Raw genomic sequence first — 144,179 nt, 5'->3', positions numbered from 1 at the left:
GTTCAACCCTAGTAATAATAATAAATCAGTACTTTTGGCTTCGTTTAATAACAACAAGCAGAGCACAACACAAGCGGCAACCATTGACTTTGACAGCTGTCAACTCAACTGACATGACTTGTGACTTGTATTGCCATAGAAAAAAATGATATAGGGTTTTAAAAAATATATATTTTTAAATACCTACCGAGTAATAACATGACGCAAAATGAAATAAATGCAATAAACAAGACGAAAATATTTCGTGTTTAATATACTATACAGTCCTAATACAGCTTTTACTATTTTCAGCAAAATCCGCTATGCAATTCTGGCAGTAACATGTCAAAAACTTTTCTATATGCCATTAAAACAAATTATGAAACATTTTAATTTCTTTTTTTTTAGTTTATATGGTTGTTGTATATTCAGACAGTAAACAAGTTAGTTCAAAGAGGTAGGATTACCAAATCCTGTTAGAAGTTAAATGTAATTATTTTTTAAAAACAATATTGCATTATAAATACCAACAGGCGTATTACGCGGAAGGTTTTGGGTTAGTTTAGCAATTTAGAATATTTAGATTTGATGCTGAGAAAATTATTTTGCATTATTTAATAGTAAAGTAAGTGGCCGTGGTTTGCCTGGTCTAGACATGATGCTTGGCTTTCAACCCGGAGGTTTCAAATTGCGTTTTTCAGAACGCTTCTCTCAAAAAGCACAGTGGCCGACCACTCCTACAGTTAAATACAGGTTCTAAACTAAACGTCTAATCAACCAATCCAATCACTGAACTCTAAAAACACGGCGCGTGCACAGCGACAAATAATCCATCAATTATATTAGTTGTCCTGGTTGTCCAGTTACTACTTAGTACCGCGCGGTACACAATGTCGTGGCTCCATACATGCTCTGAGAAATATAAGACCTTTTAATTTGGTCGAGTAGCATAGCGATGGTATCGCGCAGGTCGTCGCTTCGATGATATGTTTAACTGGATGAGCAGTCTCCTTGTATTTGGTCATTCATGAAATCATGATTATGGGTCTTTCAAAGTATTTTGACCTTGCATCAGCTTATTTAGCTTCTAAAAACGATGTTTCTCGGATACTGCACACAGATCGTCGCCTTCCGTCTTCCCATCGGCCACTTCAACTGTGAACGTTATGGGTCGATGGCAAAAAAGTAGACAGGAAAGTCTGTGCGCCCACGGGCGACTTTTCGCCACAACTTTGTTGTCTCTTGGACGTAAATATTCATACTAGCCCATAGACCGATGGTGTGAGCGACAAGAAAGTCGTAGCGAAAAGTCGCCCGTGGGCGCATCCTCAATAAAGACTGTACTCTTGTTGGTTTTGTTGTTCCAGTAAGGCCCACTTGAGCCAACTACTTAACTCAGGGTTAGTGGGCTGTCATCTATCAAATTCCATATAAAATGGTGGGTTAACTCTCGGGTTAACCCGCCATTTTCATTGGTGCAAGTGGTCCTAAGATAACTTAGGCTGGAAGTAATTCACCGTCGGTCGGTTAGGAAAATTCAACTTAACTATACATGGGAAAACTTTGGGCAATGTCGGTTTATCGCTCGACTAAGCACTGAGCAATAAAAACTCTCAAAAACCGTGAACATTTCCATGTTAAGTTAAGTAGTAGTTACACTAGTTACCTTTACTTTCGGCAACACTCGTGTCCCCACTGTAATCCTCTCTTTCCACCAATCTCATTTCCTATAGTCCTCTGTTAGCTATCCAGTCTCAAATGTAGCAACGCAAGCACGACGTCCGAACATGATGAATTCGACGCTACGGCACGCCAAGAATGTGTCCTGACAAATATGTACCTACCACGCTTTAACAAGGTTCTATCTCTTGCTACCAACTCAAGACTTAGGACCATATCTCAGTTAGACTGCCATATCTATGACTTCATGACATCTGTCCACGGAGACAAGACATACAATTAATTAAATTAATAAGTAGCTATGTGGGCGTTAAGACTAGTTCGCCTTTGATTAATATTGATTAGTTAGAATTCTGGTTAATCGGTAGCAGTTTAAAGCATTTACATTCTATGATTTGGGACAGCTGATTAAAAACAGTCACACTGTAAAGAATACGCCGAGGAACAGGTAGTTAGTCATACCAAGCTTAGTTACCAGCGATTTTGACAGCTCCGCCGGTGCAAATGTTATTTTAAAGTTTTTAACTTCTATGAAATGACGATGACGATGACGATAGGACTAATAAAATAGTTGCAAACATAGCTTGGTCTGACCTACACGTCTACGTACACCTACTATATAAACATGCTCTAGTTTCAAAGCCGCTTTTAGCAATTAAAGGATTTGAAGGAAAACGAAGTTGTGATACTGATATTGCAGTGATTGGTTGCAAGCCCATCGCTCACCACAATTTTATTTAAACAATATTGGCAATATCCTACCTTAGACTTCTGCGACACTTATGGGATGAAACGGGTGGTGAATCATTCATTCTTTTTTCCTCTAAAAAAATCGACAGCTCAAATAAGTTGCAGTACCTATTCACGCTCTCTTTCTCTAGCCTTATTCTACACTTCGGATGTAGGCCTCCTTCAATATCACCACTTATCACGGTTCTGTGTTACTTCCTCCCAGCAGTCCTTTTGATATCGTTAGCCCAACGCATCTGCCCTCTTTTGCAGTTGCAGTATTGCAGGCTGGAAATAAAAGTTAAACATGGAAGCAACCACAGTGCACAGACTATTCTGTTGACATTGACAGTCTTGTTAGTGTCAGTTTATTTCCAAAGATTGTTTAGTTCATGTATAAATAATAATTAATTTAATTTTTATGTTGTGTGTAAAATGTATAGGTACCTATAGCAAACGTGATTGTGTGTGTAAATAAATGCTATTTTGAAGTCCATTCCGACGCTGTTCCGAGTTGACCCGTAAGTTTTTAAAGCACTACTTCTATATATGTATGAGAAAGTAATTCTGTCCGTTACCTTTTTCCATCGTTTTTTTTTTATTTTTTTTTTATTTAATCCAATGAACTGATTCCGCTGATGGCGATAATTTCTAAGGGATATTTTTTACAAATTATCATCATCACTCCATGTATCTACTTACCCAGTGGCGTGGCGTGCAAATTTTCGTTGATAAAGCCGGAGGGGTTTTCGGGATCTGTTCTGTATGAACTTCTACAAATACTGGAAAATTTTAGGGAACCCGTAGGGAATCGAGTTGTATCGACGCTCCGCCACTGCAGTACCTGCCTACATAATCGATGCCAGCTTCATGAAGCCCACAGATAATTTAGCCACCAATAGTCTTGGAAAATTTACAAGGTCGACAAATTCAAATCCGCAATCCGCAACGTAACGGAGGTTTCGTAAAACGTTAGAGTTTACCTATTAGACCAGCAAAACCTGCAAAACGTTTCCAGGAATTTATAATATGTATCTTCATTTGATTCTAAATTAGTGTAGGTAATCCCAGTTTACTCCATTTCAGGAGTTGTCGAAAAAATTTGGGAGCCTAAAAAAAAATCCCCTTCATTGCCAAAAGACTGATGTATAAGGTCAATTTTAATGAAAATAAAGTTTGGTGGATCGGACATTGGCAAAAAGCCGTTTTCGAATTTTTATCAACATCATAATTGCAAAAAAGTTATGTAATTCTAGGTGGCGGCAATTTTCTAACCCTCAACGCAAAAAGAGGGGTGTTGTACTATTAATTAGACCGCTACGCGTGTCTATCTATGGTATCGTAGCTCCTAAACGGGTAAACCGATTTGGATGCGGTTTTTTTTATTTGAAAGAGAGTTTTCTAGCGATGGTTCTACTTTTTCAAGGTTTTTATGTCGGATTTTTACTCACTTACTTTTTGGGCGTTCCGAAATCCCATCTTTCATTATGATTGATATTTTTATTGTCAGCCGTACCACGTTTAGTTAGAGCTGTCCTAACTAAGTATAAATCTTATCGGTTTTAGGTTTTCTTCTGAAAACCTACACTCTTCTTCTGTTCTACTCCTTGGTCAATTTTCCTTGTAGGTTAGGTATGTTTTTTTTCTTTTTTCTTTCAAAAGTTAGCTAGAAGAGAAAGCTACCGACAAAAGTAACGTCACTTTTGTCAGTAGCCCATGTTACGAAAATTCTAACATACAGTCAACTGTAGAAATAGTTGACCTCCCATTACTAATTCATCGGTTTGCTCGTCTACTCAATAGCACTCATTAAGACGCACTCCATACAATCACAATGAAACGTTTTTACTACCTATTTATCAAGCAGCAGATAGCTATCCAGGTTATTATAAACCCCAGACACGAAGAACAAAGACGTCCCGTGAACGGCATCCGCAGTTGTCATAAAACCATTAGGCCTTTGATTTACACAAACCTCTTTATCGGCCACGTAAGACGGGAGCTTGTTACTACATCCGAATTGTATTTCATCGCTAGATGACAGTTGATACGGCGCCAAACTTATGTCATCTGTCAAAATACATGTTAACAGTACGGCCGATGAGACGCGGCGATAAGAAGCATGAATAATATTATACCGAGGATGTGACAGCCATGCTACCCGTCATTTTACGACATTGTTTATACGCGGTTAATGATATGGCTCATTTGAATGCGTTGGTGGTCTGGCTGGATAGAAAAAAAACAAACCATTTTTTTTAAATCTGAAATGTTTTGACTTCAAGTTTCGGATGTATTAATTGAGCAAAACTCCGATCGCTTTTTGCTTTCTGTTCTTCGAATGCAGGAATGCAATTAACAGTTCGCGTAGCTGATCAATTTTATTAAGTAAATGAGCGCTGTTGGCAATTGAATGTGATTTTACGAGAACATTGTTTACAAGGCTTCGTGCCAAGGGGCAGCGACGCCACATTAGCGCGCGCTTTCGAAAATCGAACTGGAAAAAGAAAAAAGGCGGGAACGAAATAATTATGCACGTTCCGTTTCGTAATGGCGACGCGCTACCGTTTCCCTTTTAATAGCTCGCTTGTTCTCAGAATTTAATTACGCTGCGCCCAGATTAGCTGACGCGTTCCGTTTTGTTAATAACTCTTATAATGGATGACGCTGTGCATTTTGTGCATTTATTGCCGCACTTTATTAAATCCATAGATCATACGAGATTTATCATAACGCCACAAAAAATGACACATGACTCACGGACTATTGTTTGGATTTACACGAAACCATTTTGTTTTAATCTGTCATCTGAAACGGATCCTCAAATTTTAATATTAATAATTCAATAACGAGCCCTCAAAAACAAATTGTCTAACCGATAAGACAGTAGTCGATACAGACGAACAAAACGTAAACGATTCAGCCTTAATAAGAACCGGAGCCAGAGATGAACACAAAAGAAAAAGATAACCGCCTATTGTTTTTTTATCATGTTGTCAATATCGCGCGGCCAAATTTTCAATATTGGAATGCCACGATTCGCCAATAAGAAGCTGGGAAGAATTGATTTATTGTCCAATTAGCGTCGGTCAGGTGTGCCAACTGCCAAGATAGCATCAGGCTGGCCAACCTAACTCGGTTGGAACTACTATTTCTTTTGGCGCGTTCGGTTTAAATGGCATATTGGAATCAAAAAAGAACCTTTACACCATGCTGGCTGCTTTCTGGAAGGCCATTTGAAATTCTGATTGCGGGGTGAGGGTCGCTTGAGTGGAAATCGATTTGAATTAATTGCGGAGTTGCTTTTTGTACGAAGGAACTTTAATTTGATATAAGTTATTTCTAAATCGTTGCGCGGTAAAAACTGACATCTGTCGGCAATTAATGACATATGTTTATTTGTACATTTCGATTTGCTAATACTGCTCTTAATTGTGCAAATTACATAAAGATCACTTTGCAAATGGACAGGTAAATTACGTAAAGTGACGCAATGTGCTCTACCTAGTATATTTTAAGTTAGACTTGTATTTTTTGGCCATTATAGAAGATGAGGTATTGTTTTGTGTCTGTTTTCTAAGTGGAATGTCCAAACTAAATATATATACTTTCTACAGTAAAATCCACCAAGACACGTGTTATAAAAGTTTTAATTACAACTTTTAAGTCATAACAAGTCAATTTTGCACTAGCCATTCAATCAGTCCCGCCGTGATCTCAGTAACTGTGTTGTGGAATTTTTCTACATTCCAAAGCCAAAAATGGGAAAAACCGAGAACCCACAACAAAGTTTATTCGAAGAAAATAACCGCCATATACGTTCCGTTACACTCATTTATCGTAAATGAAAGAGCCGTGAGCCAAACATGGGGCGACAGTGATTTCATTTGGCGTTAATAGCTGGGATTGGGTTACAGGGGAGAAATCGGGAAATTAACTTCCAGACATAATAACATAATGGCTTTGTAATCCATATTGGCTGAGATAGTTTGGGGTTATTGCATTATCGTTTTATTAGATATATGGTTATTACTGAACTTAGTGGTGAATTTATGATGTTATCTGTCAGTTCGTATGATAACGGTACCTACATTTGAACTTTAGAACTTTATAGTCATTAGGCTGAATGTATGCTAATGTCGTTTGTAATTAATATTTTGAGTTTATAGCAAACAAACAGACACGCAGACAGGGGCGGGTAACTTTGTTTTCTGAAGTTCGGTGATCAGTTCAATCCAGTTTTCTTCAGGATTTCCCTGATTTGAGATCTTTTCCTTCCAAATCCGGTTTTCTTATACTCTCTTTGCAGCCATCTTTCACTCAATCTTTCTACGTGTCCAAACCATTTCAACATACCATTCTCAATTGTTGTCACTACATCTTCATTCAAACCACATTTTTTTTAACGCGTTTTCACTAATTATAATTTACTATCTAAACAGAACTTGAACTAAACAGTTCTTACAATTACATTCAACTTTGGAACATTGCAATATCCGTTGCCGTTTAAATTTAAATGTGGAATAATGCCGTTCTGTGGCTCTTCCGGTCGCGTTTCATTAGCGAAGCTCATGTGCTATGAAATGTTACCAGTTACAATATTGTTGCTGAATGCTGAACACAAGAAAACATCTATGTAAATAGTTTATTGTAGTTAGAATTTAATATTTTCTTCATGTCAGATTATCATGTCTATCTTCTTCTGTTCTTTTGCTGTTACTTTAAACCATTACCTAGACGTATTTAAAACTTGTACTTACCTAATATTACATCATCTTCATTGCCTTCCCGGCTTTTGACTACGGAACTATTTCAAACAATCGACGTAGGTACTAAGTAATTTATATGTTAGCGCACGCCAAGTAGGTAAGTACAGTAAAAGCGTTGTAGGTACACTAGGTACGCACCTGCTAAGTAATTAGTAGTTAATAGTAGACTAGTTCATGACGTAAAATTATATAACAGAATACTCGTGCCAACAGAGCAACATAAACCTTTCTATAGTTGCTACACTATTAGAAAACGATTTACTTAGCAGCCAGCGTATTGAATAGCGGCACAGGAATTGTCTGCCGATAGTCGATAAATCCCTGTGGCATTTGACGCTCCTAACTGCAGCTACCATTCAGCATTATCAGACTTGCCCATATTATTCTCAATATTCTGCCAACGTCGCCAGTAACGAACTTTTAAGTGGCCCCAAAATCGAAGTTATAAAATACGTGACCGTAAAAATATAGCAGACATTCGCCCCGAAATTTCGATGTCGTTTGTATCACGCGCGAAAGTTATCGTTAAAGGTTTCGTCGCCCTATTACACCGTACCCCCTATTACCTAAACCGTAGCCACATGCTAGAAAAAGACAGTAACACACCACCCCCGCCGCCCCTCGCAATAAATGTGCGGGAAAGAAAGAGACGTAGTAATAGCCGGAAATTAGCACTCGTCTATCTTTCATTTTACACCCCAAATTTTCTTATTCCAATTTCCTCTCGCTACGAGCGACTCCATTCTACGCAGCCAACGTGCAGAAGGAAGCACGCGGCGAAAAAGCTCGAATTCGCGTCAAGTAAAGTTCCAAATTCAAATATAAGTACGTGGGTGATTGAGCCGTTCTAAATTTGAACGCGCTTTAGAACACTCTGTCATTTGAAATGAGTCATTTTCTGATAAGAATGCCCTATTGGCTGAGACGTGTGCCGCGGGCTCTCGATAATGCCATTTCCGAACGTAGATAGCGTATAACTTGGGTGTCGGGTTTTTGCTCGAGTTTTAATAATAAAGCATAGGGGGAGAGCGGCCGAGATATGGAAATGAGCGTGTGGAGGAGAGGAAATTTGAATTTATACACCAGCTAGTTTTATTCATGAGGGTGAGAGAGATTACGGCGCGGTTCGAATATGATGTCCATTTTTTATACGAGTTTGACAATGCGAATTAAGCGCGCGTGAACACATTTAATTGTGTAGCTTTGGGTTTGTAGTCAGTAAAGGAGCCGCTTTTGGGTGCGTGGGAATACGTAGCTTAGTTGATGTGATCTTTCAAGCCATTTGCTTTGACAGTAGAGGTTATTGAGACTCATTGCTGCGGTCAATGGTCATATTTCAGATTTTTTACGGGATCGTGTGGGAATTTGTAGTGTGAACTCTGCTGTTCTTTTGTCATACCTCTTGGTTAATGAGCTTGACAGCTGTTTGTAAATTTTTGGAGAAATGGTTTTTGATATAGTCTTCGAACAGTATCAGTACTAAGTAAGTACATATTGTTGGAAAATGAAATGCCTAATAGGGCATAAGTGACGATTTGACAAAGTGTTGCACCTTGGGCATTGTCTACATACCCACGTTGATACTTGAAACATGTTCTTATGTATATAGTTCTATTTTTTGACAATATACCTAAATGTAGAGTCAGTGAACATTTCTAAAACAACTAAGATAAGTTAACTTATTATTTTTCGCAATGTTGCGGTCTTCCCTGACCAACCTGGCTTTAAGTTAATCTTGTTTTCGTATTACGAGTGGCTATATGCCTCCGCAGGATGTACTTTCAGCCATTTCATTGCGGCTAAAATATAAAATTGGAGTACCCTCTCTTAGAAGCCCTTCACTCGTTTAAGGAAAAAACCCTCAAGAAAGGTCAAGATATAACGTCTTAAATTTGTTCCTAGCTCACACGCAGTCCATAAATTATAAAAAATACAAAATTGATTTAAATTTTACTGCTTTTATTATAGCACTCACTCAGCAGGTACCGGCTCACAACTTAATCCATTGATACGCTCAACTTTTATTTCTTTCACACCATAATGGTCACTATCCATTTTTTTAGTTACACCCCCATTCAAGAGCGGAGTCCATAAATAATAAACATTCAACAAAACAAATTTTTATCATCCGAAACTGCGTGGTACAGGTGGAAAAAACGTTCATTCAGTCTCATTGATTTCATTCATTCGTTCAGAATGCGAAAGTAGCGTTTTAGTGAGGTAACTGGGTAGTCAATTTATTATGTCTTCATTCATCCCATGGCATTCCAGAGTGTGATGATGAATTTGATATTTTATTGTAAAGAACGATATGGTGTCGTAAAATTACTTTTTGTCAGAATTTTTCGAGAGCTTTGCTAATGTTTTTTTGTAACTTAAAATATTATGCTTGATTTTCGATTTTGTTACCTAGGTAACGCTTATCAGGTCGGCATTTTGATTTACTAACTGGTAACTTTTATTGTTTAAAATTTTAAATACATTTAATGAATAACATTTTACGTCTTAACTCTTAATTCTAAATGATATCTAAAAGCACTTAGGTGTAATAAAACCTAATTGAATAATATAACTACTCGACAATTTTATTTAGGATCGGAGAAAAGAGTTTCAGTAAGTTAGTACCTACTGCACTGACACTTTTTTCTGTTTGATCAATATGCGTAACGTATATTGGATATGCAACTATGATCTTAACGGTAAGCGTAAATGGGCAAATTAAACGCCCTCTATTTGCGTCGAGGGCAAAAATAGAGCCAAACAACAATTGAAACTATTCCACAAAAACTGCTTGTAAAATACTCAACAAAGTACTTGAAAAAATGCTGCCCAGTTATCCGAACAAGTTTACCGTTTATAACAACCATAATGAATGTGATGTCGGCAATCATAATTACAATTAATGGAATTATGGCCGAATGCTGTCTGGAGAAAAAGTCAATTAACAACAATTAATTTTGCTCTCGTTAATTTCTTGCTCTGCGCGTTATGAAATTGATATTTTATTTAGTCTTCATTGGAATTCTGAAGATAGCTTATTAGTCATAAGCAATAAGCGATGTGTAATGCATATTTACTTGTTATTAACACATTTTAACTAAAATCATCGGTGGGTAAAGGTAAGAAAGTAAAAATTTTAGTCACTATAACGACAAAATAGTCCGACCTGCGGCTGTTGTTAATATGCTATTGGTCCAATGGAAAAAGTCTTAAGATGGTGTCTGTAATGTATGGAATATCGGTCCGACATCCGATATCGGATCGGATAATGTGAAAACGCATTAATACATGTGAGACATAGGTAAGTACTTACTCGTACCTATGTCTCACATATATGTATTACTTTACGTCGGAAAACTTATGGGCCTGCTCCCGCCCCAATACAAAAAAAAGAATAGGTCTCACCTCTACAATACGGAATAACAAAAGAAAAAAAAATTACATTTGATTTGTTTTAGTGTTTATACAAAAATCCTACCAAGGTGTTGAAGCCTCTGTTCTATTTTATTTAATTTTATGTCGAAATGATCTCAAAGAACAATGTCACACAATGTGATATTGTAAGTCATCCTCAACAGCAAAAAAGTAACACAAGATAAATTATCTGTATCATCATGTTAGGGAACTAATTTTTGATTAATATGTACAGTTTAACCTCGTAAATAATAGTCATAAATAACTCTATGCGGTGTAAGCTGCAAATGACTAATTTACAGCAGTATCAAATTGACAGCAGGTGAATGAATGAATGAATGAGAATACAAATTGCTCTACTTAGATAAATCATCGTCTTTGTCATTGATATAAACCAATTTCATTGCAATAATTTTGATTAAGTAGCTACTTAATTAAAATTATCTATCATTTTTTCCCTAGCCGAGTGCGTCGACTTCCCGTAGTAGGTATCGCATCACAAATACGACTTAACATGCTCTTTTGACTTCTATTACACGCTTTTAAAAAATATTGTTTTGGCGGACAATGAATTGCTAAAATATCTCGAAACAGTTATAGGTGCGCAAATACTGCACTTCTGTACTCCTATGTAAGTATGCCATGTTTACGAACAAAAAGTGTGGAAAACTGCAACCTTACAAATGTGGCATAATATTTTTATTACTACTACAACAATCGTGAAAGCTTTGTAATCATTAACGTATCTGTTCTCAAACCTAGTTAGCAAAATTTGCAAAGAAAAGGTAGCAATTTCACATTAATTACTAGCTAGAATTTAATCAGCTTCATTGTTACATTGAAGTCGTTTGCCGTTTTTAAGTTCACACATTATAAACGACTAAGTTCCACCCATGCCTTTATTATTGTCGTTGAAATGGCGGTCAGGTACTTTGTATTATTAAAATACTCGGGGAATCGTATTTAATTGCCTTTCGTCTGACGACAGCCATTTTTATTAATTACTCGTCAGTTGCCATGTTTGGACTAGTGTTGTCATACTTGCGCAGGTTTTTTGCCTCCATAAATTTTATTGGCACGCCAATTTCGTAAGGTTAATGTTGCCCGTTGAAAATAATTTTGGGCATGATCGGTCATTCTTAATTGTCAGCACGTAGCGAAACGTTTTTCGGGTTTTCAAGTACCTAGTTGATGTTTTACTCTTTAGATTTTTTTGAAGCTTTACATTGTAACGGTCATGCTTATGAGCTCGAGTTACGATTATATATGTCAAATAACAGTAAAATTTAATGCTGAAATAGTTTTACTTTAAAGTAAATAGCGACTGTATAAAATGTAACATAAATATTTATATCCATCGTTTTAATGTGATTTATGTGCCCCCAAATGACAATTATTAATCAGATAAAGTACGCCATGAACTACATTGTATAACTATATAGGGTAATCGAAAACCCTCTATAAGTAAATTAACATCATATTTTGTTAATACCTATTTCTTACTACATAGTCAGGTAACATTTAAATAAAGGTATAAGTTTGTGAAATATACATAACTAGGTTTTGCCCGCGGCTTCGCTCGCGTTAGAAAGAGAAAAAAAGTATCCTATGTGCCTATGTCACTCTCCATCCCTTCAACTATCTCCACTTAAAAAATCACGACAATTCGTCGCTTCCTTTTGCCGTGAAGGACGGACAAACAAACAGACACACACACTTTCCCATTTATAATATTAAGTATGGATGGATATACAGTGACATACAAAATCATCGCAATATCTCACTTTAAAAAATACAAATGCTAAATTACGACCATTTATTTCTCAGAAAAAAATACTCTATTGTCAAAATAACTCTGCTGAGTCATTATTTTTAGTTCATTCATTCATTCATTCACTGGCGAGCGCGAATCATTCATTCTGACGTGTAGCTGATAATTATTTTGCCATTCCAATGTCAATAGCCACTGATAACTAGAATGGGTATTTTATGAAGTTCGCACTTAGGTACTGTTTGGATTTTTGGGGTTCCGTGTTCTCGGTAGCGAGGTAAAAAGCTAAACTCTGGTTTTATTTTTTTTAATCAGTTTAATTATATACTTTTTTAGTCTACTTACATGATATTTGTACATACAGTGGAAACTGGATAAGTGGAATCGCAAGGGACCGGCTGTTTAGTTTCGCTTATCCAGGTTTTCCATTTATCCAGTTTTCCACTTAACCAGGTTCAAATAAAACGTTTTCTCACTTACAGAGGCTCTCGCTTATAGAGGTTGTCGGTGCTAGTAATGTCGCTTATAGAGGTCAAATGAATATATATATTTTATTTAATATGCATATAGATATAAATAAACAAAAAATAGGTTTGTGATCCTGACTTCAAAAAGCAATACTGTAAATAACCTACAATACTGTTATACAAAACAATATTTTTTCTTTGTTTTGAAGTAACTTATACACAAAATCACTCCTAATATTTATTTATGCAAGAGAAACCAGTATGGTTAAATAAATCAATATACCGATTGTACTTTAATGAAAAAATCCGATTTTTTTAATTTATCCCGAAGAGATAAATACTTGATTGTGTGCTTAGGCATTGCTTATCCAACAGCACGGTACCGCACCGCAGATAAAACTAAACTGAACGATGTGTAATCTCATACAAAATATATAGTTTAAACACAAACCATAATGTTAACGAAATAAACTACCCTCCTTGTGGTGGTTTATTAAAAATACAAATTTTATAATGCCAAGCTTTTCCACTCATAGAGGTTTCGGAGACGACTGCTTCCAGTTGCAGAGGTAAAAATAAGAAATTTACGAAAAAATGGATTCCGCTTATAGAGGTCCCAAAATTCCTCTTATAGAGGTAATTCGGTCCTGAGGGACTGGGACCGAGAATTTGGGTCCACTTAAAGAGGTTTTCCACTTACCCAGATTCCACTTATCCAGTTTCCACTGTACATACATACATATAATCACGCCTGTATCCCATAAAGGGGTAGGCAGAGCACATGAACTACTAAGTTTCAGAGCCACTCTTGGCAAAAATGGCTTGAAAGAAATCCAAATTGTGACATTGCAGTGACAGGTTGCCAGCCTCTCGCCTACGCCACAATTTAACCCATAACCCACAGTCGACTTTTACGATACCCACGGGAAGAAAGGGGGTGGTGAGATTCTTAACCCGTCACCACACGGGCGGGGTGATATTTGTATTTTTACATCACTAAATATTTTAGTATTTTTATACATAATGAATCCGCAAGTTCTATTGTAAGCACGCAGGTTATTGTTGCATTGCATGTAATGCATGTTCTAACTAATAACATAATACAAATGTAACATGCTGTAGGCAAAGTTAGCACTGGTAGCAGAGGCGACCTGGTTAGATTGATTGTCAAAATGTGCGATTAATTAAATTGGAACTGCATTGATTGGCATCTGAAACCGTTATTTAGTATGTATGAAGTACATAGGTAGATAGAAACACTTTAAATGTTGATTAAACGAGCTTATAAGGCGCTTTACATAGTTTACATGTCTTACTTAATTAGTTGTCTTTACACCTTCCTCTTCTGGCATCTTAATGTTAACTGTACTTAGTACAGTTTTTTTTTACAGTATTACTCTTAAAATGTATTAAGTCTTTACAATATCTTTAATTATTCCGAATGACCTAATTAAAATATGTGAAGCGTCAAAAACAATCTGATCATAATTTCACTAACCCACGGAACCCCTTTCACCGTGGTGAGGCATAAAATTCAACGCGAGATGATAAACGGTTTGCACAGCCTTCACAATTCATTTCGCAAACTAATATTTTGCAATACTCTTCTCAGAAGATAACATTAGGCCGTGTTTTGACGACGGCTACCCACAACGCTATTTACTGAGTTTGAATTATTGCAGGCAGTTACAACTTCTTTTTGCACACGTACTGATCGTTCATTCAGAAATAGATTTTTTTTATAAAGGCGTGATATCATTGTGCACACATGTGTCTATTTTATAAGATACTATATACTAGCTTTTGCTCGCGGCTTCGCTCGCGTTAGAAAGAGACAAAAAGTAGGTAGCCTATGTCACTCTCCATCCCTTCAACTATCTCCACTCAAAAAATCACGTCAATTCATCGCTCCGTTTTGCCGTGAAAGACGGACAAACAAACAGACACACACACTTTCCCATTTATAATTATTGATATCTTAAGTAACTTGCTTACCATCAACCTCCGCTCATTATTATCTTATCATAATTCATAACAAAAATCGTTTCGATCAACAAAAAAAGAAAATACGTTTATTATTTTAATTATCTCATTAAAATTATCGATGTCTCATTTGTCCCATTAAATAAATCTGACACAAATCGAATGGGAAAGATCTGATCTTTCAAAAATGGAACAATATTTTAAAGGCGTGAATGTCGTTACACGAAACAACAGGCCAATCAGTGCGCCGTTCGAAAACTGCGGGGCTACCACCAAAAACGATAGTCCAATTTTCTTTATGCCTCTCTATAGATTAAATGAGTACGATGGAGAAGTAGATAAGGTAATTTCGGTTTTTGGTATTCGCGGTAGGCCCCCCGGCCGTTTTCGGAATCCGAATTTCGCGAAGTTTCTCCTCATTGTGCCGTGACGCGTCTCATCCATTTTATTGCCAACGAGCGGCTTTGTTTGCAAATGTCTTATTAAATGATTGCTAATAAATACTCTGTGACGGGGACCGTGATTGTGAACCTTTTAAATAATGATTGCTGTAATCGGAAAGGTTGGGAATTTACATTGGGTTTTATTATTTGACACGTTGACATATTCTGATTTGATTGGTGTGGCAGCATTTTTGCTGAAACTAGTTCCATCTCTATTCTAGTTATTAGTGTAGCAGAACGATCCTTAGGTAATCGTTAAAAGAATGATCATTATACATTTTCACAGCAGAATTTTATATGCGGTTACACATTTATATAGGTACGTAACTAAACAGTAAACACAAGTTACTCTATCTGTTGTTCCATATGTTAAATAAGGATTAAAGGTAGTTTTTTTTCAAGAGTTCTCATGATCCTTTGTGTTTTAACGACGTTTTCATCCCCAGCCCGCGTCTCGATCCACCTTTTTTCCCGTATGCAAAGGAGCGCATTTGCATCCTCCGAAACCACACTCCACCTAATTTGGATGCGTCCGCTATCTCCCAAATCGTTAAAATACACTCACGGTAGCGAGAACGGTACAAAACACAAAACAATAAATAAATAACGAAAACAATAAATATAATTAAAAACGACAAAAAGCGTTCGTCCGCAACGCGGGTACAACGGTTGCGCGTTCGCGGACGACTCTATATTAACGACACAAATACCCCTTTTAAGTAACAACAAAATGTGTATTTTAACACAAACGTATAAGATACAAGTTGCTTTGGTAGCGGAGCATATCCGTCCAGCATTTTGTCACCGGCACGTCACGATTTGGAAGCCTCCTCATTAGAGATTTTTGTTTTAAATACTGGCCGCACGGTCGAGAATCGCGCGTTCGATTTTCGAATTCAAAAATGGAATTTAAACGAGATGACATTTCTTTATTGGGCGGACGTGAATCTGGCGGCTCTCGCTCATTAAACTAAAGGAATAGAGATGAAAATCGCGTGTTCGGGGAAATCGAATTTGACAGATTCCCGGATTTCATTCATTCGTTATATTAGATTGAAACTAGGGTAGGGATGTTCTTTATCCGCACCAGTTTAAGAGGGCATTCAACGAAAACGTCGCAATAATGTAAAATTGATAGTTTTAGTCGGCAAAATGCTACACTTTCCGTCATCTAAAAGACTTATTAAGTTCAGGATTCGATTAGGACATCTTCTTAAGTTACATGTTGTGAGACTGGATTTTTAAAAACTAACTCACTTAATTAATTATGATTTTTTTTCTGGTGCATGTTTAGGAAAACCCGCGAAAAGTGCTGACTTAGTCCGTCTAATTTGTAAAATTTGGATAGTTTTGAATGCTTCAAGTGGTAAATTTGTATTATGTATATCCTGTACTACAATCTTTTGAGACTACTTCTTTGTTATAAGGCTTTAGAATAGAGTAAATGAGGATATGATGAATCCAATTTGTTTCAGAAATCACCTCAGAATAAGTGTCAATTTCTTCGAAAACTTACGTGTTTTTGAAGTAGTTTTAATATAAAAATAATCTGTAACGCTTACTAAAACAGATTTTATGCAAAAGTTTTCTATTAATTGCAATTTAATATTTTTGACGATTTTTTAAAAATGCCTCCCTATTACAGGTTACGCGCGCTTGCGATGTCAGTACCGCGGCAGAGCTTGTAGAGGCAGGACGTATGTTAGTCCGCTCCGCACGCGGCTCGACGATCGCGAAGTTTTTTTGTCATTGTGTGCGGCACCCGCCGTGTCCAAAACCGCACTTGTGTGCGTGTTTGGCTGTACTGTTGCATGTATACTGCGACCGAAAACTTTGATCCTTGGGTTGACGACTTTGGTAACTAACTAATTAACTTGACTAATATTTTTAGTAAGTATTATTTATTATTGAATATCATTTTAGGTTACTGACTCGTCTCAACAAAATCTTTGACAATAGATGGTACTCAGGATCTGATGATGAAGCCGGAAGGTAGTCATGAGTTCTCATCAACCAGGTCTTGAAACCATTTCGTGTTTGGGCTCGTTTGATTTGCCTCAACAAGATCTTTGACAAGAGGTGATGGTACCCAGGATCTGATGATGAAGCCGGAAGGTAGTCATGAGTTCTCATCAACCAGGTCTTGAAACCATTTCGTGTTTGGGCTCGTTTGGTTCGTCTCAACAAGATCTTTGACAAGAGATGGTACCCAGGATCTGATGATGAAGCTGGAAGGTAGTCAAGAGAATTCATCAACCAGGTCTTGAAACCACTCCGTGTTTGGGCTCGTTTGGTTCGTCTCAACAAGATCTTTGACAAGAGGTGATGGTACCCAGGATCTGATGATGAAGCCGGAAGGTAGTCATGAGTTCTCATCAACCAGGTCTTGAAACCATTTCGTGTTTGGGCTCGTTTGGTTCGTCTCAACAAGATCTTTGACAAGAGATGGTACCCAGGATCTGATGATGAAGCTGGAAGGTAGTCAAGAGAATTCATCCACCAGGTCTTGAAACCACTCCGTGTTTGGGCTCGTTTGGTTCGTCTCAACAAGATCTTTGACAAGAGGTGATGGTACCCAGGATCTGATGATGAAGCCGGAAGGTAGTCATGAGTTCTCATCAACTAGGTCTTGAAACCATTTCTTGTTTGGGCTCGTTTGGTTCGTCTCAACAAGATCTTTGACAAGAGATGGTACCCAGGATCTGATGGTGAAGCCGGAAGGTAGTCAAGAGTATTCAACAACCAGGTCTTGAAACTCGTCTGTGTTTGGGCTCGTTTGATTCGTCTCAACAAGATCTTTGACAAGAGATGGTACCCAGGATATGATGATGAAGCTGGAAGGTAGTCAAGAGTATTCCACGACCAGGTCTTGAAAACACTACGTGTTTGGGTTCGTTTGATTCGTCTCAACAAGATCTTTGACAAGAGATGGTAATCACTCTTTTATACTCTGGCGCATCCACTGTCTCAGTGTGTCAACAGTCAACTAAAGCAGGTATTAGGCGTAGCGTAGAGTTGTATTTCCTTACAAAAAACTAATACATAGATGTGGACCTTCCTGTGCTCCATGCAATTAAAACAACATAATATAACCGGCCGAGAGCGTGTCGGGTCACGCTCAGTGCCTACACTGAGCGTGGCCCGACACGCTCTGGGCCGGTTTTTAAAGCCGCGTTGGTAAATAGCCACTCGGCTCTTCCGTAGTTTTCCATATTTTTCAAAAACTACAGAACCTATCAAGTTCAAAACAGTTTTCCTAGAAAGTTTATAAAGTTCTACTTGTGTGATTTTTAAATATTTTTTAAATATTATGGTTAAAAAGTTAGAGGGGGGGGACACACTTTTTTTTTCCTTTAGGAGCGATTATTTCCGAAAATATTAATATTATCAAAAAACGATTTCAGTAATTCATTTTTAAATACCTATCCAACAATAAATCATACGTTAGGGTTGAAATGAAAAAAAAATCACTCCCTATTTTACGTGTAGGGGGTACCCTAATAAAACATTTTTTCCACTTTTTATTTTTGCACTTTGTCGGCGTGACTGATATACATATTGGTACCAAATTTCAGCTCTCTAGTTCTAACGGTCACTGAGATTATCCGCGGACGGACGGACGGACGGAGGGACAGACAGACAGACATGGCGAAACTATAAGGGTTCCTAGTTGACTACGAAACCCTAAAAACACATTTTAAATATAAAAAAAACTACTTAAAATTAAAGAAAACCGATCTTAGTTCCATTATATATATGTACCTAGAAAACATCATCATCTTCCTTGCGTTATCCCGGCATTTGCCACGGCTCATGGGAGCCTGCGGTCCACTTTGACAACTAATCCCAAGATTTGGCGTAGGCACTAGTTTTTACGAAAGCGACTGCCATCTGACCTTTCAACCCAAAGGGTAAACTAGACCTTATTGGAATAAGTCCGGTTTCCTCGCGATGTTTTCCTTCACCGAAAAGAACCTAGAAAACATATCATATACAAAATGAAATAAAACTAAGATAACCTAACCACAAAATTAAAATTTTGAAAAAACCCCCGACTGCGACATAGTGGACCGATTTTCATGAAACATAGCTAAGAACACTCCCGACTAACTCAGCTTTAAAACAAAAAAAACTAAATCGAAATCGGTTCACCCGTTCGGGAGCTACGGTGCCACAGACAGACACACACACAGACAAACAGACAGACAGACAGACAGACAGACAGACAGACAGACAGACAGACACGTCAAACTTATAACACCCCGTCGTTTTTGCGTCGGGGGTTAAAAACGGATTATATTCATTATACGCGATATAATCTGATTCCATAAATTTATTTCATGAGTAACTATCGCGGTGACAGAAGACAATATTATATACACAATTTATTATATTATAAAAGTTTTTTAATTTATTTCTTCCAAGGCTACACACGTTTTAATAAAAAAACTGTGGTTAGTTTAATAATTAAACTAAAAGGTCAAGTATTTATGCACGAAATCATGTATGCAAATATGTAATATATATGGTGGTGTTTTTACGCAAGTATCAATAATGGTTAGTCCGCAACGCTACTGACGGCGTGGCGGTACCGACCATGAATGCTATCCCTTTCGCTCTAGCCGCACGTAAGGTTGGTTCGAAGAGGATCGCACGCTATGTCTGTACCGCAGGCTACAATCGTTATGCTTCTGGTTATAGTGTGCGTCTGCACACAGGCGCACGCCAGCGCCGCCGGCGTCGAAATTCGAGCAAGCAGATTTTTTGAAAGCGCTCTTAAGAACACTCGGACTATTACACAGATTTAACGTATTTTAAAGTCACAGTAGATTGGTTTGGCTTCTCATTCGCCTCGTTTTGTAATAAGAACATAAGGCTAGGTCCTAATAGGGCGGCAGTGGTATTCGGACTTGTCGCGTTGTCCAAAATTTATTGCACCAATTAGTAAGATCCACGTGAAGGGTTTATCGGAAGGCTCCATCGCACTATTTGGGAGGTAATGGTCGAATTTCGTGGAACGCTGGATCATATTTTTTTTTCACAACTGGTAGAATTTTCGGAAGCGAGAATCTAACAAGTTAATTGGGTTGGGCATTTTTGGGACACATGTGTAGGTGCGTTGGGGTCATTACGATCGATTAATTAGGATGCTGCTGTAGGAGATTTGGTGATAAGCGTAATATTTCGGATTTCATTGAGTGATTTAAATTTAAATGTTTTAGTTGGATTACGGAGATATGATCTGGCTACTGCTTGGATATTTTAAAATTGAGAGCAAAAGACTTCCGACACATTTACGACAGTACATTTTTTGAAATGCCTAATTGCCTATTACGCCATAAAATAAACGGATATATTATGTAAGCTTAATTTTCGTTCTTTTAAACATTTGGAGCATTCCCGTACAAACGTGATTTTTCTGCAAATTGTGGCAATAATCTTTTTCCAAGGCAATGTGCAAAATAATGCACAGAAAAATCACGTCGCAAAAAAATCGTAAAACACGAAATAAAATGTGTGTGCACGGGATACCCATGGGATGTTCCTGAGCATGATGAAAAACATAAGAAAAAAAAGATCCTGACAAATTGAGAACCTCCTTTTTAGGGTTCCGTATTTGAAGTCGGTCAAAAATGGACGTATTCAAATGTACAGTGAGCAATTGAGCATCAATAGCAGCGGATGTAACAATGCACTAAAAGTAGGTACCTGACAATCTGTATACATTTTTAATTAAAATGTTCATAATTATGTAAATCTGTACAGGTCGCGTCAGAAATAACGAAGGTTTTTACTTATTTTTAACCCCCGACGCAAAAACGACGGGGTGTTATAAGTTTGACTTGTCTGTCTGTCTGTTTGTCTGTCTGTATGTGTGTGTGTCTGTCTGTGGCATCGTAGCTCTCGAACGGATGAACCGATTTAGATTTAGTTTTTTGTCTGAAAGCTGAGTTAGTCGGGAGTGTTCTTAGCCATGTTTCATGAAAATCGGTCTACTATGTCGCGGTCGGGGGTTTTTTCAAAATTTTAATTTTGTGGTTTGGTTATTACTATTTATTATAGACTATACATTTCTTTTTCTTTAGCGGTTACATAATGGTAGTTACTTCTGAGGCGTTATTTCATCCGCGACTTTTGATGACTCTACGAAGAACGCCAATTTTACAACAGGTAACTTTTTGTCCCAGTTCTATTCTAGCAATTCGGTTGCTATTGAATTTATATTACGTATTTTGTCGCAATTTCATTATAACGGGTCTCTAAACTTATTACCGATAATTACATCTGACTGGCGTTCCATTGCGGCTTTTGATTGATCAATCGATTTTTTTGCGCACTTAGCTGGCAATCCATACTATCCATACTAGTCCATACTAATCCATACTAATATTATAAATGCGAAAGTAACTCTGTCTGTCTGTCTGTCTGTCTGTCTGTCTGTCTGTTACGCTTTCCCGCTTAAACCACGCAACCGATTTTGATGAAATTTGGAACAGACAATCTTTAGACCCTGAGACAGAACATAGGCTACTTTTTATTTAAAAAAAAAGGGATGAAGGGGTTGAAAAAGAGGTTGAAAGTTTGTATGGTATTTCTTAATATTAAAAGATAAAACCATGAAACTTTATATTTTAGCACTTGATAAGAAATCATTAAACATATATTTAAAGTCACATACAGGTCGAACGCGATTAATTAACATTATTTTTACCTTTAAAATAAACATGGTGGGAAATAAACATTAACTAAAAGCGGGTAGATTATATTTATTTGTCTACCCCGAACATTTATATAAATTAATATCGGGTAGTTTTGTGTTGTTTACATCTCCGGTGACATTTTGCTGGGACGTCAGTCTTCCGCGACCACGGCCAGTGCAACCTGGCCGAAACGTTGGGAAAAAAGGTAAAAATAATGTTAATTAATCGCGTTCGACCTGTATGTGACTTTAAATCAAACGTTGGGAAAAAAGGTAAAAATAATGTTAATTAATCGCGTTCGACCTGTATGTGACTTTAAATATGTGTACAAAGCGCGAGAACTTAAAGTGTTATATCATTAAACATCTTGATAAGGGATAGGGATAGGGACAGGGACAGGGACAGGGACAGGGACAGGGACAGGGACAGGGACAGGGACAGGGACAGGGACAGGGACAGGGACAGGGACAGGGACAGGGACAGGGACAGGGACAGGGACAGGGACAGGGACAGGGACAGGGACAGGGACAGGGACAGGGACAGGGACAGGGACAGGGACAGGGACAGGGACAGGGACAGGGACAGGGACAGGGACAGGGACAGGGACAGGGACAGGGACAGGGACAGGGACAGGGACAGGGACAGGGACAGGGACAGGGACAGGGACAGGGACAGGGACAGGGACAGGGACAGGGACAGGGACAGGGACAGGGACAGGGACAGGGACAGGGACAGGGACAGGGATAGCGATAGCGATAGGGATAGCGATAGGGATAGCGATAGGGATAGCGATAGCGATAGCGATAGCGATAGCGATAGCGTTAGCGATAGCGTTAGCGATAGCGTTAGCGATAGCGTTAGCGATAGCGTTAGCGATAGCGATAGCGATAGCGATAGCGATAGCGATAGCGATAGCGATAGCGATAGCGATAGCGATAGCGATACGGATACGGATACGGATACGGATACGGATACGGATACGGATACGGATACGGATACGGATACGGATACGGATATGGGTATCGTTAGAGGGATACGGATAATTGGTCGGCGGTCTCTTACAATCAATGTGCTCTAAGACGATCGTTGTTTGCTTGCTTGAAGATTACGTTTGCGATAAGTATAAGCAAAATGTAAAAAATTGTAAGGGATAATAGAAAAAAGTACTTTTTACCCACCGATCATAGTGTCGAAATACGGGCTATGTGGGATGTTTATAAAGGTTTCCCCAGCGTATATAGAATTACCTACGCTGTGGTCGATGTGTAATATTTCTACAATCATTGCAAGCAAAAGTATTACGTGCAATCGAAATAATCGCAGATAAATATACCTACAGAGAAACCTACGGTCCCTACGGATCCAAATGAAAATCTTAATGAATACTTTTATTACGCGGGCGAAGCCGCGGGTAAAAGCTAGTTATCTATAATATCATGCAATTATACGTAAATTAAGTAGAGAAATGGCCTCATACATTAAATTATTATACTACTTCGTTTTCTTAAGGATTAGGTACATACGGGCACCAAAAATGGCGCCAGCATAATGGTGCTAGTGTTAGTAAGACCGTTCCTACATTATTCCGATTCGATATTGGATGTAGGACCATCTTTTACATGCCTTTGACATCCTTTCTTCGTCCGATATCGGATCGGATAATAGGAAAACGCACTAACACCGATGATCGCCGTGCAAGTGAGCCAAGTGTGCATTCCACGCGCGAAAGCGTGCCAACCGTGCAGTCGGTGCAGTCTATCCGACCAATCACGCGCGTGATGCAAACTCATCAACCAATCACGTTGCAGCAATACGCCAAGGCGCAGCAAACGAAATTAAATAAATATTATATAGTAGAAAACATCAATGACTCAGGAACGTTTTGAAACGATCTGTGTTCATGACACAAATAAATGCCCTTACCGGGATTCAAACCGTCGGCTTAGCAGGCAGGGTCACAAGTCACAACCGACTATGCCAGACCATATTCCAGGTCGCAAATTCAGTCGAAATTATATGTCAAAGTCAAAGTCAATATATTATTTATTCAAATAGGCTTACAATAAGCACTTTTAATTTTTTTATGAATCGCCGTATCCTTACTTTGCCCTTATATGTAGATTAATAAATAAAACTAGTATTTACATTGAGAACAACTGCCGTGGATTTAAACTGACAGTGCAGCCATCGGATTTCCGAAAACCAGGCGTGGCGGACAAAAGCGAACAAGATGGCGCGATTAGCTGAAACGGTTCGACGTTCAGGCGCGGGCTTTGGACATTATTTGTTATTCATGTATAATTACTTAGACACAGCTGTATGTAAAAATAATAATATTATGTACCGTTTTATTAGGCAGGCGTCCGGTTTTTTGTCCCATAGTCTAGTTTTTAGTCCATCACTTTCATTCGATAGACCAGGGTGCGTAGCCGAATGGCACTAACGCTCACGAAACGAAACGCTAGTAGATATCTATCTCTATCGCTCGTGCGTATTGGCGCGACAGAGCCGGACTAACTGGCGTGGCGTTTCGTTTTCGTTTGGCGTCGGAGAAATGCCATTCGGCTACGCACCCAGTTCATATTAGATTATATTAGCTTTCAAATAGTTCTTACATCCTCACGGGTGCTGCCTCTGCGTGCGTCCCATGAGTCCATGACACGTGTATATCTTACATTTAATTTCTACGAGTTAGCTTCGGTTCCGCGCACGCGTCCGTCCGGAATACCCTATGGTTTGTAAGATGGGAAAGACATAATTATAATATTAGCAATCAAAAAGGAAAACCATAACTTTAAGGCCCATTCACACGGTGCGATAACTTGCATGCGCTTTTAGTTTCAGTGACAGTTGAGGTTACCTTACATAAAATTTAGCACATGAATATAATTTCGCAATGTAATGAAACTAATGAAACTCTCATACGAGTTCTCGGGTCATATTCGAAAATTGCAAAAAATCTATACAAACTTTCACCCCCATTTTAGAGAAGTGGCGGGTTAGAAAGAGACAAAAGTAGCCTGTGTTACTCTCCATCCCTTCAACTATCTCCACTTAAAAAATCACGTCAATTCGTCGCTCCGTTTTGCCGTGAAAGACGGACAAACAAACAGACACACACACATTCCCATTTATAATATTACGTACTAGCTTTTGGCCGCGGCTTCGCTCGCGTTAAATTCGAAAATTGCGGAATGTGCCGTACAAACTGCCCCCTCACATTTTAGGGAAGTGGGAATGAAACAGAGACAAAAAGTAGCCTATGTCACTCTCCATACCTTCAACTATCTCCACTTAAAAAATCACTCCATTCGTCGCTCCGTTTTTGCCGTGAAAGACGGACAAACTGAAAGATACATAAGTGCACTTTCCCATTTATAATATTCAGTATAGTATGGGCACACCTCGGAAACTGGCGATCAAATATATGAAAGAGGCGCGTTCCTAGCACACAGTCTAAACTCGTGTAGGTGAACGCGTACTATGCTTGTATGAGTGAAATATGACAGGTCGACTGTTCGCGTTGTTGACAGGCGGTAACTGTGAGGTAACCGAGAGGGGGTGGGCGGCGCTTTCAGCGGGGAGCGGGAGTGGCCATACTGTACGATAGTACTCTTTATTATACTGTGGTATGGGTACTATGGGTACATTGCCTACAAAACATACTGCTGGTAATTTATCTACCTATTTGTTACACCAAGCACGTTATCCTTAATTAAAGCTGATTAAAGTCTCCCTTCCCCCTATTAAGCAAATACGTATGTAAAAGAAAGGCACAAACGCATGCCAAACGCCATAATAGGCTCTGAAATCAATTAGTGGAACCATTGGAGTGTATGTTCATAATAAATTTACCCAACTTAGCGAGGAATGTTAATCCGCTGATCATATTTGGTGGTAACCATTTGTCCCTTCTATGTCAACTGCCCACAGTGGGGTGTGGGCTTGCCAGAGTAGTGTACAACTGTACAGTAGCACAGTATATGGCGTATAAGGGTTTGCTAATTCCAGAAAAAACACTTTTCGGGAATTAGCAAACCTAATAATTTTTAATCAATGACCCTTAGTCTATGAAACCTCTGTGCAAATTTTCAGCTTTTTAAATTAACATCAGCCTCCGCATTAGGTTTGAAATTTTGGAAATCTCATACAAACCTGAAAATTCAACTTTTAGATAAAAAACATTTTTTGGCAGTATTATGTTCAATATACATTATTGATACATATTATTTACAAGAAAGTACACAAAGTTGCGAAAATAGTGTTAAAAATCGCCAATTTTCAGTATTTTTGCGGCTATTTTGGCCAATGTACTGAAACTAGGCAAACTTTGGCGATTTTTGACGCTATTTTCGCAACTTTTGGTAGTTTCTTATAATGTATCAATAACATGTACCTACTAAACATAATACAGCCGAAATTTTTTCTTTATCTGAAAGTTGAATTTTCAGGTTTGTATGAGATTTTCAAAATTTCAAACCTAATGCGGAGGCTGAAGATGTTGATTTCAAAAGCTGAAAGTTTGCACAAAGGCTTCATTTACTAAGGGTCATTGATTGATAACTATTAGGTTTGCTGATTCCAGAAAAGTGTTTTTCACCTCACTAGCTCAGAAAGTACTTTTTTATTCTTTAAAAACAGATAGCAAAATCGCATTTTATCCACAAGAGTGTAAAGAATATTTGAAATCCGAACATGTCATTAGTTACTTTTTTAAATATAATTTCTTGTAAAGGCATCTCCCAGACAGGACAATTTTGTCCCTGTGCTTAAATTGTCTTAACAAATCATGTGATGCGAACGTAAAAATAATTTCATATCGAATTGTATCCGACTAAAAACATAAAATACAAACAATTTTATAACATGATTTTACCATAAGACACTTGAAATCGTACAAGAAATTGTATGTTTGACTCTTCTATTGTACTTATAAGAACGCACCTTAAGTAACATTGCAATCTCAAAACGCGTGAAACGGAACGCACCCAAATAGATTTTTCTTCTTGATTCTTAATTTGAAACTTTTGTGGTGTCGGTCGGTGCTTCGTGGAAATTGTAATAAACGCAAATTGACTTATTTCTGTGCAATTATGTTCCAGTTGTTTTTATTGCGCGTTTCCTCGCTTTAGTGAGGTGAAAAGTTATGTGTTATACACGGGATGCAAAGTTATTTTAACTCGTGTGTATTGCAGGACTCTCTACGCTCAGGATTCTATTTTTGAACTACTCGCTTCGCTCATGATTCTATTTTCGAACCACTCGCTTCGCTCGTGGTTCAACCATAGAATCCATTCGCTCGCTCGTAGTTCAACCCTAGAATCCATTCGCAAGTTCGTGTTGCAATTCCACACTCGGTTAAAATACAACTTTGCTCCCTTGTATAACAAATAACTATTTTCGCTCCACCATAGTATACGTATTGACGACCGGTGTGACCTAGCGCGCAGTGACCCATGCTGCTAAGCCTCGGTCCCAGGTTCGAATCCCCGCAACGGCATTTATTTGTGTGATGAGCAGTTCCTGAGTCATAGATGTTTTCTATGTATATAAGTATTTGTATATTATATACTAGCTTTTGCCCGCGGCTTCACTCGCGTTAGAAAGAGACAGTAGCCTATGTCACTCTCCATCCCTTCAACTATCTACACTTAAAAATCACGACAATTCGTCGCTCCGTTTTGCCGTGAACACTTTCCCATTTATAATACCGCCTGTCAAGAACGCGACCAGTAAACCTGTCTTATCTCACTCATATAAGTACAAACATGGTACGTGGTCGCCTATCTAAGCTGATGTAGACTGTGTGCGACACAAGCATACGGTCCGCCTGGTGGAAAGCGGTCACCGTAACCTATGGATGCCTGCAACTCAAGGAGTGTCACATGCGCGTTGCCAACCCATTACTCCCTTTTGCTGTGTTAAGTGCACAGCAAAAAGGAGTGTACAAGTTCCAAGGAGGGCTCGGGTTGCCGACGACTCAAAGGACAATAGACGAAACAAATTAGTTCCGCAGGTCCTTCCGTCATCAGCACACCGCACCTTCGTTGAGCTCTGGCAGCCTTATTCACCGGCAGGAACACAACATCCCTATGAGTAGGGTCTAGAGCTATTTGGCTGCGGTCTTCTGTAAGGCGGAGGTACTTCCCCAGTTGGCCTCCCACAAAGCGGAATATCATTCGGTATGCCCTACCTCCTACTAAAAGTGTCCTGATGTCCTGATGGTAGCGATTATAAGGCTTCGCAATACTTTCCCTGTTTCAGATTGGATATTTCTCTCCTTCATATAGTAGTCTGCCAACGAGAATTTCTAAACTTCCGAATATAGACTACTGTCTTTTCTTATACTGTGGTACGGACTTGCTGATTCGCTTTTTAGAGATGTGCTATTTAAAATGGCGAAGCTCAATTACGGGATATTTAAATGAAGAAGCTTGTGTGCGTGGTTGGTTCATTTAATACATCTATGTATCACTATCATGTAAAGACATGTTTGACTGCTGGACATGGGGTCTTCACAAAATTTATCTACTTTTTCTTCTTCTTAGGCCGATAGTACACTATAGGTCTGTAATCCCTTTTTAACCGCCGCCCAAATCTCAAGGAAGGGAGTTCTTTTCTCAATTCGTCTGTTTTTTTTTAATGTTTGTTCCTCGATATCTCCGTTGTTACTAGACCGATTTTGATTTTTTTTGATTGAATGTATATATATGTATGTATATAAGTACATATATACAGATTGGTCCCATTTTTATTATTTTTATCAGATTGGCACACTAGGTATATTGACTTTGGTATTTTTAAAAGAACAGAATGTGAATTTTTCTTAAAAAATATTCTTAAACATGAAGAAAAAGGACGGCATGTTGTCTATGATCATATTTCCATGATAGCGTATGTACTTCTCGGCCTTAGCACAGTGTAATAAAGAGTACTATCGTACAGTATGGCCACTCCCGCTCCCCGCTGAAAGTGCCGCTCACCCCCTCTCGGTTACCTCACAGTTACCGCCTGTCAAACACGCGAACAGCCGACCTGTCATATATCACTCATACAAGCATGGTACGCGTTCACATACACGAGTTTAGACTGTGTGCTAGGAACGCGCCTCTTTCATATATGTATTTGATCGCCAGTGTCCGAGGTGTGGCCTTAGTGTTGTTCCAGCATTACGGCTCATGAGAGCCTGGGGCCCTGGCGAGTAATCCCATGATTTGGCGTAGTTTTTACGAAGGTGACTGCCATCTGACCTTGCAGTTGAAACCCTCAGGTTAAAGAAGCCCTATCGGCATTAAGTACCTAGTCTGGATTGATTGCGAGCTTAACAAAATGCGACAGGCAAATATCATGAGTGTCATGACCACATTGACCACTACTCATTCAATAAAAATATCGATAAAGTACCTACCTAAAGCTGGTTTTCAAACTTCAATATACGTGAAAAAAAAAACTGTTAAGCAAAATCTGGAAATATCTTTACTTACATGAACATATTTACATAATTATATAAGAAAGTAAGACTAAACTTAAAAGCTAGCTAATGTCTAAAATAGGCCCTTGAGGGGTTGTCTATTGTTTGCCCGACAGTCATTTAACATAATATTCATTTGCCCGAATCTAACTTGCCTGAATTTCATTTGCCCGAATGATTTGTTTACCATAAAAATCATATAACATACTCGTTGTTTATCCGAATATTACCTTCCATAATCATACAATGCCATACTATTTGTTAGCCATATTATTAAGTGCAATAATATGGTTTCATAGAATATTCAAACGCCATAAGCAATTATTGCCATATTAATTGTTGCCCATATTATTACCTAACCTAACCTACTTTCTGATAGCAGTTTCATTTTCAAGGGGTCACAGTTCTAACCTAACCTAACCTACTTTTCCAGCAGTTTCAATCTCCAGGGGGTCACAGTTCTAACCTAACCTAACCTACTTTCAGATAGCAGTTTCATTTTCCAGGGGGTCGCAGTTCTAACCTAACCTACTGTCTGATAGTATTTTCATTTTCCGGGGGGTCACAGTTCTAACCTAACCTAACCTACTTTTCAAGCAGTTTCCTTTTCCAGAGGTTCACAGTTCTAACCTAACCTAACCTACTTTCTGATAGCAGTTTCATTTTCCAGGGGGTCACAGTTCTAACCTAACCTAACCTACTTTCTGATAGCAGTTTCATTCTCTAGTCCTTCTAGTACCTATTATAGTAGTTTTTGATTCTGCCAGAGCACATTATGGAAATTGACTTTTCTGGACGCTAATTTGTATGACAAATGATGTTATGGAATGTGGTAATTACGGATTTCGATGATTCTGACAAATGACATTATGGAAACTGACTTTATGGGAAACAAAGTTTCTGGCACTAGATTAATATAGTAAACAATGATTATGGCATAAGATGTTATGAGAAACAATATTATGATTGTTGAATAGGATGGCAAATAAAATTATGGCAAATGAAATTCTGGCAAATGGGGGTATCCCCCCTTGAGGAATTGTACCAAGGATACTGGCGACATTTCCTCGATGTATCGCAATGCTGATACGTTGTGCGAGGAAGTCGCCAGCTCTTCGATCACCAGTTACCTACGTCAACCAGACGCTTCGCGATTTCTGTGAACAACTTGTTCGCGCTGGGACCCCATGGACCTAGAGTTTCTACGCCAAAAGGTACAAAAAGGTATTCTTTGCCAAGACTTGTATTTATTACGTTTCAAAATTTCGGCACTTTCTGCCGCTGCGCCCGCTTTTATCTTGGTCCGTTGGAGGTGAGACGGTGCCAATGTGTCTACGCAGGTAGCATCCCACACTAACATTCGTCCCATAATCTTAAATTTTGACACTTGTCATCATCCTCTTGTCCTCTTCTCATTATTTGGGGTCGGCGCAGCAGATTTTCCTCCTCCCTCCCGAGAGGGACAGAGATGTCAGCCGTCATTTCCATACTAACACCTTTCACTCTCATATCATTGTTCACACATTCCATCCATCTTTTCTTAGGCCTTCCACTACCGTTGTCGCCATCCACCTTCATATTTACCATCGTTTTATAACATTGCTTTCATCCCTCCGCCCATGCCATGCTAATCTGCTTCCTCTCACCTTCTCTGTCACTGGTGCTACTCTCAGGCTTCCCCTTATATACTCATTCCGAATCCTATCCCGTCTTGTCACACCACACATCCATCGCAACATTCTCATTTCATTCACATGCAGACTTATCTCATCCTTCTTCTTGACGGCCCAGCACTCACTTCCATATCCGACACATATCATATCTCGAGCTAATTTGGGCTGTTGTTAAAATTGACGTGACGATACATTGACACTACAGGCAACATTTAACGAGCACAAAATGAATCAAACATGATATCGGTTAATTAGCCAAACCCAAGCTTTTTCCATACAAATGATTCACGCAAGATATATAAATATACACAGTAATTTAACGCAAAACGTCCAAAAAAGCATATCAGAGGCCCGGTCGTTCGGCCCGTTCTCGACACTCCTTAATTGATACAATTCTACGAAAGTAATTTCACAAATTACTTTTAGCTACCGGATTTTAAGATCAACACGGAGGGTTTTGGAACCCTGTCGCTGTAAATCCACCATCCAGTTGGTTATGGTAAAGAGTGGAAGTGGCGAGAGTGCGGAGCGACAAGGTTGCATGGGTACCGGTTGTGACAAAACGGTAAGGATGTTGTTATGTTGGTAGCGTGTGGCGGGTTGGTAGTGATTTTAGACTAAATGAGAAATGTCTAAATGTCAAGTTTGTGACTTGTGCCAGGTTTATAAGAACATGTGTATGTGATAATTAAACTCTACATATTGCGAACACAGATGTGAGATCATATTGAAAAATTCAACAGCGAGCAGCGAGCACTACCTACCTAATAAAATCTAGGCAATATGGGACTCGAACCCACGTCTTGAGATAGTCAAACACACAAACAATTTTGGCAGCAGCGTGATCACCCGTCATTCAGTCCGAATTTAATCATTTTAAGGTTTACAAACTTATTTAAATTGTATCAGATTTTTGTAATTCAACCTCAGAGCTAGGGACTCAAACGCCTGTACGTAATAGGTTACTCCGTAACCGTAACCGATATTAATACTAAGTACATATATGAATAATATGAAGATATGATATGAAAGGACGAAAAATTAAAATACCCTTTTACATAACTAATTCGGGAAAAGGGAATTATCACAATCTCCTGATGATCCTCACTGCGCTTGAGATGCTGTTTTAGAATCCTTCTCTTTTGAAATAGCTAGATTCAAGTTTTCAACTATTTCAATGATTTTAAATATGGTTATCGCCCCTGTGTTATTTAAAATTTAGACGTTTCCTGAAAATCCCTAATTTAAATCATACCAGCGACTTCGCCCCGCCATATCGGCCAAGGAATCGCTTAAAACTGTGCGCCCAAATTAAAATTCGTGAATTCAGCCTTACCCGGGCAACCGCCGCATAAATTTATTTATAATTAAACGTAATTTGTTTAACGACGGCGTTTGGAGCTAATTAAATAAAGTTAATTAAGTTGAGCAGCGATTGAGTTGAGTAATAACAAATATGGCTGGTTTCGGAGTAATTTTCGTGTTTAAAGAGGTTTCAGAACTTAGCTTCTACTATACGCTTTATCACGCGACCGTGCTTTCCCGCTTGGTCTGGCTGAGTTGGAAATCTAAAGGATGGGCGATGTTTTCAGCGAACGGGAGTTCTATTCTACGTTCGTAGCGTAGGTACTACTAGTAAAATTATCAAAACAAGACCATAAGAGTAATCCATTTCATATACATTACATATAAGTAAATACGCAATGTCTTCGTCACTTGGCTACCTCAAATCAGCAATACCTATACTTCCCGATACCCGAAGTACCTAATGATGATTAGGTATTATTAACTATTGATGGTTAGGAAAAATGCTTAGCAAACAGGATCCCTATATAAAATGTTAATCACCTTTCAAGGTGTCAATAAAAAGCTGTGTTCACCATATGTAGTTATTTGTAGTTTCCCATAACAGAATGATCCTTATTCTTACACCAGAAAATGATAAAAAAGTACTCCATATGAAGTGTCTTTTTGTATGGAAAGCCACATTGTCGCCATACTGGATCGCGACGGGGCGCTTATCAAAGGGGAGGAAAACTTAGGTCTCATATACACTTGTATTGTGTCGTTTCAAAGTAAAAAGTCTCAGTTCTTCGCTTGCCATAATACAGACAGGTTTAGTTATTCGTATACTATTACACTACCCCCCATGCCCTGGGTGTCTTCGAAGTCGACTGTGGGACATGGATTCAATAGTAGTGTCGGCGTCGGCGATGGGCTGGCAACCTGTTCACTGCAATATCACTTTTTTTTATTAACCCCTCAATTATTAAGTGGCATCTGAAACTTGAGCAGTTTCATGTGCTCTGCCTAGCGCACTTAGGAATATAGGAGTGAGTTAATGTTCAAATCAAATAAAATTCAAATCTCGTCTGTACGGCAAGCGACAAAGCTGGACCTTAGACACAGCGACACAATTTTTTAATAAATCCATACTAATATTATAAATGGGAAAGTGTGTGTGTCTGTTTGTTTGTCCGTCTTTCACGGCAATACGGAGCGACGAATTGACGTGATTTTTTAAGTGGATATAGTTGAAGGGATGGAGAGTAACATAGGATACTTTTTCTCTTTCTAACGCGAGCGAAGCCGCGGGCAAAAGCTAGTAATAAATAAATAATAAAATTAAATGATAATGATTTAATTTTATTATCATTTTACTTAAGTAACAGTTATTCCACAAAATGAGAGATGAATTTCATTTCTCATTCTAGTAAATAACTTTTCACCACACCAACTGTTAAAGGTTTATTTTGCTATTCGAAAACAGATAACAAAATTGCATTTTATCCACAAGAGTGCAAAGTAATTTCATACAAATTTTAACTTGATGTCTTAAGAGCGCTTTCAAAAAATCTGCTTGCTCGAATTTCGACGCCGGCGGCGCTGGCGTGCGCCTGTGTGCAGACGCACACTATAACCAGAAGCATAACGATTGTAGCCTGCGGTACAGACATAGCGTGCGATCCTCTTCGAACCAACCTTACGTGCGGCTAGAGCGAAAGGGATAGCATTCATGGTCGGTACCGCCACGCCGTCAGTAACGTTGCGGACTAACCATTATTGATACTTGCGTAAAAACACCACCATATATATTACATATTTGCATACATGATTTCGTGCATAAATACTTGACCTTTTAGTTTAATTATTAAACTTATCACAGTTTTTTTTTATTAAAACGTGTGTAGCCTTGGAAGAAATAAATTAAAAAACTTTTATAATATAATAAATTGTGTATATAATATTGTCTTCTGTCACCGCGATAGTTACTCATGAAATAAATTTATGGAATCAGATTATATCGCGTATAATGAATAATATAATGGAACTAAGATCGGTTTTCTTTAATTTTAAGTAGTTTTTTTTATGTTTAAAATGTGTTTTTAGGGTTTCGTAGTCAACTAGGAACCCTTATAGTTTCGCTATGTCTGTCTGTCTGTCCCTCCGTCCGTCCGTCCGTCCGCGGATAATCTCAGTGACCGTTAGAACTAGAGAGCTGAAATTTGGTACCAATATGTAGGTATATCAGTCACGCCGACAAAGTGCAAAAATAAAAAGTGGAAAAAATGTTTTATTAGGGTACCCCCCCTACACGTAAAGTAGGGAGTGATTTTTTTTTTATTTCAACCCTAACGTATGATTTATTGTTGGATAGGTATTTAAAAATGAATTACTGAAATCGTTTTTTGATAATATTAATATTTTCGGGAATAATCGCTCCTAAAGGAAAAAAAGGGTGTCCCCCCCCTCTAACTTTTTAACCATATATTTAAAAAATATTTAAAAATCACAAAACTTTATAAACTTTCTAGGAAAACTGTTTTGAACTTGATAGGTTCTGTAGTTTTTGAAAAATATGGAAAACTACGGAAGAGCCGAGCGGCTATTTACCAACGCGGCTCTAAAAACCGGCCGAGAGCGTGTCGGGCCACGCTCAGTGTAGGCACTGAGCGTGACCCGACACGCTCTCGGCCGGTTTTTAAATATTATGTTGTTTTAATTGCATGGAGCACAGGAAGGTCCACATCTATGTATTAGTTTTTTGTAAGGAAATACAACTCTACGCTACGCCTACCTGCTTTAGTTGACTGTTGACACACTGAGACAGTGGATGCGCCAGAGTATAAAAGAGTGATTACCATCTCTTGTCAAAGATCTTGTTGAAACGAATCAAACGAACCCAAACACGAAGTGTTTTCAAGACCTGGTCGTGGAATACTCTTGACTACCTTCCAGCTTCATCATCAGATCCTGGGTACCATCTCTTGTCAAAGATCTTGTTGAGACGAATCAAACGAGCCCAAACACAGAAGAGTTTCAAGACCTGGTTGTTGAATACTCTTGACTACCTTCCGGCTTCACCATCAGATCCTGAGTACCATCCCTTGTCAAAGATCTTGTTGAGACGAACCAAACGAGCCCAAACACGAAATGGTTTCAAGACCTGGTTGATGAGAACTCATGACTATCTTCCGGCTTCATCATCAGATCCTGGGTACCATCACCTCTTGTCAAAGATCTTGTTGAGACGAACCAAACGAGCCCAAACACGGAGTGGTTTCAAGACCTGGTTGATGAATTCTCTTGACTACCTTCCAGCTTCATCAACAGATCCTGGGTACCATCTCTTGTCAAAGATCTTGTTGAGACGAACCAAACGAGCCCAAACACGAAATGGTTTCAAGACCTGGTTGATGAGAACTCATGACTACCTTCCGGCTTCATCATCAGATCCTGGGTACCATCACCCCTTGTCAAAGATCTTGTTGAGGCAAATCAAACGAGCCCAAACACGAAATGGTTTCAAGACCTGGTTGATGAGAACTCATGACTACCTTCCGGCTTCATCATCAGATCCTGGGTACCATCACCTCTTGTCAAAGATCTTGTTGAGATGAATCAAACGAGCCCAAACACGAAATGGTTTCAAGACCTGGTTGATGAGAACTCATGACTACCATCTGACTTCATCATCAGATCCTGAGTACCATCTATTGTCAAAGATTTTGTTGAGACGAGTCAGTAACCTAAAACGATATTCAATAATAAATAATACTTACTAAAAATATTAGTCAAGTTAATTAGTTAGTTACCAAAGTCGTCAACCCAAGGATCAAAGTTTTCGGTCGCAGTATACATGCAACAGTACAGCCAAACACGCACACAAGTGCGGTTTTGGACACGGCGGGTGCCGCACACAATGACAAAATAACTTCGCGATCGTCGAGCCGCGTGCGGAGCGGACTAACATACGTCCTACCTCTACAAGCTCTGCCGCGGTACTGACATCGCAAGCGCGCGTAACCGGTAATAAGGAGGCATTTTTAAAAAATCGTCAAAAATATTAAATTGCAATTAATAGAAAACTTTTGCATAAAATCTGTTTGAGTAAGCGTTGCAGATTATTTTTATATTAAAACTACTTCAAAAACACGTAAGTTTTCGAAGAAATTGACACTTATTCTGAGGTGATTTCTGAAACAAATTGGATTCATCATATCCTCATTTACTCTATTCTAAAGCCTTATAACAAAGAAGTAGTCTCAGAAGATTGTAGTACAGGATATACATAATACAAATTTACCACTTGAAGCTTTCAAAACTATCCAAATTTTACAAATTAGACGGACTAAGTCAGCACTTTTCGCGGGTTTTCCTAAACATGCACCAGAAAAAAAATCATAATTAATTAAGTGAGTTAGTTTTTAAAAATCCAGTCTCACAACATGTAAGTTAAGAAGATGTCCTAATCGAATCCTGAACTAAATAAGTCTTTTAGATGACGGAAAGTGTAGCATTTTGCCGACTAAAACTATCAATTTTACATTATTACGACGTTTTCGTTGAATGCCCTCTTAAGCTGGCTGGTAGAATTAACCTATAAATGATGATTTTGAATCATAAATATTGAATAAATTGATGGATTTGATTTAATTTGATATATTGTAGTCAGTATTTTGTTCGTGTTGGTGGTGAAAAATTTTGTGTTTCACTCGGTGGCAAAGTTTGTTTAACCTTCGTGCTTTGAAACCCTCGCAACGCTCAAGATTCCACTTTTTGAACCACTCGCTACGCTCGCGGTTCAATATGGGAATATTTCGCTTGCTCGGGTATCAATATTGGCCGTGCGGTTAAACAACTACTTTGCCCCCTTGTAAAACAAATAACTATTGTCCCTACTTACGTCAGAAAAATGTACAAGTGCACCTGAGTCCTTACGTTGGGCCGATTAAGGGCATTTGCCACCGAGGAGCGACTTTTTGCCAACGATTTCGTTATTATTTTGCCGCACAGCCGGCTTGACCAAAGTGACAATCGTTGACGCCACAAGGCTATCAAAACGCGTTCTGGCTCTGTCGAACCACTAGCCGAGCAAGGTACGTAGCCGAATGGCACAAACGCTCACGAAATGAAACGCTCGTAGATATCTATCTCTATCGCTCGTGGCGCGACAGAGCTAGACTACCTTTCGCGGCGTTTCGTTTTCATTTCGCGTCGCAGAAATGCCATTCGGTTACGGCACCAGGCCCCGTAGCCGAATGGCATTTCTGCGGCGTTTGGCGTCTGGCTCTGTCGCGCCAATACGCAAGAGCGATAGAGATAGATAGCTACGAAAGAGATATTATCGTGAGCGTTTGTGCATTCGGTTACGCACACAGAAGAGCGATAGGGAGAGCTAGTTACGATACGCTTACGAAGCGTAACCTATTGTAACGTTAACACCCGGACTAGCTGAAAATGACAATCTACGCTAGACCAGGGACGGCTCACTCCGCGATTCTATCGCCGCGCTACAAGTACATGCCGGCGGCCGCGAGCTCGCGGCCTAATCAGGGGTGGCGCGCGTTCTCCCGGAACGCACGTTTGCACTTTCTAATTTTACTTTACGTCGCGAGTTTTTTTTAAGGTTCATATGGGATGTCCGCGTGTGGAATAGCTAATAATGCTTAGTTAAATAGATATCATGAAGAAAATAAATACCACACATTTTTAAACAGATCTACTACTGATTAACTCCCCCAAAAAGATTCAATAAGGCTTGTGATGTTGGAACTCAAACAACAATATATGTATATATACCTAGAAAGTACCCAAGACTTGAATATAATAGTGTAACATTTTACCTAAGTATTAATTCGTTTTATAAAACGAATTAATACTTATTCTACACTATAGTCCATAGGCAACCCTATCGCCGGGCGCCGCGCACGTGCGGCTCGTTTCTTTGTAAGAATTTTGTAGGCATTTAAAAAGGCGGCATGTCGTGAACATCAAAGCAGTGGGTCTTCTGTACTTGTACTATTATATATTCTGTGGCTAGACGCCGATCATCGACACGCAGTGTGGCTCTGTCGCGTCAATACGGAAGAGCTACGAGAACGATGTTATCGTAAGCGTTTGTATTGGCGTATATATTTTAGATGAGGCGGAGGATCAATCTTGATCAATTTTACGAGACTGACTTAGGTACGTTAACTTTATAAAGCCCATACGGACGCGATAGTCAGTTGAAGCTACAGATATAGTGCGAAAAGGGTTTCCTTCGGAAACGTTCGTATTTGTCATGCTAGTTCAGTCAATGTCAGTACATCTTGTATTGACACTGACTGAAATAGCATGGCATGACACGTTCGTACGTTTCCGTAACAATACGAAGGCAAATCTTTTCCCACTACATCTGTACGTTATATAGTGACGCGATATTGAAGTAATAATCTAGGTTTCTAGAGTAACCGTTCGAGGTATATCTTATTCTAATATTCATATTCATTTATTCATAAAATTTTACATGTCAAAGGTATAATATTCATTAGTAGGTAATTCTATGGCAATTAAAGTTAAATTATCATAATTAGGATACAATGTACATACAACATACATACAATCACGCCTGTGTCCCATAAGGGGTAGGCACATGAAACTACTCTGGTTTCAGTGCCACTCTTGGCAAATAAGGGGTTGAAAGAAAACGAAACTGTGACACAATATAACTGTGAAACTGTGAAACTGTGATACAATGTAAAATTTAGAAAAATAGAAAAAAAAATGAAACAAAAATCAATAAAAAAAAGTCAAATACCTACTAAAAGTAGCGGCTAAGACCATTAGACCACCAGTGTTACTAGTTTGATATTTCCGTATTCGCTTGCAGGAGCACTGGTGGCCTAGTGGTAAGCGCGTGCGAAGTTCCGGAGGTCGCGCTTTTTTTTAGGGTTCCGTAGTCAACTAGGAACCCTTATAGTTTCGCCATGTCTGTCTGTCCGTCCGTCCGTCCGTCCGTCCGTCCGTCCGTCCGTCCGTCCGTCCGTCCGTCCGTCCGTCCGCGGATAATCTCAGTAACCGTTAGCACTAGAAAGCTGAAATTTGGTACCAATATGTATATCAATCATGCCAAAAAAGTGCAAAAATAAAAAATGGAAAAAATGTTTTATTAGGGTACCCCCCTACATGTAAAGTGGGGTCTGATATTTTTTTTCATTCCAACCCCAACGTGTGATATATTGTTGGATAGGTATTTAAAAATGAATAAGGGTTTACTAAGATCGTTTTTTGATAATATTAATATTTTCGGAAATAATCGCTTCTAAAAGAAAAAAAAGTGCGTCCCCCCCTCTCTAACTTTTGAACCATATGTTTAAAAAATATGAAGAAAATCACAAAAGTAGAACTTTATAAAGACTTTCTAGGAAAATTATTTTGAACTTGATAGGTTCAGTAGTTTTTGAGAAAAATACGGAAAACTACGGAACCCTACACTGAGCGTGGCCCGACACGCTCTTGGCCGGTTTTTATTTTATAAATGGGCTTACTCTTGGCCACAGACTAGTCAATGGCAAAGACGTGGCCTACGATGGAGTGAGCTCGCCCAGAAGATCCCTGTTAAGTTCACCCATTTGAAGGGTGGTTGGTTGTTTGGTTATGAGTTCAAATCCCGTTGTTCGCGAAATATGAATAAAATTTCATCTTACAGTGTAGTCACTTTTCGGCACCTAAAGGAAAACACCGAGAGGAAACCGGACTAATCCACCAAGGACTAACTTTATCCTCTGGGTTGGAACTAGTAAGAAGGTCAGATGTTGTGGTGTGATATACTGTTGAACTTAGTAGGTACTATCAAGCTACAAAGTGCATGGCAAATTTATCAATGAATTCATTCATAATTTCTCCATGCACTTTTACAGCTGATAGTACATACTCGTACTAGTAAACTAACATTCTTTTATAGGCATAGGAGACAAACGAGCATATAGGTCGCCTGATGGTAAGTGATCACTGCCGCCCATGGACACCTTAAACACCAGAAGTGTTGAAGGTGCGTTGCCGGTCTTAAAGATGGGTGTAAGCTCTTTTTTTGAAGGTCTGAAGGTCGTATCGGTCCGGAAATACCGCAGGCGACAATTATTCCACAATTTAGCTGTGCGGGGCATTAAGTTTCTGGAGAACCTTAATATACTTAATAAAGAATTAGTCTTGAAACGCGTTTAATAATTTTCCCCTCACTAGCTCGGAAACACGTGTTTTGTCCTTTAATACCAGCGGGTAAAAACGCATTTTTGCACTAGTGGGTAAAGTAATTTGACCTCGAATAAAGTCAAATTAACTGCTTTAAAATTGATAAAAGTAAGTAAATCTAGTAATAAAGATGATTTACCACCTGTGGAACTACTGGAAGCAGTGATAAACGCATTTTTTTGCGTTGTAGTTTCCTCGCTATAGTGAGGGGAAAAGTTTTGTGTTATACTCGGGTGCAAATGTATTTTACTTCTCGTGTGTTAAAAACTCGCAAGTTCAGGATTCTATTCTCGAACCACTCGCTTCGCTCGTGGTTCAACTATAGAATCCTTTCACTTGCTCGTTTTTCAATTCCACACTCGGCGTTAAAATACGACTTTGCCCCCTTGTATAACAAATAACTATTAATTAACTTTCGATAATACCATTATGGATATTTGTAAAATCCCACTATCACTTATATTCCTACTCTGTTTTAATGATTTCCTACCAGGGTGCGTAGCCGAATGGCACAAACGCTCACGAAACGCCCACGAAACGAAACGCTAGTAGATATCTATCTCTATCGCTCGTGCGTATTGGCGCGACAGAGCCAGACAAACTGGCGCGGCGTTTCGTTTTCGTTTGGCGTCGGAGAAATGCCATTCGGCTACGCACCCTGTTTTCAAAAGCAAAGAAACTGAATACAAAAACATACCTGACCAGCCGTGCGAGTCTGGCCGCGCATCGCGACAAAATGTGGGCGTGGCAAAAATTAATAACTCATTAAAATAGTCCTCATACAACTAGCACGCGTGAATATAGTGTATACCTACTGGATGCGACTTGGCTCATAGGGCTCTACATACCTTGCTATAAATCGCTTAATTTTTAACAAGCAGACAGGTCTGCTAACGAATCTCCACAATAATAAAAAAAACCGGCCAAGAGCGTGTCGGGCCACGCTCAGTGTAGGGTTCCGTAGTTTTCCGTATTTTTCTCAAAAACTACTGAACCTATCAAGTTCAAAACAATTTTCCTAGAAAGTATTCATAAAGTTCTACTTTTGTGATTTTTTTCATATTTTTTAAACATATGGTTCAAAAGTTAGAGGGGGGGGACGCACTTTTTTTTCCTTTAGGAGCGATTATTTCCGAAACTATTAATATTATCAAAAAACGATATTAGTAAACCCTTATTCATTTTTTAATACCTTTTCAACGATATATCACACGTTGGGGTTGGAATGAAAAAAAATATCAGCCCCCACTTTACATGTAGGGGGGGTGCCCTAACGAAACATTTTTTTCCACTTTTTATTTTTGCACTTTGTTGGCGTGATTGATATACATATTGGTACCAAATTTCAGCTTTCTAGTGCTAACGGTTACTGAGATTATCCGCGGACGGACGGACGGACGGACGGACGGACGGACGGACGGACAGACAGACATGGCGAAACTATAAGGGTTCCTAGTTGACTACGGAACCCTAAAAAATGAAAAAACTATGCTTCCGGCGGGACTTAAGCCCGCATCTTCTGCAATCCGCGCATTGCTCTTAACCAATTGAGCTACGGAAGCCGTGTCGGACCTCGCAAATCTTGCAATGCCTTTCCTTATGTACATGTACACGCTTTGGAGTAGCGTATAGCGACATCTACCGACAGATTATTACATCATATGTAGCGTCACCGGAGTCTCAAGTTATATTGAGAATTTACCAGTAACAATGTGCTAACCCATAATTACTAAATTAATTTTTAACAAATTGTTGTGGTTAAAGTCAGATCAAGGTAAGTTGACAGTGATTTTAACAAGGAGAAGTTTGCACGTATTAAATAAACGTAAAACTTTGATAGAATTTTGATGTGGGTTTTCTGTTCTGAGCACATGCCTATAAGTGCGATTTCACGATATCCGATCTGATATCGGGTGCAGGACCGATATGTCCGATATCCTAATATACAATAATAAAGCTACCATCTTTCACACTTGCCTTTGACATTCTTCCTATATCCGATATCGGATCCAATAACATGAAAACGCTCTAATTGCGTTTTCACATTAATCCGATCCGATATCAGATGTAGAAAAGATTTCAAAGGCCAAAATCAACAATGGCGGCTTAAATAGAGTGGAATATCGGTCCTACATCCGATATCGGATCGAATAACAAAACGCTTCAAGGCCCATCTATAGAAAATGCTACGTCTATGATCGCATACAAGGCATGTAGAGGCATGCGTAATTGTGCAGTATAATTGTAGATAACGATCGTTTTCGCTAAATATTGCACGGGCAAAAAGCAGACGCGTCTGGTATTGAACCTGTTATTACTAACTGCTGAATGCCTGAAGTTATAATAAGAAGAATGTTCAATATAACATTACTAGCTTTTTCAGAGACAAAAAGTAGCCTATGTCACTCTCCATCCCTTCAACTATCTCCACTTAAAAAATAACGTCAATTCGTCGCTCTGTTTTGCCGTGAAGGACGGACAAACAAACAGACACACACACTTTCCCATTTATAATATGTATTAGTATGGATATAGTGGGGCCTGTAACAAAAGCAAAAAATTAAACTGTAGGCTATATACTCCTTATACTGACCAACATTTGTTCCGACTTTTAAAAACTTTTTAACAAAAAATAAAACCGCCTTCAAAAATAAGCGCGTTAGAAAACACGGAGAAACTAAAAAGCCAAAAATAATAAGCCTTTCAATTCAGATTTCTTATCGTATTGCAATAAGCTAAACATCCAAATTATAAACAAATCAATTATTTTTGTAGTCGGTACCAGACCTATTCGTCGCCTTGCTATTGCCTGTTTGCCCCACCCAACCATACACAGGCTGGTACCGACTCCAAAAATAATTGATTTGTTTATAATTTGGATGTTTAGCTTATTGCAATACGATAAGAAATCTGAATTGAAAGGCTTATTATTTTTGGCTTTTTAGTTTCTCCGTGTTTTGTAACGCGCTTATTTTTGAAGGCGGTTTTATTTTTTAACCGTCGCCTCATATCTCAAGAAGGACGGTTATCAAGTCGTCTGTATGTTTTTTTTTTTTTTTTTTTTTTTATTTTTTATGTTTGTTCCTCGATATCTCCGTCGTTACTGGACCGATTTTGAATTTTTTTTTTTGATTGAATGTATATGCATACAGATTGGTCCCATTTTTCTCAGAACCCAGTTCTGATGATGGGATCCTGGAGAAATCGAGGGAACTCCTCAAATCTGAAAGGCATACATATGGTTATTTTTGTGTTTTTAAAGGAACAGCATGCATTTAGGTACGGAACAGTGACATTTGGTGCAGTGGAACTGCTGATGATGGCCAGAACGGAACTCTTCAAATCTGAACGGCACGCTTATAGTGACTTTGGTATTTTTATACGAACAGCATGCACTTTCGTCCAGAAAAGTGACATTTGGTGCAGTGGAATTTCTGATGATGGTCAGAACCGAACTCCTCAAATCTGAACGGCACGCTTATAGTGACTTTGGTATTTTTATAAGAACAGCATGCACTTTCATCCAGAACAGTGACATTTGGTGCAGTGGAACTGCTGATGATGGCCAGAACCAAACTCCTCAAATCTGAACGGCACGCTTATAGTGACTTTGCCATTTTTATAAGAACAGCATGCACTTTCGTCCAGAACAGTGACATTTGGTGCAGTGGAATTTCTGATGATGGTCAGAACCGAACTCCTCAAATCTGAACGGCACGCTTATAGTGACTGTGGTATTTTTATAAGAACAGCATGCACTTTCGTCCAGAACAGTGACATTTGGTGCAGTGGAACTGATGATGATGGCCAGAACCAAACTCCTCAAACCTGAACGGCACACTCATAGTGACTTTGGTATTTTTGTAAGAAAAGCATGCATTTAAGTTCAGAACAGTGACATTTATTTAGTTATGTTTGTTAAGCATAAGTTTTGAAGTCAAAGTTTGTCAAGCTTCGATTTCTTATAATATAATAGGATTCATGAGGAATTGAGGAAACTCCTCAAACCTTAACGTTATACGTATATTCATTTGTGTTGCCATCTAATAATTAAAGCATTAAAAGCAGTTTAAAAAAATACTTACACATTTCTACATAATCCAACATTCGCAAGTAGCTTTCACCAGAACCCGAAAGGCGACGGTTTTTTTTTCTTAAAAATTATTGTTAAAAAGTTTATTTATTTGTTGATTTTTAGTGGTTCCTAGTGATATTATATGTATCAGTCCGAATACATGTACAGTATTGAAAGAATTATCCTTTAACTCCTAACCATTGAGGAGTTGACCTTCCATCATCAGCTCAGCCACATAAAATTATTACCATCAGATGTAAATACTGGTGTAACTTTGAAAAATAGACTAAAAACATTACATGTGCCTATAACATTTGAAGAGTTCCCTCGATTTCTCCAGGATCCCATCATCAGACCCTGACTTGGTGCCAATGGGACCATCTCGGGGTTATACCGGTTCGATCAAAAAAAAATTTTGAAAATCGGTCCACGATTCTCGGAGATATCGAGTAACATACATACAAAAAAAAAAAAAAACATTCAGTCGAATTGAGAACCTCCTCCTTTTTTGAAGTCGGTTAAAAATAACTTGTATTTTGATTTTCATCGCCCCTAAAGTTTTTCCTAAGATGTAGGTACCTAATGTACTGCGAATTCTGTTAAGTCGAAACTGTAACTAATGGCGTATCATCCTCCTTGCGTTATCTCGGCATTTGCCATGGCTCATGGGAGCCTGGGGTCCGCTTTGACAACTAATCCCAATATTTGGCGTAGGCACTAGTTTTACGAAAGGGACTGCCATCTGACCTCCCAACCCGAAGGGTAACTAACTAGCCTTTATTGGAATTAGTCCGGTTTCCTCACGATGTTTTCCTTCACCGAAAAGCGACTGGCAAATATCAAAAGACATTTCGCACATAAGTTCCAATATAAGTTGTACAATATAAATATTAGCTTCAATATACGCCATTATGCGCCACCAAGAAGCGCTAGTGGCCTAGCGGTAAGAGCGTGAGACTTTCGATCCGGAGGTCGCGGGTTCGAACCCCGACTCGTACCAATGAGTTTTTCGGAACTTATGTGCGAAATGTCATTTGATATTTGCCAGTCGCTTTTCGGTGAATGAAAACGTCGTGAGGAAACCGGACTAATTCCAATAAGGTCTAGTTACCCTTTGGGTTGGAAGGTCAGATAGCAGTAGCTTTCGTAAAACTAGTGCCTACGCCAAATCTTGGGATTAGTTGTCAAAGCAGACCCCAGGCTCCCATGAGCCGTGGCAAATGCCGGGATAACGCAAGGAGGATGATGATTAAAGTAAAAAAGTAAGGTAGGTACGAGAAACTCAAAATGTCAAATACACCGCCCACCAATAAATCGGCAGCACAGTTTCAATCGTCGAAAAAACTCGATTGCGCGAATATCGAAAAACAAATAAGCATAACTCATCGAGATCCGTATCGATTATTGGAGAGTGGATTCGATTAATTCGAGTGAATACAGCGAGAGCGGTTAATTGCTTTGCGCGATGACTTTACTTCGGAACACGGTGTATAGATTTAGATGTTAACATTATTATGAGAATGTTATTAACAAACTATGCCTACAGACTGCAACTTAATAAGTAATATCTATAGGGGGGGGGGGGGCTGGGCTTTTTCCCGCGGCTTCGCCCGCGTACTAAAAGTAATCTTATTAAAACATTGAATTTTGGACCCCCATTTCACCCCCTTAGGATGTTAATTTTGAAAAATCCTTTCTTAGTGCTCCTCTACACCTTATAAGGAACCTACGTGCTAAATTTGGAGTCTCTAGGACCAGCGGTTTCGGCTGTTCGTTGATATGTCAGTCAGTCAGTCAGTTTCTTCTTTTATATATTTACTTAGATGAAAACTTGTAACAGTACAGTACATAAGTAGGCAGAGGTACCTAACTAAATTATTATTGGTTCCGTTCAAACCCTTACCGTTCTCGAATCAAAGATGGCGTTTTTAATATATAAGATATCGCTTGGATATCGGTCTTATAAGTACATCCGATATCGGATCGGATAATATGAAAACGATCTTAGTGGTTTCAATATTCTATTCAGGCCCCGTAGCCAAATAGTATTTCTACGACGCGAAACGAAAACGAAACGCCGTGAAAGGTAGTCTGGCTCTGTCGCGCCAATACGCAAGAGCGATAGAGATAGATATCTACGAGCGTTTCGTTTCGTGAGCGATTTGTGAGCGTTTATGCAGGAATCTTTGCGGAAAATAAATATTCTTACTTTTATCAAAACAACTACACATGATACTCTAAAAATAATTTAAAGCGTCTGGTTGAGGTAGCTGGTGACCGAAGAGCTGGCGACTTCCTCGCACAACGTATCAGCATTGCGATACAGCGAGGAAATGTCGACAGTATCCTTGGTACAATGCCTCAAGGGCCTATTTTAGACATTAGCTAGCTTTAAATTTAATCTTAGTTTCTTATATAATTATGTAAATATGTTCGTGTAAATATTTAAATCCAATTTAGTCTTGCATTCTAAAAATTATTTGACGAAACGACACACGACATAAAAATCTTCATTCGATTCAATCTACGGATATATATGATGCATTTCTCATGCAAAAGAAATGCGTAAGAGCTGTTTATGGACTGAAAACCTTAGATTCATGTAGACCTTATTTTAAAAATCAGAATATTTTGTCGCTCCCGTCTATTTACATAAGGTGGATGTACTAGTGCTCGACGCGGTACTAGTACTCGTCACCCATGGTTTAAATAGCGATTAATAAGATAAGATTACCGTTACATTCATCGCAATTAGATTTATTAGATGAGAAATGTTTGTAGCCTTCACATTTCATACGCCATATTATAAAATATAGAAACTTTTTTCAATTAATGAATAATATATGTGATGACATTGTCATGAGCAATCAATCTCTCAATTTTGTTAGCGATTTGGTTAAGCTTTGCTCGTATTTGCTGACTTATTTAAAATACTTTCACGGTAAGTTGTGAACATATTCTATAACTGTGTTGGTGCTAGAATGTGCGGGAAGATATTTAAGTAATTAAATGTCGATTTCGTTCATTGTTACTGTGATAAACAAGCGTGTCATTTATTAGGACTGAAAACCGTCGCAAGTCTAAAACTCGACACGGCTGGCATTTATTGGGACTGTTACGTTATTTTCCAAGTCCCAATGTTTGTCGAGCCGTTTTTTCATGATATCACGATTAAAGTAGCCAAAACGAATCGTTTACAGTTTCATATTATCAGCATATTTTTCTGTAAGTCACATTAACTTTACTGAAAAAAACAAATTACATGCACATAGACAGTTTTTTGTATATCTTTTACGGTTTTATTGATATGTTTTCTCGTTAAATGTAGTGAAATCTGTATAATTTCTTTGGGTAGTGCTTGACATGTCATTTTTCACAAAACATTTTCCTGGATCTGTTCTTCGTGATGCTTCCAGATACAGAGGTGGATTTAAACGACGAAGAAGTGGAGCCGGCAAAGTATTGCAGAACCTGTGGAATACAATTTTTATTTTGGGGGAATCCCTATTTTAGTTCATTACATAATTTATTTTGCTCAAAATGCGGAGCCGACTTATTCTATTTTATTACATATATGTAACACGTAAAAAGTAAATGTTATCAACAGAATACGTTTTTTTTTATTAAATTATTTAATTTTGTAGTAAATTTTAACCCAAAACACTTGTTTTTTACTGTTTTTCCTGAATCATACTTAGATGTCATCTATTAGGACTGCCAGCAAAAGCACCTGTCAGTTATTCGGACAAGCGTATTGACTTACGTTTTATTTAATTTTAAGATTTTTTTATATTATCACTGTATGAAACTAATTGCATTTAACAAAGTTAAAGGTCACATCTCCCAAAAAAGATGGATATGTTTTGTATAGATGGGTAAATTATCGTAATATCACGAAACACATAAATATTTTCCCTTAACCTGTCGAGCAGTGGTACATCCACCTTATTTAATGCCTGCATATTTGTGTATCAGCATGGCCATCTCTTCCAGCAAGTCAAGGAAGTTTATCGAAATCCTGTACGTCCACAATATCGGAACAAATTGTATATACCTCCAACAAAGCTGTCACTCGTAGCAAAGAATGCATTTATTATGTGTATAAAGATTTATAATCAAGTGCCGGACGAGATTAAGGATTTACCATTCAATCGATTTAAAAAAGAATTAAAGAAATGGCTTGTGGATAAATGCTTTTATAGTATAAACGAATTTCTCAACTATAAATAAGCTATGTTATTGAATAGATTAGAATGTAAGTACATTATGCATGCCTGTAAAGTAGTTTTAGTGATACCCATGAAGTACAATTTGTATTCCTAGATATATATTTCCACCTTTCTGTACCTAAAACTGTGCGTAATAAATAATTTCATTTCATTTCGTTCGTGTATTGCTAGCTTTAATTAAGGCCTGTCCACACGCGCTTTAATTAAGGCAGCTCTACACCGGCGTTCCCGCGCTGAGGTTTCAATTTAGCAAACCAAATGAAGAGATTCGCCGACACTGGAAAGGCGTAAAACAATTTTCATGGCCTCTTAGCAGTAACTAACCGGGCAGTAGGGCTGGCGATTCTATTAAATGGAGGGTGCAGTTGAGTAAATTTATTTAAAACAGATTAATAAATCCCCGTTGCCCGTGTGGTGACGGGTCAAACATTCACCACCGCCTTTCTTCCCGTGGGTGTCGTAGAAGTCTACTGTGGGATATGGGTTAAAGCGTGACGTAGGCGAGAGGCTGGCAACCTGTCACTGTAATGTCACAATTTCGTTTTCTTTCAACTGCTTCATTGCCAAGAGTGGCACTGAAACTCGAGTAGTTTCATGTGCTCTGACTACCCCTTTGTGAGATACAGGTGTAATTGTATGTATGTAGCAAATAAGTATTGATTTCAGCCAAATAAAGGGCAACATTGTAAATGGTGATCGCATGTAACATATTTCTTTTCATTTACATAACAAATACACCGTGTTTTTTTTGTTTTCCGTTAAATTCGACACGTCGTTAGGTTCATTATCAGGAACATATACAGGATGTATATCACTTTTAGTTAAATTCGCAAAAAAAATTCATCGTTTTCATACATAACTGGATGTGCCAGAGTAAATAGGTTGACAAAATAGGTTGAGGTTGATAGGTTGGTAGGATGATAAAACTAGTTGACTTTATAAGCTCGTTTCGTCAACTTACTGACGTGGTTCAGCGATTTTATCAAATCCCTAAACAAATCTAGTGAAATGACAAAACGTTACGTGTCTATTGGTCGATTTGTGATTTCACTAAACAGAGTAAGGGATTTAGTCAAATAACTGAAATTTTCTAGAGAAATGATAAAATGGATTCGCCATTTTAACATCCTGCGTGATTTGATCATATCCCTTAGTGATTTGATGAAATCTCTGTTTTGGCCATTTCCCTGAGACATATATATTGTTATTACTTTATTTGAATTCAGAGCAATTGTATTAATTAGTTCTAGTATGAGGTAAAATTAAAACACTTATAATTTTAGAAACAGCCTCGATAAATATTTATTGAATGGACAAAACACAAGTGCATCAGGACATTGACGTGCACGTATAAGCTTTAAGCTGCCTGTGAATTAACAAATAATAATAATAATAGGCAAGCGTCCGGTTTTTCATCCCATAGCCCAGTATTTAGTACATTACATTCATCAAATAGCGCAGTTAATTTTAGATTCCATTAACTCTCAAATAGTCCTTACACCCTGGCGGGTGTTGCCTTTGCGTGTGTCCCATCATACGGGCAAGGGCAACATCCGCTTGGTGTACTACATTACATTAAACTGTCAAAAGGGCCTCTACGCGTTGGCTTCGGCCCCGCACACGCCTCCCAAAGGTTCAGAACACCATTGTTCCGTGCTGGGAAATATATACAAATAATAATAATTTACCAACTTGTTACTGTACAACCATTTAAAAATACACACTTTCTTCATTTCCTTATTTTTACCCTGACACATTAACATTGGACACCATCAAAATTACCATCGAAAAGCCATTGAAATTTAAATTACAAGACATATGCAATTATACTAAAGAACTTTAAACAACTGTGGTCTGTTTACACTCATAATTAACCATAAACACGAGTAACACGACAATAAAACGTATCACTTCTACTGGACAATAGTTATCTCCGCCTATAACTCCATTTTGTTGTACAACCGGCGAAAATGCTAATAGTCTGGCAACCCTGCCTTGCAATTGGCTGTCCGGCTAAGTGCCGTGGCCCCTGGGCAAATTAAAACATCAACGGCGCCCATGTTGGCCCGACAGCTTATCTTTCATATTTTGTCTTAGCTGTCAAATATCGCTCAAGGGGTACCAATTACGGTATCACATAGGCCTACTGGCTGCTCTAGAGATATTAAACTCATTTTCGACTGTCTTTAGTTGATTGGATATTGAACGGAGGCGAATCTTGGGTCGTAAAATTTAAATCGATAATCATTTATTAATGCTGCAATAATAATATATCGAATCCACACTCGCGTTCGCGGCGTCGCGCCGTGATTCGCGCGCATAGTCTAGAGCGGACTTCAAAATGTTTAAGTGACAGATTTGTTACTTCGGGCTGCTTAAGTTATGAATGTATATTCTAGATACTCTCCACAGTGTATGTAGTTATTACGTACAATCAGGAAAATTTTCTGACTATGATTGCACAGATTGCATTGCAATAGTTTGTAAATAAAAATCCTTAACCTAATTATCCAATTTTGGTTTTCAATTGTGGAAGTCCTAGTTAGGTACAAACGCTTGTATTCCCGAAAAGGGTATTTTAATTTATCGTATGGCTTATTTTTAAATCCGTGAAGTCACAAGTCATTGCGTTTGTCAGTTTGTTGCACTTTTAGCACCACCCGAAGGGGGTAGAGTAGAGTTTTAGTCCAAACTGCCTCTACTTCTTTCATTCTCTGCCATGATAGGAAAATATTTTGGCACGAGCTCTTTGGAACTTTGCATTATATTTTCTGGCTAACCACCTTAGCCATGGCCTCTTGCTTTCAAATCTTGAAATGAATGTCAGTTACAAAGAAAGAGTGACCAAGGCCTCCAAGTGACCCGAGGTGGAATTGAACCAGCGTCAAAAAATACAAAATACATTACAGATCCAATTTCAAAGAGTAGGGTGGAAAAAAATGTGAAATTAATTGAATACATTAGCAAAATATCCTCTGTTCACCGGACCGATGTCTAAACCGCTCAGCCACCGGGTCACGGTGACAATGGTCGAAAATTCCAAGTATACTTATGACAATTTCCGAAGACATGTGGCGCCCATTTTGTCCCTTGCTTCAAATAATGTTATTTCTGTTGTTCTAATCATTCGAGTGAATCGAACCTTCTCGAAATGTTCCTGGACAAATGGGCCGGCGCGGATCAGTTATAGGTGGCACTCGGCAATTACCCCGCCGCGCCCACTCAAGTGAATTTAAATTAACTCTTAGCCCCTACTATGGGCAGACGAATGAAAGGTACATGGATGAAATTGAAGGATTTTAATCGGTTGCCAAGTTGAATGGTCATATTGGCAATAAATGGTAGAAATTGAAAAGTGGCAACATCGTGGTGGAGTTACCCTTATCTGGCAGAATAATTTTGGTCAAAAATAAATTTCGTGTCATCCATTTCTTATCAATATGTATGAGAAAACGGGACGACTCTTTTTTTTGGCAGGCTGTTAGTTAGTCGAAGCTTTTCAGACTAGTATGGAGTATTCCCTGCTGACTGTGAAGTACTGAAATATACGAAAAACCTGTACCCTGCGGTTTTATACGTAGATGAAAAGATCAGATTAAACTGAGAGACGAAGGCAAGGGAATCAAGTTTGTCTTAAGAACAAATTTAAATTTTTATTTACTGCTTTTATCATTTGACCTGCAATCTGCATGAAATTATTTGTAGGTAACCTTTTTGTTTCCGATCTTCGATAATTTAAATAATCCTATGTTTTCTTCTGATAAGGCCGCAGCCAAGCTAACAATCATCGATAGAAAATGCAAATCAAAATAAAATTGTACTCATGTGACTTGTCGTAAACCTCTATGACTTGTTCCTGCCTAGCGCGTAGTGACTCTGCCTGCTTAGCCGCGGTCCCGGGTTCGAATCCCGGTAAGGGCATTTATTTTTGTGATGAGCACAAATATTTGTACTCGAGTCATGGATGTTTTCTATGTGTATAAGTATGTATTTATCTATTCTATATAAGTTAGTTTATCGTCGCCTAGCACCCATAGTAGGTACAAACTTTGCTTAGTTTGGGCACTTTGGGGCTAGGTTGATTTGTGTAAGGTGTACCCCAATATTTATTTATTTATAAATCAAAAGTGAATAGATTTTGGGTAAACATGCTCAATCGTAGATTGCGTGCATGCGAATCGTAAATTTATAAAATTGTAGACGAGTATCAATGGTATTATTAACACAAGTTGAGTTACAATACATTTTGTTTAATATTAATCGTCTGCGCAGAATGATTTAGGAGTTAATTTCGCGTTTGAGACGACCCGTTTTGATTGCACCAAAGTGTTATTGGCGTTGATTGAAGATTTTATGATGATTGTTTTTAAAGTGCGGTTAAAAATAATAATGTTATTATAATAATTTCATGCTTAACATTTTACACCCCTACGTAATACAGAAAGCAGTAAACATACCACGAGCTTTAAATATTGTTGGTAAGTCGTCAGTCTGACGATATTTTATAGGTTGGCTTTAAAGCTTGGCCACACATGCGCGTTTTGAGAGCGTAGGCGGAGCGTTAGCGGAGCGCATTGATTGACGCCGGCGGGAACAAACGAGCGCGGATTGCGAGCGGAATGCCCGCGGATTGCGAGCGGAACGCCAGCCGTTCGTCCAGCGCACCGCTATCATTGCGCTTCGCTGACGCTCCGCTAACGCTCCGCTATCGCTCCGCTATCGCTCCGCTAACGCTACGCTATCAAAACGCTTTATGTGTGGCGGAGGCTTTGCAGATGTAGTTGTTTCCTGCGTATTTGTACGGAAACGTACGAACGTGTCATGCTATCTCAGTCCGTCTCAGTACAAGACGTACTGACACTGTCTGAACTAGTATGACAAATACGAAAGTTTCCGGAAAAATGCGAAAGAAAAACTTTTCACACTACATCTGTATTTAATCTGTGACTTCGGGGCGATTTGTCATCTATGGCAGTAGCCTCTTTAATGGAGACCACAGTCATATAAATGACTATATTTAATTTTCTTGCCTATAAAAAAATCTTGACCAAAAAAATATAAAAAGTAGAGATGGGCCGAATATGGACTTTGCCGAATACGAATATTCAGCCGAACATTCGGTTTATCTCTTACCGAACCGAACATTCGGCCGAATATTCGGTTACGCCATATTTTTAAGGCGGATGTTAAGATTAAAGCTGTTAAATGATTATTGATTACATAACTAAAACTAAGTTTTTATGATTTAGTGGATGACTATAAAACTTAGCAAAAACAACTCTGAAATCTTCTCAACTACGGTTTTTTTTACTCTTTTAGAAAACAATACAATTGTACCTGTACCTATTTATATTTTGACGCAAGTAATTGTCTTTTTAGTAGTTCCTTAGAATGCTACTAAAATAGGAGCTTCTTATTCTATGGAATACGTAAAATCTTCATTAGTTATTTACTTTGTTTATTCGGTAAATATTCGGCAATGCAACCGAATTATTCGGCCGAATACGAACATTGAAAAACTTGCCGAATATGCCGAATACCGAATATTTACCGAATATTCGGCCCATCTGTAATAAAAAGTAATAAAATACACTACAGTTTTATTCCATAAGGGTGAAAATAATTGATTTAATACGGGTTTCGTTGAAATTTATTTAGCAGACGATTGTTTCCAGTATTTAAGTATTTATTTGTACAACATAAAATATAACGCGTCATTTCTGGATTGATTTATTGATTCAATTCCATGAGCAGCGCGATTATGTTTTATAATAAATAATAGTCGTAAATAAATGTATGTTGAAGTTTTTGATCAACACTACTAATTGTGTTGGAAATAATAACATTTTATTATAAAAATTGGCAACGCACCATTTCAAGTAGGCATGACGGTGTATGAGAATTAAATATCGGTTATAAATCTACGGGTTCATTATGGTTCCGTATATAGGTATATCGATATCGGTTATCGATCGATAAAGATTTATTTTGTACTTATGTTTTATAGTGTGTTTATAGTGACGACCGGTCTGGCGCAGTCGGTAGTGACCCTGCCTGCTGCGCCGCGGTCCTGGGTTCGAATCCCGGTAAGGGCATTTATTTGTGTGATGAGCACAGATATTTGTTCCTGAGTCATGGATGTTTTCTATGTATATAAGTATTTATATGTTATATATATCGTTGTCTGAGTACCCACAACACAAGCCTTCTTGAGCTTACCGTGGGCCTCAGTCAATCTGTGTAAGAATGTCCTATAATATTTATTTATTATTTATTTATTTATTTATTTATAGTGTGAGGTATGTTTTACTGTAATAAACCAATAACTAAATACAAATACAAATACAATACAAATAATTTATTAATAAAAACATAATTGTACAGTGATTGTTCTTAAAGGCTAAGAATTGTTACAAGACTTATTTTCGTAGATTCCGAACTATTACATTACATATATATTCATTGTATATTCAATAGGTAATTATTTTACAACCATAAGTAACTTTTCTGTATCATCGTACGTCATATTTTGCAGGCCTCGTCGTAGAGCACTTTTACAACAAACATAGCTAAGTGGATATAAGTCTAATTTTGCATTTAACCTGTTGTACAGAAATGGCCCCAGAAAGACGAAAAATCTAGATGAGAAAACGTGTTTTCTATGTACGGTTTGAATACAAACGATATCTTTCCGCCTTTTGTTATTATAATCTGTGTTGAAGGATATTCGGCCATGCTGCTTTAATGTTGCGCTTAAAATAAACAATTGACGAACAGCTAGTACTTGACATGATTGATAAAGAAGATCTGTAGGGTATAAAAAAGGTCGGGAAGTAGCTACTTTTAGCACCGCTCGCTGGGCTCTTTCTAAGTTTAATAGAGTGGTTTTAGCTGTGCCACCCCAAGATGAAATGCAATATGTTAATATCGATTGACACAGGGCAAAGTAAACTTGCTTGATTAAGTTGTGATCACTGATAGAACGAAGTTTCTTGAATACATAAATTAATTTCCTAACTCTATTACACAGTACTTCAATATGATTTTTAAAAGAGAGGGTTTCATCAATCATCACTCCTAGATACTTGATTTTATCTGTACAGGCTATAGACGGGCATAAACAATGGTTGTTTGTCGTATCCTCACAAGTATGTGCGTAGAGTTTTAGATTATTGGGAATCGGGTAGGATTTCCGCATGGCAAAACTTATAAAATTCGTTTTGTCAGAGTTCAATGTTAGTAGGTGAAGTTTTAGCCAGTTAGTTACAATATTAAATCCGTGCTGGGCATGCTCGTGTACCTCATTTGTTGACTTTGCGGAAAAAAGTAGGGCAGTATCATCTGCGTATGAAATAATTTTGCCACAGTCTAAGTTTAGATTGCATAAGTCATTAATATAAACCAAAAATAGGGTAGAGGCCAAAACGCTTCCTTGTGGTAAACCAAAAACTGTGTTTTTTAAGTCGGAGCTGATAATGTTATCTATTTTTACACATTGGGTTCTTTCGTCTAAGTAGCTCGCGATTAATTTGTTTTGTGTGCCCCTTATACCAAGTAATTCAAGCTTGTGCAGTAAGATTGCAGTAGAAACGGTGTCAAATGCTTTTGCAAGGTCCAAGAAGATACCGATTGTCTTATTACCCTTATCTAGTTCCTGAACTAAGTAGTCCGTTAGTTCGTGTACAGCATCTGCGGTTGATAAATTGGCTCTAAAGCCAAATTGCGTCTTTGCTAATAGAGCCTGCTTCTCTAGGTATTGAACAAGTCTATTATTAATAATTTTTTCCAGAATTTTAGATGTGGCCGGTAAAATGGAGATGGGTCTGTAATTGGTCACTTGAAATTTGCTACCAGATTTATGAACCGGAATTATAATGGACTTTTTTAGACATTTAGGAAATATTCCTTCAGAGATGCACATTTGGAAAATGAACGCTAATGGGGGGACTAGGATGTGTCTGAAACATTTTAGTATTTTATTCGATATGCCATCCCAACCAACTGCGCTATCGTTTTTCAGGCTCATGATAATCCTTTCAACTTCAGCCTCATCCGTGTTTAACAACACGAAAGAGTTAGAGGATTTATTTGTACTCGAGTGGGAGTGTGTGGTGGACGGAAACGGGCCTTGGACTTTTTCTGCTAGATTTTTCCCTATATTTACGAAGAACTCATTTGCGTAATTAGCAGCCGAAAACTCTGACGAGCCTGTTTGCAACAAGCATGCCGATGACTCACGTTGTTTTGCTGTATATGTTACGTTTTTAATATATTTCCATACTAGTTTACTGTTTTTTCCTGCAGTTTCCAGCTGTGTTTTGTCGTAATTGGCTTTTACCTTTTTTAGTAGGTTGTTACAAAAATTACGATATCTTTTATACGATATTTGTAATATAAGGTTTTCCGGGTGCGCTTTGGCTTTCAAATGTAATTTATCCCTGTGTCTCATAGATCGAAGAAGTCCAGGGGTAATCCACGGTTTTATGTTGAAATTCTTACTACTTATACGTGTTTTTCTGGTGTTATCTAATATAGCTTGTTGCACATTTTTAATAAAGTACAACATGCTATTTTCTGCATCAGCAGAATTGTAAACAGGGTCAAAGTCAATATGTCGCAAATCATCCTCCAGTTTGTTTATATTTAATTTAGTGACAAATTGCGGCCGCTTGCATGCATTACGTGACTTATAATAGAGGGTTAGTAGAGCAGCACTGTGATCAGTTACTGTAGAGTTAGTTACAATTGCTAAAGCTGAGAAATTCGATTTTACTATAGTATGGTCTAAGCAATATCCGCTGTGATGCGTAGGAAACGTGTGCGCTGGGAGTAAACCATGAAAAGAGCACAGGTTAAGGTAGCTCTGCGCTGTTGAAGTCGTTTCTCCATTTTCATTTAGAATGTTGATGTTTATATCGCCTATCAATATTATATTTTTAAAGGACGTTAATGTACTTAAATTTTCATCTAGCGACTCGATAAAATTGTTGATATTTCTGAAGGATGGTGGTCTATATAAGGCTAGTATTGCAGTTTCTGATCCAATTTTAATTAAAAGTCGGTTGCAATCTAGTAGAACGGGTTCCTCAACTGTGATCTTTAAATTATTTTTTGTATAGACAACTACACCGTCATTTTGATTATAATTTACCTTGCTGCTGTATGTTGTGTAACCTGACATATTCGGTAGGTTAGTGTGCGGACTGAGCCAACATTCCGTTAAAACAATGATGTCACATGTAATATCGAGTCTTTGTAGAAATACAGTAAAATTATCAAAATTCTTTGAAATACTGCGAATATTTTGAGTTAAAATCGTTAGTGGGTTCCGGCAGAGACGAATATGTTGTTTGCAAGTGTCGACATCGCATATTTTAGACTCTGATACAGAAAAATTATCTAGGTCAGACAATATCCTATAATTCATGTTTAGAATAAACTAATTTAACAAAAAGTGCTAAAAATAAGTTAAAAGTGACGCTCTCAGGCGCCCTCATAGTCTATAGAGTTTATAAACCTTTTCTCGGCCATTTGTCTCGCTGGGCAATCGGGGTCGCCTGTTTGGTGGTCGCTCGGTTTCCTGAAGTGCGAGCAGGTTGCACACTTCGGAGGGGCGTCCTTTTTCGGGCATTCTTTGATTGTGTGCCCCGCTTCGCCGCAATGTCCGCAGATGTTGCAGTCCATTTTACAGGTCTTTGCAGCATGGTTGTAGAGCTGGCATTTAAAGCAGCGGGTTACCAATGTGAAATCTCTGACAGGACACGATGACCAATTCACAAAAACTCTGTTATTTTTAATTAGGGCCTTGCGGATCACTCCAGGAACCTCAATTATGTAATTACAGGACTCGGAATCTTTTTTCCCGGATTTGTGACTAAGTCTCGTGGCGGTCATAAATTTCTCGAGCGTCCAGTCCTGTATCTTATCGACTAAGTTTTGTTTGAAAATGCACTTCAGGACATCGTTTTCGTGCATTTCCGATGGAACTCCAATTATAACAATTCTGGGCTTACGTTTTAATGGCTCGTCAACGGTCAGTCCAGAGGTCGTAAGCTGTGATGACTGTTTCAATTTTAGGATGTCTTCTTTTGAATCAGTGCTTATGACTACCCCACCATTTTTTATTTTGCGTAGCCCTCTCACGTGCAGTTTCATTTCGTCAGGCCGGATGATTTTTTGGACAAGGGATTTTGTCTCCTCGCTCGACTTCAATCTGTCCACAGGGTAAATTGCGACTGAGTTTATATTAGGCGGTTGGACATACCTCATTCCAGGTTTTTTCAGGGCATCGGCAAAAGAAACTGGGCCATGAGCTGGTCGGCTGGATTCCTCTATCGTCCTCTGTAGATCTTGGATGCGTTGCACTAGGTCCGTTTTTAGGGTTCCGTAGTCAACAAGGAACCCTTATAGTTTCGCCATGTCTGTCTGTCCGTCCGTCCGTCCGTCCGTCCGTCCGTCCGTCCGTCCGCGGATAATCTCAGTAACCGTTAGTACTAGAAAGCTGAAATTTGGTACCAATATGTATATGAATCACGCCGACAAAGTGCAGAAATAAAAAATGGAAAAAAATGTTTTATTAGGGTACCCCCCTACATGTAAAGTGGGGGCTGATTTTTTTTTTCATTCCAACCCTAACGTGTGATATATTGTTGGATAGGTATTTAAAAATGAATAAGGGTTTGCTAAGATCGTTTTTTGATAATATTTATATTTTCGGAAATAAACGCTCCTAAAGGAAAAAAAAGTGCGTCCCCCCCCCTCTAACTTTTGAACCATATGTGTAAAAAATATGAAAAAAATCACAAAAGTAGAACTTTATAAAGACTTTCTAGGAAAATTGTTTTGAACTTGATAGGTTCAGTAGTTTTTGAGAAAAATACGGAAAACTACGGAACCCTACACTGAGCGTGGCCCGACACGCTCTTGGCCGGTTTTTTCTTGGTGTGATTGACGCGACTGATAGGCTTGGGTTGCATGGGCTTTTAGAGATTGGTACTCAATTGCCATTTGTGAGGCGTAATGAGTCACGTTGCGACACATAGAGCTAATTCTGAGCTTCTGGTCAATGTTTAGCTTACCTTCCGAAGCTGTTTGGTTGATGTCCTGCAGGCTTAATTCTATTTTTCTAAGCCAAGATTTGATATCACTCGTGGCGATGACCTTCGGAGGCTCTTCGGGGGCTTCATCCTCTTTCATAATTGCGGGTGCGGGCGCTGGCGGGATAGGCTGCGGCGTGGGGGTTGAGGGCGGGCTACGAGGCGTCAGTCCACTTCGATTAAATGGACTATTCACCGACATTTTAATCACTTTTCTTACTTCGGCATTGTTTTAATGCAGCTACAAAAAACGCGATGGCCGAGTATTGACCCAGATAGCGCACGAGACAATGCAAGATTATGCTCGCGAATAATTAAAAATCGTAATTAACACGTCCGATCTCATTGGCGTCTAGAGAGCTACCATGTAAAATCTTCGCTGGTCTCAGGTCTTCGTAGTGGTGGTAGAAATAATAAGCGGACTGTAGTTTGGTGCTGGTTTAATCCGAATTGTGGAAGACAAAGAAAGTGGCACAGTGAATGTCGTTGGAGGCGGAATAACCGTAAGTTTTTAAAAAGCTCTAAAAGCTGTCAAATTTGAATGTGAATATTGCCAATTGTAAATAGTGATTTCAAGTATGATTTTATACACTCCAATGAATGTTTTAGTTAAAAAATATGCATATATTAATGAATAATAGAATTATCAATGAACATTAAATAAAAATTGAATAAATTAATACTGATTTGCAATGCGTAATGTGAATACAATATTGAATATTTTAATGAAAGAATATACAAATTTAAATGTCAACAGTTACATGATAATGAATTAGATGATGATGAAGAACTGATGATAAATAAAGTATTTTTGGCACAAATTGCTGGGGCCACTTACTTTCTAACACCACATATTTCATAAATACTTATAAGTTTTATAATAAATTAAACGGTAGCTCAATATCCATATAAAATTCTGATTACCCATGCGTTTGGTTTTATAAATTCTAGTTTTAATATTAATTCCAGTTTTATGGGATCCATATATAGAGGTAATATTATAAATGGGAAAGTGTGTGTGTCGGTTTGTTTGTCCGTCTTTCACGGCAAAACGAACGGAGCGACGAATTGTCGTGATTTCTTAAGTGGAGATAGTTGAAGGGATGGCGAGTGACATAGGCTACTTTTTGTCTCTTTCTAATGCGAGCGAAGCCACGGGCAAAAGCTAGTATTGAATAAACAATTAGACTAATTGATAGACATAGATAAGCAACAATCAAAGGAGCCAGACTAGCGTGGCAACTGGCAGGCTTTTGAAAATAAATTGAAACAAACGTCACAATGTGATGGATAGGGCACGTGCTACGCAGAGCAGACAACTACCTGTCCAAGCAGGGTCTCTGCTGGCAATCACCTGGCAGTAGACGGTCGGGGCGGCCTTGTACCACGTGGAGGCGGTCAGTGGAGAAGGAGGCTGGCGCAAGTGGACTAGGCTGGAAGGATTTGGAAGCAGTCGCCCAGGATCGTGAAAAGTGGAAGATTCTTCTAAGAGCCCTATGTCCCTAATGAGGGCTAACAGGAACACATCATCATCATCATCAAACGTCACAATTATAAAGAAAAAAATACCAAGGCTTCAAGCGTCCACAGCTGAACCACATCTTGAAGTGCCAATGTCACAGCGCATAGGAAATATTCATGCACACTCTGGAAGAAACGAATATTAAGACGATACAGGAGGGGTCAATTCTCCAAGCAAACGTTCTCGACTATTTCCTCCCTGGTTTTGATAACGATAGAGCAATGATTTTTTCAACACAGATTATTATTATTCTTTTCTGTGTCGGACCGTTTTGATTTTTTGATATTCTTATTTCTAAAGATGCTAGAGCCCATTAAAAATTTCCAAAAACGGCCTTATTAAATATGGCGCAAAAAAAGGTCTGGTATTCAAAATTGGTAACAATTCGTCAAAAAAACTAAACGGTCCGACACAGATTATTTCATTGTTATTCAGATTCTCAAATTTCGTTACGATTGATTAAGTTTACAAGGAGGAAACAGTCGAGAGCGGAACCTCGATTTAAAAGATTTTTTCGCAATATCTTTTAACTGAGTTTTTCTGAATGAACAATTTTGTTTCGATAAATTTAGTTATTAACAATAGTATATTTAACTAAAATTCCTTTCCATTTTCGCTCAAGCATCTTAATTACTTAATTAATTAATTTTGGTCAAAGCCGGAATTACCTTAACCTAGAATGCTATTGTTTTAGTTTTAGCAAATCTGCATATAGCCTTGTAAGACTAGGTAGTGTTTTGAATTCAATACGAATTAGTTTTATTTTGATTCAAGGAATTATTCATTCAACTACACCTAGCAACCATGCCATAATATTGTTCATAATTATTATGCTACAAATATTACAATTAGAGAACCTAGAATAGGTACAGTGAGCTGCCAAATGGCATGGAGAAATTATGAATGAATTTATTGATAAATTCACCATGCACTTTTGCAGCTGATAGTACATTACATTTCTAAATCTACAGAGCAATATCTTTTTCGTGCCTAATATGGTTAATGATGATAATTGAATGAAAGTCTAGTATCAAAAGTATCAAAACCGTATCTAAGATCCAAATCAAAAGTAATTTTTCAATTTGAATCGGGCTCCTACTTCCTCATATGTAACGTATTACTCAAATAAAAATTATTTTCTCCCCGACCACGGGGACAACGCCGTCCTTTAGGCCTAGCACATGATAGCCGCGAGAGTATGTCGCCGCGAGATAAACTACCCGTCCTTATGTCATTAAGACGCTACAGGAGCGAAAATGCTAAAATGAAAAGTCCCCTTTCAATTTGGGAATGTTAGTTAAATATTGTTATTGACTAGATTTATCGAAAAAATTGTCAATTAAGAACAACCCAGTTAAAAGATATTACGAAAAAATCTTTAAAATCGAGTCCGCTCTCGACTGTTTCCTCCTTCAAAATTTAATCAATCGTAACGAAATTTGAGAATTTGAACAACAACTAAATAATCTGTGTCGGACCGTTTATTTTTTTGGCTAATTGTTACCAATCTTGAGTATCACACCGTTTTTTACGCCATAATGAAAAAAGGCCGTTCTAGGAAATTTTTGATTGGCTCTAGCGTCTTTAAAAATAAAAATATCAAAAAAATCAAAACGGTCCGACACAGATAAAAACAATAGTACTCGTAATCTGTGTTGAAAAAATCATTGCTCTATCTCTTAAAACCAGGAAGGAAATATTCGAGAGCGTTTGTATGGAGAATTGACCCCTCCTGTATCGTCTTATTAACAGTCTTATTAGAAGAAGACGTGTCATTTATCTCGCGGCAATCATGTGCTAGACCTACTTGAAACGTAGCGTAGGAGGTCAGTTTTAAAACTTAGTAATACGCGATATATACGCGAAAAATTGGAAATTTAAATTATTGTTACTCGAAATAATTAAATAATTTTTGTTTCCCTACCTCTTTTTACTTAGCAACTCTTTATTGAAGCGTAGGTACTTATATACTTATGTGGTTAAAAACCAGTCTTAGTACATTATGTATACCTTAATGATTATATGCTTTTACCAAGTGGCATATTTATTTGTTCTTTCCGTTGTCCGATAAGCATCTACCGCTTTGGTGGTCAAATTCGGCCCACGAGGTATGCCCGAAGTATGCTAACGATCCAAAGGGTTAACATCTGATAACCTGAGTTATGTTTAACTTTTTTAAATAACAATTACCAACTAATGAGTGAAGTTTGGTTTTAATTATGACAAATTGTAATGAAGACGGTTTTAATTACAATTTGCGACTCGCCTGCTACGAAGTAGGTCATTGGAGTGGTTTATTTCATAACAGTGAGAATTGTCGCTCGACAGTGACACTTCGCCAAGAAACACTTCGTGTTCAACAAGAAATTTTAAGGTACCATCACCATTTGTTAGAACCACACTCAGACCTCGCAATACACCTCTGTTCGTAATACCCAGGACCTGTACAATGACACTATATGTTGCACTTAACCATATTAAATAAACAATAAAATACAATCACGCCTGGGTGGCTAGCCGAATGGCACAATCGCTCACGAAACGCTCACGAAACGAAGCGCTAGTAGATATCTATCTCTATCGCGCTTGCGTATTGGCGCGACAGAGCCAGCGGCGTATCGCTTTCGTTTGGCGTCGGAGAAATGCCATTCGGCTACGGGGCCTGTATCCCATAAAGGGGTAGGCAAAACACACTACTAAAGCTTCAGTGCCACTCTTGGCAAATAAGGGGTTGAAAGAAAACGAAACTGTGACATTGCAGTGACAGGTTGCCAGCCTCTCGCCTACGCTACAATTTAACCCATATCCCATAGTCGCCTTCTACGACACCCACGGGAAGAAAGGGGGTGGTGAAATTCTTAACCCTTCACCACACAGGCTTACCCATACCATAGACCCAGGTCTATATAGATAGACTTAACCATATTAATAACATAATTTTACATAATCCCACTTGACATTTTCTCGCAGACAGAGCCTAAGGTCCTAGCCACTGCAGCCCGCTACCTCGAGTCCATATCCACTCCCACGTCTATTAATATTAACTGATTTTAGTTATAAGCTTATTGTTAGTTTTAAGTGTTTGTAACCCATAAATTGCATGCCTGGATTCTCTGTAAATGTAAGTTGGTTAAATAAATGATAATCACGTCTTTAGATAAAAAAAAAAACAAAAAAAAAGACAAAAACAAAAACTTCATTTCTGGCCGGGATTCGAAACCCTGACACCTACGATCTATCTGCGTACATTAGACAGACCTCGTACGACTGAGCTAAGCGGAATCGATGCGCGCGCAGCGAAATTAAGGACCATATTTTACGTTTACAAACGCGAAAGAAAAACTCATGAAAACTCGAAAATTCGCGTTTTCCGGGATCTAAGGCTACGCTAGATCGATTTTTCACCCCCGAAAACCCCCACATAACAAATTTCAGCGAAATCGTTAGAGCGGTTTCCGAGATCGTCGGTATATATAAATAAATAAATAAAGAATACAAGAATTGCTCGTTTAATAGTATAAGATAAATATTGACGCTGAGTATGTTATGTTAGGTACTTATCAACTCAGAAATAGGCAGATTGTCAGTGTCAAGTGTTACGCGGGTTACGCCGTGTCTTGCGTGGGCGACGGTCGCGCGAACGTCGCCGTCGCGTCTCATCACATCGTCTACTTCCATATCGATAAGGTTTGATTTCGTATGCGTCGCATCGCCGTCGCGCGACCGTCGCCCACGCAAGCCACGGCGTTAATGTCAATGTGGTGAAATAACCCACAGGGTATATTTATTAGGTAAAGTCAGGGTATATGTATTAAAAACTCATAGTAGGCACATTTCTGAAATGCATATAAGGTACAGCGGGGCAAATCTCGACTGCTCCATTTTTTCCATGTTTTACAATGCTTGCATTATTAAATAGAGTGTCCACTGGTAGGCGGGTTTAGTGGATACATGTAGAACTCAAACATCATAGTGTAATAATGAAAAAAAAAAATGGATCAGTTACAATTGCCCCCGAGATTTGTCCCGCTGTACCTTATAGACAGTTATTAGTTTCAATCAAAAAATACCAACGTGTAAATGACAAGTCCGGTCGACATAACTGCAGAAGGTTTGACAAAAAGTCGACTGACTGCACGACCGCAGCGGAAGCAGTAAAACTGTTGCTGCACATTCCGATACAAGCATCTCTGATTTCTATAATATTCAATATTTATGTTTTTATCGACACTGCATGACGTGTACGCGTAAGTACAGTGCGCAAGATAATTATGTTTTATTTTATGCCGTAATTTTTAAGTTTCGGAAAATCGAAATCTTGACGATTTTGAAATCATGACGATAATCTCAGACCCATTTTCAAGATGAAATTGTTCGTAGGTATACAATCTAGAGCCGTTATTATAGAGCATATTGCATATTTAAACGTTGACATAGGCAAATAAAAGAAATAGTTATTTAAACTTATAGGAATGATTTCTTAATTTCGGTCTTTTTTCCATCCAGTTTTTTCGGTAATTATATTTAACTAGCCTTTTCCGGCGGCTTCGCACGCGTACTAGATTAGTTTTGTTTTTCCATACAAACTTTGGACCCCCTCAGGAGGTGAATTTTGAGAAAATCCTTTCTTAGTGCTCCTCTAGTTACACTTTATAAGAAATCTATGTGCCCAATTTTGAATCTCTAGGACCAGCGGTTTCGTATGTGCGTTGATATGTCAGTCAGTTTCTTCTTTTATATGTTTAGATTATACTGAAACTTCTTGTGAATTAGAAACGTGTGCTGTGTGCCCTACTTTTAGTGTTTATGTTTATGTCGGTTATCCAAAAAATCAATGTATGTAAGTTTGGCGTGAGGGTCTACAAGACACAGGTATGGTATTACATACATCGCCAGAAAACTTTTTATTTTAAATTGGCTTATTGTAAATAATTCCACAGTGAAAACTCTTTACTTTGAAAGGGCGTACCCATCCCCTACCGCGAATGTACGCAACGAGCCATCATTACGAATATACTGACCAATTACAATAAATTGCCGTCGTGCAATAAACGGCCATTTTGGTAAATAAATAAATAAATGAGTAATTAATGCGCGCCCGTCTGCGCGGGACGTCGCGGCATACGAATCTGTGCATTAAAACAAATTAACATTGGCTATTTGTGGGGACATACGGCGCGGCGTTGCGAAAAGCAACGCAGCTTTTGAGGAATTTGTGAAGTGGTAGAAATGCCAAAAAAAAAATATTAGGTGCCTTTTATTTTATATGACTCATCTCTCTTGCGTTATCTTTATCCTGGATTTTCGCCCTGCTCAAGGGTGTCTGGAATCGTTGCCACTAGTTTTTATAAAAGCGACTTTTCAGTCAGTATATTTCTATGATGTTCCAACTTAAAGGGAAGGAGGCTATATTGGCATTACTTTTATTTTCTCACGGTGTTTTTCTTTCACCGAAAAGTGACTGCCAAATATTAAATTACATTTCGTATATAGGTATGTTCCGACCGTGGTATTAAATTCGTTGTCAACTTGAAGACGTACCTTAAGATGCCAATGATTTTCTTAGCCCCTTTTGTAACACTTGCACCGGTGGCGATATCAAAATCGCTGTTTACTCAATTTTGTTTTTTATCATGCAGAAACGTCTGCGAGCGATATTACATTTTTTTAAATTAAAGGAAAAATTCACACCGGCAGGACTCGAACCTGCGACCTTTGGCCTTGCCGGGGCCATCGCGCTGACCAACTGCTCCACGGAGGCCTGCTGGATGTGTGCTAATTTATCCATGCCTTCCATCAATTCTCAACCGCCTTAGGGTGGCGTTATAGCAAACATCTACCCGTAAGAATAGATCTTAACAGGAACGCTGTTTACTCAGTTTGGCTTGGCACCGCTGCGTTGCGCGACATTGCAATTTCCCGTGTATCCCCCGCCAATATGGAGTGTGCGATTGTTTTTTATTGCGCGATCAACGCCAATTAGTGGACGGAAGCTCTCCCGCGGAAAAAGTTGCCCGATCGGCTTGTGCCCATTCATCACTACATGAAGCCATCGCACTTAGACTTGATCTTGGTCAAAACTGTATGACTGAATTAACTTTTGTGGCACAATGTTGCTGTTTAGAGTCCCAGATAGTGGTTTGGCCGAATAGCGAATATCCGGCGAACGAATAGGAGGGCGATTTTACAATCTCGCATACGACATTTTGTCACTAAAATACCGGTTGAAAACGGTGACTTGCTTATTATTTTCAGTGACAATTTTCTGAATTCGAACGCGTGAGACTCAAAAATCGGCCCGTAAGTGTTGGGAATGAGAGTTGCAATGAAACTGCACATTTAATACGAAAGCTGTCAACAATAAAGCACAGCGTTGGAATAGATTTAATTTTCGTTGCACAGAACTAGTGAATGTGATTTTTAGAGTCCATCTGAACCAGGATTTTTAAATCAACAATAGCTCAAAAATGATTCTTCAATATTTAAAAAAATTTGAAGAATACTCTTAAGGTTTTCTCTAATTTTTATTGTGTTTTTAACCGCCTTCCAAATCTCAAGGGAAGGGGTTCTCAATTCGTCTGTATTTTTTTATATATTTTTTTTAATGTTTGATATCGAGGAACGATATCTACGTCTTTACTGGACCGATTTTGAAAATTTTGTTTTTTGATTGAATATATATGCATACAGATTGGTCCCATTTTTCTCAGAACCCAGTTCTGGTGGTGGGATCCTGGAGAAATCGAGGGAACTCCTCAAATCAGAAAGGCATACATATGGTGATTTTTGTGTTTTTAAAGGAACAGCATGCATTTACGTACGGAACAGTGACATTTGGTGCAGTGGAACTCCTGATGATGGTCAGAATGGAACTCCTCAAATCTGAACGGCACATTTATAGTGATTTTGGTATTTTTATAAGAACAGCATGCACTTACGTCCAGAAGAGTGACATTTGGTGCAGTGGAACTGCTGATGATGGTCAGAACGGAACTCCTCAAATCTGAACGGCACACTTATAGTGACTTTGGTATTTTTATAAGAACAGCATGCACTTACGTCCAGAACAGTGACATTTGGTGCAGTGGAACTGCTGATGAAGAGTGAGCCGCCCCTGGTTAGAGTTCCGTTCTGATAATCATTCTCATCTGTAAGTACTTCAGAATCATCCAAATTTCAAAATTGGTTCAGAAATGACGGAGATATCGAATAACAAACATTAAAAAATATACAGACGAATTGATAACATAATCCAACATTTGAAAGTATTTATCACCAGAACCCCAAAGGAAGGCGGTTTTTTTTTCTTAAAAATTATTTACTTTTAAGTTAAGTGTAACAAATAGGTAGGTAAAGTGCATTAGGGTAATTACGAATGACAGAAATGCTCAGGTAATTTTGAAAGGGGCATCTTCATATGATGGAAATAATGGTGATTTTTATGCGACTTTCGAAATTAGACGACGTTCGGAATTACCCTAAGGTACCTTAATTAGTATTCGTTTGATAGTAGGCCATACTCGACCATATTCGGCAAAGTGGCCGAATAGGCCAAATACCGAATAGTTGTCGAATCTTCACGGCAACTCTAGTTTAATTATCTTTTTGTCCTAGTTTTACAAAGTCCCTGTTTAGGTAGCTTTTTGCCCTCACTTCAATAGTTTTATTTACTATTGTGACATCTCATAATGTTCGTATAAGTCTATAATAGGACTTATCGTTGACAGGAAGCGTGGGAATATTTCAGTCTAAAAAGAATTTTAATGATTTTATTCGAAGAGCAGAGACCCTAGCCGAGGTGACAATTGTTGACGCTACGTGGCGTTCGAAACGCAGTCTGGCTCTGTCGCGCCACTACAGAAGAGGGAGAGCTAGCTATGAAGCGTAAGCGCTTGTGACGTTGGCTAGGTTGCATTCTGTAGCCATGAGGTATGATCTAATAATTATTTATGACTGAATTAAGAATATTGTGTTTACAATGTTGCATTGTAAAAATTGTTTAACTGTTGTAATTAACAGTTGTTTATGTTTTATTTTATGGTTTAGTCAAGATAGGCGCTTATGAGCGGTTACTGGACATATCATACAATATATTTTTCCACTCGGAGATATTTCGGACTTACCTTATGTTATCTTGTTTTGAGAAGAGCTTGGGAAAAAGTAATGCCTTCAGTGAGACTTGAACTCGCGGCCTCTGGAATGATTTCTACATACTTCCACAGTTAAATTTATTCTGAGCATCCAGGTCTAGGTGGTTCAGTTGGTAGAACGCTGGAGTATCTATCAAGTGTGCGTATCCGAATGCACAAACGCTCACGATAATATCAGGTGCCGTAGTTCTCAATTGACAAGGCATTTTTTACGGTCCGTGAATTCTATAGTAAGTTTAATTTAAAATGATGAATGTGTGTTTTTTCCTTTGACATTTTGTTTTAATTTCTTGTTTTTTTTGACTAAGTTGTTTAAGATTATTTTAATTCCTTATTTATTGTATTATTATTTTTGTATATTTGACATACTGTGTTGTTTATGATATTAAAGTTTTTGAATTGAATTGAATTGAATGGCATTTCTACGACGCGGAACGAAAACGAAACGCCGCGAAGTTAGTCTGGCTCTGTCGCGCCAATACGCAAGAGCTATAAAGATAGATATCTACGAGCGTTTACGTTTGTGACGTTACGTATACGTAGCTGAATGGCACAAACGCTCACGAAACGAAACGCTCGTAGATATCTATCTCTCTTTCGTAGCTATCGTTCTTGCGTATTGGCGCGACAGAGCTTGACTGCATTTCTGTCGGCGTTTGGCGTCGACGATTGCCCTTCGGCTACGCCGCCGGCAGAGATCGTGTTCAATTCTCACTCAAGGAGTACATTTTTCAGCCTTTAAGACGCTACAGGAGCGGTCAATTCTCCATACAAACGTTCTCGACTATTTCCTCCCTGATTTTTAAAGATAAAGCGATGTTTTGTTCAAACACATATTATTATTATTTTTATCTGTCTCGAACTGTTTTGATTTTTTTATATTCTTATTTTTATAGACACTGGAGCCCGTAAAAAAATACAGAAACTGCGTTATTAATTATGGGGTAAATTGGTGGGGTATTCAAAATTGGTGACAATTAGCCAAAAAAAATAAACGGTCCCACACAGATTATTTCATTGCTATTCAGATTCTCAAAGTTCATTACGATTGATTAAGTTTTGAAGGAGGAAACAGTCGAGAGCGGAACCTCGATTTTAAAGATTTTTCGCGATATCTTTCAACTGAGTTGTCTTAATGGACAATTTTTTTTTCGATCAATCTTGTTAATTACACTAGAATTCCCAAATTCAAAGGGGGGCTCCTTTCCAATTTAGCATTTTTGCTCCTGTAGCGTCTTAACTTAATTCTGAGCTTAATAGTAGGTATCCGTTGCAGAAGTCTTGGCTTATTAGAAAATTAAGTTTGGTTTAATTAGGAGGAAGTCTTGGTAATAAAACTTCAATTTTGTACTAATAATTAAGTATATTTTTATCGTTAATTTATTTTAACAGATGTATACACTGCAGGGGAAGGCTTTCTCATTGTAATAAGAAGAAATAAATTAGGACACTCGAAGAAATATTATCAGGAAAATTGCCCACCAGAAGAATGGAACCCTAGGGCACTGTAGAACTATGTAATAGTAACGTTATAAACATGTTATAAATCTGATTGTAAGATAGTTATTTGTTATACAAGGGGGCAAAGTTGTATTTTAACGCCGAGGGTGGAATTGAAAAACGAGTAAAGGATTCTATAGTTGAACCACGAGCGAAGCGAGTGGTTCGAGAATAGAATCCTGAACTTGCCAGTTTTTTAACACACGAGAAGTAAAATACATTTGCACCCGAGTGTAACACCAAACTTTTCCCCTCACTATAGCGAGAAAACTACAACGCAAAAATGTTTGTCACTGCTTCCAGTGGTTCCACAGGTGGTAAATCATCTTTATTACTAGATTCACCTACTTTTACCAATTTTAAAGCAGTTAATTTGACTTTATTTAAGGTCAAATTACTTTACCCACTAGTGGATAAAATGCGTTTTTACCCGCTGATATTAAAGGACAAAACACGTGTTTCTGAGCTAGTGAGGGGAAAAATATCTTACTAGACTTATATTGACCGGGATATAGACCGTGATTACCTTTTTGATTTTTGTCGAGCTCCCGATATTTCGACGCAGTTGCATGCATCATGATCACGGAAAACTGACGACTGACTGGCGGAAAACTTACTGGTCTATATCCCGGTCAATATAAGTCTAATGAAAATAACCGTGAATCATTCAAAACTCTTGCTTGTCATTTTGACATGATTGTATAGTGGCCTAGGGTTCCAATTGGTTGACTGTACCTATTCAAGTTAGTTTTGCAGAGAAATATGCGGTAAGACTATAGGGTCTTCTATAAACGCCATCGTCTGCTTACATTACAGCGTCACATTGTTCGCCACGTCACAATGGTTACTTTACTATAAAGAAGTACTCTTTATGTCTTCTTGGCGTCTAGTCTTCATACAAGTATGCAGCCTGGCAAGAAATAGTAGAAATAGAACTAAATGTTTTTATCATAGCAAATAGCAGCAACATTTACTGACTTACAAAAGTTTTTTGCCAGGCTGCAGTTTTAATTAGGAGACCCTAGCCTACACTGAGAGAAATTTGCATTGTGAATTTAACAAGTTCGACTTGTCGCGGTTTATCCGTTTGAATCAGCCAAACGTATGTTTAAAACAATATGTGTCAGGTTGTTTTTATAAAATCGACTTGTTGATTCAAATATATTGCCGATTCAAATGACAAGTAGCTTGTTGTTTGAACCAAAGAGCACGTAGGCGCTATTTTAACCAAAAAACTTGTTGAACGAACATGAAAACTGGTTGTATTTTCTCTCAGTGTAACTTAAGCTATTTCATTAAAATTAAACAATTTTAGGACAGATTACAATTTAGTATTTTTTTTTAAAATAAGTTCTCGATTTTTGTCACAGTAAAAGTCATGAAATATACAATTATTTAACAAGTTTGTGAGATGATATATCTACTTTTGCGTCTCAGTCAAAGAAGGTAAATAGTTAAATACCAGAAAAGTGTCCCTAGTTTACGCTGTTTACTTAAATTGTATTAAATGTACGTCAGAATTGTATATACAGAAATCGCATAAACCAGGGGCATTTTAAAAAGGTCAGGGTGGCTAGCCGAATGGCACAATCGCTCACGAAACGCTCACGAAACGAAGCGCTAGTAGATATCTATCTCTATCGCGCTTGCGTATTGGCGCGACAGAGCCAGCGGCGTATCGCTTTCGTTTGGCGTCGGAGAAATGCCATTCGGCTATATCTCGATATCTACTAGCGCTTCGTTTCGTGAGCGTTTCGTGAGCGATTGTGCCATTCGGCTAGCCACCCTGATATAGAATAATTATTTAATTTAAATTTAAATAAAAGAGCCCAGGAAAAGCTAAAGTGAGCTAATATAATAGGAACACATTAAAATGACAAAATAAATGTACAATTCTAAAACAATGACTATGGCTCAATTTCTCACAATTTTCGCTCTAAATAGGACTGTGTTAAAAAATCTAACATCTTAACTAGGGTGAACTTATCTTTACAATAAGTTAAATATATCAATATTTACATTTACATTTGACATAAATGCATAAGGATGTTGAGTTGACGTGTTGACAGCACACAACAATCTGATTTATCTATCAAAGTGCAAGACGATACAGGAGGGGTCAATTCTCCGTACAAACGCTCTCGACTATTTCCTCCCTGGTTTTTTGAAGATGATTTTTTCATCACAGATTATTATTATTTTTATCTGTGTCGGACGGTTTCGATTCGTTTATTCGTTTCGAATACTCTTTTTTTTAAGACGCTAGAGCCCATCAAACATTTCCAAAAACGGCCTTATTGATTATGGCGCAAAAAAGGTGTGGTATTCAAAATTGGTAAAAATTAGCCAAAAAAACTAAACGGTCCGACACAGATTATTTCATTGTTATTCAGATTCTCAAATTTCGTTACGATTGATTACGTTTTGAAGTGAGTCGAGAGCGGAACCTCGATCTTAAAGATTTTTTCGCAATATCTTTTAATTGAGTTGTTCTGAATAGATAAATCTAGTTAATAACACTAGGTAGTACATTTAAAAAAAATCTATAATTGAAAGGGGGGGCTTTCCATTTTAACATTTTCACTCCTGTAGCGTCTTAAGAACCTTGGCCGCTCTGATATTAAGAGTTTTGAATGATTCACGGTTATTTTCATTAGACTTATAACACACCCACCCGCCTTCGTCAGTTTTCCGTGATCATGATGCATGCAACTGCGTCGAAATATCGGGAGCTCGACAAAAATCAAAAAGGTAATCACGGTCTATATCCCGGTCAATATAAGTCGCTCTGATATTATATTTGATAGTGTACAACTGTATAGTGTAGTGTACAGTCGAGTTGATAAATATGTGTACATTTTTTCACCTTCTTGCAACGAGTTAAGGTAAAGAAATGTACACATATTTATGAACTCGACTGTACAACTAAATTCGGCAGTTTCACAATTTCTAAGTACCCAACAGCATTTGTGATAAATTTTGCATTTTATTTTATTTTCGTGTTCAACATGTTGAATTTACTTTACTTATAAACAATCATCGATGTGTATGTGTAGTTATTTTTTCTGATTCGGAAATTCAATTCAAAAGTAAAAAAATCGTAATAAACTCTACTTTATGATCTCTATGACCTAATAAAGTAGGTAATCAGTGGCGGGGCGTCGATACAACTCGATTCCCTACGGGTTCCGTAAAATTCTCCTGTATCTGTAGAAGTCCATACAAATCAGATCCCGAAAACCCCTCCGGCTTTATCAACGAAAATTTTCACTTCACGCCACTGGTAGGTATACAATCATATTCTTACAAAAAACTGAAAATGGTGAATGCTGTAAGCCAATTCCAAAAACTATTAATGGTGCCAACTTGTATGCAGCTTCCTCTATTATAAGTGTCGTAAAATTATGTATGTATTATTTTCAATTATGTACGACGTACTTAAGAGAATTTCTGAGTTATTAAGTTTGCAATTTGCATTGAATAGGTATGTAAATTGATGTGTTTTACAGGCATTTAATGTCGTCAAATAAAAAGTAACTAGATACTTCTTTACACTGTTAATTAATACTAACAAACATACATGAATGCGACATTTCGGTCATAAACTGTCCCATAAACTATTGCCGTAACGTTTGTTTAACTCTATATATACATAATTATCAACTATTTTTAAAATAAATTAACTACCGAATTTAACTTAAAAAATTGCACTTACTGATTTAAAGTTCATTCAGTATAAACGCCGCTGTTAAAGTTTTGAATCACAGACAACGAGATTTGAACACTGTTTCTTCTTTTAAGATGGCGGCTGTCCGTTTGACGTTTCACGCGTTCCCGCGTGTTCCAAACGTCAATGGGGCTGCAGAGAGTTCAGTATGTTCATGTTGATGGCGTGCTGGTGGGTAGGGGTTCCCCCGAGGAAGCTGAGTTGGGGGCGCGTGGCGGCCGCCATGGCGGCGAAGAGTGGGGGCGCGCCTCCGCCCCCAAATAGCGCGAATGATGGAGGCAGGAGCGGCCGCGCTGATAGACGTAGCTTTTCGATTTCGGCTTCTTGGAGCCGTTTCGCTTTCGCGCGCCGGTTTTGAAACCAGATTTTGACCTGAAAGTAAAATTGTTTGTGTTACCCATCGTTTGTATATTAAGAAGAAAAGAGTAATTATGAATGGCGGTGTAAATTTGGCAAGCTTGATAACGGTGTTGATATTGCTAGTCCCTGAACTTCTTTGCAGCGCATAGAGATTCGTACCTACCATTGTAAATCACATCTACAATTCTACATGATTAAACTAAAGTACCTGAGTCGCGATATACTCTACGTGGTGAAGGATGTCTTATCCTCTAGCTTGTTGTAGCCAACATGACTTGCTTGTAAATGAACTTACCTGAGTTTCAGTTAGCTCAGCGATGCTTAGGTACTGCTCGTCTGATATGAATTTCTCTCCAACGCCAGGAGTTTATGTTGTTGCTAGTCTTGGACTTGAGCAAATATGATGTGAATTAACTTACCTGAGTCTCAGTTAATCTCAGTGACGATGAGAACTCAGCCCGCTCAGCGATGCTCAGGTATTGCTTGTCTCTGAATTTCTTCTCCAACGCGAGGAGTTGCTGCGTGGTGAAGGGTGTTCTTGGTTTGCGGTTGGGCTTGTGTTTCCGAAGTTGGCAGCGCACAACGGGAGGGCCACTGGGAGGGCCTGCTGTGGACAAAAAATATTGTTTTATTTTAGTTCAACGTTCCCCAGGCAGCAAGACTTTCTTGATGCTGATATTAAATCTAGACAGAAGTTTGCGTACAATGGGATCAGATTGTAATAGGTATTTCTCTAGAGGGGTAAAAATTGCGGGATGAATAAATTTATTCGGATATGGGACTCGGTCAATCTGTGTAAGAATGTCCTGTAATATTTATTTATTTATTAATATTATAAATGGGAAAGTGTGTGTGTCTGTTTGTTTGTCCTTCTTTCACAGCAAAACGGAGCGACGAATTGACGTGATTTTTTAGGTGGAGATAGTTGAAGGGATGGAGAGTGACATAGGCTACTTTTTGTCTCTTTCTGACGCGAGCGAAGCCGCGGGCAAAAGCTAGTTACCTATATTTCAAACTCAAAAGGAAAAACTGTCCACAAAAACGCTCTTTGTAATTCGTTACCATGAAATCCCTAGTGTTTATAAAGTCTGCATTAATTTGCGACTGACATACCTACTTGGCGATTTTTACTAAATCGCCATTAAAATCGTTGGAAAATATTTTGGCTGCCTGACCTTGACATTTCCTGTTGGAGAGTTTCTACGGCGAGACACTTTTTTACGTTTTCGGGGTTGGTCCCATAGTGATAGTAACTCAGTAGGTAGGGAATATACATTCACCCCATAAATTATTGCAGGTGACCAAATAAACAACCTATATTTTAAAATTTCCCGGAAGTACGTTTCAAATCGCAGACAAGCCGTCATGAACACGAAAACAAATATTATTATTTAATGGCTGTGTAACCGGTTTACGAACGAGCCACCCAACGCTTCCCGTTTCAGCGCATGCGTGAAATGCATTATGCAACACTAAATTTTATAGCCACTAACCGTTAGGACATACTTGACATGTCCGAGTGTGTAAACTGAATAATACTAGCGATGAAACGCGGGGATTCTATTTCTAGGTTTGCCCTTAGAACATTTGAAGCGACCTGGGCCCCAGGGGCCCATTTCTCAAAACTGAAAGTTACAAGTTACAAGCGGAAGACTCTTTCCAACTTGTCATATTAGACATTGACAACCGCTTGTAAATTGTAACTTGTAGCTTCGAGAAATGGGCCCAAGCTAGCCTGAATAACCTACAAGTAGGAATGCTGTCTGTCTATTGGTTGATCGGCACTTCGGCAGCCGACATTTAGATTTACAGTAGGTATACCTGCCGAAACAAAACCGAAAATGGCAAGACACTACAAAGTTTTAACAGTTCTTTCGCTGAATTTAACAAAAAAAAAAATATTTTTGATGATGGTCGGCAGAGGTTTCAGTCTGACGACCATCATCGCTTGTGTTTACAATAATCTACTTGTAAATCTTAATACTTATTTCACTACATGTCGGCCTGATTAAGACATCAAAAGTAAAACATTCTCCAAGTTTACGTGCATATTAGCAGCAGATCAATCTAATTAAAATTGCCTTGTGTTATTTTGACTGACAAGATAAGCATCACAATAATTCTAAAAGACCCCCTGCACCCAAGCAAAAATAATAATTTATTCATCCACAAAGATTACAAACAATCCAATTAAGCCCGACATTGACAACTAAATCCTATTAACCGTCCCGAACTCGCTTAATTGGTCGCCATTACACAAATGCTCTATGGTCTGTCATCACAAAATGGCGGCGCGCGGGAAAATAAATCCGCGATGGATATTATATCTTCATTAAGTGCAGTGGCGCGCATTGATACGTCTACAGGTGCCCATTGAAATTGTTGTATTTTATCACGGCACGAGAAAGGAGAATCCTTATTGGATTGTCTAGGTGCGTATCTGATTTTGAAAAATTTGCTTTGAGTTTTGCGTATGAGGTCTTTTAAATTGGCTGCGATGTTGATGTGACGGCCTCTGTTAATTTGGTCGGGTTGGCAATTTATACGTTGGTGAAGATCATTTTATTGGGATGGAGCATGTTTATGCAGGAAATAAATAAATAAAAATAAATAAATAAATATTATAGGACATTCTTACACAGATTGACCGAGGATGATGATGTCATTAAAATTAAATATCCACGTGACGTGACCATTGTCGTGTCTAGGCCGTTAGATGATTTTCTAATAGGCTGACCATGGTTACTTAAAAATTCGCACCGAAAGTTATCAAACTTTCTTTGCGGCCGGAGTTTTTGGTTTTTCTTTGAAATACTGGCGGCCGCAAGATGGGAAAGTTGCTAATGATTTTATTTCCTACTAGATTTCGCCCGCGGCTTCGCTCGCGTTAGAAAGAGACAAAAAGTAGCCTAAGTCACTCTCCATCCCTTCAATATTCTCCACTCAAAAAAATCACGTCGATTCATCACTCCGTTTCGCCGTGAAAGACGGACAAACAAACAGACACACACACTTTCCCATTTATAATATTAGTATGGATGTTGTCTGTGTCCGTTTTAGTTTATTATATTTGAAAAAACCGGCCAAGAGCGTGTCAGGCCACGCTCAGTGTAGGGTTCCGTAGTTTTCCGTATTTTTCTTAAAAACTACTAAACCTATCAAGTTCAAAACAATTTTCCTAGAAAGTCTTTATAAAGTTCTACTTTTGTGATTTTTTTCATATTTTTTAAACATATGGTTCAAAAGTTAGAAGGGGGGGGGGACGCACTTTTTTTTCCTTTAGGAGCGATTATTTCCGAAAATATTAATATTATCAAAAACAATTTTAGTAAACCCTTATTAATTTTTAAATACCTATCCAAAAATGTATAACACGTTAGGCTTGTAATGAAAAAAAAATTCAGCCCCCACTTTACATGTAGGGGAGGTACCCTAATAAAACATTTTTTTCCATTTTTTATTTTTGCACTTTGTTGGCGTGATTAATATACATACTGGTACCAAATTTCAGCTTTCTAGTGCTAACGGTTACTGAGATTATCCGCGGACGGACGGACGGACGGACGGACGGACAGACAGACATGGCGAAACTATAAGGGTTCCTAGTCGACTACGGAACCCTAAAAAGGGATAAGCGGCCTCACCTACAAATAATGTTTATACCCCGGCATACAGTAAGTAAAAACGACTTTGCATCGTTGCTATCGCGATACAACAGATGCAGTTGCAATACCGTATCAGAACTTAATATTCCAATGAATACTTCGATAATCTTCGACTATTAATCGATACTCGTTTCACAGTAAAGATCTCCCCCAAAGATCCACCAACCAGCCGTGCCAAAATTGGCTCCTAACTACATAACGTCGCCATACGTGTCGTGCTCAGTCCTAGCCGAAGCGACAATCGTTGACGCTACGTGGCGACCCAAACGAAGTCTGGCTCTGTTGCGCCTCTACAGAAGAGCCAGCTACGAAACGCTTATGAAGCGTAAGGATTGTGACATAGGTTAGGTGCCCAGATCCGAGATATTATTGTGCCGTCACCAATAAGCTGCGCCGTGGCAAATATCAACATAATGGTATTCCATTTGAAAGTACAGTCAGCATTTATAGTAGGGCATTTTCGAGAACAATCACCAAAAATATTTTTTCTAAGGTAGGTAAATTTTATGTTTTTCCTACTCAGAATCACGAGCCCTTTCGATCTAGGTCAAAAAACAAGAGACAAAAAAGTGGTCCCAAAACGTTCTATTATTTTGCGTACTTTCCACTTGCGTAGTATTAGATATATGAGATTGAGATCATACTTATAATCTTTCTGAATAAACTAAAAAAAAAAAAAACTTATTTTTGCTTGGTAAAAACATGGCCACCATTTGCCGTTTAGTATATAATATGAACGATAAGCAAAATAAAAGTAGAACAACAATAATAATCTAGCTGGTCAAACAAATTATCATATTCATGATTAAATTGAATTCAAAGAAAGGCAATACATCTTTGCGTGATAAAACGATGATAACTAATAAATACTCGTATTATAAAGATCAGTAACAGAAAAGAAAGCAAGATGATAGATGCATGTACCGTAGTTGGTAATTGCAAGTCAAGACTTTTTTATTTATTGTTTTCTTTATAATACTAGCGATCCGTCGTAAAGCAAAAATATAAGTGTAAGGTACAGCGGGGAAAATCTCGACTGGGGGGCAATGTAACTGTGGACCAGTTTTTTCCATGTTTTACAATGTTTGCATTATTAAATAGAGTGTCCACCGGTTATATGTATATGGTAGGCGTGTTCAGCGGATACATGTAGAACTCACCATCATAGTGTAAAAATGGAAAAAATGGATTAGTTACAATTGCCCCCAATTGCCAAATTGAGGAGAATGGAAGAGGAAGACGTGTTGTACCGACCCCACATAACGTGGGATAAGGGTAGGAGGAAGAAGAGTTACAATTGCCCCCTTTCGATATTTGCCCCGCGGTACCTTATTGTAATTGTAAGGGCACAGATAATACACCCGTGGGGGTCGTAGATGTTTACTATGGGATTTGAATTCAATTGTGGTGTACACTGCAATATCACAATATCGAAGAGTGGCACAAACTTGAGCAGATTCATGTGCTCTGTCTACGTCTTTTGTGAACCACGTCTTGGGTCAATTTAGGGACATTTGTGCTACTTGTACTATTATATATTCTGTAGTGCTACTATACATATCCGATCCATTTCGTGTTTAGATGTAATGTTTGATGTATGTTTAAGTACCTACCTGGGCGACCGTACTTATCGTATTTTTAGATTATACACTATACAATTACTCTTACATATATACCGTATTTTGCGTTTAATATTGCAAAAGAAAAATACACGAAAACTCGAAAATTCACGTTTCCCGGGACCTCAGACTAAGCTAGATCGATTTTTCACCCAAGAAAACCCCACATAACAAATTTCAGCGAAATCTTTAGAGCTATTTTCGAGATCGCCGGTATAAATATAAATAAATAATTATACAAAAATTACTCGTTTAAAGGTATTAGGTATTTAGGTGAATTGATAGACAAAGTTTAAACCGGGAAAAATATGTTTGTGGCTACGTAATCATACATAAATAAATTATTCCTAAATTATTTTTAATTAATTATTCTAAGACCTACCACAACGTTTTGTATGGTAATAGGGGTCGCGGCTTCAATAATAAAGTTCATATTCATGAATTCAAACATTCCCTAAAGGAAATTGAAATATTAACATGCGAATTGATTTGGCAGACAATAACGGAGGTTCGTTGCTCCTTAGTCCTTATTGCGAGCGGACTTCATTAAATTATGAATAGTTTAGTGAGTGTTTTAGATTTTGAGTGGAGAATTTTGAATGAAATCTAGGAGCAACCCAGAGTTGCACAAATGTAGGTAGAGCCTGGGTGCGTAGCCGAATGGCACAAACGCTCACGAAACGCTCGTATCTATCTCTATCGCTCTTGCGTATTGGCGCGACAGGGCCAGACTAACTTCCGCAGCGTTTCGTTTTCGTTTCGCGTCGCAGAAATGCCATTAGGCTACGGCACCTGACCAGATATACAGCGTGTGGATTCCATACGGTCGAATAATGTAACCACTTATAGTATCTGATCGCCCGAATCGTATAATGATAATCATTTGGTTAAAAAGTGTTATCAATTAAGAGTAATTATTTTTTGAAATCTGACTAAGCGGCAATGTACGCCGTCCAACTTCATGTCAAATGACATAAACGTCATGTAGTAATGACGGTTAAGTAGGTACGGTAATTGATGTGGACGTAATACATTGCGTTCTGAATACGCGAAAAAAAAAAATCTCATCTATTCAAAAAAATAATAATGTAATCAGGCTCCTTAGGTCCGATACTAAGTGCGTTTTCACACTATCCGATCCGATATCGGATGTCGGAAGGATTTCTAAGGCAAAAATCCAAGATGGCGGCTTAAATGTAGGGGATATCGGTCCTACATCCGATATCGGATCGGATAATGTGAAAACGCACTAATGGTTATCAAAATATTCGCCCGTATGGAATACACACGCTGTATATGATTATTGTCAGGAGGGCGCTGTTATTCTGATGTATGGGGTGACAGTTCAGTTTAGTATGAAGAAAATAGTTCTAATGAAATTCCACAACATGGCGGGTAGTCATATATTTCTGGTCAGGCTTTATATAGCCGCAGGTAAAAAATCGAAGTAATGCTTTTTCAGAACGAGCGGCATCTTCTGGGCAAGTTCACTTCATCGTAGGCCACGTCTTTGCCTTTGGCTAGTCTGTGGTCAAGAGTAAGCCCTTTCATAATAAAAAAACCGGCCAAGAGCGTGTCGGGCCACGCTCAGTTAGGGTTCCGTAGTTTTCCGTATTTTTCTCAAAAACTACTGAACCTATCAAGTTCAAAACAATTTTCCTAGAAAGTCTTTATAAAGTTCTACTTTTGTGATTTTTTTCATATTTTTTAAACATATGGTTCAATAGTTAGAGGGGGGGGACGCACTTTTTTTTCCTTTTAAGAGCGATTATTTCCGAAAATATTAATATTATCAAAAAATTATCTGAGTAAACCCTTATTCATTTTTAAATACCTATCCAACAATATATCACACGTTGGGGTTGAAATGAAAAAAAAATGTCAGCCCCCACTTTACATATAGGGGGGTACCCTAAAAAAATATTTTTTTCCATTTTTTATTTTTACACTTTGTTGGCGTGATTGATATACATATTGGTACCAAATTTCAGCTTTCTAGTGCTAACGGTTACTGAGATTATCCGCGGACGGACGGACGGACAGACAGACATGGCGAAACTATAAGGGTTAGTTGACTACGGAACCCTAAAAAACGATATTTTGAAATAATATGAAAGATTGAAAACATTCTTTCAACAGCGTGTCGTTTAGCTATTTCACTAGCCCTGTTTACGACACTGTTAGCATCAAAAGCTAGAACGTTTGTTGCTAAAAAATGTAATACAAAAAAGTTACAAAGAACCTAGATACTACATAGTTACTGTAGAACTTAGATACTACATAGTGTTCTTAGGAGGATGGGACAATTTTTTGATTGTACATGAAAGTTTTATTTCCCGTCAATAAATTATGTAAAAACCAATATTTAATTAATTATGTAATTCACAGCTTACTCTACTACTTACTTCAAAAAACCTGAACTTACTTTATTTGTGTTGTTAAGTTACAAGCGTAGAAATATTATAATGTGTGAAAACAAGTGAATGCTGTTAGTTTGTAATTTGTTGCTCTTCCTACTTTTTAAAAATAAAGTAACCAGTTAAACAAGTTTGCCACTAGAAAGAGGCGCGAAATTCAAATTATCTATGGGTTGATAAACATTCGCCTACATAAAAAAAAATCCTCCTTTTTATAGTGACGGAAATCTCTTTATCTGTTGCAATAGCGCAGTATCCTCTAATCCTCTTTAAGTTATAACTTCTCTACTCTATAATCTATGGGAACAGCTCTCTGCTCTATGGTGTAGTGGTCCGTAATGATCATGGCCGGAAAATGAGCGGAGATGCATTTTCTTGTTAATCACCTCCGTACGTGCCGGAGTAATTGCGACGGTACCGAGAACTCGTCATATCGGTGATTAATAAAGATGAACATTGTATGGTTTTTCACGAAATTGTAGCTTACTTTGTATGTAGGGTTACCAAAATGTTTGTCCAAACATGTTGTGTTTGTAAAAATGGGAAAGTCCGGATATGGCCCTAAAATTGTTCATATTTGCTAAACGAACGGTAATGAAACATTTTTTAAAATTGCGCATTGTTCGATGTCGTCCACGATTTTATATTACTATTGCCGAAATAAAGTACCTACTTTTAACAAGTGTGATGAATTAAAAACACATACACACATTAAACTGAGAGAAATTTGCATTGTGAATTTAACAAGTTCGACTTGTTGCGGTTTATCCGTTTGAATCAGCCAAACGTATGTTTAAAACAATATGTGTCAGGTTGTTTTTATAAAATCGACTTGTTGATTCAAATATATTGCCGATTCAAATGACAAGTAGCTTGTTGTTTGAACCAAAGAACACGTAGGCGCTATTTTAACCAAAAAACTTGTTGAACGAACATGAAAACTGGTTGTATTTTCTCTCAGTGTACACACATACATTTTTACACATACTTTTACAAATTATTATCTTACCATTGTGCGTCAAAAATGTTTCTTATAGATATCTGAGGAAAGTAGAATCGCGACATTTCCAGGCCCTGTAGCCGAATGGCATTTCTGCGATGCGAAACGCCACCGAAACGCCGCAGAAATGTAGTCTGGCTCTGTCGCACCAATACGCAAGAGCGATCTACGAAAGCGATATTATCGTGAGCGTTTATGCCTTATGCATTCGGCTATACACACTGAACGGGATTTTTCTTTAAAAATATCACGTTAGATATTAGATATCGTCCACGATTTTTCCTTACCATAATCAATTGTATTATTTTGCCCTGCACACCATAGCAGCATTTAATTAAATAGTGATATATGTTATATAGCAGATGGATCTCACAAGTAAAATTTCAAAATATTTTAAAAGTGGAAAGGCAGTCGTGTCTAAAGATAATATTTCCGTCGCTGTACAGTGTACAATTATGTTTTCCGTTGCAAGTTTATTTTTCTTTTCCGGTGCGTATCGTAATGCAGTTGATCGTGTAAATTTTCATTTTTATTTATATTAAGTATACTCTTTTTGTTTTGAATATTATCATTGAATGAATGCATGTGAAATAATTATAATTATATTGACGATCATAATGTACATTCATATAGGTTAACATAGCATAATTTATAATGTAATTTATCATTATGAAATAAATAAAACTAAACTAAAACTATCATCTGTTCACACTTTTTTCCTCGAATTTTCCCTGTTAAGCTAATTAAGTATTTTCTTTCTGATATAGGAGGTAAACGTGCAAATGAGTGCCTAGACAATAGGCAATTTGACTGTACTTAAATTAAAATATTTTACACCATGCACGAAATAAAGCATCAGATAATTATAAGAAAAACAGGGACAGAAGTTATTTTTAACTCCAATTTATATTTTATAAACCAGATAGAAATATATAAAGTAAATCAGTTGACCGTGACGTCACTCAATTCGATTTCATATTAGCAGTCGTTCAAAATCGTTTTGACAGTTCTTAACAAGAAGCTGATTTGACTAAGTAGGAGGAAAGTAGAAGTAACCTATACCGACGTCCATAGCTACACGTGAAAAACCAAAGAAATCTGAAGCATATTGCCGGCCTTTAATATGCATGGGAGTGCGCTCTTTCTTAAAAGTTGAATTCGCTAAAACCATATCAACTCTTTCTAAAAAAGCTCAAAAGAACCAACCCAAAAAGGAAAAGTTATTCCCTGCTCGAAAATTAACCATACATTTGTATGTTTAATTACCAAGTTACGATGGAATTTCAGAATTCCAGCCATTAAAGTAAATTAGGGTAAGGTTGAAGTAAAGATGCCTGTTACGGCTCGTTGGTTTCCGAGTAATTTGATGAAAGTACGGAAAAAATGCTTCCACACTTCATTGAGCTTTTTGTTTTTAACTAATAAGCTGGAGCTAGTAGGTAGATACTGCTGTATAAGGTATGGGTTTAAAGTGAAATAGACGAGACATTGATACGGTGTTCATTTACTGCCATCCTTTTTAAATATAGAGGTAATTTAATGCCTATTTCTAATTTTATTTTTTATTGCGGAAACATATTGATTTAAGGTTAAATGAAATATATCAGTGTCACCATATTTTTTATTATAAATCTTACATGCTCTAGATAAGAACCTATTTCTTGCATAAGTCGTTCGCCCGCATTTAATTGCAAACAGATTTGTGGAACGAGTTCGCCGATCAGGACATCTAATAAATATTTTTGAAAGTAGATTACCATTAGACCTATGTATATATCTATGTAGGTACTTATATTATGGTCCGTGTATAACTACAAATTTAAATTTATTTGATTCTTTAGGAACCTAAATACCTGGAAGGATTAGTCCTATAAGAAAGATCAACACGATACTTTTATTTAGATATTTTTACGTTGATGTCAAACTTCGTTTTTGTAGGTAGTGTGGTGTGTTTTATGCTAGAAGATTCTTTTTATTTTATTCTGTGTACAAGGTGGCACTGAAAGAAAATGAATTAATACTTATACTCTTATTATAACTCAGTTATTCTTTGCTAATGAATGGTTAGCTGTTGTTTTATGCCTGCATCCGAAATAATTAAGACATAAAGACGTTCCTGGAATGGACAGAGACATTTAAATTAACAAAACAAATAAAACTCTCAATTATAATCTCGTATGAAATTATGCTTTTACGACTGCGGCAAGGCTCTGTGATTAAATATAATTTTATAACGTAGCAAGTAGAAGCAATTTCTACTCATTTTATTGTGATAGGAAACGACGAATAATCATAAGCTTGACAAATATCTAATGCCTAGGTACATAATTTTATGCTTTTAAATAGATATGTCTACTTTATTAATACATATTATCGCGATGCGATGCGTGCTGTCGACTGGAATAGTTAATAAACGTCAAATATTAGGTGTAAATTTAATGTTTATCGGATATGTCAGTGCCAAATGTTATTGTTTAACACGTTCACTGCGTTACGGGGGTTTTTGAACCCCGTACACTGTCATCACTCAGTGCGGGTGAGAAAAATCGTGTTCACTCCGCTGGTGCGGAAGCTGTATTTTGGTAATTTTTACAACTACGAAAATGACAAATATACATTTGGATTTCTGTTCAAAAGTATTATTTATTGATATATTAATTATATACGGGGTCACAGGAACCCCGTACCGACCAGGGGACAAAAATTACCTTCTAGTGCGATACGGGTCTCCGTGAACCCCGTAAAAGGATTTGCTGGCCCGTACGGGGTTGTGGGCTAGTCCAGTGCTTACTGAAATACTTGTTATCGGCAAATTAAAAATGAAGCGCTCGAACCACACGTTAGAACTACTATATTCCAAAAACAAAGGTTATCCCACACAATAAACGTCAAAATCACCACAAATTGACATCAAATTACAGGCAGGTAATTAAATATATGTTTTTAATATGTAAAAACGGTGGTGGTTTATCCTATTTTATGCATTTTTGTTTCTTAATTATATTAACTACTTTCACAAAAATACAAGAGTGCGAAGTATCATATTTTTGATGTATATTTTTTTAATTAATGCATATACATCGATATTTTTATTTCCCATCACTACTAATTTATCGACCTTAATATATTACATGCGTTACGGGGTGTACTAAGCCCCGTATTTTTTCAATTTTAGTGCGATACGGGGATAAAATAACCCCGTATTTTCTTTTCTATATAATTTTGTGAGTTTTTATCGTATCCACGTGCGGGGATAATGGGACGTAGGAAATTTCATACTCTTACAGTTAGTCGAAAAAAATATTGGAAAATCTAATATTTCAGGAACTTACAGTACTTTTAACAGACTTAGGCGTACGGGGCACTTTTATCCCCGTAACGCACTAGGGTGTAAACTATTACGGGGCGGATTGGGCCTCGTAACGCACTAGATTTTGGGTTAAGGTTTTGGCTTGCCGCAGCGAACGTGTTAAAGAAATGTCGATTTTGACACCGACAGTTCGGCCTCATAACGAGTATGTACACGAGTATAAAATGCCGTAGGTACCAAGACTTATTTTCTTTCTTATGTTTTCGTGTGAACCCTTTTTAAGACAATATCAGAATAGGTATATCGGTAGCTACAGAACTTGTCCTTCTAAACAAAAAACTCCGTTTACAGCGCCCTGCTTTTTGTCCCAAACCCGTCCCGTTAAATACCCATTTCTGTCCTTAAATTGGAACGTAATTTCCCCTTTTTTTAATCTTTATGTAACCTTTCGCAAGGCGCTCGAAACATCCCGACTCTTGTTCGGTCTAAACGCAGGCAGAATTTCACAATTTGTCCCTCTTTTTGCCGCTCAGTAATTGGCGCTCACCTGCGCAGCCACTCCGGCGCATCCAAATATGGCAGCCTGTTCGGACATTGCGCTTTTTAAGAGTATCTGACAAATGTGTAATTATTTATTTAATATCGGTGGCGGTACGTTTTTGGGCAGAACTCGCGTGCCGGGCTGACTGGCGAGCCACTAAATGTGTTAATGCCGTATTTAAAAATGGCTGCCGTGTCTCATGATGGACTCTATGGCACTGGCTACCAACCTTAACGTCAGGGCGAACAGAAACACAGAGAAAATAAACAGCGCCCCCAAATGGCTGCTCACTAGAATCATAATTTACAGTATGACCAAAATGAGAACAAATTAAAAAGTGGCAACATTCAACAATTTCTTTTCGCCACTTTTATGAAATGTGATATTTTTGAAAAAAAAAATGCTATTTCTACTCAGAATTACTAGCTTTTTCAATCCTAGTGGTTGAAAAAATTGTCCCATAATTAAGATTTTTTCTTATTTTGTTACCATTTTCCGTACATGTTGTGTGGGGTAATAAAAGAGGAAAGTAACAAAAATGTATGGGAATTCTGGGACACATTTTGTCTCTCAGTGAGATTGAACGTAATCATGATTCTGAGTACATATGACCAAAAATTCCCTAAAAAAATCAAAATAAAAAAAATGGCAAAAAAAAAGAAATGCTCCAATACGTGTGAGAAAACAGGACGGCACTATGATGCCACTTTTTACTTTCTACTGTTTTTGGTCAGACTGTACCAGGTGTACGTTTTTCGTAGCGTTTCCGCTGTGAAATAAGGAAAGTCCCAGCCAGGCCGATCTTGAATTTCATACTTTTAAGTAATCTTGTAATCACAAAAATATGATCTTCTTTACTAGAAATTTTATTTAACATTGTAATTCAAATAATATGTCAGTTAAAATCGAGAGCCTTCTTTATTTCACTAGAATCCCATTTACCTACTATTGTAAAAGTTCTTTAAAAAAACACGATTTACAGTTTTCTACAGATTGTCGAGAGATGAAGTCGAGGGCTTGAAAACAAAAATCGCCTCCAACCGTATTTAAATGCACTTAGTAAAATAAATAAAGAAATAATAAATAAATAAATAAATATTAAATACTATGGGACATTCTTACACAGATTGACTGAGTCCCACGAAAATGATACCAATTGTTAAATGCGTTACTAAATAATTAAGTAAATTAATGCGAAAAGCTTTCAAAAAAGCCTAAATATTGAATATGATGACAGCTGTTGATATGTCATTTATATCATCATTCATCAATTAAAAGGGAACTACTACTTATTTATAGTTTTTATCCCCATTTGTTCGGAAACAAAAGTACCTACCCCTTTATCGCTTAAACCATTATAAGTTTCTTCATTCACATATTATATATACATTGCCATTTAGAATTGCGAGTAGCTATACCCATAATTATTATATCTTCCAGAAACAGGCAGCAAATTCCAAATTAAAAGGAAATTAATTCTCATTGGATTCTCCATTAATTAATTAAGTGTAAGCAATTACAGCGAGTCGCGTAGTTTTTCTCGGCGTTCGAGGAAAGAGAGAAATTGCAAGAGTTAAAGACTTCTAGACTCAAAGGTAAGTTGGCATCGATGGATACCGTGCAAAAGTTAAGTATAATGGTGCTCTCACACAATATAACACGGTGTGACAGGGACAGCGTAATGTCAATGTCATCGCGCTGTCCCTGTCACACTATCCATAGCTTTGTTGCTGACAGTATCTGTATTCAACGCAATGGTTATGTAATCTCTATTATACACCTGTGAGAAGCTCCAATAAGAAATAGGACTGTCTAAGCTGTGTGACATATTCAATGAATTGCTGCCATTATACATAATTAGGTATTTGCTACATATTCAGTGAATATTATTCACAGTCATTTGTTAATCCGTGGCTCACTTAAGAGGACACCGTCGTTTCAGAAATTTTAATTCAGACTAGCTCTTTCCCGAGACTTCGCTTGCGTTAGAAAGAGACAAAAGTACTCACTATGTCACTCTCCATCCCTTCAACTATCTCTTAAAAAATTACGTCAATTAGTCGCTCTTTTTTGCGTGAAAGACGGACAAACAAACAGACACACACATTTTCCCATTTATAATCAAATGTTAGTATGGATTACGCATGCATATTAAATATGATACTTTAAAGCACGTGTTGTAAAGTATAAGGGAGCATAGCCACTAAGCTAATTGGACTTCAACTTCTTTCACTACCTAATGTGATTCAAAAGAAGGTTTGCGTCAGTTTATTTCAATAAAACAAAAATGAATTGAGTAGATATTCTTCACGGTGTAACATGGGGAAACGGACATATTTTAACCACGCATTTTTGAGGCTAAAAGAAACAAGAAATGTTTATACGACTTTAAGAAAATTTAGAATATAAATTGTTTGAAAAGTGTTACCTACTTGTCACTTTTGAAAAGTGTTACCAGAGGCTATATGCCTCATGATGGCATCATCTGTACACATTTCTAATCGTGTCCGTCAGGATGGCGTGAGAGATGTCTGAATCGTCACAACATTTGCACCAAATAACTGTACCTATAGCGAAGAAAACTGTACCTCAAGCAATCACGCATTAAATAGATAGTTACATAGACACGCCATTCTGACGTCAGGTTGGCGCGCATAGCCGTGTATCGCCCCAACGTGTGGGAACTATGTTCTGGATCATACAGGGTTATTTTTTAGTCACCTTACAAAAAAAAAACCTGAATTCAGTATCGTTAATAGAACCCATTTCAATAAAAAAACATTATTTTTAAGATTTATTATTTTTTTATTTTGATTCCTCATAATTTTTACAAATTACGGACACCCTACACACAGCTGATTTTGGGTTCATTTGAGTTCAGCGGCGGCCGGCGCATGATTGGGTATGACGGGGGTGTGCGCGCGGCGGGGGCGGGGGAGCGCGCGCGCCGCTCGCCGCTTTACAAAAGAAACACCGCCCCTCAGTCTCACGCCGCGCTCTCTTACGGACAGTCGTTTTATGTTTTCCTCGCACGCCAGTGAGCTAACGCGAAACGATGTACTCAAACCGCGAGTTTTATGAAATGGTGAGAGTGTACGCCAGGGCTAATAACAATCTGCGAGCGGCTCGTAGGTTGTACGAGGCAGAGATACTGCCTGTGTTAAGAAATACCGCTTTGCCTAATGCTCGTCTCCCATGTCATGTCTGCAAACAATTTAATTAGTGTAAGTGAGGAGAAATGGACTCCATTTGTAAGTACCTAAATCAAACGATTATTGTAAATAGCAGATTCCAATTTGCCTAAGCACATGTCGTTTTTCACTTTATCGACTTCTTCTGTGAATTAATTTGTCTTAAAATGTTAAATGTTTTTTATTGACTATCGACATGGGCTTTGACGGTCCTAAGCCCGTGAAAGTATGAAGGAAAATTTGTAATCGCTGTAAAACCGGCGCGGCTAAGAACAAAAGCTGCCACCTTTGAACCCTGCCGACGCCGCTCAGCTCCCCGCCCACCCGCCTCTCCCCACCCCCTGCGCAAGCGCTGCCACTGGCCGCGCGCGAGTGCCCCGCTCACTCCTCGCCTCCGCCGCTGCCGTCAGTAACTAGGGTGACCAAGTTTTCTACTGTTTTTGTGGAATAATTTGGGTGCAATTTTCTTTTTTTTTATTTGAGATGGGATAAAAATAAAACAAAACGTATATTTCATTTACCTTAGCGATCATTTATACGAAGTTTGTTAACTGACTAAAAAGTAACCCTGTATATCAAAATACATGTAATTAATAAATGCACTTAAATTATTCATTACTTCTGCCTTAGTGCGTTTTCACATTATCCGATCCGATATCGGATGTCGGAAGGATTTCAATAGAAAAAATCCAAGATGGCGCCTGTAATGTATGGGATAACGGTCCGACATCCGATATCGGATCGGATAATGTGAAAACGCACTAAGGCAGAAGTAATGAATAATTTATGTGCATTTATTACATGTATTACGAGAAAACAAGCGCCTGTTGCAAATTGGTAGGCAAAACATACAAATGAGCCTCTTGTTTTACCTCTTAAGTTGTTGTTTATACTTGCTATGTTGTTTCGTGTATTGAGGTGTGCAATAAAGAGTATTTGTATTGTATTGTATTGTATGAGCAATAGAATTTTTTGTTGTTGATTTGACCGATATCACGTGTGATTTAAATATTATTATTGGCAGTTTTATGAAGTACAATTTAGGTACAGTTTATTGATATATGATCCAGAACATAGTTCCCACACGTTGGGGCGATACACGGCTATGCGCGCCAACCTGACGTCAGAATGGCGTGTCTATGAAACTATCTATTTAATGCGTGATTGCTTGAGGTACAGTTTTCTCCGGTATAGGTACAGTTTAGTACAGTTTAGGTACAGTTATTTGGTGCAAATGTTGTGACGATTCAGACATCTCTCACGCCATCCTGACGGACACTTCTAATCGGTTGGCAACGCGCATGTGACACACCTTGAGTTGCAGGCGTCCATAGGTTACGGTGACCGCTTTCCATCAGTATCCGGACCGTATGCTTGTTTGCCACCGACGTTGTATAAAAAAACGCTGTTAAAAAGGGCTTTTGTACTGAGTACTGAGTAATAATAAGATGTTCTTTTTCAATTGGTAATAATCTGAAACTAGGCGAAACCGAGAAAAGTTTATACAGGGTGTAACAAAAATAGTGGTGATCCCTTTAAGGGCGTATTCATCAGGTATCGTATTCTCATCAGGAAAAAGTAGAAGAAAATTTTTTTTTCGCGAAAAAAATTTTTACCTTTGTATGGCGGTTCGGCCGATTCTCGCGGCCCGGCCCATACAAAAATGAAAATTTTTTTCGCGAAAAAAAATTTTTCTTCTACTTTTTCCTGATCAGAATACGATACAGAATACGCCCTTAAACGGATCACCACCATTTTTGTTACACTCTGTATGTCACAGCGGTGTCATTATTGTCACCAACCTCTTCCAGACTACAGGTAGCAGAATATACAGAAAAGGTCTCCAAACTGAAAATTACCAAAGCAACGCAAGGAAACGGAACTAAAAAGTTCACAAACATTTAACAGACAGTATAAACTGGAATAAACACTTAAAAAACTGCAAATGACACGTTTGCGTTTCACGTGTAGATTATGATTTCCGAATTCGTTTCAAGCCACTGCCTTAATTGACTGCAAACCTTAATTACGTAATAAGTCAAATTAACGACGCTGCGAATTGACAAGCCACCTTAGCGTACAGGATGACATTCACATGGTTCACTATTAGCGTTCAGTTGAGGTTCCGATTGCTTACGTAGAGTATGAACGATCTGGTCGACTAGTGTAAGCATGATCTCTGATTTCACAATATTATGTAGTACGTTACGATTTACGACACAAGGTCGGAAAAGAGGAAATTAAAAATGAGTGGCGATTAATTAAAACACGACCGAAGGGAGTGTTTTAAATCGACACGAGTTACGAATGACTTCTTCGTACGTGTTTCATACGACTTTTTTCAGTAAGTACCTTTAAAGTTTCGACCTGCAGACAGGAAATTGCGAACTAGTGCAGGAAGAAAACATCATATGTACCTACTGAAAATAGTATTTCAGTGGTTTTACACGAAGGTAAGAAATAGGTACAGCTGATCTAATTTAAACCAATCCATCCGAAAACGAAATAACGTTCTCGAATGAAATATATAACCGGTTGAGAAAAAAATCGTTAAATAAATTTGCCCATAGCTATAATCTCTCTGTGTTGAAAGGTAAGATGGCGGCCACTGTCGTAAAAACTAGTGTTTAAGCCAATAATTAGGATTCGTTCCCAAGCAGACTCCAGCAAAAAGTTGGGACAGCGCCAGGAAAAGGAAATAGATGTGTCGGCAGTCCGCCCTAATATCTTATCTATCATGAAATTCGTGAAACGTGAAATCATCTATCTAGTTCGTTATCGTCTTTTAGAGCGTGACAAAAAATATAAATTAGAAAGGGGCAACATCATTGAGTCGCCCTTTTCAAATCAATATAAAGGTAAGGAAACCGGGCGACTGTTTTTTGCTAGGCTGTATCTCTGTAGCTCTGGATATTTTGCATTTTAGTCCTCTAAAGAGACCTAACGAACATTATCTTTCTTTCTATTGGATTAATTAAATTTTTTTAACGAATTTTAAAATCGGCAAATACAACTTCCAACATTACGCTGGTTCTCCATTTGAGGCGTCTGCGTTTCGTGAGCAATTCACAACCAACATTAATACATACACTATACCTTATCTCTTAACCATACAAGCTAAATTCCTTCACCAAGCTTCATCTGTCGCGATCTGATTGACGTGAACTTTAAACCAAAGGGTTAACGTTCGAAATGACAACATGTGAGTTTCTGGAAAGTAGTGCCAATCTTGTACCACACGGTATCCGTAATTGCGATACTTTTATGGAAACTTGGCAATTTCTATCCTTAGGCATTGGTCCCACCGCGAGCTAGTAAGCTATGAACTACCGGCTGTAAAAACGAACAAAAGATAATCACTCCCGTGTAAATAAAAGAGACACGGCGATGTTTATAGCTACTCGCCCAGCGGTGAGCTATCAAAATCGCCGTGTCTCTTTTATTTACACGGGAGTCTATCTTTTGTTCGTTTTTACAGCCGGTAGTTCATAGCTTACTAGCTCGCGGTGGGACCAGTGCCTAAGGCATTGGTGCCACTAAAAGCGAGTACCTAAGCGATGAACTATCGGCGATGGGAACGAACAAAAGAAAGTCGCTCCCGTGTAATGCTAGCTTTACACGGGCTTAGTTATTGTCATTAGTATTAGCGATTAGGGGCTTGTCAGCAAAGTGACAAGTGGCAATATATAATTTTTTTTAAATTTAGAAACAAACAGTCATACATTTTTTTTATCACAATGAAAGTAACAGAAAATAGACCTATAGTTTCATAAACTAATAATAAACAAAACAGGTTTGTGTTTATATTACAGTGGAATCTCTATAACTCGAACCTTGTTAAGTCGAAATCCTCAGTAAGTCGAATAAAAATGCCATTCCCTTCCGCTGAACCCCTAAATACGCGGTATCTCGAATTATTCAGACTTTGTAACTCGAACAAAATGTTGATTCCCTAGGATGTATTGATAATACATTCTTATACTCTATAACTCGAATTTCGAAAAGGAGACTTTGTAAGTCGTACTAAGTAAAAAAAAAGGATGTCTTACTCGGAATTCCCAGAAATAATATCAATAAAATCTACGATGAATGTTCGGGTTCAGGGCTTTCAAATCTATTGTTTTTGTCTTGTACACGTGCAATTAATACATTCGAACAGCTGTTGACGTTTTTTCTTTGTCGACACAAGAGTCACAGGACACGATATCTCGTGAAGCTTATCCATCAGTAGTCAGTACTTACTTATTTAACCTTAACTAACTACTGTAAGGACATCACTAGTCGCTGGTCCCCATCCCTAGGCATCGCTATCAAAAATGGCGGCAGACGGACTCAGAGCGTCACTTGAAGATAGCTCGTCATTGAACTTGTATTTTGAGATTCCGTTTAATAAACTGTATAATTAATAGTGGTGACCTGGTGTTTTTACTCTAACAGTTTCAGAAGCGAGATATTAAGTTACCCATATACGCCCGTACTATGAAATTTGTCCGAAATTGACAATATCATTCTCGCGCCGCGCTCATAACCATTTATTGTCGTCCAACAGTATTTAATTAACACCAGTCGATCTGATTCAACGAGTAAAGACACTAGCACCATATAATACAGTTAAAAGTGTAAGAGGCAAAGTACGTGATCAAATAGTTGTCCGTAATTGTGCCAACAAAGAGATAGAACATGCCTAGTGTGCTGGCGTGTCTTGTGTTGTCTTTCAGATTCATTGCAGTTTACGAGATATTCACACTTTGGAGTAATAATTTATCATAATGAGTGTGAAATCGGAAGTAAAAGTGATCCAAACACAGTGCTCTGGGGCTGAAATTATCAACATCCACTATAGTAGCCTGTGTTGTGTTTCTTTCTTTCAGATCAACTTAGTTATGTACATGTTGAAGATACTAATACTTTTATATACTCACAAAATGTATCACAATAAGTACCACAGTAAGTCATGGACGGTGAGATGCTAACCACATCCAAGTTGTCATTCACATAATGCTCCGGGCAAAGAGTATTACCAGTATATATAGAGGGGCTGCAGTAATGAATAATCATTAGCTCACTTGTGTGTTGTGTTTTTGTGCTTCCAGATATGTTTCAGAATACATAATACATATTGAACCTACTTGTGATATATTGACAATTGTCACAGTGAAACAGAGTATAAGATATAAGTACTTAGATCTAAATTACACCTAAATGATTCCTTATAACAGGTGACTTTATGGGTTTAATGATCTACAAAGAGAGATGATCATTATCTTGCCCTATTTGTCATATTAAATATAAGTTTGTCCGGAATGACATGGAATAAGGTATTTATCCTACTCAATAATATTGTACCATTGCATCTGGCTTATGTAAGTATACTGACAGTAAATACATTTTAAATTCACTACAGGTTGGTATAAAGGGATGAGTAAATAAGCATAAGAAAACTTTGACAACTGTCTTGTCTTGTTTGTGTTTTGTTATAAGTTCACTAACACTTCTCCGGGGACTGTATTTTGAAATCTGTCTTAGTGACATTCTTATGCATATAAACTCTGTATGATCTTGCATTTTTCTAAATGAGGAAACATGTTGCTATATTACATGGCACAAATTCATCAAAAATGTTGATAAAATAATAATAATATTTTGATGAGGTTAATTATGCATCTTGTTAAAACCATAATGTGTGTTAAAATTAAGGGCATAGCACTGAAGTATAGTGTATTGTTGATGCTGTTTTGTTTATAATAATGCTGGTTTAGCATTGCAAACATTTTTGACAAGAAATGTAATCAATGTAATCATGTTCTAAATTGAACCAAAGACAAATATATTACCTAGACAGACATTTGGAACATTTATTATCATGACATAGTCCAGTGTCCATTTAATGCATTATCAGTGATATAATTTGTTCCTTAATTACATTCCTTTCCAGATTAATTTATTGATTACAGTAGTTGCCTGCCGGTAACCTGGTGAATATTGACCATAAGTTGAAAATACTTGCATTGGTAAGGCATGATTCCAGAAGTTCCTGAGGTTAAATCTTGCTAAAAGCTGGAAACACCAAACTGGATATCTATTGAACTATTTATGACACTGGTAAAATTTGTCATAGCTAATGGTAAGAGATTTTGATATTTATAGACCTGATGGACTTTAACGGTCTACATGCTATACTTGTCTGTTACAACAAATCAGTTTGATTTGGAATTGGGCTTGAAACATGCCAATCAGTTAAGTTTTTAACAGATGTGCAATAATCTGAGGTAAATAACTTAATTGGAGCTTCTAATAATTTTAACCCTTCACTGCGAAGGAATGTTTCTGAACCGAAGCATGACAAACAGGTAACGTTTGAAGTTGACAAGTATTGTCTACTTTTAATATGTTCTGTTCCTTGAAATATAAAAAAAATAACTGTACACTTCTATTGCTTCTTGATTTCACAAGAATATATATATTTTACATGTTTTGTGACTTTTGCAAGAATCAAAAATAATGATATTTTGTTATAAAAACTCAATCACCTGTACTAAGTATTCTTGCATATGCATAGTATTAACACAACACAACTAACGAAATTATGTAGTTGTGCAGGTGGCAGCTATATGGATAATGTTGTGCTTTAAATTGCACATATACCTACAGCTGGAGCACCTCTCTAGTGTGTCTGGCAAGCTTGATGGTTTAATTATTAAGCTTATGCACCATGCCTGATGATGATATATAAATACCTTTGTCAAGAACCATTTGGTAAGTGAACAATGATAGATAAAATATTACATTATTTGAATGTAGTGAAACCTCGATAAGTCAAGCCAAGTGCCATATGATTATTCTTGCTTGACTGGAATGTGTTTCAATAATGGTATATATAGTAAGCGTGTTACCTTAGGGGCACGGGAAAAATAAGACAAGTTGCACGCCGGATTGAGAACCGAGTTGTGTTTTGTCTTATTAGTCTCAGATTAAGAACTGAGTTGTCATTACATATATGCACGCCGGATTGAGAACCGAGTTGTGTTTTGTCTTATTGGTCTCAGATTAAGAACTGAGTTGTCATTACATATATGCACACCGGATTGAGAACCGAGTTGTGTTTTGTCTTATTAGTCTCAGATTAAGAACTGAGTTGTCATTACATATATGCACGCCGGATTGAGAACCGAGTTGTGTTTTGTCTTATTAGTCTCAGATTAAGAACTGAGTTGTCATTACATATATGCACACCGGATTGAGAACCGAGTTGTGTTTTGTCTTATTAGTCTCAGATTAAGAACTGAGTTGTCATTACATATATGCACGCCGGATTGAGAACCGAGTTGTGTTTTGTCTTATTAGTCTCAGATTAAGAACTGAGTTGTCATTACATATATGCACGCCGGATTAAGAACCGAGTTGTGTTTTGTCTTATTAGTCTCAGATTAAGAACCGAGTTGTGCTTGTCTTATTACTTTCAGATTAAGAACTGAGTTTCCATTGCATATATACACGCCGGATTAAGAACCGAGTTGTGTTGCCTTTACATGATGTTAATAATATATTCTGTTCACAGGGTTTCCTGATAAGCACATTGTACCTGAATCTTGTGGTATCCATGGTAGTGTAATTAATGTGATATCCACAAATGAAGTGATTTCCGTCACTTAAAGTGTGAGTCATAATTATAATGATTACTTTAATGTCTGCTATACATTTAGCACTTTGATTATTGTTTCTTAAGTAGTTCTGTTTATGCAATGCAGGCCTAAGGAGGCGGACCATGTGCATAAGACCTATTATTGTGATGCAGGTCTTTGGAGACGGACCATCATGTGTTATATAGACTATCCTTAAGAGGATTGGTCTGTTTCTGTTATTTGTGATGTAGGTCTTTAGAGACGCCATCATGTGTTATATAGACTATCCTTAAGAGGATTGGTCTGTTTCTGTTATTTGTGATGTAGGTCTTTACAGACGCCATCATGTGTTATATAGACTATCCTTAAGAGGATTGGTCTGTTTTTGTTATTTGTGATGTAGGTCTTTACAGACGCCATCATGTGTTATATAGACTATCCTTAAGAGGATTGGTCTGTTTCTGTTATTTGTGATGTAGGTCTTTACAGACGCCATCATGTGTTATATAGACTATCCTTAAGAGGATTGGTCTGTTTCTGTTATTTGTGATGTAGGTCTTTAGAGACGCCATCATGTGTTATATAGACTATCCTTAAGAGGATTGGTCTGTTTCTGTTATTTGTGATGTAGGTCTTTACAGACGCCATCATGTGTTATATAGACTATCCTTAAGAGGATTGGTCTGTTTTTGTTATTTGTGATGTAGGTCTTTACAGACGCCATCATGTGTTATATAGACTATCCTTAAGAGGATTGGTCTGTTTTTGTTATTTGTGATGTAGGTCTTTACAGACGCCATCATGTGTTATATAGACTATCCTTAAGAGGATTGGTCTGTTTCTGTTATTTGTGATGTAGGTCTTTACAGACGCCATCATGTGTTATATAGACTATCCTTAAGAGGATTGGTCTGTTTTTGTTATTTGTGATGTAGGTCTTTACAGACGCCATCATGTGTTATATAGACTATCCTTAAGAGGATTGGTCTGTTTCTGTTATTTGTGATGTAGGTCTTTAGAGACGCCATCATGTGTTATATAGACTATCCTTAAGAGGATTGGTCTGTTTTTGTTATTTGTGATGTAGGTCTTCATAGACGCCATCATGTGTTACATAGACTTTCCTTAAGAGGATTGTTCTGTTTTTGTTATTTGTGATGTAGGTCTTCACAGACGCCATCATATGTTATATAGACTACCCTTACGAGGCTAGTTCTGTTCTGTTATCTGTGATGTAGGTCTTACAGACGCCATCATGTGCTATATAGTCTATCCTTAAGAGGATTGTTCTGCTTCTGTTATTTGTGATGTAGGTCTTACAGACGCCATCATGTGCTATATAGTCTATCCTTAAGAGGATTGTTCTGCTTCTGTTATTTGTGATGTAGGTCTTACAGACGCCATCATGTGCTATATAGTCTATCCTTAAGAGGATTGTTCTGCTTCTGTTATTTGTGATGAAGGTCTTCAGAGATGCCATCATGTGTTATATAGTCCTTAAGAGGTATATCCTTAAGAGGTTAGCTTGAGACCTTGTTTGTCAAAAGCATGTTTTATGACCTTAAAGAGTAATGATCTCAAGGTTACCTTGAAAGGGTCACTTACATGCATACTTTCCAGAGGTCGCTGGTGAAATTACGGTTTCCAATAGAGCGGAGAGAGCAACTGTTCGGAATGCCTAGCTGAACGAATGCATGCTACAGGCTGCGCGACAACCTTGTCATGAAGGGCCAACTTCTGCGGTCGTTGCGCTGACAGCCACGAAAGAAGCCGTATCACCGTGGCTTTCGTATGAAGATTTGATATGGTAATGTGTGTTGTCTTATAGCAAAATTGGTGGCTAGTACACATTGATTATTACCATTTATTAATTTTATCATGTTGATAGAAAAAAATAATCAGCGGTTGTTAAAGGTCCTGCCAAGGAACAGCCATGTATTCTGCTTAATATATATTCAAAAAAAAAAAAAACATGACAATATTTTGTAATGTCTTGATTGTCATTGTTTATTACTAAATTATTTAACGGCTATGTAAGCCGGATCTGTAATTGAGAGCACCTACTATGCCAATTGTAAATTAATTTCTCGTAACCTTATCATGTTACTTGAACGACAGTTGTGTTGTACTGATTCTATCACCTACTGGCTTAGTTCCAAGGAAAAATTATCACGTTCTCGTTACATTAAGGAACTTAGTATTTCCCATGTATGTTACAGAGCTTCTTAACAAGAGCTTGTGCTGTGTTGGAAGGTGGCTATGATCACGCATAGGGTGTGTCATGTTAACCTCTCACGAGTTGTACGCCTTCTTGCGCATGTGGGGAGCTTCACAGCCTACAGTGACGAAGCCAACTGTGAGTTTGTTCCATGTATTTGCTATTTAAACGACGCCAATCATCATTATTATATTGAGCGGTTGGTTAGTTTGGAATGCACCGCTCACGTAAGTCTTAACTTAAGGCATAAATGGCATAATACTTGCCTGAAAATAAATGAAATGTATTGATGGGTGAAGTTATTTACAAGCAAATATTAGATGGTGTTTTGTACACCAGTAATTACCTGCCCGCCGCTAGATGTCATCTATTTTACATAATTAATTTGACTAATATATAGTATCGATCATGGCGGTAAAACATGTACTTTTCGTACCATCGCACCTTAATAGTTTTAAAGCCTTACTGGCTGTGGATTTGTTAAATAATGACCTGACTTACTTGTACTAGGCTAGTCTGGTCATGCAATCTTGAGTTTAGTTATGTCATTACTATGATTCGACTATAAAATGAGGCCAATTACATATCTTGGTGTAAGTTAGTCTTAAACTACACCGGCCGTTTCCAACGGTTCTCGAGTTAATCACTTCAAAGGACCAGGGCCTGAGTGTATAGCTGGAGTATACAAAGTTCTTGTTCACTTTGCAGAAAAGAAAAGAACAAATGAACAGATGAAGTCTACCGCCACCAGTTGGAGGCGCGGCCTGCTTCGGCTGCGTTGACTGCGGCAGTCATCAGTAGCAGCATGGATAGCAGAGACCTTCGGGACGAAAGGTCAAGGTCAGAATGGGCGAATGTAAGGACATCACTAGTCGCTGGTCCCCATCCCTAGGCATCGCTGTCAAAAATGGCGGCAGACGGACTCAGAGCGTCACTTGAAGATAGCTCGTCATTGAACTTGTATTTTGAGATTCCGTTTAATAAACTGTATAATTAATAGTGGTGACCTGGTGTTTTTACTCTAACACTACATACAACATTCTTTTTTGCCTAAAGGTTGACTAGTAGAGAATGCTTTTTGGAATAAAGTAAACCTTTTGTACCATAAGTTGTTTGTTCAATAAAGATTAAATAAATAAATATGAGTACAAAAAGGAAACTGAAGACTTTATTTCATTTATGTATCATTTGTTATATAATACTGTACCTACTAAATATAGGTACGTAATATAAAACTTACTTTACAAATCGAAAAACAAACCTAGAAATCGCGCCTTTGTAAGTCGAAATTCCAGCAGTTAAACCACTGTATCTCGAAGTTCTTGTTAAGTCGAAAACTCGTTAACTCGAATTTTTTTGCTTTTCCCTTGAGATTCGAGTTATCGAGATTCCACTTATCTTTTACATTAACTGATAAGATAAATATCTACTTGTAATATAAAAAAAACAGTGATTTACCTCTAGAGAAGCTAGTTATAAGTTATATTATATATAGTGCTATTAATTAAACAAAGAGAAAATTAAATCTATTAATAATTAATCAAAATTATACTTAAATGCATTCTTAAGTTGTGTTATAGTGTGCTGTTGAAAAAATCAAAGTCTAACATTCTCTGCAACATATGGGTATTAGAGAATAGTATTAGTTACAAGATATTGCCATGGTAACGAAGTAAACTAATCACTGGAGTAGTTGAACTTCACTTGTCAGTAATGTTTACACCACTTGAAAAGTGACAAGTATCAGTCGTATTTTTTGCCGGCCATAGATACTTGTTGCTTAGTAAATAGAACTGACTTCTATTCACTTGCACTCGCAGTTGCACTAATACTAAGCACTTGTACTGTGTTTACACGCATGTGACAAGTATTAGTGACATGCACTAATCATTAGCTACCAGCAGCGGCTGATCCATACAAGCCGATTCCCACAGGCTTGCCTAAAATTGATTACTAGTAAAGTACCTAATATAGGTTTCTTTTTGCTCAGTGTTGCCTAGCAGAAATTTTCATCAGCCGCCACTGTTAGCTACTAAGCCCGTGTAAACCCAGCATAAATAAGAGAGAAAATTATAGTTCATAGCTCGGCGACGAACTACTCACTCGCGCTATCATGGCGTCTCTTTTATTTACACGGACTAATTTTTGTTCGTTTCTATCATAGATAGCTCATCGCTTACACCGTGGCTTGCGTCTGTAGGCTATTTATTCTCCTTATACTGATCAACATTTGTTCAGTGACTTTTAAAAATTATGAAGTATTTAAATTTTTAAAATACAAAATAAATATTAGCTTCAATGTACGCCATTATTGTTGTCATTGACGTTGTCTGTCACACTTTAGACTTAACAGAATTCGCAATACATTACCTCTTAGAAAAAACTTTCAAGGGTGATAAAAATCAAAATACAAGATATTTTTAAAAGTCGCCGAACAAATGTTGATCAGTATAAGGAGAATAGCCTAGAGTTCAATTGTTCGCCTTTGTTACAGGCCCCACTCTGTATTCTATTAAGTGTTGCTACGTGAATAAAAATTGCTGTGCGCAGGCGAATTTAAATCAGAGGTAAATTATGGCGAGAAGTGCAAGTTTATGTGAGAGATAATAAAATAGTACCTACGGAAGATTTTATCTTGCTGGAGATATGGGTGTCGCCACTGTCGCTATTCGCTCTGTTTGTCCGTCTTTCACGGCAATACGGAGTGACGAATCGACGTGATTTTGTCGTGTTCATAAAAATCACGTCGATTCGTCACTCCGTATTGCCGTGAAAGACGGACAAACAAACAGACACAATACACACACACTTTCCCATTTATAATATTAGTATGGATATACAACTAATACAATTTAGTAACCCTAAAAAATTTATAATACATATACGTATACAACGGTGACACGTCATTTGTGATGTGAGGTCATGTGACTGTGATATATGCTTAAATTGGCGTATGTGATACGTCAAAGAAAATAGTAATTGGCTTTCACCACTGACTGTATCTTAAATTGCACATAATACGCTTCCTATTTCTATTTTCCTATCATCACCTGGCCCTTAACGAAGCCCTTCGCGCGCTAATTTCACGTTTTTCTCCATTACTATAATACGCCATTGACATTTGTCTTGATTTATGACTAAGTATCAAACATGGCGACTGTGCTGTCACAGATGGTACTTTTTTGACGTATCAATGGCGACCGGTTTGGAAATATGGATTATTGAAGTGTCGTACAGTCAGTGTCGGTAGGTAGCAATGCCTTTAAAAATATTTTATATCTCGATGGCATTTCAAAGTATCTGCAAGATTGGTCTATGAAAATAAGTACTTAGTGACTTTCCATAGAAAAGGGCCTTTGTGTTTATTGTATGAATATAATATTTCTATGATAGGTACAAATTTGTATGCAGGGGGTCTACTTTTCTCTGCAGCTGACTGTACAAGGCCACACTATAGTTGTAAGAGAATGATAGATAACTTGATGCGTACCTACTGATTTCGCTCTTTTAATGCTGAATGTCTGTACCCATAACTAACTGGATGCTTGTGCAATCCATACTAATATTATAAATGCGAAAGTAACTCTGTCTGTCTGTCTGTCTGTCTGTCTGTCTGTCTGTTACGCTTTCCCGCTTAAACCACGCAACCGATTTTGATGAAATTTGGAACAGACAATCTTTAGACCCTGAGACAGAACATAGGCTACTTTTTATTTCGAAAAAAAGGGATGAAGGGGTTGAAAGTTTGTATGGGATTTCTTAATTTTAAATGATAAAACCATGAAACTTTATATTTTAGCACTTGATAAGAAATCATTAAACATATATTTAAAGTCACATACAGGTCGAACGCGATTAATTAACATTATTTTTACCTTTAAAATAAACATGGTGGGAAATAAACATTAACTAAAAGCGGGTAGATTATATTTATTTGTCTACCCCGAACATTTATATAAATTAATATCTGGTAGTTTTGTGTTGTTTACATCTCCGGTGACATTTTGCTGGGACGTCAGGATTCCGCGACCACGGCCAGTGCAACCTGGCCGAAACGTTGGGGAAAAAGGTAAAAATAATGTTAATTAATCGCGTTCGACCTGTATGTGATTTTAAATATGTGTACAAAGCGCGAGAACTTAAAGTGTTATATCATTAAACATCTTGATAAGGGATATGGATAGGGATAGCGATAGGGATAGCGACAGGGATAGCGATAGGGATAGGGATAGCGATAGGGATAGCGATAGCGTTAAATAGTCTAGAGCCAATTTGGCCACAAGTCGTCTCCTTCACGATTTTCGTCGACATCTCTTCTAAATACCTAAAACAGGTATGGATATGTTCCTCGTTCTCTCCAGATTACGAATTGACCTGTTTTAGTTTAAGGAGGGGGGACGGGTCGAGAAAAAGGGGGGAAAGATGGCGACCGACCATCATAGATATTTATTCACATCTCGAGTCCTATGGCACCAATCTGTTCGTGCGAGGTGTCATTTGAAAGCTTATTAAACCTACTTTAATTGTTTTAAAATAACTATGCTCATAAAAGTAACCGTTTAGGAAATATTTGAAAATATGTGTTTTTTTATCGCGCATGAATTGCACAAGTACTAGTAAAAAATGCGTCTAATCCAATAAACAATAACTTTACCGCAATTGATGTTATTATAAAATTTTTGCGTCTATTCATGCTCTTTTTAAAAATGTAAGTTTCATTGGTATATGATAATATATAACCATGTAATTAAGAATTTTGTTTGGCAGGGGTTATCCTCCCGGTCGCATAAACGGGCGCTGACCGTAGTAAAGTATTCAATATTTTTGAGGTCTTATTTTACGGATCCATATGTGAGAGGTATCGTTTTAAAGATAATTAAACCTACTATAATTGTTTACACATAACTATAGCATTAAAGGTAGCTGTTTACATAATATTTGAAAATATGTGTTTTTTATCGAGCATTAATCGCACAAGTACTGGTAAAAAATGCTTCTAAGTCAATAAACAATAACGTTACCGCAATTGATGTTATTATAAAATTTACGCGACTATTTATGAGCTTTCTAAAAATTAAAGTTTTATTGGTAAATGATAATATAACCATTAAATTACGAATTTTGTTTCGTAGTGGTCACTCCGCCGGTCGCATAAAAATGAGCGCTGACCGTAGTAAAGTATTCAATATTTTTAAGTTCTTATTTTACGGATCCATATGTGAGAGGTATCATTTGAAAGAAAATTAAACCTACTATAATTATTTTTGAATAACTATAGTTATAAAGGTAGCTGTTTACAAAATATTTGAAAACATGAGTTTTTTTTTTCGAGCACGAGTTGCACATATACAGATAAAAAATGCTTCTAACTTAATAAACCATAACTTTACCGCAATTAATGTTAGTATAAAATTTACGCGAAATTTCATGAGCTTTCTAAAAATATAAGTTTTATTGGTGTATGATAATATATGACCAAGTAATTACGAATTTGGTTTAGCAGGGGTCACTGCGCCCTGTCACGATATTGGGTGCTGACTGACAGCATTGGCATTGATAAGACACGCTTCTAGCTAAATAAATTATAGTTTTCCGCAATTGAAATAATAACAAAATAAACGGAAAATGTATGACTTACACAAAAAATAAGTTTGGTTTGTATTGCATAAACAATTAATTTGAATTTGTTCAGCTCACCTACTGCGCACCATCATATAAATGGATGTCCACCGTCGTTGCCTTTTTTCATGATTTTTCAGATTTTATTTCACTAATCGTATATTCATAATAAATATAATCTATCACGTATCGAATTTACTTAATTATATACTCAATTGATCAGTAAAATAAAATCTGTAAAATGATGAAAAAATTAAGGCAACGGCGGTGGATATCCGTTTATATGACGATTGACCGTGCATTGCTTGATGGTGGGCAAATTAACATTAATTGTTTAAGAAAAACTAATAAAACTCATTTTTTGTAAAGGCCATACATTTTGCGGTTCATTTCGTTATTATATCAATTGCGGAAAAATATAATTTATTGAGCTATAAGCATGTTTCACTCGTATCAGTGCGAATGCTATTCATATACAGTAAAAATACACATATTGTCAAATATTTTGTAAATTTCTACAATTACGACTAAAATTATTAAAAAGTAACGATAGTACGCATAATATGCTTTCAAATGATACCTCTCACAAATTGATCGCTAAAATAGGATCTGAGAAATACATAAAATTAGGCGAAAGTTAGCACCTATTTACGTCACGGGGGTGCAGTGACACCTGCTAAACCAAATTCGTAATTACTTGGTTGTATAATATCATACATCAATAAAACTTATATTTTTAGAAAGCATATGAAATGTCCTGTAAATCTTATCAGAACATTATTTGCGGTAAAGTTATTGGTCATGCACCAAGATACAATCTTAAAAATTATGAAAACGGCAACGAAAAGGTCATCCATGTATATGACGGTGCGCAGTGAGTATGATGGATAAATTAACATTAATTGTTTATGCAATACTGACAAAACTTATTATTTGAAAAGGTCATATATTTCGCCGTTTAATTTGTTATTATATCAATTGCGGAAAAAATATAATTCATTGAGCTAGAAGCATTTTTTACTCACATCGGTTCCAATGCATATTTTCAAATATTTTGTTAGCTACTACAGTTACAACTAAAATTATTGAGAACTAATGATAGTACGCATAATATGCTTTCAAAAGATTCCTGTTAAATAAAATAGGATCTGAAAAATATAGGAAATTTGGCGACGGTCAGCATCCATACGTGGCCGGGCGCTGTGGCCCCTACTTAACCAAATTTGTAATTACTTGGTTATATAATATCATACACCAATAAAACTTATGTTATTAGAAAGCGCACGAAATTCCGCGTAAATCTTATACTAACATTAATTCCGGAAAAGTTGTTTTTTATTGATTAAGAAGCATTTTTTACCAGTAGGTACTTATGCGACTCATGGTCTATAAAACACTTATTTTCAAATATTTTCTAAACAGCTACCTTTATGATTATAGTTATTTATAAAAAAATATAGTAGGTTTAATTAGCTTTGAAACGATACCTCTCGCATATGGATCCGTAAAATAGGACCTCAAAAATATTGAATACTTTACTACGGTCAGCGCCCATTTCTGCGACCGGGCAGAGTGACTCCTGCTAAACCAAATTCGTAATTACATGGTTATATATTATCATATACCAATGAAACTTATATTTTTATAAAGAACATGAATAGACGCGAAAATTTTATAATAACATCAATTGCGGTAAAGTTATTGTTTATTGAGTTAGACGCATTTTTTCTAGTACTTGTGCAATTCATGCGCGATAAAAAAACACATATTTTCAAATATTTCGTAAACGGTTACTTTTATGAGTATAGTTATTTAAAAACAATTAAAGTAGTTTTAATAAGCTTTCAAACGACACCTTGCACGAACAGATTGGTGCCATAGGACTCGAGATGTGAATAAATATCTATGATGGTCGGCCGCCATCTTTCTCCCCCTTTTTCTCAACCCGTCCCCCCCTCCTTAAACTAAAACAGGTCAATTCGTAATCTGGAGATAACGAGGAACACATCCATACCTGTTTTAGGTATTTAGAAGAGATGTCGACGACTTTTTGTAAAAGAGGTCGTTTGGTCCCTGACTAAAACTTTATATTTTAGCACTTGATAAGAAATCATTAAACATATATTTAAAGTCACATACAGGTCGAACGCGATTAATTAACATTATTTTTACCTTTAAAATAAACATGGTGGGAAATAAACATTAACTAAAAGCGGGTAGATTATATTTATTTGTCTACCCCGAACATTTATATAAATTAATATCGGGTAGTTTTGTGTTGTTTACATTTCCGGTGACATTTTGCTGGGACGTCAGGATTCCGCGACCACGGCCAGTGCAACCTGGCCGAAACGTTGGGGAAAAAGGTAAAAATAATGTTAATTAATCGCGTTCGACCTGTATGTGACTTTAAATATGTGTACAAAGCGCGAGAACTTAAAGTGTTATATCATTAAACATCTTGATAAGGGATAGGGATAGCGATAGGGATAGCGATAGGGATAGCGATAGGGATAGCGATAGGGATAGGGATAGCGATAGGGGTAGCGATAGCGATAGCGATAGCGATAGCGATAGCGATAGCGATAGCGATACGGATACGGATACGGATAATATGGGTATCGTTAGAGGGATACGGATAATCGGTCGGCGGTCTCTTACAATCAATGTGCTCTAAGACGATCGTTGTTTGCTTGCTTGAAGATTACGTTTGCGATAAGTATAAGCAAAATGTAAAAAATTGTAAGGGATAATAGAAAAAAGTACTTTTTACCCACCGATCATAGTGTCTAAATACGGGCTATGTGGGATGTTTATGAAGGTTTCCCCAGCGTATATAGAATTACCTACGCTGTGGTCGATGTGTAATATTTCTACAATCATTGCAAGCAAAAGTACATTATGTGCGATCGAAATAATCGCAGATAAATATACCTACAGAGAAACCTACGGTCCCTACTGATCCAAATGAAAATCTTAATGTACTTTTATTACGCGGGCGAAGCCGCGGGTAAAAGCTAGTAAATCTATAAAAAAAAGCTAAATTTATTGCTACGGTTTAGAATATTTTCTAATTTTACTTTAGCTGGTCATAGTAATCTTTCGGATACGTTTCGACTCATGGTGATCTTTTCTGGAATTAACCCATATGATCCTTAAGATCTTTCACTTCTCGACCATCTCTATTTTTGTTTGATGATGAAGCTCATGGGTAAAGTGGGTAGTTAGGTGCAAATCCCGGCAGATGAGATAGGCACCTTGAAAGAAAAGGTGGCTTGACTCTGTCACAGTATAAGGAATATTCAGTAGTTAATCTCCGGCAGGTAGATGCGGGCGGTCTCTACTGCGCAAGGTCACGCAGGGTTGAACAAAATTACTATAAAGTTAATCAATCAACTTCGTAAAAAGTAAGTTGTTGTTATCTAATAGGTACTATTAGGTAACTGTAAGTATTAGTATAACAATACCACACCAGTCATTATTGAATACACAAAAAAATATTATTCATATATTAGTCTCATAAGCGCAATACTAGATTGTGTAACGATCCCGAGCAAAATGAGATATTCACGGGGACGGCTTTTCAGATCACGTATGTGGTAATTTATATGTTATACTTAGATATTATTTAAAACAAAAACGCACTTTCTACTACGTACCATTCAAGTAGATACGTGTTTTTTCTTAAATACTGACGAAATAGTATTTACATTAAATGTCTGAATAGATGGTTCCACAATATTTAAGTAGGTACCAAACTTTCGAGATAAGATAGATCGCATCATCTACCTAAATAAAAAACAAGTATTTGGTTGCAAAGTAATTAATGTCGTTACAGGTAAATCCTTATTGATTTTAATGCATCACTATATCTCACTTTTACCTAACGCTGCAAAAATATAAGTATAAAAACCACTTACTTTTCTGGAAGTCTAGGAATTGTGAAGAATGTTATATCCGGATTTTAGAACTGATCTCCATACATCCATAAACACTACAGTAACGAAATGACCTCGGCACTGACGTCATTTTCACACACACATCAAAACAGCGCGCAAACGCGGCCCCGACTGTCCAGCCCAATAATTACCAGTTTCGCATGTTTTCGCTGCATGCGAGGGGAGGGAGGGGGACACACCGCGCGGCGTGAAGTTTGTAAGAAGAGTTATTACTGGTTTATACTGTGACTCTGTGGAATAGTAGGAGAATGGGGAAATATACCAACTGGAGAAGGGTTGCCATGGATCATGATAACTGCGATACAACGAGGAAATGCCCTACCGCCAGCATCCATGGCCCAGGGTACTAAACCTCATGCTTTGTTTACATTAAATTTATATATATATATTTTTTTTTATATGACTATTGTCAAGAGGCCTGTTATTCTCATGTTTGCATCACAGTTCAGTTTAGTATGAAGAAAATTGTTCTAATGAAATTCCGCAACATGGCGCGTAGTTATATGTATATATCTGGTCAAGCTTTAGTTGTAGTTTACATTAGAAAATTTTCCCACGTAGATAAATATAAATCGAATAAAGGTAAATGCAACACACGTGACCAATCGCCTCATCGATATCACTCCTCTATTTGATTGGCTGCCTCCATTCACGTAATTGGCGCAAATCGGGGACTTCACGCTTCGCCGGGCCAGCCGTTTCATTACCTATTGCTGAATTATTATTTGATAACATTATTTTTAGGGATTCGTGAGATAAGTGAGGCCTCTAAGAAGGTGTGCCGATTGGGAAAATCGTTAAAACCGGATTACCAAAGTACAAATTACATATAACCGGGGACAATACGCTTTATATGAGGAGGATGTAAGGTATGAGGATTATGAAGTCCCTAAAAGGTCAAATTTGCAAAAAAGCCAATGACGAAAGTATAAGTGAAAAATCGGGGACTTCACGCTTTGCCGGGCGAGCCGTTTCATTATTAAATTTAATTTTTAACAAGCAGAAACGTCTGCTAACGATTCTAAACATTTTTATATTAAAGGAAAAAAACCTTCCTCTTTCCTTCTTCTTTTTTTTTCCTTTAATATAAAAACGTTTCATTATTACTGATTTGTTATTTGATAACAATATTTTTAGGGATTCGACAGACATTGCCTCGCTCTGTATTATAGATCATCTATAATGGGGAGTGTTCCAAGGAATCGTTCGAATCATTCGCTGCCGCTTTTTTCTGTCCGGCAATGGACTTACAACAGTTGTTATACGACCACTCAGGCTTTAGTTTCGTTTTAGGTACCAATCGCTTATCAGAAAAATTGTCTGCTCATTTTGTCTCTATTTGAGTCTACTTAAACTATCCACACTGTGGATAACATCGAATGTGTATAAATTTAATAAACTTCAAAGTTTTGCATACGTGCAAAGTTAGCCTAGCCTTACTCTAGAGATTTGCGACGATTATTCCATGGAACCCTTGAAATAAATCCAATTATATCCTAACCAGCGCCGATAACGTTCCAATAATTTCTTTTCATTACCTATTGATTATTTTTTATTTGATAGCAACCGATGCATGGCGTAATTTTAAACTTGGGGAATTAAATTGTGCTGTGTCTAATGCACCGTGGAATAGTTTTTTTTTTAAACGCGATAAGGGCGTAATGGAATTATCGTATTCGTAACAACATTGCATTTATTTCATGCGTAGCGTGAAAGCGTTATTGTTGATCAGAACGACAAATTTTCTTACTGAAATGACATAAGACTCATTAGGCATCAAAAATTTGTTGACTGTGGCTACATTCAGCAGATCACATCTAAATATGAAAAATATGAATATTCAAATGTTTAAAGTGAAATTGCATCAATGGCTTAACAGTAAAAATTTTTATAGCATAAAAGAATACCTTGACTTGAAATATGTGTAAGAAGTCACTTAATTGTAAATAATAACAGTCAATTACCTGTAATTTATTGACACTGTACATAGTTTACTTTTAATTATAGCTTTAAGTTTATGTAAATATTTGCATACCAGCAATTGGTTAAACATAGAAACCTACCGTTTTTTGTTATTTTAACACCTATGTATGCATGCATGTTATATAATTATGGTAATGTTTAAAGCAAATAAAAATATTCTTATTCTTAATAAACCTACAGAATAGAATAAACATTTATTCCTGAACACATCAGGCAAGACAAAATACACATAATAAGAACAAGCCAGAAAGGAACGAAGTGCTACGAAATGGCCTCATCTAAGCGTGTTGCTGGTGACTTCCAGCGCTGATCTTCCGATAAAGGATCCCTATGATCATCATTCGCCTGCCCTTATTCCAGTCAATTGGAGACGGCGCAGCATGTCCTTCTCTTCCATACCTCTATCGCCCGTCATTTCAGCATTCACTTGTTTCCGTTTCTTATCAGATGATCCCTGAATACTTCATAAAAATAAGATCCTATTTATGAAATTTAGAATTTCAGATCAAAAGGGTCTTTCTTTGATGGGAAGCCATATTAGGACTTCAGAGTTAAGGTCCATGATCCTAGTCCTAAGCCTTTCTTCAGTTACACTTACAAATTTACTGATGGTTAACTGTCTTACGCGTCGTCTGTTATTATTGTCGTATCTGTCTCTAAGATTTCCTGTGCCGGCCTCAGGTATATCTGCTTGTAGAATCTAAACAAAAATGTCCATAGGTAACCTCATCAACTAGCCTCAGCGCATTGTGGGAGCTCATCTTCCAGACGAAATTTCGATTTTCGAACATATAGGCAGACGAGCAAACCCGGAAAGGAACGGAAAACACCTATATCAGAAAATTGCAGCATCTTTCTCATTTATTTCAATTCCGCAAGTTCCTGTAGTCGGTAGGCTCACAGAAGATTAGATAATAATTGATGAAGCCCGTAGCTGTCAACAGACACACTGAGGAAAAAAGAAATGCCCACACCGACAAAGGTTGTGTCGTGTTCCATGCAAGACCAAGTAAATTCTCAAATATCACCAGACCTAAACCTAACAATTTATTTACACACTAATTAGGTGTTAACAAAAAAACTACACTTAATTTAATAACACGGCACAAGATCATTTATTTACAAGATATCATTAACAACGCGTTGAAAACGTTTTTGTTCACAATAATGAAGTGGGATCATTTATTTTGACAAGAAAAATGACTTGTTCGAACGTGGTTGACAGAAAAAGTTGGTGTTAATTATTAAATGCCAGTTGGTTTATTAATGAGTATTGGTTATTAATTTCAAATTGATACCAGTTGTAGGAACTAGTTTTGCATTGGTTGCATCGGATTGGTCGACCAATAATGAACATTGTTAACACCTTCTTCGCATACTTAGTTGAAAAAGAGAAACTTGTTTGTATAAAATTCTGAGCACCTACCTATTACCTAGCCAAGGTTATTGAAGCTTATGATTGTGTCTCCCTCTATTAGGTACTCTTCCATATTAGTGCGACATGGATAGTTGTTTCTTTCGCCACAGAGCGTAAACGATTCGTATCAGGGGTTCAAAATGGCGAATTTAGCTGTATTAACTGGAAGTGGAAATATGTCCTACATACATAAAGGGGTAGTCAGAGCACACGAACTACTAAGTTTCAGTACCACTCTTGCCAAAAAAGGGTTGAAAGAGATGCAAATTGTGACATTGCAGTGACAGGTTGCCAGCCTCTCGCCTACGCAACAATTTAACCTATATCCCACAGTCGACTTCTACGACACCCACGGGAAGAAATATGTCCTAATAGTCAGAAATCAAGACTTCTGATGAAGAATCCAAGTTCTTGAAAAAGTTTTGAAACTTGTGAACCTTTAACACCAAAAAGCAACTAGATACCCGCCATCTATGGTTTTCTACAATTCTGGGCACTTATCAACGATTCCTCTCTAGTATATTTTTGTTTTACCGTCCATCATACCTACACCTATTACATCTTTAGCTATAAGATCTAAAAACTAGTCTTAAATAAGGCACTAAACACACACGTCGCTCCAAATATGACACGCTTTGCCATTCTCGAAATAAAAAGTTTATTTCATTCCGTAAGACCACTTAGGCAAGAATATTTGTAATAGCTCTCTTAACAAGAATAGATACCATTTTGGTCACTTAGGCTTTCTATACAAGGTGTGCATGCTTAGCGTGAAAACGATTAAGTGTATTTATACTATTTATTAGCGAGTGCAATGGAAACCTGCAGGATGTACAGTCAGCGACAAAGTTATGAATACAGCCAAAGTGACAGAAATATGTATGCACGCTCTACATGTCCCGTAGCCGAAATGCATTTCTGCGACGCGAAACGAAAACGAAACGCCGCGAATGGTAGTCTGCCTTGGCGCGACAATACGCAAGAGCGATAGAGATAGATATCTACGAGCGTTTCGTAAGCGTTTGTGCCATTCGGCTACGTACCCTGGGGGCCGATTTTTGAGTCTCACGGCGTTCGAATTCAGAAAATTGTCACTGAAAATAATAGGCAATTCACCGTTTTCAACCGGTATTTTAGTGACAGTGAGATTCAAAAATCGGCCCCCTGGCCATAAAGTCCCGTATACATCTTTTGCGCTGTTGTATTATGTTGCTGACTATACTTGTTTAAACGATGCTATAGTTTTGCCTAAGAGTATGTGAGTGAAGTAAGTGAAGCTTTTTATACTATGAATTAAATATATGTAGTTAAAATAAAATAGTATAATATTTTAAGTAGCTTTTTGCTCCAATTTAAAGTTAAAAACCTATTAAAGTATTTCAGTAGAAATTTTTTCTGGTTCCAGGAAAATAGCCTTTTGTGGAAATATATATCTTTAAAAAAATAACTATAATTGACTGTTTGACTACCTAGTGGGAATTTCTAAGAAAATGGTATAAGTACTTAGAACTTGTGTATAAGTCGTCGTCATGTACCGTCTTCGTATTATACCTTCTTTATTTTATTAGGCCCACTTGCACCTTAACTCAGGGTTAGTGGGCTCATGGGCTATCATCTGTCAAATTCCAGATAAAACGGTGGGTTAACCCTCGGGTTAACCCTCCATTTTCGTTGGTGCAAGTGGCCCTTACTCGTATATCCGAATAAAATGGGTACCTATGGCATTTTTTCATCAAATAAATCAACTTAGCAATTCTTCAGTATGAATAATTACTTGGATAGTCATAGGCAATATAATGTTATTATTGTTTACGAATTGCTGTAGGAATTCCTTGAACAAATAATAGTATATGATGTACTGAAAAAAAAATGCACTGAAGTATACTTCAGGGTGGAAAAAGGAAGTTCGAAACGAGTGGCAGAGAGCTCAACCAAATCTTGGCACTAAAAATCACGCGAAATTGTTTGCTGTGGGAATCACACCTTCGGCCCTACATTTTCAATCATTTTTTAAGGGCTCATTGATGATTGTGCCAACGTGTAGGAGGGCACATATTTTATGAAGACAATAAATTGACCGGTGAACCCGACATTTATCAAATTTACCGTTCCGTAGTCAACTAGGAACCCTTATAGTTTCGCCATGTCTGTTCGTCCGTCCGTCCGCGGATAATCTCAGTGACCGTTAGCACTAGAAAGCTGAATTTGGTACCAATGTGAATATCAATCACGCTAACAAAGTGGTAAAATAAAAAGTGGAAAAAATGTTTAATTAGATACCCCTCCCTCCACGTAAAGTGGGGAGTGACTTTTTTTCTTTTCTACCCTAACGTGTGATATATTGTTGGATATTTAAAATGAATAGGGGTTTGCTAAAGTAATTTTTGATAATGTTAATATTTTCGGGAATAATCGCTCCAGAAGTAAAAAAAATGTGTCCCCCCTCTAACTTTTGAACCGTAAGTTTAAAAAATATGAATAAAATCTCAAAAGTGTAACTTTATAAAGACTTTCTATTAGGAAAATTATTTTGAACTTGATAGGTTCAATATTTTTTGAGAGAAATACGGGAAACTAACGCAACCCTACACTGAGAGTAGCCCGACACGCTCTTGGCCGGTTTTTTAGTGCCAAGATTTGTTTAACCGTCTATACCTTCCAATGATGTTCGCGTGCCACGCACGTGTGACAGTGCAAAATGAAAAATGGCGTTCCAAAGTCACCAGCAAAAATTAACTTTCAAATAAGCCCACAATTTATTCAGTTGTCCTCATCAAGCGCTCAATGTCATTACCTAGGTTTTTTAAAACAAGCATATGTAAACAAATGACCGTCTCTTACGTTTTTAATTGAGCACATTTGAATACAAAGGCGACCTTACGGCTCGTTTTTTACCGGTCATTAGCATGGTAAGTAAGCAATTACTAGTGTAGTTAGTGATTGGCTGATTTGAATAAGGTCTGGGGTGAGTCTAGTTGGTATTTGGAATGTGTTTAATGAATTAACGAATTACATAATATTGGGACGTATGAAGTTATGAACACGTGCTTACGTAGAGTAACACACACTATCTAATCGTTAATAAAGAAATCATTCACTGATATGACACTAGAAAAAATAAAAATCCTTAATTGGAGCCGTGAAAACAGAAACTGTCAACCTTTTATAATTTATAAAATTACCATTTTTTTATCGTTTATTTTAACAAGTTTTTAATACTTATGTGTAATACGTTAGTTAATTTAGTGATTGACTGATTTAAATAAAGTCTAGGGTGTCGGGTTCGAATGTGTTTAGTGAATCAACGAATTTTATTGGGATGTAAGAACACTAAGTATTTACGTGAACGCTCTGTGTCAAACCACGTCTCTAAGACTACTTGATTAGTCTAGAGAAGTAATTTAAACTTAGGTAAATAGGGGGCGTGAGCTTATAAAATATTTACCTTTGATTGTGAATTACATTAATACAAAAAAAATCTGTATTTATTCTTATCGATCTCGGTGATGTACTAACACGTGCTATGTAAGTACCTATTCACGTAAAATACTAAGGCCGATAGTCCATTATCATATATTTGTCATAGAAATATGATCATAGGTAACATGCCGTCCTTTTTCTTCACGTTGAAGAAAAAGGGAGGCATACAGTACAGACCTATAATCATGTTTCTATCATAAACATCACTATCATATGTTTATGATAGACTATCGGCCCAAATATATGTATAAAAGAAGAAGCTGACTGACTGACTGAAATATATGAACGCACAGCGGAAACCGCACGTACATTAAACGACTTAAATCGTACTAACGAATACATTGACTTTGTTTATAATAATATACTAAACCATTAACATAACATTTCTCTACAAGAAACTCGGCAATTACTGTAAGTTCAAACATACAAATGAAAGCGGTGACCGCGGATTATTATTGACTCATATTCATTTAATTGTCTGAACTAACTTTTTACTTTCACTTTTCCTACAATTTTACAGAATATTGTCTTCCACCCTTCTTCGAAAAAATAGGATGCTATTTTAATATAAAACACACAAAAAAAAATAGTTTTGATATGTATCAACAATTTGAGCTCTTTCTAACGATATCCCACTTGATCTACTAACTTGACATTTACAGTTTGCCCCCTTCCATTTTGGACATTTTCTATAGTTAATATTAATATTTTTTTCAAAACTTTCAATTTGTAGACGTTAAAAATGTTCCTATATATTCCAAATTTCAAATCAATAGCATAAGTTCTCGAGATATTTAGAAATGTAACAGACAGACAGACGGACGTAGAGCGGGACCATAAGGGTTCCTTTTGTACCTTTTTGGTACGGAACCCTAAAAATAACTATTGTCAAGAGGGCGCTGTTATTCTAATGTATGTGGTCACCAGCGATTGTTAATCTTACTTCGTTGGTGGTAACAGTTCAGTTTAGTATGAACAAGATGGCTTTAATGAAATTTCGCAACATGGCGCGTACTTAGTTACATATTTATCAGGTTTTGCCATGAAAAGACATACGCACAGACTGACCGTGATTTGTTGTAGTATAATAAATTGTAATTAATGTATATTAATTACTTACATGCTTGGATAGACGTAAATGGATTTATTGAGTTACAAGACATGACTGTCAAATGACATCTATTTAAATATGTAAATGTGAATATCTAAACAAAATGACTTATTACAAGTAGGTATTGCACAAATTATACATACATACATACATTTTTTGAATATAACGATAATGTGTTATTCGATAGACTCATGTTGTGCCTATTTTAAGAGGCCACACAGTAGGTACGGTCAACCAATTAGAACCATCCCCCACTCTAGAACCCTGTCTCATTGACACCGTGCATTATTGGCCATAGAAGTCACTTTTGACGTTGACTGTGAAAAGGTCTACAGTGGCCTAGGATTCAAATTGGTTGACTGTACTGGCTATAAAAAAAAACATTTATTTCAGACTTTGAGCCCATATTAAAATACAACAAATAACACAAATTAAATTAAAATTAAATGTAAAATTAAATTAAATTAGATGTAAGATTAATAGAACCCTGTCATATTTTGTAATTGGTATAGCAACCGATTCTATGATATGTTGGTTATGTAAGTCAGTCAGTCAAAATAAGATGGTGTATTGGTTGTTCATTTAAACTGCATACAGGGTGAAATAAAAAGTACCGTTCAAACTTTGCATAGTGACTTTTGAGGTCATAATGAACAACTTTTATTACGGGACCAATGCTGAAATCGAGAAAAATAATTTGGCTGTTTCATAGAAATGAGTGGCATCACAGTCGAAATGTATGAAACACCCAAATTTTTTTTTTTGCTTTTTCAGCATTGGTCCCATAACAAAAGTTGTTCATTATGACCTCAAAAGTCGCTAGGTATGCAATATTTGAACGGTCCTTTATATTCCACCGTGTACATGAATTAATTGAAAACCTAAAACCCACGAAATCGGTTTTCTGTACAAGCATAAACCTCAGCTTATTCCCGGGTTAAATATACCTATGTAGATCAATGTTTCTAAAATATCAATTATATATTTTTAAGACGATACAGGAGGGGTCAATTTTCACACAAACGCTCTCGACTATTTCCTCCCTGGTTTTTGAAGATAGAGCAATGATTTTTTAAACACAGATTTTTTTTTATCTGTGTTGGACCGTTTAGATTTTTTTGATATTCTTATTTTTAAAGAAAATTCCCATCTATAATTTCCAAAAATGGCGTTATTGATTATGGCGTAAAAAAAGGTGTGGTATTCAAAATTGGTGACAATTTGCCAAAAATACTAAACGATCGGACAGATTATTTTATTGTTATTTCGATTCTCAAATTCGTTACGATTGATTAAGTTTTGAAGGACGAAATAGTCGAGAGCGGAACTTCGATTTTAAAGATTTTTTCGCAATATCTTTTAACTGAGTTGTTCTGCTTAATGTGCATTTTTTTTTCGATAAATCTAGTTAATAACACTAGTATATGAAACTAGAATTCCCAAATTGAAATGGGGGCTCTGGGGGAAAAGATTCCATTTTAGCATTTTCGCTCCTGTAGCGTCTTAAGTTCTGATAAGCAGAAACGTCTGCTATCGATGCCACTAGAAAAAGAAAAGAGAGAGCGAGCGATGTATATTTCAACGCTCGGCGACAAACTATTCATCGCTCGCGCTATCATCGCGTCTCTTTCATTTACACGTTAGCGACTATCTTTTGTTCGTTTCCATCGCCAATAGATCATCGCTTACTCGCTTTTGTTGGGACCAGTGCCTTAATCCTTCACCACGTCCTCAAGATTCTGTTTAACTATTTAAAAAAGTTTGAGTTTTCAATAAACCATGGTTAGAAGGGGAGAGTTGATTTCACAAAAAAGGAAAAAGTGCAGTGCGGAGCATTTTTTCTGACCTCACTGATCAGTCACGAAGTTAGTTCATACACGGTGCCCACGAGGAGCTCGAAAGATTTTAATAAATAGTATTTTCACCACATCAACTGGTAAAAGCTTTCTTTGCTATTCGAAAACAGATAGCAAAATTGCATTTTATCCACAAGGGGGCAAAGTAGTTTCATACAAATTTTGACTCAATGTCTTAATCTGGCTGCTAGATTTTACCTACAAATGATGATTTTGGATCATAAATGTTGAATAAATTGATGGATTTCATTTATTTTGATGTTTTATAGTCAGTATTTTATTCGTGTCGGTGTGGTGAAAAATTTTGTGTTTCACTCGTTGGCAAAGCTTGTTTAACCTTCGTGCCTTGATACCCTCGCAACGCTCAAGATTCCATTTTTTGAACCACTCGCTACGCTCGCGGTTCTATATTGCAATCTTTCGCTTGCTCGGGTATCAATATTGGCACGTGCGGTTAAACAACTACTTTGCCCCCTTGTAAAACAAATAACTATTTTCAGATCACAATTAAATTTAAATGTTCTACCATTTCTAGATCTTAAATAAATAAATTTCTGGGTTTTCTTGATGACGACGTTGATATTTTCGGATGTTAAATCTTCAAAACGTTCGCAAAATACGTAACGCACGTAAAACCCCATAAACGTTTGCTACACTTTTCTTTGCAAGTTAAATTTTAACTTCGTGATGTTTTTTTTTATAAAATTATGTTTATAAAAATTAGAGATGGGCTGAATATGGACTTTGCTGAATACGAATATTTTTAAAGGGGATGTTAATTTAAACTATTAAATGATTGATAATGGTTACATATGTTACCACAACTATGTTTTTATCATTTAGAGGATAACTTAAACTTAGTTAAAACGACTCTGAGCTCTTCTCAACTCTTAAACTACGGTTTTTGAACTTTTTTGCAAAACAATTGTATTTATATTTTGACACAGGTTTCTCTCTTTTTAGCAGTTCCTTAAAAAGCTACTAAAATAGGAGCTTATTATCCAGTGGAATACGTAAGATCTTCATTAGTTATTTACTTTGTTTATTCGGTAAATATTCGGCAATGTAACCGAATTATTCGGCCGAATACGAACATTGAAAAACTTGCCGAATATGCCGAATACCGAATATTTACCGAATATTCGGCCCATCTCTAATAAAAATATTGTTCAATATTATGAATGGGTTAAAGACTCATTCAAATTTTTTTTTAATAATTTTATTAGTATTTAAATGGTTTAATAATCCAAATACGAGTACATGTATTTTGTTTTCACTTTTATCCAACTCCATACTTGAATAACTTTTTTTCTTTTAGCTTCAGAAGCGAGTAGTTAAAATTCTTTCAGGTTCTTCCTAGTACACGGTGTATAAAGCGCCGTGTGTATGTTACAATGTAGCAATCATGGCAATTATTGCGTCCACGTAAGTACATACTGGACACCTGATAACGGCAGGAGCACAGAAATAAAAGAAACCTTACGTCCGTTTCAATGCAGCAGGTTAAGAAAATGGATTTGAAATAAATAAATAAATATTATAGGACATTCTTACACATGGACTGAGGCCCACGGTAAGCTCAAGAAAGCTTGTGTTGTGGGTACTCAGACAACGATATATATAATATATAAATACTTTATATACATAGAAAACATCCATGACTCAGGAACAAATATCTGTGCTCATCACACAAATAAATGCCCTTACCGGGATTCGAACCCGGGACCGCGGCGTAGCAGGCAGGGTCACTACCGACGCGCCAGACCGGTCGTCCAGACAAATCGTGGCGTTTTTATGTAGGCACCATAACATTCAAACAGTAAAAAATGGCTGTCCTAAACTTAAATGGTTCAAATCTTTCTGGTTAACTCATGTTACATCGTGAAGTATATTTTATAAATATTTTTTATTAGGTAATAGGTAGGTACTTTTATCTCATATCATCAAAACGAGTGCGTTTTATTAAGTCATTACGCATTATTTCTACATAAATATGTGTATCTATTCACTTTCAAATAATTGCGTAATAAAAGAAAAACGTTGTCTATACAGAACGCGCGCAATAAACATGATATTTTGTTATTATCCGTGTAACATCAAAATTACGTTTTTTTTTGCGCGATTTCTATATGAAAAGCAAACTTTTTCTATGTACAATAAATAACTATAACTATAACAAGCAGTAACAGTAGCGCCTTGAACAAAAACTATGACTTATGTACTTATAGCTTGTTTGAATTCAGTTATTAAATTATCAAAGTTTGTATTCATTTTGGGCAAAGGCATATTGGCAAGTAGATCGTGTGCACAATTGTTTTTGGATGAAAATCTAATTACTTTAATGTCTATTATTTTAATTTAAAAAAAAGTGCCATGCGACCTTATAATTTAGGTTACCTTTCCTCAATGCTTAAACGTCTTAGGGCCCCTTGCACCATTTTCATTGGTGCAAGTGGCCCTTAGGGTTTTTTAGTCCGAGACCGCCTGGATTAGGTACAGGGATTATTGGATTGCCAAATGTCTGCATTAGCGAGGTTGTACAATTAATGTCAACATTTTAGAGCTTGAATAAATACGACGTTCAGGTTTTTTTGCTATCCTGGGCTAATTTTTGCAATTTAACCGTTACAACCTGGCAGACAACTCGGCTTCGGGTAGGCTTGTTACTTTAATAATTTTGTGTATTTTTTAAATTAATACTTGTAGATATTAAGTCAATATCATGAGCTTCCTGTTTTTTAGCGCTCGAAGAGAATATTTCGAGGTTTCTCTGAAATCCTAAGTTTACTGAACTATCCCGGACCAATCAAACAATTGTCAGTTTTGGGGTCAAATTTTTGGCTACATTAAAAATAGGCAAGAATATTATTGATAGCGCTGAGATTTTCTAGTCGTTCTAGGACCATTCGATATTCAATGTTGTGACCCATCACTGGGCGACCCATAGTATGGGAGATCCTGGTCTAACGGACAAAACTGACTCACCATTAGGTGATCCCGTCCGGAACATAGGGTTAGGAGCCATCCAGGGGAACGCCCCGAACGGCCACGTCGGCGGCGGGCCCTGGTACAGCCGGGGTAACATCGGCTGCGGCACCACCACTCCACTCCGCTCTTCCCCGCTCCCTTCCCTCTCTCTATCATCTTCTTCCCTCTCGTCCCCCGCGTTCGAGTCCACATCCTCGATATCAACATCGCTATCATCGGTCTCGATCGTATTCTCATCGTTGCTGTGCTCCTGGTCTTTGCTTGGCTCCTTGCTGCCCAGCAGAGAGTCCACGCTAAACGATATTCGGCCTTTCCCTCCGCTGTCCGCGGCCTCTGACCGCTCGCATTCGAGCGAGGTCTTCATTTCATCTACTCAGCATTTCAGATGTCAACACTCCATCTTTACTTCAAATCTTTAATAAAATCAGTTCAGTTTGGATTCTAATTGAATTTAATAAGATTCTTATTTGGGCTGGGAAAACGTCCGACCGTCGGCGTTTTTCAGTTGCGAAACCTCCAGCTGTCAAAATTAGGGCATTAAAAAAATGCACTGCAGACTGTTGATTCGATTGTACACTCGAGAGTCAAACTTCACTGAGTCACAGTCACAATCGCACGGATCGCGTCAACTATCGGATTGAGCAATCGGATATTTAGTTTCCAATTTGTACGGAGTCGCGAATCGCGTGGAAGCGCGGTGGAAATCGCGCCAGCATTGGGGCGAGTCGACTTGTCTGCCGAGCGAGAGAGACGGTGTTATACACCGAGGAATTTTAATAAGCGGCGCGGGGAGAGCGAGACGGCAATACGAGCGAACATGTGTGTAAACGCGATATTGAGTAGGCGGGGCCCGTCGTGCTCAAATTAATACTCTCTGTGGAATACGCCTTATAAAATAAAAAGCACGCGTTCTCCTTTGAGCTGTATAGGAAGGTAATGGAGTATAGATTCGTTCGTATTTGTGGATAATAAAGTGACGTAACAGAGTTGAGAGTGTCGGATTGCAGCAGCTATTGTGTTGAATGAAAAAGGAGTAAATAGACTGGTGCCGCAGGCGGAGAGGGGCTTTTACGATTTAATTATTCGCAAACGCGGAGGCATTTTGTAGCTCGCTAATGTCTCGTTGTCATTAGCCGCCATGTTTGATTTGTTTATGACACAGAGGTGAGGACGGTGACGTTTGGCAACAGCGTTTTGTTGGCAGTCGGCTCGGATGTGGGCTGGGCCGTATGAAATTCGAATGTTGGAATTAATACTGTTTTGTTAGAAGTTCGGAACTATCTTATTGGAGCCGCTGTGTTTGTAACTTTGTAGGTGTTTATGAGAGCGCTATTGTCGCATGAACATGACATATGTGGCAGAAAATGGAAGCTCTAATGAGATATTAAATTACCTACTTGCATTAGGTACATTAATTTAGGTAGGTATCAGTGGCGGCTGGTGAAAACTGTAAAATCATAGTCACACATACAAATTGACACCGATTTTGACAGCCTCTTTTTCCATTTTTGAATATGATAACGGTTCTGTAAAAGCTACACTTCAGGATCTAAGAGGTCCAAGGCGTTACGCCGTGTCTTGCGTGGGCGACGGTCGACCGTCGCGCGACCGTCGCCGTCGCGTCTCATACTTCCATATCGATAAGGTTTGATTTCGTATGCGTCGCATCACGGTCGCGCGACGGTCGCGCGACCATCGCCCACGCAAGACACGGCGTTAGAATGTTTGAATTCGGATTGCTCAAATTAGCGTGACTATACAATAAATACATGAAATTATACGAAAGAAGCTGTTCAAGATTAGGTAGATATTTCGATAACCCATGGGTATACGATTAATGCATTGAAAAAAAGCATAAATCTACTATCTATTGTGACATCAATAGTAGATACATCTAAATTAGAATAGAGTCAATCCGCGGCAAAAGTAACATGAGTCACAATTTTATGGCATATTCTTGATGCAAGTATAAGTGAGAATCTATATCTAAATAAATGTGACTTTCCAAATACACACATAGATCCTTTCATTTGCAGCTGTAGTTCAAATAAACACTCAATGAAATCGTGACTCACGTTACTTTTACTTAGATTCACCCAATAGTTGAAACATTTGGGGAGCTGCCGAGTTTATATTTAAATTGTCGCACCGTCTCGGTACTTTTACAGCACCCTTTTCTGGAAATCCTGCTTTTCAGGCTCTGTTCGAATAGCAGGAAATTTGTACGACACTTAGGGCATGCCTTCAAGGTATGTGATCAGTACTCCAAATATTCATCTAAATGAATAACTACCATTTATTAAAAAAAACACTTTAATATCTAAGGCCTAGTCTAATCTAAATACCTATCTAAATACTATCATTTAAAAAATAAAAATAAAAGTAGGGTATTTAATCAATTAATTTATTTATTTATCTATTTAATTCACAAGAACGGTTACAATATACCAGTTACACTTGCTAATAAAAGTAATAAATATAATAATAGAGTTTAAACAAAAAAACTCATTTACAAAAGTAGACTATTTCGTATAGTCGTGTAGTCACAGAGTTATCACCAGGGGTCTCATACTACTCGTAAATGTCATCAAAATCACGTAAGTCACTAAGAAAGTCGCAAATCCGTGCGATCTCTTGTTATCACAATTTAATTTAAACATTAATTATATTAGATCAACAAACTACACGACTTCTGTACAAAACAAAATCACCAGCTATCTAAGACCCATCACAAATGAAATCTCCAAATCAAATCGTTAGCGCCATGTCACTTAACACTGCTTAATCCGATTACAGCGATATCATCTCTTTGTGAACCATAAACCCCTAAAACTCTACCTTACCACTATTAAATAAAGCACAAATTTGAGCTCTGCAATTTGGGGGATCCGCAAAATATTCTCTTATCAATTCGCAAATATTAATAAAAGGCGATCTTTGCGAGCGCGCGGAACTCGGCCTTCTGTGGTGGGGAGATGGTTGGTTGATGTTTTGTGGGGGCTGAAAAGCGTCCCCTCTAGCCAATTACTGTAATTTAATCGCACAGAGGGATTACCGCCGTTGCGATGGCTTGGCTAGCGCGGGTCGAACAGATAAACCAGTGATTTCTTCTCTAAGTTTAGTTGCATTTAATAGGCTAGTTTCCTATATAATATTTTATGCAGTGCACGAAATACACGTGCATATGTAGTTAATAAACCTTTTAAGGTTGTTCTCTCGTAACAATAAAATTGTAACTATGCGCCATTTACCTACTAAATAATAATAACTTGAGTGTGCGAGAAGCTACAGAACATCCTATAGAAATAAAAAGAAGAACCCATATTAGAAAAGTCCTGATAAGGGTGCCCATTATCAGGACGGATGAAAATTTTGCAGAATGGGAAGCTTTCCTACAAAAAAACAAGAACATCATGTAGCAACGATTCTCAAAAGGAAACGAAAAAGGAGAGATTTAACACACGCTGAGGGTGCAACAGCTGCAGTCGCGTCACTACGTGCACTTTAGCTCGTTTGTTGTGTGCGTGCCGCGGCCGCTGCAGGACACCATCGCGAGCGCAGACTTCTGGCCGAAAGGTGTGGTTTTTCGGCGGTTCCGGGGCAACCTGCCGAATCCTACACCCCCCGGAGTGTAGGAAACGACGCAACGGAGCCACGCTGTTACGTCACCGCCCAAATCAATTGTTTAGTTGTAAACTTTTATTGTTTTTTTTTTTTTCATGTTCTTATTTACTGTTTTTTTTTTTAATTTAAGTTTCATGACGCATTGGATTTATCTGTAATGCCATTGAAATATGTTTTCAAATAAATAAATAAATAATATATGTATTTTGATTTGAATAGGTTCTTATAAACTTCTTAGAGATTCAAAACTTACCTACACTGGTGTGTCAGAGATTTGACTCGCTCCGATAGGGGATGGAATAAGGCCCCTTAATTGAAAGAGTACGTAATGATAGGCCAATGTAGGGGTTTATTACAGAGCTGTTTCTCGCGACAAGGGGATTTGACGATTTTCGTTAACGACCAACGAGGTAATAGCTCAACAACGTTGCTATTTTCAGAGTTTGACTTATATTTAAATGAACTGATGAGTCACGTTATTAATATTATTATATAGCGACTGTTGCGACATGTATAGAGTTATTTTGGAGACCCATCATCTGACAAAAATCCAATATAACTCGATTCATGTCGCAATACATGCGATATAATAACGTGAGTCCATCAGTTTAGGTATTTGAATAGGTACTTATGTCTCACAAATGTTTAACGTCTATAATTACCTATTGCAAACCTGGCCCCGTAGTCGAATTGCATTTCTGAGACGCGAAACGCCACCGAAACGCCGCAGAAATGTAGTCTGGCTCTGTCGCGCCAACAGGCAAGAGCGATAGAGATAGATAGCTACGAAAGAGATATTAATCGTGAGCGTTTCGTGAGCGTTTGTGCATTCAAAGATTCTGCTACGCACACTCTACGGTAGTTTGACTTGTTAAAATTAAGTATATATGTACCTTTTTCCAACAAAATGTATTCAAAGATTAACGGCTCAGCCACGACATTGGTCTAAGCGCGACAGCGGTGAGCGGCGGTCATACATTAGAGCGAGATACAGCGATGGGACTTTTCATTCGCACGTATGGCTGCCGCTCACCGCTGTCGCGCTTAGACCAATGTCGTGGCTGGGCCGTAAACCTCCTATGATGTTCCTTACGTCTATGGGCGACTATGACCATCGACCGCTCCTTAATAGGCGGATCGTCTGCTCGTTTGCCGACTGCCACATAAAATAAATTATAAATACCACAAGGACCTTTATGTAAGACTATTTTGAATCATTGAAACTCTTTGGTAAAATTAAAAACAGAATAGGCTTTTTCATATATTTTTCATACCTACATACACACTCTAATCTTGATATTTTATATGGATAAAGATAAAATAGTACATTACGATACAAGTGCGTAAAAAAGGAAGTTCGAAACGAGTGGCGATAAATTAAAACACGACCGAAGGGAGTGTTTTAAATCAACACGAGCTACGAATTTCCTTTTCGCACGTGTATCGTACGACGTTTTTCAGTAGAGATGGCACTCTGAAGTTTCGACCTGGCATATAATGAACAACTTCTCGCACTAGTGCGTAAAAAAAACACCATCTGTACTGAATAAACATTTATGCATGACGATCACATAACATGTACGAACATGTACAAACATCAGACATAAAACAGCGAAGAACGAAATAACATAAAGGTGTTCATCACGAAATGGGAATTGGTGGCTATGGGATAGTAAATCTGGTCTATCTTTTTATACAACTGGAATGTAATGATTTTGATTGAATAATTAATTTTGTACCTACTTATACGTTACCTATATGAAAGCACATAAATGATATACATATACGATGGACCACTGACTGAAATTATACTTAAGTACTTGGCTGGCGCTATAACCCAAAATGAGTTTTACAATTCAATTATACAATTTTATAAAATCGAACAGAAAGTTATTAGTCAGAATATACTGAAACAGATATTAAGCAACAACACTCCAGGCTAACCACATCATTATTATAATAAATAATGCCTGTTTGTGAGCCTGATTTCCTGCATACACATATATATATTATGAACTGTAATTATTAATTACGATAAATAAGCGGGGATTTCCAAACTGCCTAATTATTTATGTAAACAAATGTTTTCCTGAAAATATCAGCCATTGCTACCTAGATATAGTATTATATGTAATTAAAATAATTGAGTACAATCAGTATTGAAAGTTTCTTTTCCCTTCACTAGCTCGGAAACACGTGTTTTGTCCTTTAATACCAGCGGGTAAAAACGCATTTTATACACTAGTGGGTAAAGTAATTTGACCTTGAATAAAGAATTTTCAATTAAAGAATCCTTTCACTTGCTCGTTTTTCAATTCCACACTCGGCGTTAAAATACAACTTTGCCCCCTTGTATAACAAAATTTTAATAACTATTTATAGATAAATATACAAATTCGGTTGTTTTATTTTCTACTTTTGTTTTGAATTCTTTTTTATAAAGAGTTTGTATATTTATTGTTAATGTTGTGAAGTGGCCTAACGGAGCCGGCGTAGTCCCATGGACCAAGGCTCCAAAATATATTCAGATTTAAAAAAAAGTATTGAAAGTAGCGTAAAGTAATTTTCCCGCACTAGTGCGCAAAGTGGTTCTTTTCTTGCGAGGACGAAACTTCAGAGGGCCATCTGTCCTGAAAAACGTCGTACGATACACGTGCGAAAGGAAATCAACAAGAAACTGGCAGACACATCACAACAAAGAAAATGGCACCGACTCCAAAAATTATTGATTATTTTATAATTTGGATGTTTTGATTACTGCAGTACGATAAGAAATCTGATTTCAAAGGTTTGGGTAGGAAATCGTATCATCATTTTCATAATAATATTTATTTTCATAATAAAAATGTACAATTATTTTTTGCTTCTTAGTTTCTTCGTGTTTTTCTAATGCGTTGATTTGTGTGTTGTTTTGTAGTTACTTAATGTTTTTTAAGGCGGTTTTTTTTCTCCATACCTACATTTTCCGTGATGTTCTCTTAAAGACCTATATAACTAAAATTGTACACAACGTATCAGCATTGCGATACAGCGAGGAAATGTCGCCAGTATCCTTGGTACAATGCCTCAAGGGCCTATTTTAGACATTAGCTAGCTTTTAAGTTAAGTCTTAGTTTCTTATATAATTATTAAAATGTGTTCATGTAAATAAAGACCCTTATTATATTAGCCTAAATGGTGTCCCACTGCTGGGCAAAGGCCTCTCCTTCCTTTCTCCAGTCCTCACGGTTTGATGCCCACTCTTGCCAGTCCCTACAAAATATGTCGAGGTCGTCCCGCCGTCTCTTCTTTGGTCGTCCTCTGCCCCGGCTAAAGACTTTTTAATGATAAATAAATAAATTTTAAAAAACCCAATTTCGCCTAGCTCCAAACAATCTCAATGCAAATAACGCGAACGCAATAAAACCGGCCATTAATAATAACTTTTAATTACAACCCACATTAACGAGTAAATTGTGAGATCCACAAACACCAGTCGAGTGGCCCTCGTAAGGAAAGGGCTTAAATTAAATTTATACTGGAAATAAGCGATCTTTTTAAATAACGACTTTCATATTCGGAGAGCGACATTGACACATATAGTACTTTGTAAGGACGGGACACTAAAATGGTGCGTCATTAACGTCATTGCGCATGAAAGCGAGCCTAGCGTTCAGTCTATCGCGCGAGCGATGCATACTCATCAACCAATCGCATTGTAGCTTTCCAACAATGAGCAACAGACGGGAACTTTCTCAACACGACATAATTATCGAAAGTCATAATGTAATTGGTTGCCATATTATCATTAGTCATAATTCTGAAACGCTTAGCTTTTCAGGGTTTTCATTAAGGTCATCTATTGTCACTAACAACTAGGCCAGACCGGTCAAATAAGGCATTAGCCTTGTAAGCGTGAATGAATTTTAATTATGGATTTTTACGTTAGTGCTTTATACAAAATTACAATTTTATATTAAAAATGAGAAAAAATAAACAGTAAACATAACGATGGGCCATCTTAGGCGCCGGTACCTTATAAGAATAGCCTTATCCCTACTTTAGAAATCTTTGGAGAGCGCACAATTTAGCGGAGATGAGGGATTTTTTATTAAAAAGTGGGGGAATAACTGCCCTAAGTGGGGAGCGGCGGCCATTACTCCGCGCGAAATGAGTTTTCAGTTACAGAGTTTTTTCGGATGGGTACGGGGTGATTGTATTCGAGAATTTGATTATTTCAGAATGTCAAGCAAAATGTAGGTTTAATGCAAAAAAATATTTTTTTTATCACTATTACTCTGTGCGAAATGAGTTTTAGCTACAGAGGTTTTCCTGATGGGTTGATTAGTTTTTACGGAAAATAATGTGATTTTGAATAATTATTTTATAAGTAGGTATATTCAAAATCAAATAAAACAAATGAAGTTATTATCAGGACGCCAGACATTCAAAAATAAATATGATTACATGTCCTTTTTCAAAATAATTTCAGTTTACATATTATAAATGAACGCAAAACAAATGAAGTGTTTGGTTATTATTAGTTTTTTTCTACTCCCGAACTGTTATTCGTCATTTACAGGATCGTGCATAGATCTTTAAAACCCTACATAAAAGTCTATTCCCCAAAGCCAGCGTCCGCCGGCTTTCCGCGCATGGGCGCAGTATCGAAAAAACTGAAAACGCATTATTTGGCTTTGTAACCATGGCAACGCATTGTTATAACGATACTGCGCGCGTGCGCGGGAAGACTTTGGGCAGCTGAGCCGACAGTACAAACCTTTGCGTCAAAATACAGGAAACAGTGTGAATTTCGCGAAACTTATTCAAGAAAACTATTAAAAACCGGCCAAGAGCGTGTCGGGCCACGCTCAGTGTAGGGTTCCGTAGTTTTACGTATTTTTCTCAAAAACTACTGAACCTATCAAGTTCAAAACAATTTTCCTAGAAAGTCTTTATAAAGTTCTACTTTTGTGATTTTTTTCATATGTTTTAAACATATGGTTCAAAAGTTAGAGGGGGGGGACGCACTTTTTTTTCCTTTAGGAGCGATTATTTCCGAAAATATTAATAATATCAAAAAACAATCTTAGTAAACCCTTATTCATTTTTAAATACCTATCCAACAATATATCACACGTTGGGGTTGGAATGAAAAAAAAAAATCAGCCCCCACTTTACATGTAGGGGGGGTACCCTAACAAAACATTTTTTTCCACTTTTTATTTTTGCACTTTGTTGGCGTAATTGATATACATATTGGTACCAAATTTCAGCTTTCTAGTGCTGTTAGTTACTGAGATTATCCGCGGACGGACGGACGGACGGACGGACGGACGGACGGACGGACGGACGGACAGACAGACATGGCGAAACTATAAGGGTTCCTAGTTGACTACGGAACCCTAAAAACTGCATGCATGTATAGTGCATGGTCGTAGAGAAAGTATTGTGTGCAACGGTGTTTAACTGAGTCAAAAAGTACTCTTGGCGTCTTAATAACAATTTTCGGCCTCGCCTCAAATTGTTACCCACAGCACTCGTCTTTTTTGACCTCCTTTAAACGCCTGTTGCATAAAATACTATTAGCCGCAGATTATCTTCTATCGTTTAAGTGACTTTTAAGATAAATATATCTAAAATTTTACTACCTGATATAAATCTCAGCATTGTATTTACTCGTAATTGATAGGTTAATCAGTGACTTCACCTTTAACTAAATATATTCTCATGCTCTTGCTCAATTAGGCCATGCTATGCTATATTATGTTACTATAAAATAACTACCTAGGAACACTAACAAGACTTTTAGTGTAAATTTTCATTACTGAAGTGGTCTCAGTGCGGAAAATATTGTCGGCAGAAAATTTTAGACCAATAACATTAGTCTCGATTATGCTTCATCATGCTTCGAAAATCGTAAAGAACTTTCTGTCTTCGCAACTATAAGGTTTTCCTAAATTTGGCGACATTTCGTTTTCGGCGCACCCCTTGTCAGCAAAAATGGCGTCCTAATAAAACGTGCGTCGCCCGCTGTCCTCGTAAAACCATCGCGCCTTAATATTCCGCCTTTGTTCTATCCGCGCCGATTTATTCCTTTTCATTGCACTTTCCATGAAAATGTTTTATCAACACTCGAAAAATACTACGATATGAATCGATGAATCTAATAAATACTTTGTAAAATGACACGAAATAACTTAACCACAAAATTAAAATTTTGTAAAAAACCTCGACCGCGACATACTTAGTGAACCGATTTCATGAAACATGCCTATGAAGTATGAACACTCCCGACTAATTCAGCTTTCAAACAAAAAAAAACTAAATTTAAATCGGTTCATCTGTTTGGGAGCTACAATGCCACGGACAGACGCACACACAAACAGACAGACAGACAAACAGACAGACAGACACTTCAAACTTATAACCGTCGTTTTTGCGTCAGGGGTTAAAAATAATCCGATTATCGTATGGCCTAGTTGAATAGGCAAAAAAAAAAATGTGGCAACATCCAAGTTCTGCAACCACTGTACAGCATTAGGCGTCAAGTCCTCAAGACCATGGTATGGTCTGGATGCATTATTGATGTAAAATTTCAATGTCCCCTAGACACAATATTTCATACCAGTTAACGCAAAGTTAGCTAAGATAGTGTAAGTACGCACTATCTACTATTTGGGAACTCTGTTACCTACAGTGAATTTTTGAAATAGTAAAATGCATAATCATTTTATACACAGCCAGATAATCCTTAAATAAACAAAAAACACTTTTTATCAAATAAATTCACACTTCAAAAATCAAATCTTTAAGGGACCTTTGCAAAGAACTAAACCTTAAAAAACCCTTTGAATTTTTTTTCAAAAGCGCCCAACAGATGTCCCGACCGATTTTATTACGATTTGATGCCATAAATAATTAGATTAGTCGCGTATTTATCAACATTGGACCTGAGAAACGTCAACCATTCACATTCAGCCAACGGGTGATGCTCATGGGACCCATTGAATGTCATACAAGCATTCAGAAGCCACTAATGTTATCTTAGATTTCAAGTTAAGATGTCATATTCGATTGACTTCACAAACATATCTCTTGCAGTCTCAAAACGAAACACCAAGGGATTTTTAGTCATAGCTTCTTTGACAAAAGAGATGTGGTAGTCTTTTCTGAGTGTAAGATTTTCATTGTTGTTATAATTTTATTGTTGTTTATTGTAGTTTTTTCACGTGAAGTTTTTGTGCGGAGTCAAAAGGTGTACAAAGGGCTTTTTGCACGTGCATCGAGCACGCGTTTAAAATCGATTGGAGCTTTGAGTCGATTCTCTTGTTTTCCATTGTTTGTGCTATTTATGGCACATTAGTCATAGTTAGGATGAAACCTGATTTTTGCCGTTAAACCGTGGTGAAAGTTATTTTGAATATATTTTTGAAGGGTTCACATTCCCTTTACTTACCCAACTTACCTAATTTTGACATGTAATGTAGGTTTACTTGCAGTGACGTAAGATAGCAGTAGTATCGCCAAGTGGAGTATGGTGCATTAGGGTAATTCCGAAAGTCATCTAATTACGAAAGTCGCTTAAAAATCACCATTATTTCCATCATATCAAGATTCCCCTCACGGAATTACCAGAGCATTTCTGTTATTCGGAATTACCCTAATGCACCTTAGATGTTTAGAATATCTGTCTGTATGTATGCATATTTTATAAGACTTGTATGATTTTGACTTAAACACTTCAACTTGGTAACATAATTTACCATTTAAACGTTTAATTAAACCAAACACCATATTCATTTATTTGCTTGCGCTTGCGCTTGAGTTTTTTATGCATCTTTTATGCATGCACTATTAGTATTTGATTCACCAAAGTAATGAGTTCTACAAACCAAGATTTGTCCAGATTTAAAAAACGGACTATCCACATTATAATTTTCCTCTTCAACACGAGTTCAAAACAATGTAAACTTTTGAGGGTGAGGTAAAGTACCAGTGCCACAATTATTGAATAAGGCCTGATTTAGACGACGTGCGAACTCGCATGCGATTTTAGTTACATTGCGGGCTGATGAGGTTACATATAATTTTGCACAGGCATCAAATACCGCAATGTAATAAACCTCGTATACGAGTTCTCGTGCCGTCTAAATAGGCCCTAAGTAAGTAATATTATTGAACTCCCCATCGGCACATAAACCTCCTCAAGGTGTTGCCAACGATGGGTCTTGTGTAAAAAAAAGTGTAATTTTTCTTTTATTATCCAATAAATTAAAAAAATATATATTGACAATGTCTTCGTCAAAACTGCCGACTATCAAGATTGATTGAAGTGGCATCTACTGGATCGCTGCCAAGCACTAGTACTAGTACTAGTAGTAATCACTTTGTTGTGTACATATACAACAGTTTAACATATACGATTTGAAGGAATAGAGATACAAAGGCGAGCTTATCCAAGGGATCTCTCCCAGCTAACCTTGGAGTAGATAAGAGGATAATTCCAGTAGGCAAGATAGACAAACTTAAAGAAGTACCTACAATATAAAGGTCAAAAGTAATCCAAAATATTGCTACCTTTGACGTGTTGTTTGTTTGGCTACCCACACAAAAAAAGCTAAAAAAAGTTCTTTTACCTTACTACTCCTCTAATTCTTTATTACTTTCCCATCAAACTTATCATTGCTGTCCATATTTGAGTCTTCATCAGTGGCTACCTGTAAATGTGTATGTAGGTGTTGAGTAGTCAAACACAATATCATTAGCACGTTTAATTACTCGATAAAGCCCGTGGGACCGGCTGCTTTCCCAAACCTCTATCAAATTATCAAGTCTACACTCTACAGCCTCTACCAGGAGATTTTTGACCATCAGTCTGGCCTAGGGTTCGAATCCTGGTAGGGAAATTTATTTGTGTGATGAGCACAGGTATTAGTTCCTGAGTTGTGAATGTTTTCTATGTATATCATTATAAATATATGTAGATATATGTGTATTATATTTATCGTCGTCTGAGTACCCACTACACGAGCCTTCTTGAGCTTACCTTAGTAAATGGGGTTTAATAAAAAGTTTAATAAAAATTATTTCAATATATTTAGAAATCATATGACATATAGAATTATAAGGATTTTATAGCTAAACCTAATTATTCAACGAAATCTCAAATCGAAACCTTAATAGAGACCAAAAGGCCTAAAAAGCCACAAACTTCTATCTAGGTAACTTGGCTTCCAAAATGCACATCCACAGTATCCACAGTGTTTTTGTCCACTTGTTCATTAACAGACATTATCGACCAAGTTTCAAACCCCGGTACTCCGGACCACACAGGGCGCCAAGCTCCTTAAAAGCACAACAGTTAAAGGCGCTAATGTGAAAATATCACAACGTTCCATTTTTAAACAAACATCGCAACCATAATCCTCAAAGCCGGTGGCGCCCTCTTTATTTGCAATTTGAACGTTACATTCTATTCTATATTCAAAAATCGTTACGTTCTTTGTTCAGGTAATATTTGCTGGGGATATAATGCGTCCATATTAAATTGAGCTCTGTCTTTTAGTTCATTTCCTTACCAACACTACCTTCCGAAATCCATCAGTTATCCAAGCGACCTCAAGTCTTTTCTTTAAGGTATAACATCGAATGATAGTTTTTCAAAATAGCGGCTAAGTTAAGAGCGGTCGAAAAGTATGAAATCTCAGGTAGGTCTTATTTGAGTGGTTGGTTTAAGTGATGAGTTTAAGTGGTAAGCTAGTGTTTGGATGTTCATTTGTTTGCTCAAGGGATCTCTCGAGTTTAACAAGCGGGTTTATTTTTACTTGCAAACCGGTGTTTGAGTCGTCCGTGTGTTTAGTGTTAAGTATTTGACGTAGATTTGACTCGCACGAGTTTTTAGCGGAATATTTAGCAGGTTGTCCGATGGTGTTGGTTGTTTTTTGTTCGGGCACTTAAAACAGGAAAATTTGAGTTAACAAGGTACAGCATTTATATTTAACAAGTTTTTACTGTTTGGGACAGGTTTTGATACAGCCTTGTCGATATTTTTGGCGTGTACGCACAATTTTTGCTGGATTTCGCACAATCGATGTGAACGGTCTTTAGAGCCGAAATAGACTGTCGTCTCCTATGCGTCCAAGTCTAGTCAACTGTATGGCTGCTGCTTGACGCAGCGTATGCGCAGTACGCATCGACGCCATTTTCCATAGCACCTCAAGTGGGGTCACTCTAGGTAGTATCAAAATAAGATGAAAACCGATAATTAAGGTAAAATACCCCATAATGGACGGTGATGCCATTATGGACAAAAAAACACAAATCCTTAAAAATAAGTATCTAAAATAAGTTTCTAAAAACTGACGGCTATGTACCATAAACTACATAAGTAGAGTTGTAGAGCTGTTTCATTTTGAAGTTTCAATTAATTCGGTTATTTCTGAAGGATTTGGCGACAAGATAAAATTCACCAGTTTACTGAAAAAAATATCAATTCTTAGTTATGTTGCTAAGAGAGTTGAGTTCATGTATAAAATAATAAAAAAATAACGCACGGTGTAATCTTGAATGCGTTTTACTTACTGCATTAAGCATGAGATAAGGTATAAAACATACTAGTTTGTTGCTCCAAAGATATAAAGAAATGACGTTATTTTGCGAGTGTCCATTACTGGACCCGAAAAACTGCGTACCTCCTATAATGGACAAGGAACAATTTACAAAACCAAAATTTACAAGAAACAATCCTATGTTAAAATAACCCAAACTAATTGTATTTATGGTGTATACAATTGAATGAGTCAATTGTATACACCGCGTATCAGTTGGCTTTAAAAGTAAAATTTTAAACTTATTTCACTGTCCATAATGGGGGATCCATTACTGGAGAACTGCCGTCCATAATTGGAGAAAAAACACCTAGTTTTAATTTGTTAACTATGAAGAAACCAATAGGAGTATCTATTCTGCAATACGCTTGAAATGTAAAAGAAGGATAGGACATTCAAGATTTAACACGCTTAGCCGTAGAATTTTTACATTTATCAGTGAAATATCAAAAACAGGCGAATTTTTTTCTTAAACTGTCCATGATTGGGTCCGTTACCTTAATTGATTAATCTGAATCTGGACAAGTTGGCACTAAAATCGTATATGGAATTTTACGAATATTTTGGTTTTTATGTGAACCCTATTTTCTTTTTTAGAGCTGATTCTTACTTTCTATACTTTTTGCAGGTAACGTTTGGCCGTTTTTTGGTCAAATCAATTACATTGTTTTTTACACACACCGTTTTTTATTAGACGTAAATACGTACAGGCTACCGCTAACCTAAATCCCCAGTGAAATCTTATCATTGTAGTGGTTATAAAAATACCTACCTACTTGTAAAATCTTGAATGCTATTTTTTTATTTGTCACGTATTTATTTATTTATTTCAAATAGATTCATATAAATGGTTAGTAACATAACATAATACAACAAATTGTCTTATCATCTAGGTTAATATTCTTATATCTACAGTATTGATGTAGTCTGGTAGTCACTATTATCAACCCCAATTTAAATGCATTTTAATCGATCAACTATTATCCTTCAATTGTTAATTGACTTCTAAAAGTAGCCCATTATTTTTTCAAATAAAGCTACACCATTCACTGCTAAACTACCAGTGCCAACGTTTGCATATATGCTTAATAGAATTCCAAATTACGTGATCAAATTAAATGGCGAACGATCGAAGCAACATTAACTGGGCCCCCGTTTCCACCTCATTACTCGTTAAGGGCCTATTATGTACTTTATGTACTCCTAAATTACCCATCACTTAATGGCTGTCTCTAAATTGGAGCTCCTACCTTAGTGAGTCACTACAACGCACAATCTACCTTATTACCTGGTGGTTCGCTTGAAAATTGTGCTTGCCGTATACTGTATGTGAGGTTCGATAAGTAAAGAGTCGATAGGGATTCAAACTGGGGGTCTTACCCTATAACCAATTTAAATTGACCCACTTCGCCCCGTGCTTTTTGATTAGATGGGTAAAAAGGGGGGAGTATAGACTATGGGTGGGGGATCAGATAATATTGGTAGTTAATTTCATATAGTCGGAGTATGGTTGCGCTTGTTAAAATTTTGAGCGAGTCGGTTAATGTTTACATTACAAGTAGGAAATTGTGTTTATTGAGTGTTTATTATGTCAAAGTAGTTAAATACATACGTATATTACGATATGGTACATTTATAATTGAACTTTCAAACAACGTATCAGCATTGCGATACAGCGAGGAAATGTCGCCAGTATCCTTGGTACAATGCCTCTCAAGGGCTTATTTTAGACATTAGCTAGCTTTCAAGTTTAGTCTTAGTTTCTTATATAATTATGTAAATATGTTCATGTAAATACTTAAAGATTATTAACTTGAAAAAAATATATAAATAAATAAATATGTCATTGAACTTTTTTGTTAAATACCTATACACTGGCACAGGAATGAATCTAGATTCATGTTTTTACGGTTCCGTAGTCAACTAGGAACCCTTATAGTTTCGCCATGTCTGTCTGTCCGCCCGTCCGTCCGTCCGTTTGCGGATAATCTCAGTAACCGTTAGCACTAGAAAGCTGAAATTTGGTACCAATATGTATATCAATCACGCCAACAAAGTGCAAAAATAAAAAATGAAAAAAATTGTTTTATTAGGGTAGTCCCCCTACATGTAAAGTGGGGGCTGATTTTTTTTTCATTCCAACCCCAACGTACGTGTGATATACTGTTAGATAGTAAACCCTTATTCATTTTTAAATACCTAAGATCATTTTTTGACAATACTAATATTTTCGGAAATAATCGCTCCTAAAGGAAAAAAAAGTGCGTCCCCCCCTCTAACTTTTGAACCATATGTTTAAAAAATATGAAAAAAAATCACAAAAGTAGAACTTTATAAAGAATTTCTAGGAAAATTGTTTTGAACTTGATAGGTTCAGTAGTTTTTGAGAAAAATACGGAAAACTACGGATCACAAAATACAAAATACAAAATCATTTATTCAGCAAATAGGCCACGGGGGCACTTTTACATGTCAACATTACAGAGTATTCATTAAAGTTAAACAAATGAAATTAATAGAAATATTAACTAAAAATATTAATCATAAGCAAAGTAGCTATACACTGATATAGAATTAGAGATGTATAAAGTCTCTAAATGTCATATTATTACTAACTATAATCAATACATAAAGAAAGTGCAAACAGATACAAAGATAAAAGAAATCTATAATACTTCAATAGTTGTAAAAGACTGAATATTACAAGTAAAAATATTATACTTAATCAAATAATCCATGGAGATGTATAGCGTCTCCAAGAGTCAAATTTTATAAAATTAAAATATTTAAAAGTAAAAACCTTTGTCAAATAATACAAAAAAAATACAGAAAATGAACAGCTAAATTACACATTTCAAGAGATGTACAAGTCTCTAGTTGTCAATCATTAAAGAACAAATCAAGTTTACAAATAAGGGCCAATCAAGGTTACAAATTAAGTTTAAAAATATAATCAAAATCTCAGAGATGTATAAGGTCTCTAAGTGTCCAAAAAACTAACATTAACTTAATCAAACGACAACAAGGTCATTAAAGTAAGGAATCTATTTTAAAATAAAATATAATCAAAATCTCAGAGATGTATAAAGTCTCTAAGTGTCCAAAAGCTAAAATTAACTAAATTAAACGACAACGTGATGGTCTCTAGTGTCATCCTTAAGACATTACTTACTTAAGTTTAATTCTTACCCTATTACACTGAGCGTGGCCCGACACGCTCTTGGCCGGTTTTTTTTTTAAGAATGATATTTATTGTGATAGATCATTTAGTTTATGTATGATATTATGCCTAATAACTTTTATAAATAAATAGAATGTATAAAATGATTTGGCTAATTTGAACGATTTGCACAAAATTTTGTGTTAGTAGTTATGTATATGTGTGTATTTGAAACGTTTATTGAAACAAAAACTTCTGTATATAATACTATGATAAATCTATCTTGTTCCAACGCAGGGATTAAGCAGGGGAACATAATGCTCCACTAAGCAAAATGTATTTTGTGTGGAAACCACAAAAATATCTCATAGTACCATGATATATCCAAATAATTTAAAACTGGGTATTCTCCATTGACTCACAAATCTCACAATAAACCGACATCAAACTAATCACCTAATAAGTTTCAAAATTCGAACGAATGAATGAAACGAATGAAATGAATGAATGACAATGACACTCCCGACCGCATTCTGAAGAAGCGAAATGACTTAGCGAATTCGTCGGCTAGGGTGCCCTCGATTTGTGACGGCGCGGCGCGGACCCAGATGTCCAAACAACACCCGGTTGACTCTCTTTGTGCCGAACGCCGCTCTATTGTGAACGGGACTATTATTGAGAGTGTTTAATATACTACTGGTGTAGGGTGACCAATATTTCGAATAAAATTTGGGAGATTTTAGCAATATGAGTGAAATATTTACATTTGTGAAACTAATTTTCTACTTATTTTATTCATGTAACTACTAAACTTCAGTACCTATATTACTATAACAAGTAGGTAGTTACTTATTTGTACTTTAACTGACGTCAAGCATTTTTAATGATATCCGTTGAAACAAGGATATAATAGATATTATACTTCATCATAAGTCAGTTATCTAATAGCTAAATAATAATTACACTGCGCGGATTAGTTAGAAATCTAACTATTACTACTAGGTACCTACTTGTATTGTATTGTTGAACGTTTTCACATTATCCGATCCGATATCGGATATCGTAAGGATTTCAATGGAAAAAATCCAAGATGGACAGGTAAGGTTAAGTTCTGTTTTAGCAGTGATATATTATAAATATGTACTTAGATGGTTCAGTAGTTTTATGTGTAACTACTTCATAAAGGCTGAACAGGTAATTGATTCATTAACAGGTAAGGTTAAGTTCTGTTTTAGCAGTGATATATTATAAATATGTACTTAGATGGTTCAGTAGTTTTATGTGTAACTACTTCATAAAGGCTTCGTAGTCGATTTAACACTCTTAGTTATAAATAAATAATATAGGACATTATTGCACAGATTGACTGAGTTCCACGGTAAGCTCACGAAGGCTTGTGTTGTGGGTACTCAGGCAATTATAAATATAATATATAAATACTTATATACATAGAATGGATGTTCCATGACTCAGGAACTAATTAATATCTGTGCTCATCACACAAATAAATGCCCTTACCGGGATTCGAACCCGAGACCGCGGCTTAGCAGGCAGGGTCACTAACGACTACGCCAGACCGGTCGTCATATATTACATTAAATAACTATATTCGTAGCAAATAACATGGTCACCCTATTCCTAAAATGACACCCATAAGAGAGCATTCCATTTCCAAATGTGCGTAGCATTCACGCTCGCTTTAATGACCGGCTGATAGCCGTTTAAAAACGAATTTGCTCACTTCTGGTACATTAAACAATCATTCACTCAACCATTCGTTCATTCGCTCTCGCTTGATGCGATATGGGGCAGATATGCCGTGGGACAGTTCTAATTTTGAATTTTGAAATTGAGTTTTGATTTAATGGGAGATATGAAGTTAAGTTGGATTGTGTTTGGGTTTCCTAGCAGTTTTCTGTTGCTTCTGTAGGTATAGATATACATTCTTAAGTATGTTTTTTTTAATGACTACAATAATTACTTTGTGTATCGCAAGTTATATACACCTTTTTGAGGAAAAAGGTAAGTTAAGTTAAGTAAGTGAAGGTAAGGTAAGGTAAGTGAAGTAAAGGTAAGGTTTTCTGTGTTTTTTATAATATCAGGAAGTCACTAGTTTATCAATACCATATAGCACAGGTGCATTTGTATTGTAATGGACAACATTTGTATATTTGTATACCTAAACACACGTATATGTATAGGGTATATTATGTTTATTGATCTCTAAATCTAATTTAGATAATTCTACTTTAGTTCTTTTTAAATTCAATGAAATATTGTTATTATGAATGATGATTATGTTGACAATAATAACTTTTATAAGGAATTATAATCCCATTTGATGCATTAAACGTTACTTGAATTAAGTAAATGATAAATATTTGAAGGGCTAATGGAGCTAATCTAATACACATTATGTTGTCGTATAGAAGGGATCCACTTCTATTTGACTATTGGGACCGTGCGCGACGACAACGCCACGTGACAGGTGACCATTATGGACAATATTGTCGCCGCGGTCAAGCGAGAAGTAAGTAAACATTGTGAAAAAAATTAATGAAATCTTGTGTTATTTTACTATATTAGACAATTTTGGACGATGGTGGTTATAACATTATCGCCAATAACATTAAAATTGTTATTTTCAGAGAGAAAGTAACAAACTGGTGACTAAAACGGGGTTTCGTGCCATCACTTACGAAATCATTTTCCAATCCGAGACGATGAATAATTGCAAGAAATTGGTGCTGGCTGGGCATTTTATAGAGATTGAAGACATTATTCCACCATTTGTACTTATGTGCAATAAAGTATAAATAAATCATTGGCTTTTGAAATTGTTGATCAGTTCACTGCTATGCTATGTCATTTTCATAGGCTAACTGTAGGTATTATTTTATAAATAACATTTACAGGGTACAGGGTTTATTGTAAAATAAAAACAAACTCTATAATAACTTTGAATTATAATATACATTACAAAATTTGTTTCATTTACTTGAAAATATTGTAAGTTTACCAGATATCACATCAAATATGTAATCATCAATGCGATGAAATAAGTTCTCAGGAATTTTATTTAAAATGTATAAGCCTTCAATGGATGGACTGCTTCTGCTTCTATTGCTCTCGTGCTTCTTCGTCCCATTGAAACCTCGATATTTACGCATTTTCGTCAATCCGTTTCGATTTGTACACAGGAGCACACATGAGAAAACAACTCAAATGATTTAGGAACATAACTGGGATTGGCTTTTTCTACCTCCAATAAAGTTTGCACTACAAATTCACCGTAAATTCAATTCAATACTTGTATCAAATGATTACGCACTTTATGTAAAACTTCAGAGGTGAGATGACACTTTTCTTCGTACGGCAATTATCCACTTAAACGGTGGTTACGTTTCCACCACGGTCTTGAAAATAGCTAGAATTTAGTTTCTATTTTTCTTGGAGTCATTACAATTCACCACAACAAACTTTACTAGGCCCATATTAAATTTATCTCAAAAACGATATGAAAATGTTTACTGCAATATGGATTTGACGGCGTAA

The 144,179-nt window shown here is 37.2% G+C and overlaps 2 protein-coding genes and 1 long non-coding RNA gene across 6 annotated transcripts in view; 1 reads left to right on the top strand and 2 right to left on the bottom strand.

Annotated features, from left to right (window-relative positions):
• LOC125238305 (general transcription factor IIH subunit 3) overlaps positions 1-97 on the bottom strand; it is a 10,799-nt gene extending 10,702 nt beyond the window's left edge. Inside the window, exon 1 of the mRNA XM_048145594.1 lies at positions 1-97. This exon is cut by the window's left edge and continues 27 nt beyond it. The gene's annotated coding sequence lies outside the window, so the exon portion shown is untranslated.
• A 73,861-nt stretch (positions 98-73,958) lies between these two features.
• LOC125238358 (homeobox protein MSH-D-like) lies at positions 73,959-123,974 on the bottom strand. 2 transcript variants are annotated; one of them, XM_048145657.1, is made up of 3 exons: positions 123,249-123,974; positions 75,675-75,862; positions 73,959-75,267 (listed from the first exon to the last, which is right to left on the bottom strand). In XM_048145657.1, exons 1-3 carry the CDS (start codon positions 123,613-123,615, stop codon positions 75,019-75,021), a joined length of 804 nt encoding a protein of 267 aa, XP_048001614.1. In that variant the 5' UTR covers positions 123,616-123,974; the 3' UTR covers positions 73,959-75,018. The 2 variants fall into 2 exon arrangements, with proteins under 2 accessions (XP_048001614.1, XP_048001615.1); XM_048145658.1 differs by having other exon boundaries at positions 75,675-75,859.
• LOC125238359 lies at positions 96,827-101,133 on the top strand. Of its 3 annotated transcripts, none has more exons than XR_007178434.1 (3): positions 96,827-97,122; positions 98,557-98,654; positions 100,241-101,133. It is a non-coding gene; the product is annotated as an uncharacterized LOC125238359 (long non-coding RNA). The 3 variants fall into 3 exon arrangements; XR_007178435.1 differs by lacking the exon at positions 96,827-97,122 and adding an exon at positions 97,637-97,754; XR_007178433.1 differs by lacking the exon at positions 96,827-97,122 and having other exon boundaries at positions 98,428-98,654.
• Positions 123,975-144,179: the final 20,205 nt, after the last annotated feature.

Source organism: Leguminivora glycinivorella, chromosome 23 (assembly GCF_023078275.1).
Source record: "Leguminivora glycinivorella isolate SPB_JAAS2020 chromosome 23, LegGlyc_1.1, whole genome shotgun sequence".
Lineage (NCBI taxonomy): Eukaryota > Metazoa > Arthropoda > Insecta > Lepidoptera > Tortricidae > Leguminivora > Leguminivora glycinivorella.
Note: the sequence above shows the minus strand (reverse complement) of the source record. Positions and strands in the feature narration are given on the sequence as shown.

What these genes read in the sequence shown, in the direction of transcription:
- LOC125238358 (XM_048145657.1), bottom strand. Translation starts at nt 123,615, where the DNA reads ATGAAGACCTCGCTCGAATGCGAGCGGTCAGAGGCCGCGGACAGCGGA. An exon ending in CCGGACGGGATCACCTAATG is followed by an intron (nt 75,863 to 123,248) that starts GTGAGTCAGTTT and finishes TTTTGTCCACAG; the next exon opens with CAGGCCCTCCCAGTGGCCCT. An exon ending in TGAGATTAACTGAGACTCAG is followed by an intron (nt 75,268 to 75,674) that starts GTAAGTTAATTC and finishes TTTTACTTTCAG; the next exon opens with GTCAAAATCTGGTTTCAAAA.